This window comes from Malaclemys terrapin, chromosome 1 (assembly GCF_027887155.1).
Source record: "Malaclemys terrapin pileata isolate rMalTer1 chromosome 1, rMalTer1.hap1, whole genome shotgun sequence".
Lineage (NCBI taxonomy): Eukaryota > Metazoa > Chordata > Testudines > Emydidae > Malaclemys > Malaclemys terrapin.
The window spans coordinates 90,779,425-90,909,707 of NC_071505.1; the positions used below are offsets into that span (position 1 = coordinate 90,779,425).

The 130,283-nt window shown below is 47.3% G+C and overlaps 5 protein-coding genes across 8 annotated transcripts; 3 read left to right on the forward strand and 2 right to left on the reverse strand.

Annotated features, from left to right (window-relative positions):
- The first annotated feature begins 700 nt into the window (after positions 1–700).
- Positions 701–6,955, forward strand: SNU13 (small nuclear ribonucleoprotein 13). The gene is made up of 3 exons (XM_054016226.1): positions 701–830; positions 5,092–5,212; positions 6,446–6,955. Exons 1-3 carry the CDS (start codon positions 828–830, stop codon positions 6,706–6,708), a joined length of 387 nt encoding a protein of 128 aa, XP_053872201.1. The 5' UTR covers positions 701–827; the 3' UTR covers positions 6,709–6,955.
- Positions 6,956–13,861: 6,906 nt separating this feature from the next.
- Positions 13,862–33,744, reverse strand: XRCC6 (X-ray repair cross complementing 6). 3 transcript variants are annotated; one of them, XM_054030655.1, is made up of 13 exons: positions 33,640–33,744; positions 32,263–32,356; positions 31,849–31,961; positions 30,760–30,898; positions 28,493–28,747; positions 26,510–26,693; positions 24,462–24,648; positions 22,584–22,752; positions 20,135–20,296; positions 18,766–18,895; positions 17,281–17,381; positions 15,799–15,912; positions 13,862–14,388 (listed from the first exon to the last, which is right to left on the reverse strand). In XM_054030655.1, the coding sequence occupies exons 1-13, from the start codon at positions 33,739–33,741 to the stop codon at positions 14,189–14,191; spliced, it is 1,950 nt and encodes a 649-aa protein (XP_053886630.1). In that variant the 5' UTR covers positions 33,742–33,744; the 3' UTR covers positions 13,862–14,188. The 3 variants fall into 3 exon arrangements, with proteins under 3 accessions (XP_053886630.1, XP_053886638.1, XP_053886646.1); XM_054030663.1 differs by lacking the exon at positions 33,640–33,744 and adding an exon at positions 32,953–33,131; XM_054030671.1 differs by lacking the exon at positions 33,640–33,744 and adding an exon at positions 32,948–33,131.
- Positions 33,745–34,104: 360 nt separating this feature from the next.
- Positions 34,105–49,811, forward strand: DESI1 (desumoylating isopeptidase 1). The gene is made up of 6 exons (XM_054030682.1): positions 34,105–34,384; positions 42,161–42,182; positions 43,250–43,319; positions 44,099–44,208; positions 45,043–45,165; positions 46,636–49,811. The coding sequence occupies exons 1-6, from the start codon at positions 34,294–34,296 to the stop codon at positions 46,727–46,729; spliced, it is 510 nt and encodes a 169-aa protein (XP_053886657.1). The 5' UTR covers positions 34,105–34,293; the 3' UTR covers positions 46,730–49,811.
- Positions 49,812–60,126: 10,315 nt separating this feature from the next.
- PMM1 (phosphomannomutase 1) lies at positions 60,127–78,693 on the forward strand. The gene is made up of 8 exons (XM_054030695.1): positions 60,127–60,241; positions 64,416–64,533; positions 65,935–66,011; positions 66,304–66,395; positions 67,218–67,317; positions 69,821–69,896; positions 73,439–73,554; positions 74,697–78,693. The coding sequence occupies exons 1-8, from the start codon at positions 60,161–60,163 to the stop codon at positions 74,817–74,819; spliced, it is 783 nt and encodes a 260-aa protein (XP_053886670.1). The 5' UTR covers positions 60,127–60,160; the 3' UTR covers positions 74,820–78,693.
- A 226-nt stretch (positions 78,694–78,919) lies between these two features.
- On the reverse strand, positions 78,920–108,711 carry CSDC2 (cold shock domain containing C2). 2 transcript variants are annotated; one of them, XM_054030718.1, is made up of 4 exons: positions 108,594–108,711; positions 85,672–85,937; positions 83,888–84,010; positions 78,920–83,019 (listed from the first exon to the last, which is right to left on the reverse strand). In XM_054030718.1, the coding sequence occupies exons 2-4, from the start codon at positions 85,845–85,847 to the stop codon at positions 82,857–82,859; spliced, it is 462 nt and encodes a 153-aa protein (XP_053886693.1). In that variant the 5' UTR covers positions 85,848–85,937; positions 108,594–108,711; the 3' UTR covers positions 78,920–82,856. The 2 variants fall into 2 exon arrangements, with proteins under 2 accessions (XP_053886693.1, XP_053886683.1); XM_054030708.1 differs by lacking the exon at positions 108,594–108,711 and adding an exon at positions 101,057–101,197.
- Positions 108,712–130,283: the final 21,572 nt, after the last annotated feature.

Sequence of the window (130,283 nt, forward strand, 5' to 3'; positions counted from 1 at the left end):
AACTAAGGATCAAGATAGGCAATCAGCTGATACAGAATTTAGAGCCTGGTTTGCCAATACGGCCATAGCTCTTAGAGCCTTCAACTAGAATTATGATTATCAGCTGTTCTGAAAAGCAAGTCCTTAGAGTCTAAAGCAACAGAAATTAAAATTGTAATGATGTACTTTTCAGACACATCTTGTTAATTCTCCATACCCTGGCTAGTAGGGAATTGTATCATTCAGTATACTGTCAACAAAGCGTCCACCTCTTTCTTTGGGAGAGGATTCAGTCATCTGAAAGATCGCACTGTTAGAAAAATATGTTGATGCCCAGCTAAAATCTCACCCTGTTACTCCAAACTACCCTGAATAATTTATGTGCCTTGTATAGTGTGAGTAGGTTTGTCTTTCTATTCAGAATGCATTTGAAATCAGAATTCAGCTCTGCCTCTAATCTCCAGCATAACAATCTCTATATGGAAACCCCAGGCTGAGCAGGATATCGAAGAATGTTTCGGCCAAAATCCCTTTTCGCTGCAAGCAAAGCTGGTCTCTGGTTCCTGAATTGTTGCTTCTGTAATGGGACCTGATCACGCGCAGGGGGCGCAATGCACAACACAACCCACGTATATCCAGATTAGATCTGGCCGGTTTTTAAAAAGAGCAGCGCTGGCCCTTTAAGATGAGTCTCTCCTGGCTCCCCGCCCGGCCGGGCTCAGCTAAACCTCATTTCCGGGCGCGACGCACTTAGAGCGTTTTAGGTTTTTTCCCTCCGTGAAGCTTTCGGGCCGAGAGGATCGCTCCGCTCCGCACAGGGAAGGGCTCGGTTCGCCTACCGCGCAGCCATGGTGAGTGGCGCCCAGGCCGGGGTAGCCCATGTGGGCTGATGGCTAAGCACGTGGGGGGCGGAACGCTGGGACACTCCGCGTTCTGCAAGCAGCGTGCGCAAGGAAGGGGATAGCCGGGCGGGCTACCGGGAGCCCTGCCTGGGCCGGGGCACGTGGAGCACAGGGGCCGCCACGTGGGAGGGGGAAGAGGCCGCTGGGGCGCCCGTATATCTGAACACCCGTCCATGATTCCTACTGCCGCGCACAGGGCAGCTGACCGGTCACAGCAACTGCGGTCATGTCCTGTGGCTTTTGTGTGCGCAACTGCTCGCCCTCCTCTGAGCGCTGTGTCCCGATTCCCGTTCATTCACTTCACTGCCTACGTGCTCCCCCGCTGGGTGGGGTGGGAGCTTGCGAAGACCAGCAGGATGATAGCTACCTCCCCACATCTCGGTGTGGGGGAGTACAGGGCTGGGTGGGAGCACATGGAGGTTATGCTTTCCCCGTCCTCCGCCTTGTGATAAGGTATGAGAACAGTATAGGATGTTGCTGCTTATTTCACAACATGAGTCTCCGTTTATTGAATGTTAATTGACCATAATACAAAGGGGTAAGGTACAGCAAAAATTCTTGTAGCAATAACAGTATTTAGTTCTTATACTGCTTTTTGTCTGTAGATTTCAAACCACTTGGCAGAGGGAAACTGAGATATAGGGGTTTCAGAGTAGTAGCCGTGTTAGTCTGTGTCAGCAAAAAGAACGATGAGTACTTGTGGCACCTTAGAGACTAACAAATTTATAGAGGTGACATGGCTTGCCAAAGCTTACCCAGCCATCCAGTGGCACGTGACCCAGGTCTCCCAAGTCCACTCTGTGTTCTAGCCATTAGATCATAAAATATCAGGGTTTGAAGGGACCTCAGGAGGTCATCTAGTCCAACCCCCTGCTCAAAGCAGGACCAATTCCCAACTAAATCATCCCAGCCAGGGTTTTGTCAAGCCTGACCTTAAAAACTCCTAAGGAAGGAGATTCCACCACTTCCCTAGGTAACCCATTCCAGTGCTTCACCACCCTCCTAGTGAAAAAGTTTTTCCTAATATCCAACCTAAACCTCCCCCACTGCAACTTGAGACCATTACTCCTTGTTCTGTCATCTGGTACAACTGAGAACAGTCTAGATCCATCCTCTTTGAAACCACCTTTCAGGTAGTTGAAAATGGCTATCAAATCCCTCCTCATTCTTCTCTTCTGCAGACTAAACAATCCCAGTTCCTTCAGCCTCTCCTCATAAGTCATGTGCTCCAGCCCTCTAATAATTTTTATTGCCCTCTGCTGGACTCTTTCTAATTTTTCCACATTCTTCTTGTAGTGTGGGGCCCAAAACTGGACACAGTACTCCAGATGAAGCCTCACCAATGTTGAATAGAGGGGAATGATCACGTCCCTCGATCTGCTGGCAACGCCCCTACTTATACAGCCCAAAATGCTGTTAGCCTTCTTGGCAACAAGGGCACACTTTTGATTCATATCCAGCTTCTTGTCCACTGTAACCCCTAGGTCCTTTTCTGCAGAACTGCTTCCTAACCATTCGGTCCCTACTCTGTAGCAGTGCATGGGATTCTTCCGTCCTAAGTGCAGGACTCTGCACTTGTCCTTGTTGAACATCATCAGATTTCTTTTGGTCCAATCCTCTAATTTGTCTAGGTCCCTCTGTATTGTATCCCGACCCTCCAGAGTATCTACCACTCCTCCCAGTTTAGTGTCATCTGCAAACTTGCTGAGAGTGCAGTCCACGCCATCCTCCAGAACATTAATGAAGATATTGAACAAAACCAGCCCCAGAACTGACCCTTAGGGCACTCCGCTTGATACCGGCTGCCAACTAGACATGGAGCTATTGATCACTACCCATTGAGCCCGATGATCTAGCCAGGTTTCTATCCACCTTACAGTCCATTCATCCAGCCCATACTACTTTAACTTGCCAGCAAGAATACTGTGGAAGACCATATCAAAAGCTTTGCTAAAGTCAAGGAATAACACATTCACTGCTTTCCCCTCATCCACAGACCCAGTTATCTCCTCATAGAAGGCAATTAGGTTAGTCAGGCATGACTTGCCCTTGGTGAATCCATGCTGACTGTTCCTGATCACGTTGCTCTCCTAAGTGCTTCAGAATTGATTCCTTGAGGACCTGCTCCATGATTTTTCCAGGGACTGAGGTGAGGCTGACTGGCCTGTAGTTCCCCGGATCCTCCTTCTTCCCTTTTTTAAAGATGGGCACTACATTAGCCTTTTTCCAGTCATCCGGGACCTCCCCCAATCGCCATGAGTTTTCAAAGATAATGGCCAATGGCTCTGCAATTGCATCCGCCAACTCCTTTAGCACCCTCAAATGCAGCGCATCCGGCCCCATGGATTTGTGCTCATCCAGCTTTTCTAAATAGTCCCAAACCACTTCTTTCTCCTCAGAGGGCTGGTCACCTCCTCCCCATGCTGTGCTGCCCAGTGCAGCAGTCTGGGAGTTGACCTTGTTTGTGAAGACAGAGGCAAAAAAAAGCATTGAGTACATTAGCTTTTTCCACATCCTCTGTCACTAGTTGCCTCCCTCATTCAGTAAGGGGCCCACACTTTCCTTGATTTCCTTCTTGTTGCTAACATACCTGAAGAAACCCTTCTTGTTACTCTTAACATCTCTTGCTAGCTGCAAGTCCAAGTGTGATTTGACTTCCTGATTTCACTCCTGCATGCCTGAGCAATATTTTTATACTCCTCCCTGGTCATTTGTCCAATCTTCCACGTCTTGTAAGCTTCTTTTTTGCATTTAAGATCAGCAAGGATTTCACTGTTAAGCCAAGCTGGTCGCCTGCCATATTTACTATTCTTTCTATGCATCAGGATGGTTTGTTCCTGCAACCTCAATAAGGATTCTTTAAAATACAGCCAGCTCTCCTGGACTCCTTTCCCTCTCATGTTATTCTTCCAGGGGATCCTGCCCATCAGTTCCCTGAGGAAGTCAAAGTCTGCTTTTCTGAAGTCCAGGGCCCGTATACTGCTGCTCTCCTTTCTTCCTTGTGTCAGGATCCTGAACTCTACCATCTCATGGCCACTGCCTCCCAGGTTCCCATCTACTTTTGCTTCCCCTACTAATTCTTCCCGGTTTGTGAGCAGCAGGTCTAGAAGAGCTCTGCGCCTAGTTGGTTCCTCCAGCACTTGCACCAGGAAATTGTCTCCTACACTTTCCAAAAACTTCCTGGATTGTCTGCGCACCGCTGTATTGCTCTCCCAGCAGGATCACACTGTCTCCTTCTAGGAGGTATCCTGTTGTGCCTTTCTAAGGCATAAGAATGTCTCAAACTGGAGAAGCAGAGCTGTCTCTGTCTAGACAAACCTGTTCCCTCTCCTTTCAGTTCCACAATCACCTGTCTGAATATTTACTATGTGTCTGGCTACTTATATAGTAGAGCTGACCCTGAGCAGAAGCATATCCCTGTTACAGAAGGGCCTCAAAAATTCTGTCACTTGTTTGTGCAGCTCTAGAACAGTTTAACTGTTAACATAAGGTTGTAGAAAAGCCTTCATTAAAACAGGGAAGAATTCTATCTCTTCCCCTATTGATGCTGTTCGTTTGTTTTCACTTATCATGGACACAAACTAGCCTGGTTGATTTTTACTTCCTGCTTGTTAGGCGCTAGCACAAAACTGTTCCAACACTTGGAGCGGGGGGGAGAAGTGTTAAGTAGATTTCCTTTTGAATTGTTCTCAGAAAATTCCATTCTTAATTCTTAAAACATGCCTTTTCAAAAATAAACGTGGTGCCTGACTCTCTTTACAGGATTATTCTTATACGTTCAGATCTAAAAATGTGCAATTGCTGTCCCTATGTTGGCAGATAAACATTTTATATTAACATAGCACCTGAAATTGCAAAGGGCTCATTGTTGAACTATGTCTGGGCTGGAATTGGCATGGTATATGTGAAACAAAAGTATGTGGAGGGGAACTTTGGTTTAGGACTGAGAACAAACCTGTGTGTGTATGTAACTTTGGGATGCCATGCAATCTTTAGTGTCCATGCAGAGCAGACAGGACCTCAGTGTTTCCTGTCTCATCTGTGGATAGATTTTTGTGTAGGTGTTTTAGAAGAGTCAGGGACTGAGTTGATCCTGGCAGGATGTGAAGCAGTGGTTCTAAGGAGTTTGGATGTGTTAAACTCAGTATCTGCCTGTGAATGTTCCAAGTGAAGCTTTTCTCTGCTTCTTGTAATTCTTGCCTTTTTCTAGACTGAGGCAGAAGTGAACCCCAAAGCTTACCCACTGGCTGATGCACAACTCACCAAAACTCTGCTGGACCTTGTACAGCAGTCCTGCAACTACAAACAGCTACGCAAGGGTGCCAATGAAGGTGAGGTCTGTTTGTTATAAAACATGCTGTGTTTGCCGAAAGTAAAGAAAGGGTTTAATAGATTCTGGGGCCCAAAGGGATCACTGTGATGATCTAAGTCTGACCTCTGAGGCGAGAGAACTTCCCCCAGATAATTCCTAGAACATATAGTTTACCACACTAGATGTTGCAGATGATGGTTGTCTTCCCCTGTCTCCAGCTGTGGAATTGGGATGTTTGGTAATTCACCCTTCCAAATCCACATTGTTTATTTTATACAGTTTCTGGCTTGTGCAAATGTTTGGGGTTTCTTTTCTTTTCCCTTACAGAATATTCTAGCAGGAACAAAACTAACCTCTTCAGCAAAACTGTGCAGCTGCCACCTGCCTCTCTGTTAACTGCACAAAATAGGGTTGTTGGTATAACTGTTCCTGTGTGGTATTGTGTGTTTTGAGGACGGGTAGCAGGGGAGAGTGTTTTAGAAGATGGCTGGCTGGTGGTGAGACTAATTTGTCAGGATTACATCCTTAATATTTGTCTGTAGTGCCCATTGCTGTGCTGCATAAGAACTGATAGTGTTTAGGGCAGTGGTCCCCAAACTGGGGGGTGTGGAGGAATGTCCGAGGGGGCGGGGGGGCCCACTCCAGCCCTGGCTCCCCTCCTGGGCATTGGCTACAGCTCAGCCACCTGCCCCCACTCTGTCCTCAGCCCAGCTGTGACTTCGCTGCTAGCCCAGGGGGCTGCAGACATATTCCATTACTGGTAAGGCAGTGTGTGAGGGGGAAAGTTTGGGCACTACTGGCTTTGGGTAAGGATACAGACAAACCAGACTCCTATGTCCTAATTATAAAAAATAAAATGAAAAAAGTTGTTGGATCAGTTTTATCTATACAATCGCATATATCACCTTCCTTCACTCCCTCCCTGTCAAACAATACAGGTTTGATTCATAGAATATGTTCCCAACAGCCTTGTCCAATCTCTGTGTGTGTGTGTGTGTGTGTGTGTGTGTGTGTGTGATTTTCAAGAGCTCTTTGGGGCAGGACTATCTCTGTTCTGGTTGTACAACACCCAGCTCAGTGGGGTCCTGGTCCTTGACTAGAGCTCCTAGTAGCATTACTGTGGCATCTACCTATAATGGATTCACTAAATAGATTTCTGTGTTTCCTAACGTTCTCTTGTGTTAATATGCTCCACGCCAAGACCTCCACCTAATCCTTTCCCTTCTCTCTCTCTCTCTCTCTCTCTCTCCAGCCACTAAAACACTGAACAGAGGAATAGCAGAATTCATTGTGATGGCTGCAGATGCTGAGCCCCTGGAGATCATCCTGCACCTCCCTCTCTTGTGCGAGGACAAGAATGTGCCCTATGTCTTTGTGCGCTCCAAGCAGGCCCTGGGCCGGGCATGTGGTGTCTCCCGGCCTGTCATTGCCTGCTCAATTACCATCAAGGAGGGGTCACAACTGAAGCCTCAGATTCAATCCGTCCAGCAAGCTATAGAGAGACTGTTGGTTTAAATCTGCCTAAAACCCAATAGCTGAAATCCATAATTTAAAAAAGAAAAAAAAAGAAAAAAGTTGGGGAGGAAATTAATGATAGTTAGACAATACAATAGTTTGATACCAAACTCTTGTTTCAAAATGCCAGGTGTTTGTTTTACAGTGGCTTGCTCCTATTATATATTTCAACTCTCCACTGTGGGTGAGTCTAGATTTTCTCCCTCTCTCCCTTGCCGGCCTTTCAGAAGACATTCTTGCAGTACTAGTTCTCAAAACTCTGCTCAACAGAGTGAGAGTAGCTCCTCCTGTGTGATATGCAAAATAACATATTGCCCCACTTGAGGGCATGATTAACCTACACTTTTTCTCTCCCAATAATGGATTAGCTTCCTTCATTTTGCAGCAAAGTCTTCTGTGATAAGTTTGACCTGTAACAGACATGAATAATTTAATGTATGTGTTCTAGACGGTTTGGTCCAATGAGGAAAATTAAGGTGGATCTGCAGTGTAATGGTGTATATTCAGCAATTGCTGCTTTAAGGGAGAGGAAAATAATAGGGGGAGGGACAAAGACAGTGGCAGCTATGTGGTGTAGGATACAGGCCAAGCCCATTTTCACCATATCTGCTGACTCGATCAAGAGGCCACTGTATGAGAGGTGTAGAGGGAGGAGAAATCCTACTACAATGCTATGGGTGATAGTTCTAACCTTGCTTGGTGGTTTTTTGTTTTTTTTTTTTTTTTTTGGTTGGTTGGTTTTTTGGCGGGGGCGGGGTTAAACTGGTATTTTTTTAAATAAATCCATATATTCCCAGATTTGTCAACTCATGTATGTGACTTCTCTCAGCCTGTCTTGGATAGGAATGTGCTGCTAACAGCCTTTTACAATTAAAAATGAATTAGAGACACCCCTGCCCCCCAGGGCTAATGCTGTGCCTTCTAATGCAGCATATTAGAGCTGCCCTCTATCATTTTGTTTAGTAGTGGTGCGTCTGTCTGCAGCATTGCTGTGATCTACAAAAAGCTGGTTCTCAAGGGTGTTTAAACCCCCCCCCCCCCCCCCCCCCCCCACACACACACACACACACACACAACCCCACCAAAGTAAAACTGCACACACCAGGGAAGAAAATAAGCTTGCTACTTCCTGGTAGGAAGAAGCTTATCAAGGCCCACATGTGGTGAAGGAGAAATAAGGATAGCAAGGAACAGTGTAAGTATTCACAGACTCTTCCCAAAGGTGTATTGTTACTATCAGTAAAGGCCTAGCTTTAGAACTGAACATGAAAACAGAAAAAGTCTGTCTATTCTTTTCACTTTAAAGGTGAAATGAGGCTTGTGTAATAGATATCAGAGGGGTAGCGGTGTTAGTCTGAATCTGTAAAAAGCAACAGAGGGTCCTGTGGCACCTTTAAGACTAACAGAAGTATTGGAGCATAAGCTTTCGTGGGTGAATGCCCACTTCATCAGACCCAAGACTGAAGAATAGAGACACCCTTGAACTTCTCCGTGGCCTTTCCTCATTGGAATGCTGTTTCTTTTGGCCACACTAGCTCTTGGACCTTTTGCCTACCACCCACACCAGCTTTTTTTTTTATTTTATTTTTTAACTGTAAATCTTCTGTTTTGTCCAAAAGTTAAGATAGGTGCCACCCCTACAACGCCGTATTAAGTGCAATCCTGTAACTGGCATTACCACTGGTGGGGGAGGGTGCCATAAGTGGACATGAACAAATTTTCCATTGGCCGGGCTGGGTTATGCAGACTTGAATTCTAATGCTAATCTAGATGCACTCTGGTTGTGTTAACTGTTAGGTGTAGCTGTACTGAATGGTGGGATCAGTTGGAGCCAGGTAGGAAGGGCTCTTGCTGTGATACAGAGATGCGCATGTATGTTGAGGGATAAGTATACCCTATTTCAGCATTGAGTTCTGGAGGCTATATCCGAGGTATACCAGGCTGTCGTCTAGTCTCTATAGGTTTTTATACCACACTCATTAGTATCTCTTGGCGTCTTCTAATAGTGTATTAAGTAACATGACTACACTGTTATGTTCTCCCATCCTCTTCCCCACAAGGGGAAGCATAGGCAGTGGAGTGTCTTTGGTAAGGTGGGTGTTTGCTTTATAGTGAAGAAAGCAAGGTCAAAGAAATGCCTTACATTTGGAACAGAAAGTGGTGGCTTGTGATGGTTCCTGGGGAGTGTTGGTTCCATAGTCTCCAACTGCCTCTGGAACAAGTTCTGTCTCAACAATAAGAGGAAAGCTAATCTGTAAAGTTCCACTATGTGAGAGGAGCAAAGCAGTCAATCACACTTTGTCCTGGAACTTTAAATAGTCTTTATCTTCAAAGCACTCAAGGGCCCAGACCCAGGAGACTAAGACCTTCATTCAGTATTCTGTAGGAAGCTAGTGTAGAGCAGAGGACAGGTGTGTGCTCACAGTTGCATGTATTGCTGAGATGTGCTGCAATGTTTTGTGCTAGTTGGAGTTTCCCTAAGTGCTGCAGGTATCATGCCTAGGCATATCTCATTGCTGTAGTTCAACGGAGAGGTGACAAAGCCATGAATACCTAAGTTCAGGTCTTTGATGGTAGAAAGCATTATAGTCATGGCCATTATGATGGGAGAGCCCAGTGTCCGTAAGGAATCCAAGAGTAGTCCTGTAGAGTAAGCTATGCTGACCAGGTGTGTTTTTTCTTGCAATGTGGGAACGCTACACCTCCCACCCCCTCAAGCATTCTCCCATCAACATTGCTACATTTACACTGTTAGACTGGCATAGTAAGGTAGGTCGGGTGTGGATTTTCACATCCTGACCACTTTAGCTATGTTGACCAGGCCTCAGAGAGCAAATGTCCTTTTTGATGACAACCTCACTGTAGATGTGGCAGTATTGATACCTACAGTTAATCAGGGAGGTGTTGCTATACTACTGGGGAAAAAGCCCTTCTGTGGCTGTAGGAAATGTCTACACTACAGTGGCATAGCTATGATGCCACAGCTGTGCCACTGTAGCTCCTATAGCAGGGATGGGCAAACTACAGCCTGGGGGGGCTGTATCCAGCCCTCCAGACGTTTTAATCCAGCCTTTGAACTCCCTCCGAGGAGCGGGGTCTGGGGCTTGCCCCACTCCACATGGCTCCCAGAAACAGTGGCATGTCCCCACCTCTGGCTCCTATGCATAGGGGCAGCCAGGGGGCTCCACATGCTGCTCTGGAACCACAACCAATGGGAGCTGCAGGGGCGGTGCCTGCAGATAAGGCAGCACACAGAGCTGCCTGGCTGTGCCACCATGTAGGACCTGGAGAGGGGCCGTGCCGCTGCTTTTGGGAGCTGCTTGAGGTAAGTGCTGCCCAGAGCCTACACCTCTGACCCCCTCCTGTGCCCCAACCTGGATTTTCTCCCCCCTCCCCTGCCCTCCAAACCCCTTGGTCCCAGCCTAGAGCACCCTCCTGCACTCTGAACCTCTCATCCCCACCCAAACCCACACCCCGTCCTGCACCTCAACCCCCAATTTTGTGAGCATTCATGGCCCGCCATACAATTTCCATACCCAGATGTGGCCCTCAGACCAAAAAGTTTGCCCACCCCGTCCTATAGTATAGACATAACTTGATTTAAGGGATTGTAAAAAAAAAAATTTTTGACAACCCAGCTCATCAAATGAGATTTTCAGAAACAGGCTTTGAATGATCCCTTCCACTACTAAAGGTCAGCAGGTGGGGAGTACTGCCACCATAACAACCTAAAGGGGCAGAGTCCCTTCCCTGTTCCATAATTATAAAAATCAAACTTCTGAGCAGTTTGTGAGGGGGGCTGTATATCAGAACACCTTGCCACTGATGTGCTTTCACACAGTCCCATTTACTTAGTGGAGCCTTTCCTGTTCTATTTGATTAATGCTTATTTTCTTAATACTTCTGAAATAAAAGAGGAGTCTGCAGGTGGATTTTAGAGCACTTCAAAATCTCTCAACATGGACATTTTGGGCTCTGGACAAAATTATCCAAAAGAGCCACATAAGGAACAGTCTCTGAAAACTGCCCAGAGTAAGGCTCAAATTTACTCTGGGGCGGGGGGGGGGAGGGGTGGTCGTCAAATTCACTGACCACAGCATGTCACCTTGAGTTACCCAGTTACTGTGGCAAGAGATTACATGCAAGCCCTGTGACTGTTAGCAAAGTCCTACTCTAGCTACATGCATGTTTCATTTGCTTTGGTTCAAGCTGATGATGCACCATCCTGGAATTGTAAGCTTGCCATAGGTGAGATTCATCTCCGCTGTTTAGGATTTACCTGACACCCCCCCCCCCCCCCCCCTGTACACAAGAATACATTAAAAGCCATTGGCTGATTTTTAGGGAGACTGGATCTGAGGCTCAGATGATCCCAAGTGTGGACCACTAACCCTATCCCACACCACTACAAGGCAATCTGCGTTACCAGGGGGCTTTTAGAGACCTTTGAATAGTTTCTTTTAAACAGTAAACCTCTCAACCCTAACTACAGTAGAGCTGTCATTTCCTTATAAGAACAGGAGTACTTGTGGCACCTTGGTCCCTCTCAGTCCCAAGAGCCACAAGTACTCTTGTTCTTTTTGCGGATACAGACTAACACGGCTGCTACTCTGAAACATTTCCTTATAAGAGTTTCTCAACTATGATAGTTGAATATATTCACAGCCACCACTATGTAAAGGGCCTAGACACTTCACAGCATGCCAAGACAGTTGTCTCCTTTAACACTGTACAAGAGCACCAGGAATAAAGGACTGAGTGAAGGGAGAGTTTGCTTGTTAAAGGGAGCAGAGGCAATTAAACTAACCCCATTTTCATTATTTGCTAAATTTTTACATAATGAAAGGGTCTGTTAAAATCATGACTGAGGCAAGGCTAAAAGCAAAATAGACCATGAAGTCCACTTGAGTGCTATGAAGATGTAACTTACCTAATCAGCACCTCCATACTAGAGCAGGGGTGGGCAAACTTTTGGGCCAGAGGGCCATATCTGAATATGGAAATTGTATGGTGGGCCATGAATGTTCACAGAACTAGAGGTTGGGGTGTGGGCTCCAGCTCGGGGTGAGGCAAGAAATGAGGAGTTGGGGGGGACCTCTGGGCAGGGTCAAGGTTGGTATGTAGGGGGGCTCCAGGGTGGGGCTAGGGATGAGTTTGGGGTGCAGGAGGGTGCTCTGGGCTTGGACTGAGGAGGGGGATCAGGGCTGGGGCAGGAGGTTGAGGTGCAGGACGGGGTCAGGGTGCAGGTGCTGGGTGGCACTTAACTCAAGCAGCTCCCAATAGTAGGGGCAGGTCATCCCCCCTCCGGCTCCTATGCAGAGGTGGGGCCAGGCAGCTCTGCATGCTGCCTTATCTGCAGGCATTGCCCCTGCAGCTCCTATTGGTCACAGTTCTCAGCCAATGGGAGCTGCGGGGATGGCACTAGGGACCAGGGCAGTGTGTGTAGCCCCCTGGCTGCCCCTACACATAGGTGCCAGAGGGGGGATATGACACTGCTTCTGGGAGCTGTGTGGAGTAAGGCAAGCCTGAGACCCTGCTTCCCAGCAGGAGCTCAAAGGCCAGATGTGGCCCCCAGACCATAGTTTGCCCACTCCTGTACTAGAGAGTACACCAGAAAACCCTTTGAGATATGTGCATATTAATTACAAAGTAAGGATGTGACAGCATCAGAATCTCTTTCCAGAATTGTAGACTGCTAACCTTCTAGTCAGGGCTCACTAGGAAAAGGGTCCAGAGCAATCCCCCCTCCCCCACATCACTATTATGTGGTGTGGAGGCCCATACTACACCATAAAACATCACCCCCTTTTGCCTACAACAGCTTAGCCCTGCTTCTGAGCCAAGCTCATGCACCTGTTATACATAGAGAAAGGGGTAGACTACAGGATGAAAACAATGATGAAAGTGTAGTTACACTGTCTTCTAGATTAGAACAAGACCTGCTTCTTTAACTACATAGAAAGGATGTGTTCACTAGTCTGACACTTTCTAGTGCTGGCAGTTTAAACACATTTACATGGCATATGTCCCACTTTGATACAAAAATCATTGGAAGTAATGAAGAGGAACCACCACAACATGCCCTTTTTCAAGTTATTGCTCACAGCTCTCTGCTTTCAGGCATCTGACTCACCCTCCTTCGAGAGTGGAAAAGCAGTCTCTGGGTTAAAGCCTAATGCAGTGTTTTTCAATCTGTGGGTTGTGACCCCAGCATGTAAGGGGCTGGGTTCCCTTGCTCTGGTCCGCACTGCTGCCCAGGACATTAAAAGTCCCGTTCTCACTGCTGCCCGGCTCAGGCAGGCTAGTGCCTACCTTTTCCGATACCGTGCTGTGCCCCAGAAAGCAGCCAGCTGCTTGCACGCTTCCGCCTAGGAGCAAGACCTGCTGCCGGCCGCTTCCGGGACACAGCACGGTCCGCAGTGCACCCCGGCTGTGCTGCCCGAGGTAAGTCTGTGCCTGTGCCCCCATTCCCTGCCCCTGCCTTGAGTGCCCCCTGCACCCCAAACCCCTCATCCCCAGCCCAGAGCCCCCTCCTACACCTTGACTCCCTCACCCTCACACTGCCTCAGCCCTCATCCCCAGCTCCATTGGGTTGCAGGCACCACCAATTTTCTTCAACTGGGTCCCCAGAAAAAAAAAAGTTTGAAAACACTGGCCTAATGGGATGTCATCATCCCTCTTCCCTCCTCAAAGGGAACACATGACCTGTTATTTAATGTTTAAGAGGAAACTAGTTATCCTTAGCCTTTTTTTTCCCCTTGGGCAATTTAGCTTTCAAAAGGGAAAAGATCCAGGTGTTTTTGTTTTTTTTTTGTTTAAACAACTGCTATTACTGAGCACTAAATAGTTTTCTGCCTATGCTATTATCAGTATATGTTGACAACTTTGATTATGCTTAAGGCAGAATAGAATCCAACTTGTTCTTGCATAATGATTTTGGTTCTGATATGTTTAATGTGTTAATCAGTACAGTAAGGTGCCACTTTTGTAGTTCTTGTAAGCGCACACATTTGCGAGGTGAGCCTGATAGTAATATAGCACCATTTCATCCACCACCATAGATTATTCCACTTCCTTATTTAAAATGAGCAAGTTTTGTTGTACATGACAGCATCTCTTTTATGCCATTCCTGCTGTTCCAAAGAAGTAAGGGTTCCAAAACAAACTTGCATTTATTCAGACACCAACAAGGCACAAGAGTGTTCATTTGAATTGTAAGACCAGAGTTGGGATGGGGTTTATTTTGCCCTCTGCTACCACCAGCAGAAGACAATTGCTAAGAGGATCTATTGTCACCAAAAGGAAGAAATAAGTTTTCTTCCCACTGGAGTCTGCAGTGTTGGATGTAGCGAAGGGATTCTTTCCCCACCCCCTCTTCCACCAGCATCAAAACTGAACTCAGACCCAACACCTGGGTGAGTAGACTGAGTTTTAAGCAGAAGGGAGTCACCCCTTTGTCATCAAAGTCCTCAGTTCCTGGTTAGAACTTGCTGAAATACTCAGTCAGTGCATCTAGAAGTTCTTGCTTCTTCCCACCGCCTTTTAGCCCATAAACCCTGCATGCTTCCTTCAGAACAGGCACGGTGAATTTGCCCAGAGTGCCCTTCTGTACATGGCTCCTAAGCTCATCCTTGGAGACTTCCATCTTGGGCTTCTTCTCTATTTGGCCAGCACCTTCTCCTATTAGGAAAAAGAAATTTGGACCACGACATTAAAAGAACTGTATGTATAGAGAAAACACTGCAACACTTAATATGCCAGTCTAGTAACCGATAAATAAGCAGTGGCTTAATAGCTATGTGGCAAATTTCTAGATTCTGCATTTCACCTTTGAAGCAGCTGTATTTAATTGGTGAGTGATCAGAGATCAAATAACCAATCTCAGTTGGTTTTTTGAGATGGTACAGGAAAAAAGGTTCTATACAATACCAGTCTCTGAAGAGCAGTCCCATGCAGCGGTATTATATTCACCTTATGCAGAAGGTGTGTGCCTCAAGTTACACATTTCAGCTGGTATTATATGATTTTACAAGTTACACATTTCTTTATGTCACTAAAATCCAACCCATCAGTTTGTTTCAGGTCCCTAGCTTGTTTTTCTGTTCCTCCCCTATCTCTGTTTTGAATACTAGCATTCCAGGTACTGATCTGTGAAGGTACTTCCCTAGTTTTTAGTAAGACATAGGAAATTTGTTCTATCTGATTGTGCCAAATGCTTACTTCAGCAAATTCAAGGAGATATAGGATACTTAGCATAAGTGAACAGGATTAGGGCATCGACCAGTTTAGGTTATATCACGGTCACAATATTTGTGCTTAATATTACTGGTGTTTAATGCATATTAATATATACATATTTATATGCTGTTGACTAATATATGCTGGCTGGAACAGTTTGTGGCTTAATGGGAAAGACTCCATAACCAAATGACACTATGGGGGATTTTCACAGGGATAGCACAGCAGAATATAAAATCCCAACATGGAATTTAGCTAGGACACCTTTGTTAACACTCCACTCTTATGAAAAGTCCCATGGAATCTTAATTACAATTGCGGTGTACAGCTAATTCAAGACAAGTTCATAGTGGAACACTGCATCATTACTTTGAGGGAAGAAATCGCCTACTACAGCCTTACAAAAAAATTTAGCAGCCCAGGCAGAGTCTTATTCATGGTATGGGTAAATGGGGGGGGGGGGGGGGGGAAGAAGAATAATGATTTTGCTGGCCTATCAAAAAAAAAAAATCACCTCAAGCCAAATGAGCAAAAACATTTAAAGGTTGCTCTATTTATTGACCCACATTACTTCCTGCTGCAAGCTGGGTTTTCCTTAAGAGATCTCCCATTCAAGAAATGATCCAATTTGACCAAACGCTGTTTCAGCTTGAGAGTTCTAATGAGGCCACAATCCAAGGAGGTATGACTTCATTTTGGCATGAAGCCAACCAACAGTATCAGTGAGAGCAGTTTCATAACTGGTTTCTTTAAACCATGAGATAAACTGAGAAATGCAGACTTCTCAGCACACAGCTGATATGGACAGAATGCTGCATGTCACAACAGTGCAGGTTCCTCACCACCACTCACCTTGTTTCCGCTTCACAGCCTTCCCTTCAGGATTGTAGTCAGGGGGGTAAACCAGCTGCTTAAACTGCTCCACCAGATCACCCAGTCTGTGGTTCATCGCCTCAACCTTGGGCTCTGACAGAAGAGAAATTCATACTCTCAAAAACATAACCAAGCACAGGGAAACCTGTATGACTGAAAATGTCACCACCATATTCCTGTGTATCGCAAAAGAAGACTGTCTTCAGAATAACTATCATTCCAAAAAGCTTTGCAAACATGAGAAATGAAATGCAAAAAGGTATGTTAATGCAATGGTAGTTAGAAATTTTGAATGCACAAGAGTCAGGAAGTGAGGTTTTGATGATACCATTAACTTATATTGCCCATGTGTAATATCTTATTACTAATTAGACTTGTACGTATACCTAAATAGGAAGGACAAACATGCTTATGCACAGACCAAACGGGAAAAAAAATATATAACAGCATGCTAGAGAAATAAGTATGCTGCAGCTTTTAATTTATCTCACTGTTATGTTGGGCTATCCCTATCTGTTTTTTATATTCACCTGTTGTCTCTTGTGTTAGACTATAAGCACTTCAGCGCAGAAATCATTTTTGCCATGTGTATCCACTGTCTAACACAATGGGGTCCTGACTGTTGAATGGGATCCTTAGGCACTACTGCAATACAAGCTAATTTTAACACTTTTCCAAACATACAGAAAAACAGGGAAAAAAGTTACAGCTTTTCCTGGGAAAATTCTCATATATATGCTCTTACTGACCACAAGGTGGCATCATTCTGCCACCATAAATCCACTGGACAAGTCATTCATTCCATTAATTTATCAGAGTTAAAAGCTAACTAGACCTTTAAAGAAGGGAGTTTCAGGGAAAACAGCAGCTTGCCAGTAAGGAAAACTGTTCAATCTTCATTTCAAAGAGGTAAGTTATTCAGTCTCCTCTTTACTTTCATTGGCCATGACTTTAAGACCTAATGAGGGATTTTTGGAGAAGAGAGTTGCTCCTGACTTCTAGATACCTAGATTCAAAATCTAGGTTTAGGGCCAGTTTCTGCCTTCAGAAAGCACTTACAGCTTTCATTGACTTGAGAACTGCAGGTCTGTTCAAGGGTAGTATTTAGCTCTAAGTCACAAGTGACATGAGTTTGGTCTTAATTTAGTCCAAGTGGCTATTTGTACACTGCACAAAGTTAGCAGTTTTTCAACAAAACTGAAAGGGACATTTTATCAAGTACTTATTGGGGAGGAAGGGGTGTGCGTGAGGAAGGGAACAGAACCAGAATTACAAAATTAAAGAGACTGAAGTATGTTACTACCACCACACACTCTGAATTAAGTCTTAGCATTGCACAATGCTAACTGGTTTAAAAGCACAAGAAGTCCATTTCTGTTTTCTAGAAACACACCACCACTTAGAGTGAAAAATCAAGTGGCCTCTACCCCCACCCTCTTTGCATCCACTCATCGTTCTCACGTGTCAGATCCTCAGCTTGTTCAGGCTCGATCAAGTCCAGTGCCAAGGCCTCCAAGTTCCTAAAATGCTGCTGCAGAACCGGATTCTCAAAGCTGTCATTCCTGCCAACAAAACCCAGAAACATTCAACACACGTCAGCAGTAAGCTGAGCCCATAAATAGGGCTACTGAGCCCCCAGTTCAGAAATCATTTCCCCATCCTCCCCTGCACAGTTAAGCATCTCCATCACCAGTGGTGCTTCACTGAGGACTGGTTTTCTCAGGTTTACTGCCTGCAGAAGTAATGACCATGTCACTAGCTTAATAAGCTACGAGCTTATTAATAAGCATGATGTGTATATGTGAAAAATGAAGATGGCATCAGCCCACACTTCAAAACCAGTTTTGCCCCTTTATCTGAATACACATCCCCTTTAATGTGAACACTATGAAGTTGATCCTCCGCAAGATGGAGAGGCATAACTCCCTTTAACAATTATTCTGTAGTACTTTTCATTTAAACATCCTAAAATGCTTAACTTACAGATAGATCAGACATGGGTTCTCTCATTGTCACTGAAACATACTGCCTCTGGAACATGGGGTAATGGCCCTGCTCTATGGGACATGTGTTAAAGGAGTTCCAGAATGTACTGGTACAACTGTTTAAGGCATGCTGCGTGTGGGTGGTGTCAAAATAGCTCTGTCGGTAAGTGTTGCTACATGTTAGTTTTTAGTTTATTAATATAGTGTCTTAGCCATAGCCCACTTCATGTGAATGTATGCCTTAAACTGTTGCAAGGACAAACAATATAACAAACTAGTTCAGGCAATCAATCAATCTCCCTGCAACAGTCTCCTAGCTTAGTGCAAACACACCTAAGCAGAGTGCATTGGAGACCTATACCACAGCTAATTTTCAATTAGCAGCTCAATTTTGGCCCCTAGAAGTAGGAGCTTTGGGGTAATTTCCAAATGTGAGACATTGCACCCTGGGATGGAGTTAGGACTAATTCATCTTATCTAGACTTACACTGTACCCATCATTATGGTATCTGAACCAGTGCAGCTATACGTGTATTGGAGATTTGACCACTGGGGCAGACATCACAGTGCATTGCACCAGATAAACCAGACCTGACCTAAAGATCTGCTCAAGTTTTGTGGCCAACCATTATAATCAATACCTGGAAGCTGTCTGGCTTAGCTGTTGTATGTGGACACCATATTGTAAAAGTGTTGCATGATCAAAGCATTTCAAATAATGGTTTTATACAATGTTTAGGGTAGACATGTCCTTGGAACACCAGACAGCTGAACAAATTCATTCATTCAGAGTTAAAAAAAAGCACTCAAGTTGCATTATAAATTGCACAGTTTCAGGCACCTAGTGCTTTGAAGTCTATGATTGATTCTGTGTGCATACCACAGCTGCCGCTGAACACCGTACAACACAGCAGGTGATAGCTTTGCGTTTTCATGCCCCGTGCCTCTGACCTCCATTCACCTGTACTTGAACCGGAGCTTCTGGATTATTTCCTTCATTTTGTCTACTTGTTCATCATTGGCTGGGACCTTTTCTGTAAAGTCAATTTTCCGTTTGTCATCTGCATAAGGCAGGAAAATGAGGTGGAAACCTAGACCAAAGAGAGACCAGAGAGCAGTTATCTGAAAGCTTGACCTCAGAACAGCATGTCAAGGGCAAGCCCAAAATGCTCTGCAGTTGGGTTGGCAGGAAAATTTATCTATGCTAGCCAGACACTTATTGTATACAATCTGTCAATAATGCACAATTAACTAGCATCGCTTCCCTTTTCAGACATTTCTTAGGCAGTCTCTTTTCTGACGAGCCAACAATATCTTCAGGGGTATTCAAACAGCACAATGAAGCCCCAATCCTGACTGAAATCTCTGGCCACTACCATAATATAAATCCGTATCAATAATAATTAATGCTGCTGACTTTTGAGAGATACGATCTAAGTGTGTGAGCAGGCACTAGGGATCCTTGAGTTGTAATTCCATCGGACACTGATTCTCAGTGGAGTTGGGCAAGTCACCTGTCTTTTCTACATCATCCCATCTTTTAATCAGGAGAACACTGATCCATCTCACAGTGGTGTTGCGACAATGGAATTAATGCTTATGAAAAGATTGGATAGAATCACACACTACATGCATGGAGCATTATTTTTCTCCCCAAACTTCTCAACCCAGGGCTCTCCAATTATAAAAGGAAAATAATTTACCACTGCTCTTTCATAACACCCCACTCAATTGGTACACGGTGACAATTATGATGATTTTCATTTATTCACAACCTTCAGAAGAGCCCAGGGACAGAACAAAATTCAAGGAGGCATAAGTGCTCTAGGTAACCAATAGAGAGATTTTTCCATTCTGATGTTGGCTACCTGAAGCAGTTAGCAAAGATGTGGGAGGGGAGGGAAACTGTTGCAGCCACATTGGACTTGCATGTTATTTTATCCAGGGCAAGAACAGACACAAATGGAGGCTTTTAAAATGTGTAGCAGGGCACACTACACAGGTGCAACATGGCACAGCTAAACAAGGCTAATACCAGCCTTGCATCAGAAATCCATAGTAGCAGGCATTCATTTTAAATTGCCTCAACCGAAAAATTGTGGCAGACCTGTGCAAAGTAAATATTTCAGGTGAGCAACTGTGGCTAGAGACCAATGAGCTCCTTGTTCTGTGTCAGATTCCTGACATGCCCATCTCCTCTTTCTGCAAGACACTTTCTCCCCAATCTTTATACTAGGCAGCAGGCAGTATCTGGCAGGGATAGTGCATGTTCTCTAGCTGGCAGTTTTTTTCATGCTGCAAGATGGAAAAAATGCAGTCTCTTCACATACCTGGAGGGACTGTCTGCACTTTCTGTTCATCCAGCTCCTCTTCCTGTGGGACCAGGGCTACAAAACGCGGGGGAGTGTTCCGGCGGGGGGTATACCTGCACAATGCCATCACCTCTTTGTCCAGGCACTTGGTCAGTAAGGCATTAAACAGAGTCGTACTCCCTGTGCAACAAAAGCCATATATCTGTCAGACTAAGAACGCTGCTCCCTCCTGGGACACAGACACTTGACCCAAAGCATTACAGACCTTAGCATCTGCCACTTTTTGAATATACCTGCAAAATTGCAGATGGAGGCCAGAACAGGAGGCAGAAAAATAACGTTAACAGGGCAAAACCCTGAGATGACAACATGGTCTGACCTGAACAGAAGAGCAAGAGAATGCTGGTGAGATTGCTGGACTCACCAACATTTGCAACAGGAGATGGGGGAAGAAAATGGAAGGAGACATCTGGCAAAGCCCCCCCTTCAATTTGGATATATATATATTAGTGACACTCTCTTGGAGGCCTAGCAGTGGTAGACCCAAGGCCCTCACTGCAGAGGCAGGGTACTAAGAATCTAGGTTGTAAAAACTCCATCCTCTTTCCAGACCAAACATTAGCTTTTATTTTCACCGGACACCTAACTCAGACTATGTAGTCAAGAGTCATGCAGGTGCTGTTCTGCTGGACCTAAATGGACTGTAAGGCAGTAAAGGAGTTAGCTAAACATCCACCCCAACAGCACAACACTCAAGGGAGTATGCCTTACGCCCCATACGAGGAGCATTGTCTCAGATGCTGAGGGAGAAGGGCACCCTGTCCTAACAGAGCCCTTTTTAGTTCATGGCCTACTCTGTACGTGAGAGAACTATTAACTACTTCATCTTAAGCACTGTTCACTTACATGTTACAGTATTACCTCCCCACCCCAAGTACACACATAACATGGTGACGGAAGAGAAAAAAGGCCCAGGTTCCACCCCCTACAGTTACATCTGCTTATAAAATAATCCAGAACCTTCAAATACTAACGCATACATCCCTCCTTGGCATTGCCTTTGTCCTGCTTAGCTGATATAATTGCCACCTTTGAATCTCCATGACCCTAGAGCTCTCTATTCTGGTCCCTGCCTTCCAATATACCTCAGGTTTCAAATACAGACACTGCTGTGAATGACAAAGGCAAACCTTTTGGGGGCACATTTGATCAGCTGCTTGTAGGTTGGAAATAAAAGAAAAAACAGGTTCAGAAGCATAGTGGGGAAGGAAGAGAACATTAGTTGTGACTGGGGGAGCAGAGAGTGGCAGTTAAAAGAGCAATAATGTGGGTTTAAGATTTTGTACAGTAACTCTTCACTTAATGTTGTCCGGATTGATGATGTTAAGTTGCTGATCAATTAGAGAACATGCTTGTTTAAAGTTGTGCAATGCTCCCTTATAACGTTGTTTGGCAGCCGCCTGCTTTGTCCACTACTTGCAGAAAGAGCAGCCCATTGCAGCTAGCTGGTGGGGGCTTGGAACCAGGGTGGGGCGGCAGCCCCCCATCAGCTCCCCTAAGTTCCCTGTGCGGCAGCAGCCCAGCAGGCTACCAATTGCTGAGCAATTCAGCTGTCCCTCCCCCCCACTGCCGTGTGCTGCTCCTGCCCTCTGCCTTGGAGCTGCTCCCGGGAGCCTTCTGCTTGTTGTGGAAGGGGGGGAGGAAAGAGGGGTGCTAATGTCCAGGTGTCCCCCTACCCCCATTCCTGTACCTCATCTCCACAGAGCAGGGGGGGGCGGACATGACAGGGCTCAGGACAGAGGGAGCTTGCTGGCAGCAGCTGCCGTCTCAACTTGCTGATTTACTTAAAAAGGCAGTGTACTTAGAGTGGGGTCAGTGTACTTAAAGGGGCAATGAGCGCATCTCTCTCACACGTGTTTCTCTCACTCACACACACACACACGGTGTGTGTCTCTGTCTCTCTCTGCCATGCTGTGTCTCCTCCCTCCATTTGTGCTGTCTTGTAGAGTGAGGGGCTACATTAACAACATGTTAACCCTTGAGGGCCCAGCCGAGAGCTAGTTCATCATTTAGCAGCAAGGCATTCCCTGGGAAATATCCCACCCTCTTTCTCCACCACCTCAACCAAGCTTCACAATCATCATTGCTATGTACAGTATTAAACTGTTTGTTTAAAACTTATTATGTGTGTCTGTGTCTGTCAAAAACAATTTCCCTGGAACTTAGCTCCCCCCATTTACATTAATTCTTATGGGGAAATTGGATTGGCTTAACATCATTTCACTTAAAGTAGCATTTTTCAGGAACAGAACTACCACGTTAAGCGAGGAGTTACTGTACTGGGCAAGGGAGCAATCTAAACTCTATATGTTCTATGTCCCTCTTAAATGATAGCTCTATTCCACTCTTCTGTCAATTAGTTTGCTGTTGCACTGCCAGGTGGTCAATCTCTCCCAGTTTTGCTTACCACTAATGAAGGACTCTTCAGGATAGATGAACTGGGAGGGCTTGATGTAATAGTGCTGTTTCAGCATCACCAATGGTTTAAAGCCAATTAGGACCAAACCTGGGGAATCAAATCTCTTCACTTCTTCTACCTCCTCTTTCTCCAGTACAATCTGTCGGTTCCCATAGGTCTAACAAATAGAAGAAAAAAGACAATTATGAGAATGGAGAGCTCACCCATTCAGCAGAGAGGGCATAAGGGACAATGGAATCCATTCTCCTATGATGAAACATATGGGGGAGTGGCAAAAAGAGGACTGTGGGAATGGGGAAGGTGACTAGATTACCCACTGAAGATATTTTCCAGCTCAAAGGAAAGATCTGCGAGATGTAGTTCCATGCTGGCACGAGGAGAAACCAGCTCACTGCTGGTTAAAGCAAAATCCAAATTGGTTTCACACACAGGATTGAACAAATCAAATACATTCAACGTTGACAACGCCAGCAGTTTAAAAGGACTGATAGCCAGTCTACGTAAAGAACAGTCCTGCTATGTCCATAATGGAGCATCTCTCATGCGCCTTTCGATTTCTCTAATCCCAGGTTTTTAATCAGCCATTCAGACAATAGTTTAATTTTATCTATTCATCACCAGTCTCCCTCAGACACACTTTGGATCCCTTTGCACTAGTTTCCATGGTACTCCATGGCATTCAGTGTAGGACCTGGCAGGATGGTTTATGGAGGAAGTTTGGGCGTGAATGACTAAGAAAATCTGCTTCAGCAAATTCCCAGTAATGGTAGTGTGCTCACAACCCTCGCTTCTAAGCAGACATCTGCTAGCAACCTGGTGGTTGAAAGTACTCTTCTGTTTCAAAGATCTGATCAGAACAGTATTTAATCTCCGTACTTTCATCCAGTCTACAAAAGGTCAGACAGGAGAGAGATGTTTGGATTACAGCCTTGTACTTCTCCCAAACACCTTCTGCTCTGAGCAATTGGTGGGTCATGACAATAAAACCCAACATCTTCAGCTAAAAGAAGGATGGACACAAAATAACTTTATAGTCCTATAACTCCTTCCATCCCGGAGCCTCAAAGTATTTTGCAGACCATGTATATAGGAATCACTTATCTGGCCCTGAAATACAGCTACACCTGAGCATGGCAATCATTCAGTAACAGCAACACTACATGGCAGCGGGGGAGTGCAGAATAAAGAGGGAATTTTAGGGATGCAGAGTGCAATTGCCCAGGTTGGAAGTTAACTTAGACATCGGGATTCATATCCCTGACCTTATGGTAATTAAGGATTCCATGATATTAATAAATAATAATATATGGAGATATACCTATCTCATAGAACTGGAAGGGACCCCGAAAGGTCATTGAGTCCAGCCCCCTGCCTTCACTAGCAGGACCAAGTACTGATTTTTGCCCCAGATCCCTAAGAGGCCCCCTCAAGGATTGAACTCACAACCCTGGGTTTAGCAGGCCAATGCTCAAACCACGGTCAAACATGATCTGTGTTTAGATCATCAAGAAACGGCACCAGCAATAAAACAAGGGCTGCTAGTGTCAAGTTTTCAGGATGAGACAGTTCTGACTCCGAAAGGAGAGCACACCCTATAAAGCCCCAGCCTCACTTCCACTAATAGCTGTTTTCTCCCTTGAAAGCCTCACCCAAGCAATGACCCACTCAAATTCTGCTTAACTTATGAACGTGACAAAGACCCCTAAGAGGACAGAGGTGCAAACAGTACGAACAAATGGTACTGTGCTTTTCTGCAGATCATCTTAAAAGGCCAACAGAAAAATAAGCAGCAGGTTTATTCAGATGCTTAACGTCCTTGCAGGTCCCCCAGCATCAGGAAGAACGAATGCGTAGGGAGTGCGTTACCTGAGCCTTCTTGGTATCACTAGGTAGAAGCAAGCTGCCTGTCTCTCGGTTAAATGTCCGTGTCTTTGTTTTCACAGGCTCATTGGTTTCACGATAAAGTTTCACTGGAGATGGTTTGAAAGCTTTCTGGACCAGGTTGTAAACACCTACAGTGAGGGACAGGTCTTTGCCCAGATGGAAGTTTAACCTGTGTGGAAATAACAGACAGGTTATTTCAAATTTCTAAATGGACACATTTCATAAAGGTGTCTCACATGACAGTCTATTCCCTCAGGTTCACCTTTATTCACTTTCCAACACCACCTGCATCTCTGAAATGGAAATATTACTTACCTTGCAATTCTGCTTCTCTGAAGATATTGTGCAGGATTCTCAGTCCTGGGTCATAGTTCTTTAACACAAACCACTTAGCAGAACTCAGAGCTTCTCCGTTCTTTTTACCCTCGAAGGCAGCTACAGTGAGGTAGAGCACAAGGCAGACCCACTACTGATAACTGTGCACCGCTCCCATGCTGAATGTAAATGCTGCCCTTTGAACTCTTAGCCAGCTCCTTTGAGCCAACAGGAGGTAAAGCTCCCAGAAAAAGCCAATTCAAGACAACGCAATAGCAAAAACATGCCTCTGGGGGAAAAAGAAACAAGGCTTGAGAGAGACAATAACCTACAAATTGAGTAGAACAGCGAGAGGGTGAAACAAGACATTTCCCTTCCTCTAAAGATAATGTCAGTATAGGATTCTCACTCCACAAGAGTTAAAGAGCTTGAGGGATGTCCCCAAAGGGGGGCAATAAAGTGTTGCTGTAACTAGCAGCAACAAGGGCAATGCCAACAGTGTGAATAAGGAAGGAGGTGTTATATAAAAAATATATAAATTATATCCTTCCTTATTCACACTGTCGGCATTGACCTTATTGCTGTTAGCATTAACGATACAAAGGAGTAACATACCTTGTCCAAGTACTATGTCAGAGGTTCCAGTCTGCAAAAAGGAATAGCAATCAGTGAGAAAAGCCCACGTAAAAACTGGCAACCTGAAAATCTGGGATGACATCCTAAGAAGGGACTCTCTCCTGTGGTAAAATTTCTAAGAGTTTCAGTCTGCTCCATACAGAACCTTCAGGGATGTTTTGACATCTAGCATACAGTGAAAGGCCTCCCCAGACAGGCACACAGTCTGAAGGGAAACGTTGGCAGAAGGATAGGTAGAAGTCTACCACCACCTTGAAGAGGAAGCTCGGATGAGTCTGCAGCATTACCTTATCTTTATAAAGCATGGCATAAGAAGAATCAATCACTAGGCCCTTGAACTCACTCTGAGCTGAAATCTTTGCCACCATGAAAATGAACTTCCTGTAAGAAACAAACTCACACAAACTGGATGGTTCAGAAGGAATTTTCAGCAGCTTTGTCAAGAGCACATTAATATCCCATAACACTTTTTAAATGTGAGTTTTCAGAAGTGTTAATCCCCATAAGAACCAGAAAACAAGGGCCTGTAAAGACACTGGCCCACATATGACTAATGCAGGTGCGACAAACTGAAATAGCTACCAAACATGCAGGAATGCAGTAAGCTAAACTCAGACAGGTGAAGGCAGTCGAGCAGTTTTTGTGCAAAGGCCCACTTCAGCCTGACTTTACCACAAACACTAACATTTTCTCGTTTGAGTTGTAGATTTTTTTTCCAGTAGATGATTTCTGAGATGCCTGGAGGACATGAGCCCCATACTCAGACTACCATGTCAAGAAAAGGACTCTGGGGTCAGGATGGAGCAAGGATGATTTCAGGCCAGACTCTCAGAATAGGAGGAGGCATGTGGTGGCCAGAATGGGCCTAGTTCACATTCTATTTTCCACTACTGCGATCCTTAAGGGTCTACGAGCTAGGAGAGTTCCATTAGTCTTGTGCTAGAGAGTTAAGGCCCAGGAGTGAAAATACTGCTCAAATGGTGTCTTTATAGAACAATCCTTCCACATGAAGAAGGCTGGACATAGCATCAGCAGCCTCTGGAAGGGGTTATTTCAAAATGTTGACATGTGGTACGCACCTGGCCAAAGCACGCTTCTTTGTCTCCTTTGCTCGCACTTTCTTCATGAGATGTTCCAGCTTTCCTGAGGCATCAGTATGGACCCCAAGGTCTTCGTCCTCTGCTGTGTTAATGATGTCCCTGTAGAACAAGGAGATATCGAACCCCCCAGGCTTCTTCAGGTGCATCAAGTCAAGGAAGATACCTGGGGGCAAGGTAGAAATGTGGGGAGGATCATACAAATTGATTTCTACTTATATTGGCATGTTCATACAATATTCAGATATTCCTTTAAATGGGAAAGGAAGTCAAAATGGACAGTCGTCCAAGAACAAAGAGGTGTCCTTTTGTTAAGACTTTTTTCTTTTTGGTAAGTGTTGGTTCTTGTAAGAAAGTAATTAATGAGAACGGGCCTGGTAGTTCTTTGCATCTAGTCAAGCAATGCAGCAGAGGGACCATGCTCAGCCCCTGCCTGGGAGGGGAGTGACCCACTGTGGCCAATGCTCAAAGCAGCACTGACAGGCTCCAGAAGAAACTGCATCCACCCCATTCTTGTCCATAGGGAGAGGAGAGGAAGAGAAGATGGAAGATTATAGAGAATCCCCCACAAAATTATCTTTTGTCAGATATAAGGGATAAGGTCTTAAGGATGCTTGACTACCCTTAGGCTCTAGCACACCAACTGAATTCTGAAGGAATTGGCTGTCTCAACCACTTGCTGTGACTACTGCAACATCCTCCTTTCTGGCCTCCAAACATATTGCTTTCCTTCAATTCATATAAAATACAGCTGTGGCCGAAGGCAATATCCTTGAAAAACCTTACTGAATTAAGTTAAAGTATCTCTGGAGTCCATTGTATTAAATGTTATTATTGGCTTAGACTGTATGTAACCTGTCTGGAGGGGGAGAGGGCAGGGAAGAGAGGTGATGTGAACCCCAGAAAGTGTTGTGAATGTCAAAGGATTATATTCAACAATGTGCCAGGCAAGAATGGACTTTGGAGATTAAGTGTCAAGTGATTTGCCTGGGAAAATCTCGGGGGGGGGGGGGGATGTGAACGACACACAACGACGCTGAATGCAAATTCCCACTTCCAGTTACGCAAAAAGCCAGCTTTATCAAGCTATGGCTTGAGAAGGGAACCATTGTCTACTGATTACCTCTTCCCAGAATCTCAAGATCAAAGGCCCAAGCTGTGTAAAGGAAAGACTGCACTATTCATGGGTGTGCTAGTTCTGAGCTAAGTCTGCTATGAACCTGTAACCACAGAAAAACCCCTTTGCAGAGTTTGAAAGACTGATTCCTATCAGAGTCCTAGCTAGAGCTGGGGGGTGATCTCTTGTAAACTTATTAGAATGTATGTAGATTTTATTGTTTTTAATATAATTTTCTCTGTAATGCTTTCACCTTAAGAATAAATATGTTTGCTTAGAAAAAGCTGTGTGCCAACTTGTGACTGCTGGCAACTACAGCTGTTCATAGCCTTCGGTGAGAAAGCGAAGCACAGACACCAAAGGGAGGTGATGGCTGAGGAGCCAGGAACCTAGAATGTGTGCTGTTGTTGAACCACGGAGAGGGAAACAGGTGCAGTTGCTAAAGTAATCCTCTTTGCCTGTCAATTTGATCATGTCACTCCATTCCTGGAAGAAGGGGGAAACAAGGAAGTATGAGGGTGGTTTAATTTCTATGGCCCATTCAATCCCTGACTACAAGTCAAGACAAACAAAAGGGGTTTAATTAGTGCATATTAACTACAAAAAAACTGGACTGAGAGCCTCTAATTTAGAAAGGATTTTTATGTTTTGATTCAAATATTTTGAAGAATTGTCTCCAGAAATGTAGCAGCCCAAAGCCCTATTTACGCCTAGCAATTCCCCAAGTCCAATCACATCATTCACTTTCCTCCAAGATTGTACAAAGCAGTTACTTGGTGTCTGCTGCAGGGAAGCATCACTTACTCTTCATTGGGCTCAATTTCTAAATTAAAGGTGAAAATGCTCACCTGTGTCTCGAAGGTCAGCAGCTTTGGTCCTGGCCAGCTTAGCTTTAGTGCTGTCATGTCCATGAGGGTTGTCTTCATTGGTGAACAGCATGATTCTCTTGTGGCTCATCTTGAGCTGGACATCACTGAAGAGATTACAGCAGGCCCAGAGTGCCTCGCCCAGCGAGTAGTCAGCATTGTGGCCAAACGACTCACGAAAGAGTGCTTTTCCCTGATCTCCCTTGTACTTATCCAACTCTAGCACTCGTTTGGCACCTAGACGGAAAGACAGCAAGGGCATTACTGGTTCTAGTTCGCACATTAAAGCCAAAACCTGCTGACCATTTTTCCAGCCAGAGAAAACACATTGCTCCCTACAGCTGATGTTTGTCTAACATTTCACAGCATCTCCACAGCATGGCCCTTCCAGTAGTTGGGTAGGGAAAGTGTTCAGCGTCTTGGGGTATGCCGACACAGCAACTGAAAGGCATGCTTCCGAACATGAGTAGACATATACACATTAGCTCTGCTCAAGTTAGTGCCTAAAAATAGCAGTGTGGCCACAGCAGCACAGGCGGTGGCTTGGGATAGTCACCCACGTACGTACGCAGGGGATCGGGTGGGATTGTAAATGGGCAGTTAGCCATGTAGCTAGCCCGAGCTGCTGCAGACATACTGCTATTTTTAGGCATTAACTCAAGCACAGCTGGCACCTATATGTCTACCTGTGCTGGGAATTTCACCTCCCACCTGCTGTATACACATATCCTCAGGTGTATGGACCCATCGATAACCATCCTTGTTTTTCAAACTACGGACTTGCTCAAGTTGACCAACGGCTCCCCTTCTGCTTGTCTAGTGACAGCTTCTCTCTCTCTTCACAATCTTGCCAGTGATAGTGGAAGAACCTTTTACTCTGCAACCACTGCTATTTGATCAGCTTTTTCGTATCTTGCTCCCTCACTGGATTCTCCATCTCTTAAGATCTCACCTGAAAAGGGATCCTATTCACTATTTAATTTCCTACCCCATCTGTTATTTAACTAACAGTTTTAGAATTAGTGTTCTGAGAGAAGATGCTATACAAGAAGAACTAGATTACATAAACCCTTCCCCCTCCAGGGTACACTGTATCTCCAGCAGGCAGGAGTCTTTCCCCAATTCTTTTCCCCACTAACGGCCCACACCTTTCATCTGCACCTTTGGGCCAAGAGAACAATAACCCCGTCCGGCTCTGGAGGTGTGATATATTAGAGGTTGGTAGGCAGAACTTCCACCATGATGCACTTTGCTTATAAGATGTGCTGCCAAGGAGTAGTTTGGGAATCAGACGTCAGACACACTCCTACCCTGCCAGTACAGTAGCTAAAACAGAGCTGGCCTTCTTTCTCTATACAACATCCTACTCTCCTAAAAGTACTTCAGCACGAAGGCTAAGAAATCTCAATGAGAAAGAAAAGATAACAGTCCAAGTCCTCTGGAGAAACATCTGCATGTTCTCCCACTCCTATTTATTGAATATTCCCATTATTTACAAGCAATAGCTTTTAGATAAAATGCCACTTTGCCATGACAGATATTAGCGCTTGGTTCCATTATCACTACTCTGGCTGGAAGCACTCACCTTCTATTTCCTGCCCCTCCCTCAAACAAGGAAATTACAATATTATCTTCTCTCTCTCCCCCCAGAGCCTCCCACATCTCACTCTGCTTCCTACACTTTGTCACATTAACTTTACTCCTGCTCTTGGTTCTCAACCAGAGTTACTGTGCTGCGAACATTATTATTATGGAAGTCTGAGACAAAATACCACTAGCAGGTCATCCTGTCCATCTCCTTTTGCAATCAAAAGGTATGGCAGCACATACATGGTAAATTCAACAGTACAGCAGGTGCCTGACAAGCTTTCAAGAGTCTGGATGGGACTCTCTTGAAAACCTGTCACGCACCTGCTGTACTGCTAAATGTACCATGTGTGTGCTGCTAGAAGTCCTCTTTAATCAAAGGGGGCAGTGGCCATAAAATGGGGCCTTGTGTTAAAGTACAGAAAAATATGGAACCCCACACATAAAGGAAATAAAACACTGATAGTGTGTGTTCTTTACCTGATTCAATAAGGAAATTCTAAGCAGGGAAGTTGCTACACCTATCAAAAATCCCAGCCCAGAAAAAGAAATTAAAATGCTACAGTAACAGGCCTCTCTCTCCAAAGGGGACAAATGGTGATAAAAGCATTGTACAAACTTCCCCATTTCCTCTTAAGCCTCATATTCCTATTATCTCTTACCTGGATTGTCCAGCTCCTGAAGAACATACACATGTTTGAAATCCACAGAATTCTTGTGTTTCTCAGTGCCATAAAACACAACACTCAAGAGGTCCCTGTCACTACTAATGATCTTGCTGGTATACACATTCCGGATGCACTGGAAAGAGAAAACAGCAGAATCAGGGGAAAAGGAGGGAGAAAGTTAGCTGAAAAAATGGTGCTAGAGTTCTCTCTTTGGCAATCAGCCCTTCATAATGGCAACGCCAAGGGCTGCCACAATGTTTTGAGCCACATTTCACAACAAGTATCAGAGGGGTAGCCGTGTTAGTCTGGATCTGTAAAAAGCGACAAAGAGTCCTGTGGCACCTTATAGACTAACAGGCGTATTGGAGCATAAGCTTTCGTGGGTGAATACCCACTTCGTCAGATGAATGAATGTACATTCATCTGACGAAGTGGGTATTCACCCACAAAAGCTTATGCTCCAATACGCCTGTTAGTCTATAAGGCGCCACAGGACTCTTTGTCGCTATTTCATAACAAGTTAAGTACAAGATGTTTATGATTACATTTGAACATTAAATACTTTTCTTTATAACACATTTTCTACAGAAGAGGACAAAAGAAACACTTCCTAGAGATACTACTCTAGAAGGCAAATTTATTCCTCATTTTGTAAACACCACCACCACCAAAATGTCTGGGTTTGACTACAGATTAGGGATGCAAATATCGTTTAAAAAGTTAACCGTTTAAACTAAATATTTTTAATCGTTTAAATGGTTAACTGATTAAAAGGCTGCCCCGGCTGGAGCTAAGACTAATGATTATCAATTAACCGGTTAACATTTTACATCACTACTACAGATCAGACCTCTCCAGCCCACAACCACTGCTGTTGCTGCAGAATGAGTTCTGATTTTTGCACCAAAGATATGGTGCTCTCATATTATGGTGATGAGAAATACATAAATAGATAAGGCAGTCAACTACCTACATTAGCTATATTATAGTGGAGAAGAAATATGTATATAGGCAACTCAAAGCACATTGAGATCTTTTAGTCTACAAGACAGAGATTAATAATGACCTAACATATGATCTTACCTGAATTGTCATATCAAAAGGAGTCCACTCATCATCATCATAATATTCAAACATGGCCTTGGAAGCATCAACTAAAAAAATCAGGCTGTCTCGACCTGCATATTTATATTCCCCTGAAGAAAAAAAAAGAAGTATAGTCTTATATTGGCTGTATCTTTTTTTTCCCCACTTAATGCACCCACCCATGTTATTTGCGCTTTGTAATATAAGCAAATGTAGGGAGTGGCTTGAGTAGCCAAAATTCATCCACAGGAGATTATTCACAATACAGAGGCTTGAAAGAACAAAAAGAAAAGAACCTAAGGAGATCCTCAGAAATATGTCTGGAGCAGAGGACCCCATGCTAAGGCAAAGAAAGCAGGCACTCAGGATCACATTCACAGAACACTTTTTGGTTAAAGGTCAAATTCTTACCCCCCGTTTCAACTTCTTCAGGATATTCTTCCTCTTCCTCATCCTCCTCATTTTTGTAGTAAGACATCCACTCTGACATGGCTGCCACTGTTTGCTAAAAAGAGCGGATGAGGCAGGTGTTTGAACTGACCTTCAGTCTGAAGACCCTCCAAACAGCTGGTCACATGGTTTGGGCACTTGTTTTCAGTTGCTAAGGTCTGGTCCACTTACAAATTAGATCAACCTAGCTACACTGCTGGGGAAAATGTAATGCCCCAAGCACGGTAGTTAGGGAGGCCTAACCCCCAATGTAGATACAGTTAAGGCTTGAGCTACACTACAGAGTTAGGCAGCTTACGTCAACCTGTCTACACTACAACATTGCTCCCATCAATGCAAGTCACCCATTACACTGACCTAATAACGGCACCTCCGCGAGAGGCACATAGTTAGGATGTCGCTATAGTTAGGATGATGGCGTAGACACGGTGTCAGGCCCGTGTGGGGCTCACAACGCCCCACCCGGTGAAGTCAGTGGAAGCGCGCCGCCAACAGAGGGGGCACAGCGCAGACACGAACCCCCAGAGTAATTACTGCAGTGGCTGCCCCGTGACTTAACTTAGATCGACTAGGTGGGGCTTTGTCTTATATAGGCGCCTATTACCCCCCACCCCGTCCCGATTTTTCACACTTGCTGTCTGGTCACCTTACGTGGGAAGCGCCTACGCCACAGCAGCGCAGCCACCGCCTAACCCGCCAGAGACGCCCCCGAACGTTACTTTGCCACGGAAGCGATGGCCGGAGTCAGCAGCGGGGCTGCGCGGGGGCTCCCAGAGCCGCTGTCCACGCCAGGAGCGGTTGGAGACTCCCGGGCCGCGAGCGGGAGGGGAGGGGAGGGGGAGGGCGCGCGAAGCAGCACTGGCGGGATAACGGCCTGGCTGGAACTGCTGCTCCCGCCCCCATTGGCCTCGTGCCAGTTGGAAGCGAACGGGACACGCCCCCTCTCGCTGGTTTCCAGCCGCGGCGAGCGTCTCGCGCCCTCACGTGGGGCGCCGCAACAGAGCGAGTCGCGAGCCCCGAGCTGCCCATCAGCCGCGACCCGCCCTCCGATCTCGGGCAAGGGCCCGGCCTGTCCCTGCAGCGGCAGTAGGAGGCCGGACAGGACACCGCCCCGGGGTTGTGGGGCGAGAGGCGACGAGAACATCTGCGGCCAGCCATAGCTCAGCGCCGCCCTGGCAATGGGAGGCCGGGGCCCGGGGGAGAGAAAGGGGGAATTCATGGGCACTAGATGGAGCGCCGGCAGCCCCCTGAGTGGGGGGATCGGTAGAAAACGAGGCGGGGCCCCAACAGCCCCTAAGGCAGCCCGGCTCCGCGCGAATAAGTGACTCCCGCCATTACCTGAGCCCGTAGCAGCTCACGGAAACCGGAAATCCGCCCCCGGAAACAATCCCACCCAATCCTGCGAAAGCGGCTGCGGCCCGAGGGAAACCACGCCCCCATGCGATTGCTTCCGAAGAAGCCACGCCCCCTACATTCTACCACCTCTAGAGCCGGCAGCTCAGCTGCAGGTTACAGCCCCGCCCACAAAGAGCCACCTTCACAGGGCATCACCGCGTTCCAGCCAATAGCTGGTCCCATCCTTAACCCCGCCCACAAGATGGAGTCCTGCTCGCTTACCTCATGTACCCCCTCCTCATGAAATAACCCCTCCCACCAGCAAAAGCCCCGCATCCTAACGCCGCCACAGCCCCACCCCGCCCTAGCTGTAGCTCTGCCCCAGCAGCGGCGCCGGGTTCTATAGCGGCGCAGTGACAAGCCGCCCGGCCGGTCTATGGCTGTGGCGCATGCGCAGAGGGAGCATTCCCCCCTCCTCTGTCACCTCACAGTTGGTGCCGCCGCCGCCGCTGCTGTGGACCCAGAAGTAGCGGGGCCGGGCCGGGCTCTCCCTTCCCCCCTCCCTCCGCTCGGCCGGCACCCGCCCGCCGTCCCCCGGGCAAGGAGCCTCCTAGTCCCTCTCAGGGCCCCTATCCCCCCCAGGGACCCCGTCCCCCCATGGAGCCGCCGCCCACCCTGCACCTGGTGAAGCTCTATGTCTACGACCTGTCCAAGGGCATGGCCCGGCGCCTCAGCCCCCTCATGCTGGGTAAGGGAGCTGGCCCGGGGGCAGGGTAGGTGGGGTGAGGAGGGTTGGGATCGGGAGGGGCCTGCGAGGCCGTGGGATGGGGGGAGCGCTGGGCCGGGCCCTTGCGGGGAGGATTGTCCCGGATCCTGCCCCCGGCGGCCCTTTGGTCTCCCCCTTTGCTGCCCTGGAGGCAAGTCACTCCTGGGAGTCGGACGCTGGGACAGCTCCCAAGGTGCAAAGTTGCGTGTGTCCCGCCAGAGTGCTGGGAACTGCCGAGCCCCGCAGCAAACCCACACACTGCTCCCCGGGGGGACAAAGGCTCGCTCGCAGTCATGGTATCGTAGTGGAGTGGAGCTCTGGCCCTTTATCTAAGAGAAAAGAGATTTTCAAAGCAGATGGATACATTTTCCCGTTTGACACGGTACAGTAGGGTTCACAGATCAGTGCAACACTGGTGATAAAATCCCATTAGGGTGGGACTGATCCTGTTTTGAAATAGGCTAGAATAGATACCTGTTTCAAGCAGTTTATAAATATCTGTGGTAGAAGTACTGAATATTACCATGGGCAGCGTTCCAGTGTCAAATGCTACACTTGTGCATCTAAAGAGCAATTCCTGGAAGTGTATGACTTTATTACCACTTTACAGATTTTTCACAAGAGATAGATCTTTCTGTCCAGGATCTTAATGGGTGAACTTTATGAGTAAAGGAGGTGCAGGCCCCTTTGCTAATCATTTGAAATGCTCTATTACCAACTTTAATATGGCAGATTTAATCATAACTTGGCTGATGAGTGAGGTCAAACTTTTGGAAGGATTTTGTCCTGGATCAGATAGATTGTAACCACCTTGCTGACACCCAAGATATACCATCACTTTCTTCTGGGTATGGTGGATTTAGGGGCATAAGTAAAAGTAATTATTTCTTAAAATATGTGTGGAAATACCCAGAACGTATCTTCAGTTTTAAGATTGACTGTTATGAGGATTACTTTGTCCTTGTGGAATATGCCAAATGGTAGAGCGCTCCACTAAGAAATTTCTCTGTTTTAGGTGTTGGTAATTAGACAAATTATTTTGAGGGCTAGAAAGCATTTCTTGGAAGGGTTTGAAAAGATGTACAGGGTGGGTATCTGGTACCAGAAAGGAACTGAATATTGGTTGGAATTATGGAACTGATGCTGTCTTTAGTAGTTTCTTCTCTGAAATTTCCGTTTACTTTGAGGTTGCAAAAATACTTGTTGACCATGAGATTGAACTTTGAAGTATATTGACTTTCTGTCCTGGTAGCAAACTATTTTAGGACCCTATACAATACAGCTGGATAAGATCTGTCAGGTGTAGTAGCTCTGTATGAAGGAGGATTGTGTTTTATCCTTTGTCTGAAACTGTTTTTTTAAAATGGGGCTATGAGAGATCATTTCAGTCTCCCCTGGGTGTGAGTAGAAAACTGGTTCTTGACCATAATGATTTTCCTTATTAGAGAGACTGAATGGGGACAAAGCTTTTTCACCCATTGCAATGTCACTCATATCTCTAATAGGTTGATGCTGTACTGTGACTCTGTACTGTACTGTGTACTGTCGGTGGTGTAGACTAGGCCATGTATCCTACCAATCTGGCTACAATAGTTTATGCATATCACTATCAACTCTCTTACCAAGAACTTGTCCTTTGTCAACTGACTGATCAAAAGTTTGATGACTTTGAGGAATTGTGTCTCTTGTGTATGGTTTCTGAAGTGTGAAGTGGCCTTGTAGGAAGAGGAAGACCTGTAACTGTCTGCCCCATGTCAGGCTAACAATGTATATCAGCCTTCCCAGCCACCTCAGTATCTGAGTAGATGGCCCTATGGACTGTGAACTGCTGGCAGTAATTTCATCTGCCTGTCCTGAGAGAAAGATGTTGTGCTTTCCTGTGGCTTTTTAAAAATAAAAATGAAAGCCTGAATTATACTCAGCATGAAGGCCCATCTATGCTAACAGTGAGTTTGAGAAGAAAACATTCCTGTTGAGACCCTAAGCAATTAATTCCGTGTATGACAGATAGACAGAAGTAGCAGCTTTGAGAGGTGTGCATGCCGCTATTCCACCCCCTGCTGGATAATTTCAAAATAATTACAAATACTTATTTCTCCCTTCAGGCTCTTTTCCATTGTACTGGCAAGGATGTAACTTTCTCTTGTAATGGTTTTAGTGACTAAGTTTTATCTTGGGCTGGAGGGGAAATATCAATATGACTCTAAAGCCTGGTTTACACACAAATTTGTAATTATTTAACTAAATGTGAGAAAGTTTAGCTAAATCAACCTTAGCCATGCTTCTTCTGGATTAAGTGTCCATCCACAGGCTTGTACTGAAAACTAAACTAATGTTCATTCACATCTTTTGTTATTACAATGCAAATTCATATGCAGACCAAGCCAAAGCATTCTAGTTCTGGTATGACATAAGATGCCAGTCTTAGTATTTTGCTGCTTTATGAGTTCCTGAATGATACATTTAGCATTTATTCTTTCTTTATTTTTTTCTGAATGGTAATAAGTATGCTATGATTTTTACAATACCCAATAATTGCAAAATAATGTGCTTGAAAAACAGTGCACAGGTCTAAGTTTATAGGAGTCTGCAGAAAGAAAGAGGAAAATTAACAAACTGGATCAGAATCCACAGTTGTGTGGGAAATACTGATTGCTAGTGATGGTTAATAAACATCTGAGATTGGGCAACTTGTCATGAGTTCTGGGAATAATGCCCACTAGGTTTGCTTTGTCACAGTGACAAAGCAAACTTCAGAATATTTGGGATCATATGAATTTGGTGATTGGACTGTCCCAAAGATAGATCTTGGTTTTTATTCTTTGAGTGACAGTAAATCTCTAGTGTGGGCTCCCCATTGCCATATCTGACCTCAGTGGTTTTCCATAGATCTCCCCAAAGTAGGTAGATGGGAAAAGTACCTTCTTTCGCCAAATACATCCCATTCTCTTTTAAGTGGCCACAAAAGCGGTTTGGCACTACTCCATAGATTGGCTTTATATAAGGATCTCATGCAGCCAATAGCTTTTGTTCCTTTGGAGCCCAAGGCAGTTCAGCTGTGAGACTCTTAAGCTTCATGGAATACAAAAATTAGATAGGGAAATAATGTAGATGATTTAGTTCTAAACCCTTGTAACCCCTAGCCAGTCCAGGATTACTCCTTACAGTATCTTCTTCTTTGCTTTATCCAGTTTAGCTCTAACAGTATGACTCTTTCTTTGATGTGATAATTCCTCATAATGCCACCTTCTTAAAATACAAATGCACTTAAAATAAAGATTGGAAAGGAAGGTGACAAATAAAGGACCAGAAGGTTCTTAAGGTGTTTTAGAGGAGGGGAAGAATGAAATGAGATGTGTATCAAAGGGAAGTAGATTCCACATCATAGGACCCACCACAGCAAAGGCATAATTGCCTGCCAATTTCAGATAGGTTAGAGGAATCCTGAAGTAGTCATGGGTATTGTGTTAATATGTGTCAGTACAAAGCTCAAGGATCAGTCCTCTCATCCCTCAAATACTTGTAGAAAGTTCTATAAGGTAACTGTACAACGATCATCACCACAGTAGCTGAATGCTGAACTTGGACAATTCTAGATTTCTATAGCATTGTCGAAACAGATGTTATAGTGACTTAATCATGTCCTTTGGCCGCATATAGTTTTCCTTCCATCCCCCCTAATCCATTTTCTGGTGTAACTCTTCCCTGAATTTTCCTTCCAATGTACCAGACATCTTTCTAATATTGAGGTATGCACTACTGAACACTAGTCTCTACTGCATCTAGGGACTATCACCTTCCTTGTCTGTGATGTCATATGTGCAATCCAAAACTGCAATGGCATTTATCTAACTTGCTCTACCCTTCAGCCTTTGGGATGGGCTTTGACTAATTTAGCATGTCCAACTAAACTGGCTTTAAAACAGTAAAATAATAAATATTCACCAATGGGAAAGCAGTGGAAGTTCCATTCTTAGGATGTTGGTCTTATTCTTCCAGGAGGGGGTGGGGGCAAATGAGAACTGGAAGCTGATTGTGAACAAGCTACCCTAATATTAAGAGAGATCCATGGTGAGGATTAATGTACCACCACTTCAGTGCTGGCACAAGTTTTTCAGGGTGATATGCAAATGAAATGTTCAGGGCCTCTTCTAACTTGCTCCCCTCATGTACCTGAGCCAATGGCACTGACTCATGGGTCAGATGTGTGTATGAGTGGAATCCTAGACTGCAGTATAAGGCAAAAGCTGCCACTGCGAATCAGTCAATCAATTAGGAATACATTTGTTGGAACAGTTCTTGATGGAATATGCAACAAGCACTACCATCCTTCCCACCCCACTAGCCCATAAAGACTCTGAGAGCAAGGGATAACTGTTACTTGAATTATCTCTTGCCTTTTTCCTTCTATCCCCCATCCAGCGCCTCATGATTTAAATAAGAGAACAGGATGGTTCCAGAGCAAGACTGAATCAGCTTTGCCCCAAAGCATCTGCTAAAGAGGATTGGTTGAAAATGAAATACTCTACCCTTGCCCCATACATCCTATCTCCGCACACTCCCAGCCACCTCTGGGAATGAGGAAATGAGACTCAGATGCAGACTCTGTTGGCATTGTGCTGCAGTTTCACTAAGTAGGGCAATATTCTTTCAGCAATGAGGTGTCATCCTAAGTGACTAAAAATGCTAAATTTAATAGCACCTTATTTCCCTGCTACCCAGCTGACGGAACAGGTGTTGCTTTCACTTTTGTGCCAGTGTAGGCACCAGTTTTGCATCCCAGTCAGAGTATTTGGTATCCTGAGTAGAAGCTGTTTCCTTATATAATCCCTTCATGCATCACTAGTACACTGTTCTTGGATTTGATTAATCCAGATCCATCTACAAACTCCACTTTTATTTGAGATTAAAAACCTGCACATGCATACACTCCATCCCCTAACCCTCTAGATTAATAAATTAACTGTGCCAACACGATGGATGATTCACAGCCATCTAATCTTCCTACTACATGGCCTTCTGGATAAACCCAGGCATGGAAGTAATCTGGTTTGATTGGATTCTAAAATTATACAGGCTCAGTTTCTAGTCTAAAAGTGACCTTGTATCCTAACTATGAACCTGTGTCCTAACTTAGTCACAGAACAAGTAAATAAAGTCTAGTAATTCTTCAAATTCCCACAATTAATTTGGAAGCAGTGGAATTATTTCCCATGAGCTTTAATCTATTTTCTTGCCCCCATAAATAGTGTTTAGGTTGGCAAGATAACTATTTGAAACAGAAATCTTTAAAAAAAATTAAAGTAACAAAAAAAACCCGTGTAGACTCCCAAATCACTTAGGCTCTGATTCAGCAAAGTATATAAATATCTGATTAATGGGACTACTTGCATGCTTAAAGATATGCATATGCTTAAGTATCTTGATGAATCAAGGCCTAAAGGCTATCAAATAGCTTAGTCGTAAATTTTGTAAAAAGCAACTTAAAATGTCTTGATCTTAATGTTGATATTCCCCTGCAGCGTTGGGAATCCAAACACAACTTCTCTTTACTAATAAATTATAATCAGTCAGTGGAACTATCCAGTAGAGCTTCACTGTCTATTATGAATGAAGTACAAAAACTAACAGCAGAAATAGTGAAGAGACCTTGATTTTAAAAACAATTCCAATTTAGGAATCTTAGGCATTGGCACATGTAAAGGAATGCTTTAAAACACAGTTTATCTTGACATCCTCCCTGTTTAATATAATACGTTTTTAGAGAGAATTACCGTAGAAAATCAAATTTTAGAAAACTAGTTCCTTCCTCTCCAACCTGCTGCCAGGAGTCTGTCTCTATAAACTAGCAGCTGAAGTTTATTTTATCTGTACTGTTTAGACAGAGTCATCACCTGTTGCCAGAGAAAACACTGAATTCTGAACTATATTCTTGACATGATGAGTGAAGGAGGAAGCTATTTTCACATTTAGTTTCAAGGTGTAAATATTTGTAACTTTTATCTACCCCAATCCTGTTTTTAAAAGCCCTACAGGTTATCTTTGAAAGGGAGACACTATTGGGTTCTCTTTCAAATAAATTATTATTTATATTCTAATAGTGCATATAGGGGTCCAGTTATGTTAGGTGATGTACAAACACATAAGAATAGACACTGTATGTATAATTCTCCATTGTCCAGTCTCCAATTCCTCTTCCACTGATTCAAGTCAATTTCCATGTATTGGTTTTTTAGTCACTTTCTAATTAGTTTAGTGTCATGAGGCAGATTTCTATGTTTCAAAATGAGCTGAAACCAAAGTGGCTTTTTCGTTTCATCTTCTGAATTCAGTGATCTTTGCAACAAGTCTTTAACTGTTGCTGCTGGCTGAAGTCACAAAATGGATAAGGTGGTAGATTAAAAACAACAACTCAGATTTGGTAGGTTATAATTTTAAAGCCTATTTACATTTCAGCCCCATACTTTATTTTTAAGAAGAGATACTGAGAATGAGCTACAGAGCCTTCACTTCTAGGTCACAAGTTCCAATCTGGCCCTTTATCAGTAGTGACTGAAAAGGAAATTCATTATTATATGATGGCTGTATAATGGATTATGTGAAATTAGTATGAAACTAGTAGTACACCTGGTACTGACTGAGCACCTTTGTTGGTAAGCTTAGAGGCCAAGGACTGACTGGGCCACTGAAATGGTGCTCTCTTCTTCTCCCTAGAAGTGGGCCCATTCAGGGTTAGGACGAGTATGTTGGCGGAGAAGGCTGGCACGACCAATTCCTCATGCAAGTAAACAGAGAAATTAAGTCACCAGTGCAGACAGTGTGTGGCACCATTCACTAGCACTACAGTTCATTACTAAATGAAAAAAAGCTATTTTTCCTGATCCTTTGGAACAGGGATCGGCAACCTTTGGCACGCGGCCTGCCAGGGTAAGCCCCCGGGCGGGCCGGACTGGTTTGTTTACCTGCTGCGTCCGCAGGTTCGGCCAATTGCAGTTCCCACTGGCTGTGGATCGCTATTTCAGGCCAATGGGGGCTGTGGGAAGTGGTGCAGGCCGAGGGATGTTCTGGCTGCCGCATCCCGCAGCCCCTATTGGCCTGAAATGGCGAACCGTAGCCAGTGGGAGCTACAATCGGCCAAACCTGCAGACGCAGCAGGTAAACAAACCGGCCCGAGCCCGCCAAAGGTTGCCGATCCCTGCTTTAGAACAATGGCTCTCAACCTTTCCAGACTACTGTACCTCTTTCAGAAGTCTGATTTGTCTTGCATACCCCCAAGTTTCACCTCACTTAAACTATTTGCTTACAAAATCAGACAAAGTGTCACAGCCACACTATTACTGAAAAAGTGTTTACTTTCCCATTTTTACCACATAATTATAAAATGAATCAATTGGAATATAAATATTGTACTTACATTTCAGTGTATAGTTTATAGAGCAGTACAAACAAGTCATTGTCTGTATGAAATTTTATTTTTACTGACTTTGCTAGTGCTTTTTATGTAGCCTGTTATAAAACTAGGCAAATATCTAGATGAGTTGATGTACCCCCTGGAAGACCTGTGTGTATCCCCGGGGGTACATGTAGCCCGTGTTGAGAACCACTGCTTTAGAAAGATACAACTTTGGCATTAAGATTGCAGCTTGGGGTTAAGGCAAGATGTGGTAATAGGTGAGAGATGCATAGGTGAGTGACAGCAAATAGACTGAACTGTGTAAAGGAAGTTGCCGATGACTCTCTCCTTCTCTCTACATACAGGGAAACAGCTGGATGGGATCTGGTAAGTGACTAGATTTAACTTGCATAATGTGTGTTAGACGTTGGGTAGCATTTCCAATATGGCATTATAAATGTTTTAGATCTGAAGGAACACATTGGTACTGAACAGAGATTGAGGTACTTTCTGAATGTTCTTAGAGTTACTAGAAGGAAGATTGATAGCATTGAATTAGGCACTGTGCAAATCTCCTTTCAGTTCTTTTCAATGGACCTCAATACCAACAATAATTTATTATTACATATTTTATTGCAGCAGCACCCAAAATGTACTAGTCGTTTTTCAAACATAGGATACTGTCTCTGTCCCAAACAACATAGCTTCCGATTGCAGACATGACTGAATATGAGAGCATCAACAGCAGGTGAAAATAGGAGGATTGCAGACAAAGGTTACAAAAATACCACCACATGGTTACTTAGTAGCTATATGTACATTTTGTTAGAAAATATGTTCTCCAATAGATAAAGCACAATCATGCCCAACTCGCCAAAGTCTCCCATCCAGGATTACGGGCCTTTTGGCCAACGTCTTTCATCCTCCCTCACCAGTCAACCACTCTGTCCTCCCTCATCCAACTATCCCACTCACTGTCCAACTCTTTTCCAGTCCCAATCATCCAGCCATTCACCATATGGTGACCTTGGGTAATTCATGCCCCAAACTTTCCCAAGTTTCTAACTGCCTGTGAGAGAAGTTTTGTCCTTCAGTGCATATGGCTGGAGAAGGAAAGCTATTGGGGGTTCTTCTCCCACCTTTTCTGGTGTCTTAGGTACCATGGTGATCGTGGCTGAGCCATTCGCTCCCACTTGCAGTGTAGCATGAGGCTTGATAACCAGTGTGACTATTTTTCTTCTGGTTAGTGTCCCAGCAGACATTATTCCTACTCATAGAAGGGTCTCAATCTTTTCTTGACTTTAAGTTATTTGCCTCAATAATACCTTAGGCAACAGGTACTACAGTTCTAGTCTTTCATCCACTCATATAAGTGGTTTATATGCTGGCTTAAACATTTCCTCTTCTTCTTTCATATAGCTTCCTTTTCATGTCTCCTTGCTCTCCCTCAACAGGCACACCTCCATAATTGTCCATAAGGATGAGTTCTTCTATGGCAGTGGTGGGATTTCCAGCTGTGCACCTGTAAGTTAGCTTTCTTGGGACTTTTTCCTAGCTCTACTCTTTTCTCTTCCCATATGGTTTCTTGATGATGATTAATTTCTCTAATCAGGAGTGCCCTGTGTTTGCCCTTTAGGAAAAGCGTACAAGTGTATTTAGTCTTAAGAGATTGCAAGATTCAGCCAGGTGAGGTACTAAGGGTCATGATGGCTGGTCAGCTGGGGAAAAGGGATCCTGCACCATGGGTTTGGTCCCAACCACAAGTTAAGGTTTACATCAGCCAGAGTTCAAAACAAACTAGGGGGCTTCCTGAGCTCAGCATTCTGAAAAGAAAAAAGCTTCCTGCAGCTCAGCCACCCCTTGGCTGCCTTGGTTGGCACTAAATGGAGGATTTTTATACTTATAGCTTGGTGATTCACGGTATTTAAAATGCACACACATTGACTACCTTGATATCCTCTCCAGTTCTGGGGTGGTCTTAGCCCAAAGTTCACCCTCTGAAAGCATCTTAAAACACAGGTCTGCCACACAGTTCTGGAACAGCATGGAGAACACAGCAGCAAGTTGCAGAATAAGCCATATGAAGTGTCTTGTACCTCTCATTCTCTAACTGGAGAGAGCTGAGGACAGAATAGTTTGCTCTGAATCTGATACCGTAAGCCCCTTTCCCTGCTCCTGGGCAAACCATGTTAGTTTGTTTATGTCAGCAGCATTCTGGACTGCAGGAATCCCCACCCCTTGGAGTGCTCCATCAGAATCCATTCTGTCCATTTAGCATCTTCTTTTGCTTGTGCATTTCACAGGGAGGGACGTTGCTCGGGCCCCCAGACTCAGTTGTAGACCTGGGGAGCACAGAAGTTACAGAAGAAATTTTCCTGGAATACTTGTCCTCGCTGGGAGAATCCATGTTCCGGTGAGTTATAACTTTTATTTGATTTTTAACATTTCTTTGCCAAAAAAAAAAAGAAAATTGGGGTGGGGGTCCCAGGGCCTGTCTCACTAACACAAAGCTTCATCTGACTAGTATACTGTTTAGTACTAACCAGATAATAAGGAATAGTGGGGCTAGAACTGGCACATGATCAACTGCAAGCTATATAACACTTGGGTGGACCCAGGCCTTGATCAAGGCTGGAAAAGAATTCTGTCAGGATGCCTGCAACACTGGATCTTGAGCCCACATTGAATATTGACAGCAAACAGGGTTTTGCCCGGTATGTATTGGATGAGAGACCTTCATGGAAGACCTACGTGATGGAGGAAATAGTGTTCATTCAATAGGGGCACTTTACTATGAGAGCCAGTACTGAAACACTGTGCTGGAGCTGCCCTCTTTCAGATGATATGTAAAACCAAGGTTCTGACTTCCTGTGTTCATTAGAAAGCCAAGGGCACTTCTCACAAAAGTAATTAACAATAATACTTACTTAGTGTCCCGGTGAAATTCCAACCTCAGTAATTACTTGGATCTACTATTTCTTCTGTAATTTCAAGTGAAGAAGTTGGTACTCATTTCTCCTCCAAAAGGCTGTTGTGTAGTGTCAGTAGTGCAGAATGGCTGCCACGTTCCATCCCCAACTCAGCTGAGTTTTGGCGAGAGAACGGACTAGTGTGTTGTCTAAATCGTGTTAGGGTCCTTTAGGATGAATGGTGCTGATGTAATTAATTATTGGTTTGAGTTCCTTTTCTTGCGGTATTTATTGCTGACTCTCTCTCTTCTGTGTTTGAACTCCTCTCCTGGGCACAGAGGAGAGTCTTATAATCTCTTTGAACATAACTGCAACACCTTTAGTAACGAAGTGGCGCAGTTCCTGACAGGAAGAAAGATCCCTTCCTACATTACTGACCTTCCGTCCGAAGTCCTTTCCACGTGAGTACAATCTTCTCTGTTTCTATCTGTAGTATGTTGCTTCATGCTGATGCTTGGATGTTTGCTGCCACATCTAGTAAGCCCTAGGTGGGGACTGGTACCTGCTGTACCTCATGAGATCAGGGAGAGGATGCCACTTCATTTATTTGGGCCTTTATATGCAATGACAGTCTCCACACCATGACTGGCCCTATCATGATGAGGGAAGGGTGGAAGATTCTTTTCTTCTACCATCAATGAATGTCATCTAACTGCCTCCCTAGGCTTTTTTTTTTTTTTTTTAAATCACTTGACAAGATGTATATAAGAGGTCAGAGAGCCGTATAAAGGCCAGTGGCTAAGGATACTAGTACCTCTTTGAAATTAAAATAAGCAATGTCTTCATCTCAGGGCAGGGTGTGGGCATCGCTAATGAGTCACCTTTCCTGCCCCAGAGGGCCATCACTGTGTTGAGGCTTGCCATGTTGCCCTATGGAGGTAAAGCTTTGAAGTTGCTTTTGAGATACTTAAAAGCAGGGGCTGGATGGGAGGAGAGGATGCAGAAGGGAGGAAATAAGTGAAAGTTCTATAACATCCCTTCTCATCACAACTGAGATTTGTAGATCTCACTGGCTAGCTCAGCCTCCTTTGGTATGCACTTTCAGTTGAGTCAGTAAGGAGAGCTGCACCATCCAGTTCTCCTCTTATCACAAACAGCACTGTACCTGACTGTGACACGCAAGGTCCGTTGGTAGAAATGTTTCTCCTGTACTGGGCTGTAAGATGAAGCTAAGCAAAGTCAGATCCAGTGTATACTTGAATAGGAGACCTTCAAGGAAAACTCAGATGCTTCAGGACTCAATAGGAATTATTCAGTGAATACTGATCCAGAGTTGCACAGAAGTGGTTCTGCTGCCAGAGATGCCATCTATTAAACTAAGGTTTGGACACTTGTGACCATTAGAGATCCCATGGCCCTTTTTCCAAGGTTACTGATGATAGTCACTATGTTTCTGGCCAAGTTTGAATTTAGTTCAAATTTGACATTCTGCCTCCCTAACTTTCTCTTAGGAGTTTCAGTTGGATAGCTACTACTCCACTATTTAATGATGTTTGACACTTAATGGAAAACTGCTTTGCAAAATCATATTCTGATCACTTCAGGTAACTAGATAAATTACTAAAAGTTAGTATCAGAGAGGGTACTGCTATCTTGACACTACTTTATGTTAGGATTCAAGGAACTGGCTCATGAAAACTAGAGTTTGAACAAACATTTAAAGTTGCTATTTCTGGTTAAATTAAACCATATAAAGTATCTCATTGAAGAACAGGACTTTACGAAGTTGCCATTATAAAGGCCATCTCATTCTGTTTCAGAGGTGGCTACATTTCAAGGGTACATGAGAAATCCTTGTATATATGTAGCATGATCACTTTAAGATCTATAAATGTCCTTTTTTCTTTTTTTTAATTTCCTTGCCACCTCAGACCCTTTGGACAAGCTTTGAGGCCTCTCCTGGACTCCATCCAGATCCAGCCACCTGGTGGGAATACCTTCCGCAGACATAATGGACAGAGCTAACACAAATGGATGGATGTGCCCAGCCAGGCTTTTCCTTTTTAAACACACAAATCTACCAGATTTCTATTTTATAATTTCACATCAGCATTGTCTCCAAGGAAATAACAAGATGTTTTTTCAGATTTCCCAGGGAGATGACTTATCGGGTTGCATGTAGGACAATGCTACCAAAAAGATTGCCATAATTTCTAATAGCATTATTCTAACTTGTTAAGGCTGTCTTGTCTGTGTACACTGACACTTTCTAAATAGCCCTCTTGCTGGAGATGTGGGAATTCATTCTATGGAGACTGGAGAGCCCATTACTCAATTTGGGGTACCCAAGGGGAGGCACTGGGTTAAGAGTCCTAGCAATCCCTTGCCAGACTTGCATCTTTTTTCTTCTTCACTGCCCATATTATGGGATATTTGCTGCAGTCTGTAACAGGAAAATACAGTGAGCTTTGTAATACTGCAGTGGGTCCCCTATATTAAAACGTTCTCACTATTCCATTCATGTTGTATTGTTTGCTCCAGTGGAGAAGTTAACCTAGCCTAATCAGAACATTCAGTGGGATTGTTACAGGGGAAAGGTCTCCTAGCTGAATAAAACCTGCTAGCCTCTCAGTGTTAAGGTCTTCAGTGACATTAGGTATGAGTTGGATGGTGACTGCACCAGAGTGTCACCACCAGCCTCATAATGCTAGATCCAAGAATTAAGGGGTGGAGGACAGGACCTCTCCAAAAGATCAGTATCCCTTTCAGTCAGGGGAAAATAAAGGTCAAGTAAAAGCAAAATGAAGTGAAACTTTTCCTTCTCCCCATAGCAAGCAAGCTCATAGGCTCCTGTGCAAAAACCCCTTGAAACTGACTACCTTTGCATGGGGCCTGTTCTTGCCCTGCTGAGTCAGTGTTGCATGCACAGTGAGGAAAGAACAGCATAGCAGCTGCACATTAATCTAAGGTTTGCAAACAGTCTGCAGCATCTGTTTGCAGTCACAACATAAGCACTAAGGTCCCAGCCTTCTGTGACACCATAATCCAGGGCAGTTGAGTGTGATGTCACAGATGAGTCTGATTAAATGTGTGAAGAAAACAGCGGGTCAGCATTGCAGAAGCTGCTATCTGGTTTCCATGTAAATTTCCCCAAATTAAAGAAAAAGAGGGATGAGCAAGACAAAAGCAGAACAGTCTCTAAATAGAATTTCTCCACTTTTCATCGGGGCATCAGGGATATTTCAAGGGATACACATGCCTATCATTGGAAGTGGGTAAGGCTGAACAATAGGCAAAGGATTGGGTCAGAACAATATCCTCCCCTGATTGAAGATTACTGCGGCCTCTCCATTTAACTCTCTTGTGGGTAGGAGGTTAGGGAAAGGAAAGAAGGGGTACTTGGTGCTATCTTTCCTTCAAGTATAGCTATCCTCCCCACATTGATTCTCCAGCAACTGTCTTTAGGAGAGACAATGAAAAAAAGATAGTCACGGGACAGTGGGATCTTCCCCCTATGGCCACTAGTGTTGCTGATACTCTGTAATGGGGAGTACTTGCCCCAGATCCTGCCAACAGGAGGACCTTGCATGTGCAGAACCCTTTGCCCAGTGTCTTGTTGTGCAAAGAACTGCTCCAAGCTTAGTTTAGACCTGCCTCAACCTCTAATCACACCAGTGCACAGGACACTTCCTAAGATCCTAAAGCAGTTGTGACCTTGCTCTGTTAAGCTTCTACCCTTGTTAATAGTTCCAAAAGGATATCCTTTGGAGAGCAATTTCTGTTGTGCTTATTCAGTAATAACTAAAAGTGGTGCACACTGTTTAGAAGGAAGAGGATGATTTTAGTTTCAGTTTGATGTTGCCCTGCATGTTGTGTAGTCCTTTACACAAATACCTAGTGGGGGTAAAATGTGTTATCAAGTCAGACTGATAAAGTGTATATAACTACACAAGGTGCAGTGCAATGGTCAATGCAATCCAGAATGTGTTCCATTGTGTCATCTTCTCCTTGTAACATAACAGTCCTCTTCCTCAGCCCTTCATTGTGATGAATCTGGACTCCAGGTGCGGTAGAACATAAGCAGTGGGAGCAGATGCCCTTTAGAAGCAGCTCCTGGTTTGCACAGACATTGCCAGAACCCAGAAAATGCATAGTCTGCAGAAACTGTTCTAAAGTGAGTGGTTTTCAGAGCCCTTCTTTCCCTGTTCCTCCAGAAGTACCACCAAACAGGTCTTTGTATTCCTCTGCTTTCCTATACTCTGTATGTCTTCCTGTCCTGTCCTTTCCCATCTCCTGTTGTATAAATGGAGACCAGCATACACCCTAGCAATGTATCCCACTAATTAGGCTTGAGCCTGGATCTTACTTGACTGTCCAGCAAACTTCAGGACCTTTTACATCTTTTCTGGGAGAGAGGAAAGAAGGGGAACAGATTCACCTCATGTATTTTGGAATCTGCCGTCCCTCCACCCCATTAATCCCAGGACAGATAGCGCTGCTACTTTAAAAAAAAAAAAAGTTACTGGATAAAATTTTACTCAGCAGCAGCTTCTGTTTGCAGGCACCATGGGACAGTCCCACTGTAGGGGGGGGACCCAGAAAGGGGCCTGAGTTCAACACTAACGCTGGGCTCCTTGATAAACGAATTACATGAAAGTGAGCCCCCTCTACCCCAACCAATTAACATGGTTGTGTAGTGAGCCCACTCGATGCTCTGTAGGCTTATTAGTAGCCCAGTTCCTCAGATGGGCTATGTATAAATTGCAGATGCGTATACCCAGCATTCCACCCACCAACACTTATTTATAGGTATATAAGATAGAATGAGAAATAAATATGTAAATGTATGTAAGTAAAGCTCTTCCAGTGAGTTGACTAACAAAGGGGCAGGGAAACTGAACCTTTTCTCTTGGAAGAGAGCAGAACCCCTTTGCCGCAACTCTTGTTTTCTATCTTGTATTTCTGGGGTTCCCCTCAGTGCTGCTGAACAATGTCTGGACAGAGGGGATGCATTTTTACATTACAATAATGATGTCTCTAGGCAGAAAGTGGTGTTTGGTTTATTCTGTTTTTTTCCCTATTACAATAAACGGAACTATAGTATGTTGTTCTGTGTTACTTCATGTGTTGACACAACGCCTGAACAGAAGCAAGTGACTAGAGCCCCACCAGGGCCTATCCATCAATACCAAGATGTGGGCTGGGAAACTGCCCCAGCAGTTCATGCCATTTGGTGATATTGAAGGGAGTACTGGCTGCCTCACTCTGGTAGAGCTGGTCACAAGCAGCATCAAGTTTGGGGACAGTGCTTCCATGCACACCCTGCTCCTGCATCAGGGCTACTTTCTTTGACATTTGACAGAGCTCTGAAGAGCCTGTCAGTGCTGCTGAAAGATGGCTGGATGGAGGGGGTGCTCTTTGGCCCTCACTTGAGTAAGAGGCCTTCATAACATTGAATGGGTGGGGAACAATAAAACCTAATCTTTGCTGCTAGAGGAGGTGGTAAGCTGAGTTAAGACAGAGGAAGAGAGGGGCTGGGCAGTGAGGGAGCCTATGCCGGAACCTTCCTGAACACACTAGTTATCTCAGCATTTTGAATGGAAGATATCCACCAAGTATTTTGTGTGTTTTTATTTTTGTTTTTTTTTTAAATAACAGGAAGGCCCAAGGCCTGGCTTTCCTTGCAGAAGCAGGGAAGAGATTGCATAGACTACCCACCTCATCCTAACACATTCATTGCTTTATAGTAATTCCTGTGCTCCCATCAACACAGCTCTGGGGAAAAAGGAAAAATTCCTTCCCACTTTTAGTTAGCCATCAGTTCAACCCTCAGAATGCAAGCAAGTGATCATGCTTCAGCATCTGTCCACATAAATTCATAGCACATTAATGATAGAGTAATTATGCCCACCTGTCAAGGCTGTATCCCCACTTTGAACTTTAGGGTACAAATGTAGGGGCCTGCATGAAAACTTCTAAGCTTAACTACCAGCTTAGCTCTGGTCCGCTGCCACCATTTCCCAATTGGATTCCCTCCCTGGGAAGCCTTGAGAAACCTTTCACCAATTCCCTGGTGAATACAGATCCAAACCCCTTGGATCTTAAAACAAGGAGAAATCAATCAGGTTCTTAAAAGAAGGCTTTTAATTAAAGGAAAAAGGTAAAAATCATCTCTGTAAAATCAGTGCGGAAATTAACCTTACAGGGTAATCAAACTTAAAGAGCTCAGAGGACTCCCCTCTAGTCTTGGGTTCAAAGTACAGCAAACAAAGATAAACACTCTAGTAAAAGGTACATTTACAAGTTGAGAAAACAAAGGAAAACTAAGACGCCTTGCCTGGCTATTTACTTACAAGTTTGAAATAGGAGAGACTTGTTTAGAAAGATGTGGAGAACCTGGATTGATGTCTGGTCCTTCTCAGTCCGGAGAGCGAACTCACTCCCAAACAAAGAACACAAACAAAAGCCTTCCCCCCCTCAAGATTTGAAAGTATCTTGTCCCCTTATTGGTCCTTTGGGTCAGATGCCAGCCAGGTTACCTGAGCTTCTTAACCCTTTACAGGGAAAAGGATTTTGGAGTCTCTGGCCAGGAGGGATTTTATAGTACTGTACACAGGACAGCTGTTACCCTTCCCTTTATAGTTATGACACCACCTCTCCCACTTAATGCTAAGAAGCTGGATTCTGCTGATATTTTAAAGGACCAAGAATTTCAAACAGGGTCAGAGTCAGGATTGCAGTTGCATCGGTGGCTACATAGTTTCCAAACTTAGATTCATGCATGGGAAAGCTGGTCTTAGACATCAGCTATCAGCAGTGGTCTCAAGGAGAGCAGACACCTATTCCAAAAGGGGAATGCCAGCAAATAGTCCATGCTGCTTGTTCCAGGGCAATGCTTTTATGTCAGCAGCAGCTGCTGTAGAGGGAATGTATCGAGGGATCTCTAGCGTATAGTCCGAACAGGTGATTTAGTTGGGGCTTCAAAGTTTTCAGTAACTATGGAATGACAGTTTGCCCAGGGCAAGTACAGCCTTACAGCAAGCCCAGATGACTTATGAATGATTAAACATATTGCTGCTGCCCAGAGGGCAAATTCCTGTTGCCAGGGGGAAGAGGGATGTGAGCCTTCCTCCTAGCCAGCTGGTACTAAAGAGTACACAGGACGGTTAAAGAGTGGTTTGGACTCTCCACAGACTCTTGCAAAGAGGTTTCCAGAACAGTATGAGGAAGACAGATTTGGAAGAACATAACAGGCCAAATTCATCCCTGGTGTGACTCCACCGATTTTGAGGGGTGAAGCCGGTCTGACATCTGTTTATAGGAGTGAAAGATGCAAAATCCTGAGAAAATGCCAACTCACTGGTAGTTGCTACAACAAGCTACCTCTAGATGGCACTGCTATTTTGTCTCATGGTTATGTAACTTGCATTCGGTACAAACACTTTGGGTCTCATTATGTTGCTGTTGTTGCAAAGCCAGACTGGGAAATGCCAATTGGGAAGTAGTGCTTGAAGATCATGACCATCCAGTGGCTATCTGGTGGCCTGTGTGATTGAAGGTAGTTAATTTCCAGTCCACTTCCTAGAAGGACAGGTCTCCACACAAACCACACTTCACCACAGGCCCGCTTCTTCGTCTCAGATGCCAAGGAATGAAGCCTGTGCATAGAGCCTGAGTTTATCCTGAGGCAGCCTCTTCCTGTTAAACCTAGGGCCAAGACACATTTGTGGCCCTGCACTGCAGCTGCTGTACTAATTTGTGAGTAAAGTGAGGTCTCTAGTCTCCCAAGCCACATCCCTCTTATCTATGCAAGATTCACTTTGTAAGAGTGATCTTTATGGGGGAACCAGTTTCTCATCCTTGTAAGGTGCTACAAAGAGGAAGTACAGCTTCCTGGATTATGGGCAAGCCTCACAAGCCTAGAATGTTCCGCCACGCACCTGCTGGCCTGGAAGCTGATCCAAAGCATCTACAAGAACCCAGGCTGGAAGGCTCTGGAGAACAGTAGCTGAGCACTTCCTCCTGAAAGCAAAGAGCACAAGAAGAACTGAAATGACAACTGCAAGAACTTGGCGAGCACGTATCGCCAGCTACTCTAAACCACCGAGAAGGCTGTGGTTTCACACAGGGTGTGAGGAAGCTTTGTTCTTTCATCCACACTTGTTTCCCTTCCCTTCCCCTGCCCGTGGCTCTGCCATCGCATTAAGCTTCTCTGGAGGTTTCTAGTTGTGAGGAGACCAATCAAAAATAAATGAAAGCCAACTCAGTCTGAGCAGACCTCAAAATATTTTCTGATGTTTAAGAGTGTTGGGACCAAAAGGGTTAAGATCTGAAGGCTAAATGTAAGCGTGGAGCAGAGTACAACTTGCAGAATCTGTGGCAGTGATGCCACAGCACAGGCAAGAGAGAGTCCGACTTGGCTTTCAGAGGGGCAGGTTGAGATGATGGGGCTGGCAGTCAGGAACTGCATCTTTTAAAACTGAGCAAGTCTGATAACGAATCAGACAATGCTAGAGTTAGTGAGAGAAGGTGCGAACTGCTTGGACTATGATGAGAGGGGACAACTGAGGTACACTGTGGCTATGTTGAAATAAAACAGTATCTGTCAAATCATGGCTTTGCCTGGCTACACAAGGGGTTTGCTCTAATGCAGTTACACTGATAGCTGGCCACTGGTGGCTATACCAAGGGGACAGCCTTAGCTACACCTCTTCCATTGAAACTAATCGCAGGTGTGGGGCTAAATGTTCTGCACAGCTCTGAGAGTCTCAGCCAAAGAGATGGCAACAGTCTGACAAAAAATCCCTTGGTTTCTCAGTTGCTCAACTGTCACTCGCTTGGGATGTCACCATTTTCCTAGTTCTCCAGTCACCTCAGGATAGGTGCCCATTGCAATCACATGGTGTGACTGCCTCATGCAGCCAAACCTGAGGTAGCTTTAATCTAACTAGCGTGAGTACCAATAGCAGTGATGTCACAGCAGCATGGGCTAGCCACCAGAGTAATTAGCCAGAATCCTGGATGGGTTTGTACAGCCTGCATTGAAGCCCATGGTGCTGTCATTGCAGCAAGGACTCATCCTGGCTAGATCTAAGCTAGCCTGGGTATGCCTACATGTGCAGCAATCACACCTCCCATTGCAGAGGTGACATACTCTCTTCAAGCTTAGATATGCCCTGAACGTCTATGGTAAAGCATAAGCAGGTCTGCATTTGGAACATAAAAAGGGGGCCCAGGGAAGAAACAGAACTCTATTTATTGTTTTCCTCTTTGCAGATCACCTTTAATTACAGAGAGACAAACCTTAAATCCCAACAGATGATGTTGGCAAACAAGCTGGTTTGAGGATTCTAAATATGAGCGTTTCCATCTAAATTCCCCCAAGGCTGTAGGAGAAGGCCACATCAGTGCAAAGCTAGTTTCTTCTAGAACTTGCCTGACATGCACTCGTCTTCATTACCAAAACACACACACTGTTTGTTTGGGGTTTTTTTTAATATAATAAGATAACTCAGTTGTTATCTTGCTGTAAAATCCCAGTGGAGGCAAGGGGCAGGCAGTTTTCACCATGATGTAACTAGGGAAGGTCAACACTATACCCCTCCACCCACCTTGAGCTTGCCTAGCTACACTGCAGTGAGAACTACAGAGCCTTGTCTCCACTAGGATTTTACAGTGAGATAGCTTATGTGCATTAGTTATCTAACCCACTGGGTGAAGCTAAACAGGAACAAGGCATTCTTATTCTGGAATAACAGTGTTCACACAGAAAGTTCATCAGTAATAACTCCACGTGTAAACATAGTTAGGGCATGTTCTTTGACCTACATAAACATTCAGCCACCTAACTGCATGCCAGCCACACTAAACATCTGTACCTGTGTACAGGTGTACCTGGGGATCACATCCTATAGTTAAACCTATATCTCCAGCCTTGTAGAATGTGATTTGTCATAAGCAAGCTATGGCACAAGTAGAACGGAGAGAACCCTGTAGGCCAGACATAAATCAACTGTGACAGCACCAAAGCCTGGGGAAATACAGTAGATGACCCAACCCCCTGCAACTCCACTCCCCAGCGTTTGGAACAGAGGAGTCCTGCTCACATCTAACTGTCACCTAATATGCAGTCCCGCTTTACCAGTCAAGCAAACGGACAGTAAAGTAGAATAGACTCCTCCAAGGGATCAGAGATTAAAGAACACAAAGATGTTAATGGGGATGATGTAGGGAGGGGCTCTTGGAAATGCAAAGGGGGGTGGAAATCAGATGGGGAGTGTCACATTCTATGCTGACGCCTGGCGGCTATCCTACCCATATACCCTCCCAGCTCGTTCAAGGCCCACCTGGATTATTCCAGTATCACCAAAATGATAAGCAAATAGCCCCGACCAAGCTCACCTTTCAGAATCTGACCTCCTCACCTCCTGCTCCTTAGGAGAGAACTGTAGCTGTGGCCCAGGGTAAACTGAGGGAGAACAAGCCCATGCACACACATCTTGCACAAGCCAAGGCCTTCTGTATGAAGATGGTGGGTGTGTCTCTGTTTCCCTTGCTCTGTTTCCTTGGATACAGAGCAGCCCAGGGACCCTGAGTCCTTCATTAGTCAGTTGTACAGGATAGTTAACAAAGTGCATTTGAAAGCACCTGAGATTCATTCTCTCCTGGTTGCTAATTACCAAGGTTCTGTCTTCTTTAGTAAAGGGGCAAGGTCAGACTTTCAGTGTTATTGGGATTCTCCCACTAAGAGTAAAGCTTGTTTGTCTGGGAGCCAGCCCTTTCTCTTGGGGCTGGTCCAAGACTGTGGAATAAACTCCCCCAGGAACTAAGGACCATCACAAGCCTCTATATCTTCTGCTCCAAGTGACCAGTTTGTTTCTTTGACCTGCCTTCTCCAACACAAACACATAGCAGCAGGTATAGAGATCAAAACGAAACCTACCAAAAACAAGACACTCCACTACACACACTTCTCCTGCTGGGGAGAGGATAAGAGAACAAACAACATGACAGATGTGTAGTCACATTGCTTAACGCACCACTGGCAGGCGCACAGATACGAGCACAGTATAAGAACCTCTACAGAAAGTTCCATGTATGTTCATACCACTTATTTGTATTGTGATAGCGCCTAGGAGTCATGGTCCTGAAGCATGACCCCACTGTGCTAGGTGCTGTATGTGACGTTGCACTCTATATGATTTTATGAAAATATGCTAATGTAACTGAAATATGCTTCATGCAAAAGGTCTCTTGTAAGGTATCATTACAAAGCTTATAATCTACTGAGTGTGATCATCCTATTTGTATAAATGTACCACTCTTGTATCGGAAACTAGAAAATATAACTCTGAGGGCCTATTGTAATTATGCAAAGTGTGGGCCGTTAATGGTGGTTTGGAATCTTGATGACTCCCATTAACCAGAAGAGTTGACTGCAGATGGCTGTGTTTTACCTGTAAGTCCTCCTGTATATGTGTGTGCTGGCAAGTGGGTAATGAAGTCTTATAGTGACATGTGATCATGTCACCTGAACTGGAATCCACCTTTAACCTGGTGTCTTTCCATTGAGAAGTAGGGGCTGGGACCCCAGAGAGGGACATAGGATTCCCACCTTATGCAAAAGATATATAAATGAGTGGAACAGAACAAAGGGAAGGAGACATTGTGAGGAATCCCCTAGCTACCACCTGAGCTGGATCAAGGGCTGTGCCAAGGGAAAGGATTGTGCCCAGACTAGGAAGGCATCCAGTCTGTGAAAGAAACTTATTGAAACATCTTTCAGGGTGAGATATTATCTGTACTCAATTGTATTACTGTATTAAGCTTAGATTTGCATATTTTATTTTATTTTGCTTGGTAATTCACTTTATTCTGTCTGTTACTACTTGAAACCACTTAAATCCTACTTTCTGTATGTAATAAAATCACTTTTTACTTATTAATTAACCCAGAGTATGTATTAATACCAGGGGGGGGCAAACAGCTGTGCATCTCTCTCTATCAGTTTATAGAGGGCAAACAATTCATAAGTAAAACAGATTTATTTGGAGTTTGGACCCCATTGGGAGTTGGGCATCTGAGTGTCAAAGGCAAGAACACTTTTATAAGCTGCTTTCAGTTAAGTCTGCAGTTTTGGGGCAAGTAATTCAGACCCTGGATCTGTGTTGGAGCAGACGGGCGTGTCTGGCTCAGCAAGACAGGGTGCTGGGATCCCAAGCTAACAGGGAAAGCAGGGGCAGAAGTAGTCTTGGCACATCAGTTAGCAGCTCCCAAGGGGGTTTCTGTGATCTAACCCATCACACTGTACAAACACAGAACAAAAATATGGTCCCGCCCCCCCGCAAAGAGATTTCCAGACCCTCCCCCATGTAGCCACCTGCAATAATTGCCTCTTCAAAGAGGTGCTCCAGGATCCTCTGCACCGGAGATGCTATGGAAATTGGCACAACAGCTTATGAATGATCTCCTCTGGCAGGTGGGGAGGAGTGGTAGAAACTCATGGAGCAAATCTCCACTGAAGTGGACCACTGCACCCTAGTAATAGTCACCTTGGTAACATTAGGGATACTGCCCCCTGCTGTGTGATAAGGTTTTATCTTTTGTATGACCAGGCCAGGTGATAGTCTTTTACCAGCACTTCTGTGGGTCACAGTATTAACACAGTATCAGAAGAAAACAAAATCTTTGACAAAAATGGAGCAAGTGACGTCACCTGAATCCCTCAGTCTGGCAGGGGATCTGGTAGAGAACTGGAAGAAATGGTTGCAGATTTTACTGAAAGCAAGAAGTATTGAAGAGAAATCAGAAAGTGAAATGTGATGGGTCCAGAGATGTTGAAGCCCAACAGCACATTCCAGTGAGAGCAGGAGAGCAAATATTCTGAAATGTCAAGAACACTGTGATCCATGTAAGAATGCAATTTGGGAAAGACATATTATTTAAAAGAAGCCGGGGGTGAGGTGAGACTATGTACAGGCCTGCATAATAATGCTAAGTCACATGAACTCCAGATGGACCAAATTATTTGCGGTATAACTGATAACCAGGTCAAAGCAATATGACTGGAAGAAACAGACTTGACTTTGCAAAGAAGAATTGATACTGAAAATTGTGCTTCCCAAGTGAAAACGTTTGTTAACGTGTTAGCTAATTTGCCAAGTCTAGGCATGGCTTGAGCCAGCACTCAAGAGTAGGGCAGAGCAGTCTTCTTGGGCATCCACTGCTTCTGTTACAGTGGTTGAGGTAGAAGAAAGACCCTGGCCAGTAACGATGAGCTACAGACACACCACCTGCAGTTCCCTTGGCACTGCCAGTCCACATGCTGTTCCCTAACCCCATGCACTTCATTAGCAGCAAAGGCCAACACAGACACACAACAACCAGGCTTTGTGAATACCACTGGCTCCCCATTTGTTTCAGAGCACAGTGCAAAGTCCTGATCCTAATCTACAAGGCACTGAACATACTTGGATTTAGTTAGTGCAAAGAATGCTTTATCCTGCATAATCCCCCAAGTCAGCTACATTCCAAAAGGGTATTGTTGATAAGAAAGGATGACCTTGTGGTTTCGGCACTACATAAACACTCAGGAGCTCTAGGTTCAATTCCCAGATTTGACACACATTACCTGTGTGATCTTAGGCAAGTCACTTAATCCATCTATGCCTCAGTTTCCCAACTGTACAATGGGGCTAGTGCCCCCTTACCTCACAGGGATGTTCTGAGGAACACTCATTAATTATTGTCAAGTATCAGGGGGTAGCCGTGTTAGTCTGTATCCACAAAAACAACAAGGAGTCCGGTGGCACCGGCATCTGAAGTAAGGTGTTTTTTACCCACGAAAGCTTATGCCCAAATAAATCTGTTAGTCTTTAAGGTGCCACCGGACTCCTTGTTGTTTTCATTAATTATTGTGAGGTTCTCCGCTCCTAGTGTGACTCAGTCCTGTGTAAGTATCTGTATAGATGGTTAACCCAGACACTGGGAACAGAGCAGTATTGGTGGCAGAGCCCCAGCTGCAGATCTGTCAGACAGCAGACTGAAGCCAAACCAGGTGTTGTTCTGATCAAACCGTGCCTTTTCCATAAAGCAGGGCCTTGAAGCGGAGCCTGGAGCTAGAACGCAGAGCAGCTCTGGAACAGTGGAGCTGCAGGTTTTTGCCTGGAGCTGGAGCGGAGCCGGAGCACAGCTCCAAAGCCCTGCTAAAGCCTTCCTCAGAACTGATACTATCCAATCAAACACACAGTCACGCTTCTCTGGAATTGGGAGAGGCAAAACACCTTTTGTTAAGGGTTTTGGTGTGGCACATAGATACCATGACGACAGGTGTTACGTCAAACCCCAGAAGTGGTGAGATTGGGTAGCTTTTTAAGACGAAACCTTGATTTACTTTCCTCACTGAGGGAGCTGCTTGGCTGTAAAGTACAAGGCTGGTTACGTCAGGCTCATCACAGCATCCACAGCAGCTGCTGTCTTGCGCAGTTTACAAATGCATTTAATTTAACTGTAATCGGAATAAGTGATTAGTCATCCCTACCCCATTATTTTCCAGCCTCCATGATCATCACGGGATTAGATTCCTCTTTCCACCAATCCCCCGGTCTCAAGGGTATGTGACACAACTGTAGCCACTAGCTAGGGGTGACCTTAAACGTAACTGATACTATCCCCAGGGGTACTTTTCAGAAAGGATCAAAAATGACACTGATGTCTACTCTAACACTCCCTCTCATGGCAAAGACACGTTCTAAAATCTGCTGCTGGGTGAAAGCAGTTGCTGAGCTCTGAACAGCTGCTGCATTTACCATATGTGCAGTTGCTTAAAGACTTTGAATAAACGGATGTGGAAGAGAGAGAGGAAAATCGGCAACTTTCGTTTTCATTTACTGTCGGAAAGCTTGTGCAGCGTTGCTGTGGGCAGTTCAACAGCCACCGCGCTCCACCCCAGATACGGCTGCACGTTAGTGGTGGGCGAGCCAAATTCTGCCCTTATTTTCTCCTGCCATGCCACCCAAGCTGGGGGGGGGAGGTCTCCACTGCGTGGCGAGCGAGGATAAAACACGTCCCATGGGCTCTGAGATGCTGTGGGAGCCTTCGGCAGGAGAGGAGCCCAGGCAGCAGGAGGCCCTGGCAGCCTTGTCCCTCCTCCCCGAGGGCTCCTCGCCGGGCTGGGCGCGGTCAATGCATCCCGCGCCGCTCGTGGCGGTCCTGCGCGGGCAGGGGGTTTGCTACCTTCCTTTGGCGGCCGCAGCGGACTCCGCCGAGGGGCTGCAGGGAACCGGCCAGGCCGGGCGCTCCCGCAGGCAGCGGCAGGCCCGGGGTGTACGTGTTGCCAGGCTTATGCCCCCCCCCGGATCCCGCCCGTGCGCCGCGATTGGCCCGGACGGGGCGACGCCTCCCGCCCGCCCTCCCTGCGCGCCTTCTGCAGCGCGGGGCTCGGCCGGCGCCGCAGCGATGGCTGGCAGCGAGCCGCCGAGCCGGGAGCGCGTCCTCTGCCTCTTCGACGTGGATGGGACCCTCACGCCGGCTCGCCAGGTACTCCCCGGGGGCCCCTCCCTCCTGCCCCGGGGCTGCGGCCTGTCCGGGCCCCGCGCCCCTTGCCCGTCCTTGAGCATGAAAGGAGCCGGCCGGGGAGGTGTCCGCCCCGGGCCCCCGCGGGTGCGGCGCGCGCAGGGGGCTCGGGAGCGGAGTCCCTGCCCGGTGCTCCGCGCTGAACCCGCGCAGAAGCGCTACATGGCCCAGCTCGGAGCCTGTGGGATCTAGCGCAGTGGGGAGCCCGGACTCCCAGCCCCTGTTGCCCTCCACTAAGGAAGCCACCACCTGCCTCCTGCGGCATCTCTTCTGGGCAACAGGTCCCCTAAGCCCCGCCTGGCAGTGGCTGGTTAGATGGAGTCAGGGATGCTAATGCTCCCCAGCCAGTGCTGCCGTGTGTTGGAGCCCAGTTGTGCAAGCTCAGGGCCTTGTTCTAGCAGGTCTGGAGCCCTGCTCTGCCTTTCTATGAAATACCCTGTGGGTGGAAGAAGGAGACTGTGCAAGGCCACGTAACCATTTGGCACCAGGGATTCTCTTTGCCTTGGCCCTTTGGATTTAACTGTAGCTTTTCTGTGTTGTAGAGTGATTTAACATGGAGAGCATTTATTGCTTCTAAAAGTGAGGGGCAGATGGTCCTGGGAAGGGGCCGACACACTATAGGCAAGGGCTGGACAAGCATCCTCTCATGCAGCTCTACGAATGCACCGCTCTGACCTGCAGCAGCCCCTGCTGTTTCACTCCTGATCCCATAGCACTGCTAATGTCCTGCTGTTCCTGTTCTAGATTGACATGCATAGCTCTGCCGGTGCTCTCACTCCTGCCCCGCTACAACCTTTGCTATCCCTGCATCCTCCCACACTGTTCTTCCAATGCACCATGGTGCTGAACGTGCTGCATCCCCTGCTATTCCCATCCCAGGCCTCCCCACAAGCAGAGGTTTCTCAAAGCTGCCAAGTCAATATGCTTATATTGTGCTACAGACTGATGCCTCTCAGCCTTACCTTAAACCATAAAGCTCCTTTCATAGGCAACAACCCCAAGGTGTCACCCCAGCTGGCTGGACACACAGGGTTGTTCTGGTAATATTTGATGAAGGAGATCTGGCCACCATCCTAGTGACCTGCACATTTGCCCCTCCCACAGCCCACGTAGGGGCACCTTTTTGGTTATATCTGGGACAAGATCTTTACATCACCTAGAGACAAGAACAGGATAGATGACCGGGTCTAACAGCCTCTTAGGGACTGGGTATGTCTACGCTGCGGTGAGACACCCTGGGTTGATTCGTGCCAACTGCCTCAGACTCGCAGGGCTCCAGCTAAGGGGCTGTTTAAATTGTGGTGTAGAGGTTGTCCAAGCTCTGGGACCCTACCACTTTCTCTAGCCCAAACATCTACATGGCAATTAAACAGACCCTTAGCCCGAACCCCTTGAGCCCAAGTCACTTTGCACCAGCCAGCCACAGGTTTTTAATTGCAGCATAGACGTATCTTTTGGGGTTAAATCTCCTCCCTGCATCCTAGTTATTTTGGCTTTTGGGGAAATAGAAAAAAATCTCTGATTAATATGTCAAAGTTCCTTTCAGTTGCTGCCTGCTGTATGTTAGTTATGCAATAACCAGTTTACAGCATCTGCTCAGTATTAGAAGCAGGGAAAGGGGAGAGACCTGCTTTCTCCTCACAGTCTGCAAAAGATGCTGGAGCCTTGCAAGGAACAAGAGCAGGTCTGGTGGGCCTAGCTGGCGAAGCCTAGAAGCATCTGGCTCTTCCAGTGTAATCCCACCTGTACTCCACATCCCTTCATTGTTAGCCACTCCAGGATGAAGTGCTGCCCCTGGCCCTGCATCCACATATAAACTGTTCTGAGCCCCACTGCAGAGTGAAGGCCTCTTGCACACACACAGATTAACCCCACATCCTTCTTCTTTTACTGTGACCTTGTCCACTATGGGACTGAGTTTACCCATCTGTATGTTATGGCCTTGTCTACACTAAAAGGACTTATCAGGCCAAGATCTGTGTGGCCCCCTGGCATGCTTGTAAAACCTGTTGGGCCCACAACACGTAAGTGCCCTCAATGGTTTACCTGTGAGCCAAATGCATTTGGATTAGACAAGTGCGTACACACACATGATGCACAAGCCCAGCATAATGGGGCCCGTGATGAGGGCCTCTAACTGTTTATCCAATAGAAATGACTTGCTTTAAGCAGGGCACAATATTCGATTTACCCTGAATCATTTCAGCCTGTATTGGTTTGATAGCAGTGTGGACAGCACCAGAACAGACCACACAGTCCTCTCCCTACTGGCCCACAGTCCACTGGTGACCTTTTGAGATCTCCTAGAATTCACTGCTGCTGGCAGCTGAGCTGGGAACTATGGGGTAGGTACCCAGAAGACATTGCAGGGGAAGTGGCTTAGAACAGCACCAGTGTGGATGCAATGCTGAATGGACATGTTGAAATGTTTGTGTCTAGACCAGCTTCATCCCACCAGCTCAGTTCTCTAGTGGAGACATGACCTATAGGTACAAACCAGCAACACTTCCCTACCTTGCAGATAGAGTGACCAGATGTCCCAATTTTATAGGGACAGTCCTGATTTTTGGATCTTTTTCTTATATAGGCTCCTATTACCCCCCACCCCCTGTCCCGATTTTTCACACTTGCTGTCTGGTCACCCTACTTGCAGATGGCTTGTGAGGCTAGAATTGTGTTTGTCATGTCAGGCTCTTTGGGCTCCTCACATGAAGGTGCTGAACAGGAGGGCAAAGTATCCATGTGATTAATGACACCGACCTTTAAAGCTAGTTATTCTGTAAGGGATCTCCCCATCAGTCAGCGAGTGATACAGGAGAACACAAGTCCCCAGGCCAAAGGAAGAGGGAGGAGGAGAGGCGCTGTTGCTGGGTGGAGTCAGCCCTCCAGCCTTAGCAAACTACCTTTATCTTGAGAAGATAAAACAGAAGGGTGGTGACAGAGTCTGCTCCTGGCAGACACATGTAGTCCAACCCTACAACAGTGGGACGCCTCGCCTCTTCTGCAGCAGCATGGCTTGTAACTATTTTGGCCAGACCTGCAAGGAGCAGGGGGAAGTTAAAGGTTGATGGGACCTATGCTGCTTCAGCTGTCATTCTGTTAATGGGATTAGGAAGTAATGGGGCAGCCCTTCAGTGGGAGGGGAAGGGAGCAAGAGCAGGCCCCTGACTGCCACCTCTCCTGAGACTCGTTGTGGCCCCTGCTGTCATTGCTTCATCTCCAGCTCCCTTACAGTGAATTCTGTGATGCAGTTTGGTTTGTCCCCATGGGGAGCCATCCCTTAGGACATTTCTCTGCCTGGTTCCCAAATGTTCTGGGTAGGATCTCTCCCACTTGTGAGGGATTATTGATGGATAGGCACCTCCCACCCCCTTAGTTAAATACAGAAAAGGGAGTATGTTACCACTGTGTGTGTCAGGGCGAGGGGAAAGACATGGAGCGACAGGACATGGGGGAATGGGGTGCCAATTTACTAATAATTCCTCACAAGTGGGGGGGATACACACGCACTCCTTTCCTTGTGTGTTTCTTCCCCCTCCATCAGTCCTTTGCTGTTTCCTTCCTCCATGTCATTTTTCCACCCCTCCCAGTGTATTTTTTCCTCCATTCCCTGGTGGTACCCCCTTCCTGTTCCCATTCCCCCCCAGATGACTGTGTGCTGCTGGGCTTGGGAAGATGACAGCACCCATTCGTATCGCCGTGGGACTAGGCCTCACATGCTGCCAGGGTTGAGCTGAACGCCGCAGAAGCAAAGAAGAGAAGTGTGGGTTGATGGGATGCTGCCTGCAGCTCTGTGTGTGAGCAGCTCCCACATCCCGCTCACAGAAGCCGCTGTGAGAGAAGAGAGAAGGCAGGTGGCTTTCAAAGAATCCCTTGCCACTTCGTTCAGAGCCATGGAAGCCCATCTGCAGGGGGAGGGGATGATAGACAGATCTGGGGTCATGCAGCTATTCACAATTCCAATGTACCTCCCCACCCTGGACTAAAGTGGTGCTCACCAAGCAGGGAAACACTGTCAAGGACCAGTCACTACCGGCTAGGAATGGCCTTCCGTTGGAGACCCTGCTGTAAGTGGGGCCCGAGCTTGTCCATTAGTCTGGCTGTATTCTGACCTGCCCTCTCGCTCCTGCCCCTCTAGAAAATTGAGCCCGAAGTGGACAAGTTCCTTCAGGAGCTGCGTGAGAGAGTCCAGATCGGCGTGGTGGGAGGCTCTGACTATTCCAAGATAGCTGAGCAGCTGGGGGAAGGGGATGAAGGTGAGAAGCTCCCCCTATCCCAGATCCGGGGAGTGTGGGAAGGGGTGGGGGAAACAGAGGGTGGAGAGAGAGAGGCTACTCCCTTTTGCGGGGCGGGAGGTAATTTGCCTTGTCTGCTTTTGGTAATTACATGCAGATGTAGACACCTGAACACTGAGATTGATTCCACCCACAGAGATGATAAAAATCATACCCACAGAGAGAGCTTGCACTACTACCATTGCCACTCGTGCTACTGAGCTCAGAGTCGCCCCCAGGCAGCCACTTTTGCTAGAAGCGGAGCGCTTGTACCTAAGGGCCTGCTCTCGCTCCCATTGAAGTCACTGGAGCCAACAGACATTTTGCCATTGAGAGCAGGAGCAGCTCAGCCGACAGCCAGAACGGCAGCTATCCACATCAGCAGAGCTGACCTTTGTAACGGAGCAGAGGTGCACATGTAACCCACCATGTTTGTGTCTCCTTCTGTGCCTGAGCCGTGGAGCCCATGAGTAGAGTCTTCAGCTCCAAGCAGTTGCAGCATGTGCTTTTAGCTGTCATGGGCCTGCAAAGAGCATGGGAGGATAGAGAGAGGCCCATTTAGAATTTACCTTCTCCTCTTCCCCACCTCCATGAGAAATATAGTCCTACCATCTTCAACTCCATAGCCCATTGACAGCCCGAGTAAATGGAAAGGGAATGTGCACGAACTCTCTCCCACGCTTGGACACGCTCTGTTTTGGAGGTCTGAAGGTCCTGAATAGCAGCGGGAAATTGGACAGAGTGCTTGGATGAGAAGGAAAGACTGGGGAAGGGACAGATGTCCTGTCCTCTCACTTTCCTTTTTCCCCTTTTCTAATATCAGCATAAAATCTACAGCAGAGTTCTGAAATCCTCTTTCTAGCTCCTTATCAAAGAGAGGCTGCCTGGTGACAACTCACTGCTCAAGGGAGCATGAAGTTAATTGCAGGGTCAGCAACAATCTGTTTATTGCTGGAGGAGAAGCTACCGTTAGATAACCATTAAGTGCATTGCTGAGGGTGGGGGTGGGGATGAGAAGGGGTGGAGGCAGGATGCTCTAGGAGAATGAGCACATGGCTGGGAGTCTGGCATTCCTGAGCTCTAATCTGAACTCTGTCACTGACTCACTGCAGGGCCTTGGGCAGGTCACTTCCCCTTTCTGTGCCTCTGTTCCCCATGTGTAAAATGGGCATAACATCCAGGGAGCTGTGAGGCTCAAGGCCTGTTTGCTCAGCCTACGGCCATGGAGTAAAGGCTCAAAGAGCTCTGAATCCAGCCAATATCCATCACTCCGCACTGCTCTGATTCCAAGTGGCGGACGAGGTTGTGCTAATGTTTTTTCTCTCGCCTTCATCTCCCTTCCCCACCCTGCTCTCCCCTGCCCCACACACCCATTCCCCACAGTCATCGACAAGTTTGATTACGTCTTTGCAGAGAATGGCACCGTGCAGTACAAGAATGGGCAGCTGGTCGCCAAACAGGTAGGCCTAACTCACTTGCTATGTCTCCCACCAAGCCACAGGGGCTCTCTTTCCCTGCCTCCTCCACCAAGTCCGTCTTCAGTTCCATCAGCACCAGATGAAACCAGCCATATGCCACCATCCAGAGGACTGCCAGTTCCAATCCCCCCAGCACCTACTAAAGCCACCCTGCTCCTTCTGTCCAGTCATCACCCTAGTGGGCATCCTGGATGGATTTTGTAGCCCATGTGATTTGTGGCAAATTGATGGTAGCCTTGGCTTCATCTGACCTTTTCTTCCCCCTGCCCCACAGGCTATCCAGAATCACCTCGGGGAGGAGCTTTTGCAGGAGCTGATCAACTTCTGTCTCAACTACATGGCTCTCCTGAAGCTGCCCAAGAAACGGTAATGATCCTCTCCTACCGAACTGCTGCTTCTGTACCATTCAGATCCAGGCATTTGGATGTTACGGTCCCATTTAGAATTGCAGATCCACTGGCTTTGTTCTTGGTCTCATTATGTGTATTTTGATAGCACCTAGAGGCCCTATCCAAGAGCAGAGTCCTGCTGTGCTGGGCATTGCAAATGCACAATTTAAGAGACAGACCCTGTTCTAAAGAGTTGATAATCTAAGTAGACAAACCAGTGGATGGAAAAGTGGAAGTATTGTTATCCCCTTCTTACAGATAGGAAACTGGGGCACAAAAATTGTGACTTGCTCGGCATCACACACAGTCTGTGGCAGAGCTAAGAATTGAACCCACATCACTTGAGTCCCAGTGCCTTAACCACAAGATCACTTTGCGCTCGCATTATCTAAGCTTCCGAGACACTGCTCCCTCCCCCTGAGCTCTGGACTAGATTGGGTTGACATGTTTCCTTCTCTCTAAAGACATGCTGTCATTCTGGGGCAACTCCCCTCAACTCTATATCAGCTAAGCTTGGCTGTGGTTAATATCCCAGTGATGTGCCTTGCTGCACTGTAGCAGCAAAAGTGGAGATTTGTTTATTTCTGGGCTAGAGCGTGAGCACTTGATACCTGAAGGATGAGGATAATCCTGTTGTCATTTTTAGCCTACCTAGTGTCCCTGCAGACATTCCTTACATTACACGTTTTACAGCCACTCCTATTTTAATGGCTCCTTCTCTCTTTCCCTTGTCCCCCACCCCCCCCCAAAAAAAAAAAAAAAAAACCACACAAAAACCTGGACATCTACACATGCACAGCGGGACCTTCATAGAATTCCGCAATGGAATGCTGAACATCTCTCCCATTGGCCGAAGCTGCACCCTGGAGGAGCGAATAGAATTCTCCGAGCTGGACAAGGTAATTGGCCAAGATCCATCCTCCGTGACTGGGCATTACATTGTGGGGCGATGACCATTTCTGACCATGTAATACCACAGCACTTGGGTCTCATCTTATATCCATGCCCATGATTGTGTTGATGGCTGTGGGCTTGCCTGTATAAGCTCTGGAGGCTGAGGCTGTGATAAGGATGGGAAACCAAAGGAAATATATAGATGAGGGGTAGGTCTACACTTACCGCCGGACCCGGAGGTAAGCAATCGATCTTCTGGGATCGATTTATCGCGTCTTGTCTAGACGCGATAAATCGATCCCGGAAGTACTTGCCGTGCTGGTACTCCGCGGTAAGTTCGAACTAAGGTACTTCGAATTCTTTGCGTACCTTAGTTCGAAGTGGGGGGTTAGTGTGGACCAGGCCTAAATAAAAGAACTGAACTAATCTGCTGCCACTGATCAAGTAGGGGTGCAGGCTCCCTGTGTACAACCTTGTGCTAGAGAAGCTGTCCCAAGAAGAGTCTCTCATTTTCAATGGTGTTTCTTCACGGTCATGACTAGAGATGGTCTTAGACCAGAACCCCAAAGCCAGCAGCGCTGAACTTAGGTAGTGAACTTACAGCTCAGGGTCCATCTCCAGTCACAGCCAAGCAGCAATGTCAACTGACGACATGTCCCATTCATAGAAGATTAGGGTTGGAAGACACCTCAGGAGGTCCAATCCCCTGCTCAAAGCAGGACCAACACCAACTAAATCATCCCAGCCAGGGCTTTGTCAAGCTGGGCCTTAAAAACCTCTAAGGATGGAGATTCCACCACTTCCCCTAGGTAACCCATTCCAGCGCTTCACCACCCTCCTAGTGAAAGTGTTTCCTAATATCCACCCTAGACCTCCTCGACTGAAACTTGAGACCATTGCTTCTTGTTCTGTCATTCGCCACCACTGAGAACAGCCTAGCTGTATCCTCTTTGGAACCCCCCTTCAGGTAGTTGAAGGCTGCTATCAAATCCCGCCTCACTCTTCTCTTCTGCAGTCTAAATAACCCCAGATCCCTCAGCCTGTCCTTGTAAGTCATGTTCCCCAGCCCCCTAATCATTATTGTTGCCCTCTGCTGGACTCTCCCCAATTTGTCCACATCCCTTCTGTAGTCGGGGGACCAAAACTGGACGCAATGCTCCAAGTGTGGCCTCACCAGTGCTGAATAGAGGGGAATAATCACTTCCCTCAATCTGCTGGTAATGCTCCTACTAATACAGCCCAATATGCCATTAGCCTTCTTGGCAACAAGGGCACACTGTTGACTCATGTCCAGCTTCTCATCCACTGTAACCCCTAGGTTCTTTTCTGCAGAACTGCTTCCTAGCCAGTCAGTCCCCAGCCTGTAGCAGTGTCTGGGATTCTTCTGTCCTAAGTGCAGGACTCTGCACTAGTTCTTGTTGAACCTCATCAGATTTCTTTTGGTCCAATCCTCCAATTTGTCTAGGTCACTCTGGACCCTATCCCTACCTTCCAGCATATCTACTTCTCCCCCCAGCTTAGTGTCATGTACAAACTTCCTGAGGGTGCAATCCATCCCATCATCCAGATCATTAATGAAGATGTTGAACAAAACCACCTCCAGGACCGACTCCTGGGGCACTCCGCTCGATACCGGCTGCCAACTAGACATTGAGCCATTGATCACTACACGTTGAGCCCGACAATCTAGCCAGCTTTCTATCCACCTTATAGTCCATTCATCCAATCCATACTTCTTTAACTTGCTGGCAAGAGTACTGTGCCCAATTCCCCAGCCCAAATAGAGCAGGTGTCTCCCCAATGGGTCTTCCAGACCAGCACCAGTCTCCTAAACAGATCTACAGAGCTCTGAGATCCTGGCAAATACCGGCTGAACCAACCTATCTGTGGTGGCTTCCTTCTACCCTCCCCAAGGGCAGAAGAGGTCAGCCTATGTCAAGACATGAAGGCAGATGTATAAGTGGGGAACTATGGATTTTGGGTCCTGAACTGGGCCTCTGAACCTTCAAGGGGGAATAACATTGATGGTGAAATGCATCAGCTCATTGTGTGTGGGGCGGGGGGGAGGGGGAGGTGCAGGAAAGGGCTTTGGTTTGGAGTTGCTCAACAGCTGACCTGGACCATCCTGACCTGGGGTCCTCTAGGCTGACATGGCCAAGGCTAATGTGGGCTGGCTACAGCAGTGCGAGACTGGTCGGGGCAGGGATCATATACAGGGAGAAATTAAAGTAGCATAAAAGCAGAGTCCATTTTGAATCCTCACAGCCCATGCTGAATACCCCCCTTGTTCCCCCAGCAGTTGTCCTAGGTGCTCAGTACAGGAGACAGAGGAAGGAGGTTGTACTTGCTGCTGGGGTAACAAGGAAATTCTGGCCTGGAAACTGGGATGAGAGCAGAGAAACTAACCTGGTAATGCACAGAGAGAGGCCTGTTGGTGAATCTAGAATGAGGCCTATCAAGGATACAGTCATTCAAAACCTGCTCTCCTTCTGTTTGTCCCATCTGCAGAAAGAGAGGATCCGAGAGAAGTTTGTGGCAGCCCTGCAGAGGGAGTTTGCTGGGAAAGGCCTACGGTTCTCTCGAGGTGAGCAGAGTGCATCACAGCTACTGTGGGGTTTCCCTGTGTGATGAATTTTCTGTAGGGATCTTGGAAGGGAAGGATGCCGGGCTGTTTCCTGCTTAAAAGTGGGAGAGCATCTGCTTGAGTGAATGGCAGAGGTGTACTCCAAATGGAGATCCCTGGGAGGTGTATTCCCCGTGTTCATCCCTAGGGAGGGATCTCAAACCCTGTTTCCTATTTAAAGTGTGATTATGGTCCGAAAACCGTAGATATGCTTCCCTGGTATCACTCAGATGTGCTGGCTTTAGTGACACACTAAGTTTTAACTATATTTTACTCCTGTTAGCTGTACTGAGCCAACACAGTTATGGGAGAGAGAGCTTGAATTTGTTCTGTTTCAAACAATAGCAACAGGATTGCTAACCGAGTTCCAACTACAGAGCCAAATTCTACCTTCGGTCCCACCTACGTAACCCCACTGAACCCACTGGTGCAGGAGAGGGGAAGAGCCCAGCCTGAGTCTGAGCTCCCAGGTTGTGTCTCCAGGGGTGACTGGTAAGAAAACTGCCTTTACTCCATTTACAAGGAAAAGCTACATCTGGAGTCACTGAGGCAGTAAATGTGGAGTCCATGATACCATTTTATGCAGTCACTTATCAGAGTGAAACTGCACTTTAATGGCCAGATTTTTCAGGAGTGCTCAGCCCCCAGCCAGCCTCATGGAGCACAGCAGGAGAGGAGCACTCTTGGGTCTTTTCACTGAAGTGGAAGGTCATCAGGCTGGGTGAGTGACAGGGCTGAATTCTTTAAAGCCATTCCTCAGGGAAGATAGGCATGACTAAAAATGGAAGGCTCCCCTCAAAAAGAAAGCCTGTTACTAAGAGTGTAGCAGGGATGAGTGATTGGGGGGGGGGGGGGGGGGGGGGGGGGGGGGGGGGGGAGGGCATGGTGGAGGTGGCACATCATTGGCCATTCTGTGTAATTCAGACTCCCGGACACTCTGCACTCCAAGGAGCCTGCATCTCTAGGCAGCATCCCCTTTCACTGCCCCAGTAAGAACATCTCGTGATCCCTGCCAGCATTGGCACAGACCATTTGTCATAGCAGAGAAGGGCAAAGACATTGCAGTCCTGTTCTCCTCCTCAAATGCACATGGAACAAGAACAGAACAATGGTCCTTTCTCCCATGACTTTGGTACGCTGCCAGCAGTAAACTAGGATTGTAAGCGAGCACATGAAGATAATGGGAGCTGCGGGGACTCAGCCCCTCTAAAAATAAGGCATAAAGTGATTGGAGTACCCAAAAATGGGGAGACACAAATTAAGGACTCCTTCTGAAAGGGATGTGCACAGAGCTGAAGAGTGGCAGAAGGCCTCAGGAGCTCCTGGCACCAAGTCCCCTGCTCACACCACTGAACACTGAGACAGAACTCACTGTCCTTGAGTGCCATCTGTCATTCCCTCTGCATTTGATCTTCTAGCCCTGCCAGTGCCAGGAGCCACTCTCGCTGCCCAGCTCTGCTTAGAGACAGAGCACGCTGACACAATATTTTCCATATCTAAATACATATGGATGTATTAAAGGAAAGGATTATGGGAGGGCTCTAGCCTGGAACTTAGGAGACCTGGGTTCAATTCCTAGTCTGCCCCAGGCTTTCTGTGGGACCTTCAAGCAACTCACTTAGTGTCTCTGTCAAGTATCAGGGGGTAGCTGTGTTAATCTGTATCCACAAAAACAAGGAGTCCTGAGACACCTTAAGGACTAACAGATTTATTTGGGCATAAGATTTTGTGGGTTAAAAAAAACAAAGCTTATGCCTTAAATAAATCTGTTAGTCTTTAAGGTGCCTCAGGACTCCTTGTTGTTTTAGTATCTCTGTGCCACAGCTTCCCCTGTGTAAAAGGGGATGCTAGCACTTTTCTCAACACCCCTGTGAGGTAGGGGAGTTGTGAGGTACTTGGATACGGTGGGGATGGAGCCATGGAAGTACTGCGGCAGGGGCCTGTCCCAGAGCACGCCCCGTCATGGCACAGCATGACCCTGCAGGCGCCCAGCCCTTAGTTCCCTCCTAGTTCTTCCAAGCACATGGTCGCAGCCCAGAATACTTGCAGTAACGTTCCCCTTCCTGGGGATCGGTTAAGGCTTTAGGAAATGGTTAGTCTCCTTTGGCCCTTTCAGGCCCAAGCCCTTTCCTCTTGGGGTTTCCAGTTTCACCCTCCATCTAGGCCTTCAGGTTCCCAGTTCCCCCTCCAGTTAACTTGGTGCCAGGGAGCTCTGTCACTCCCACTGCAGCTTCTGACTCAAGGGTGGGCAAACTTTTTGGCCCGAGGGCCATGTTGGGGTTGCAAAACTGGATGGAGGGCGGGGTAGGGAAGGCTGTGCCTCCCCAAACAGCCTGGCACCCTCCCACTTCCCACCTGCTGACTGCCCCCCTCAGAACCCCCAACCCATACAACCCCCCCCTGCTCCTTGTCCCCTAACTGCCCCCTCCCGGGACCCACCACCCCCTGGAACTCCACCCCCTATCCAACCCCACTGCTTGCCCCAACGCCATCCACACCCCTGACAGGCCCCCTGGGACCCCACACCTATCCAACCCCCTCCCCTGACCACCCCGCTCCCCCCGAACCTCTGCCCCATTCGACCATCCCCTGACCACCTCCCACCCCTTATACAACCCCCCAGCCCACTTACCATGCAGAGCAGCATGTCTGGCTGCTGCACCAGCTGGATCCAGGCACACTGCTGCTCTGCTCGGCAGGAGCGCGCAGCTCTGCTGCCCAGAGCGCTGCCCGCACAGCAGCATAGCTCTGCAGGGAGGGGCATGGGGGAGGGGCTGGGGGCTAGCCTCCCCAGCCGGGAGCTCAGGGGCCAGGCAGGATGGTCCTGTGTAGTTTGCCCACCTCTGTTCTGGCTCCTCTGGGGAGTCTTTTCCTTGCCCTGGTATCTCAGCACCATTCCTCTGGCCAAGGGATTTCACAGCTCCTCCATGGGCTGTGCACAGAGTCAAGTGCCCCTGCCTGCTAGGATCCAGGCTTACTCCACAGTCTCTCTCTTCTTCCACCTGTCTCAGCCAACAGCTGGGTTTTATCCTGGATCAGGAGGTAGCTCCCTGACTAACACCTGGCCCCCATTCCCCAGCTTCTCTGCTGCCTCCTTAAACAGCTGTTGTTTAAAGGGGCCATGTCATGGAACAGGGTTGGCTAGCCCCAGATCCCACTACACCTGAAAGGGGACAGACCTCTCTGGTACAGTACCTCTGGCAGATTTCTCTGGAGCAAAGCAGGGCCTCCCCCCACCCACACAAGCCTCACTGGTTCCTGCTTGTGCCCTTGGCTGGAATCACAAGGGCCTTGCTGATGCCATCACAGCCCATTGCCATAGAAACAGCAGCTGCTGTCATCCTGATAATGCATTAGAGACTCGATCACCATGGCTGGGTTGGTGCCTGCCTGGACCACATGGACAGACATTGCCCTTTGCCCCACGGTATCGAGGTCTGGAATTCACCCCGCACCCTTCCAACACCAGCCAGATTGCCTAACAACCTCCCTCCTGCTGGCAGGTGGTATGATAAGCTTTGATGTCTTCCCTGAGGGCTGGGACAAGCGCTACTGCCTCGACATCCTCAACGACGAGCAGTTCGACACCATCCACTTCTTCGGGAATGAGACAACCCCAGTGAGTATATCGGGGGGGGGGGGGCATTTCTCTCCTCTAGGCTGGCAGCCTGTCCGAGGAGAGGGCAGGGGGTCCTTCTCCAGCTATATGGGACTTCACCTAAACTCCCTTTGGAATTGGTATCAAGCAAGACTGCCCTCTAGTGGGGAGAGGGGGGTCTCTCTAGTGCAAATGAGGGCCTGCAACTGTACCATAGCAGGCTGCAGTCCCAGCAGAACTTGCATCTCCAGGGGTGAGTGCTGTAAGAAGTGGTGTTGGGGATTCAGCGGGTGGCTCTCTTCCTTCTGAGTCATTACTGACCTAGTGGCCCAGCACAGGTCTGGGAAGGGCTATGCTGCTGAAGGTGCCATGTAACCAATGAGATGTAAACCAAAACCTCACCCACTTCCGCAGAGGCTTTTCAGTGTAAACAGGAACGGCCCTGCTTTCTCTCTGGAGTCAGTTACAGGATGAGCCTTACCTGCTGCAATAAGCTGACTCGGGCATCTCCACCGACGTAGGGGGAGGGGTGTTAGCCAAGCTCCGGCTTGGGTAACTACATTGTACTGCTCTAAAATTCTCCAGTCGTTTCAGATGGATGTGGTATTCTTCGCTTCCTGTCTTAAACTACTCCAGAGTGTTGTAGCTGCAGAGCAGCGGTGTAAGCAGGGACCTTTCCCCCCTACTCCATTAGCACAGGTCACACGCTGCAGCAACCCATATTCCCCTGTTTCCCGGGCTTTGCATTTGGCTTTTTGTTGGCAGCAGCAAGATGATAAAAATTAGCTCCATTCCCGCTACAGATTTGACAGTCGCGCCTCAGACCAGACCCTAAATCCTCCTAGAGCCGCTCCCAGCTCCTTAGAGCCACATGGGGCAATGAGTCACTTGCCTCATTGAATCAGCAAACCCCATGGAACCTTTTCTCAGCAGGATCAAAACCTGCTAACAACGTGAGGCGGGTGTTTCAGGCAAACGCTAGTAGCCTGTTACGAGCTGCCATGTTCCCCTCCAGCAGCAGAGGTGGCTGCATTTCAGTGGCAGATGAACAACCCTTCTACAGAGTCTCCAGGGGGGTTGTGTAAGATAAAGCAAGCTATAGCTAGAGAGGGGGTTATGGTTGTGATTACTACCCTCATCCCTATTTTCTTTTCCCCCTGCAGGGAGGGAATGATTATGAAATTTATGATGACCCCCGGACAGTAGGCCACAGCGTCCAGTCTCCCCAGGACACAGTCAGGAGGTGCCGTGAGATCTTTTTTCCAGAGAGAGCTAATGAATCGTGACTCTGATACCCCTTCTCCAGCACCCCGCCTTCCAAGATCCCACATCATGAAAACCACCTTCATTTGAGGACTCTGCGCAGGGCCCTTTGAAGAAAGCTTTCCAGAGCTGGTTGTGAGGGAAGGATTTAAACTGAGGTGGCGGAGGGGATAGGGATGGGGGTTATTAACTTTCCACTACCCCCAGTTACAGGTGGGCTGTGTGGGACCAGACTCCTCCCTGCCACCAAACAGACTCTCTTCCTTTTCCGGGTGAACGTTCAGTTCTTGGTGGGAGACTGGCCCCCTACAAATGCCTCTGTTGATCTGAGGCATTTGTAGGGGGCCAGTCACTACAGTCTCACTCTCTAAACGTATTTGCACAAGGGATGCACTCTTCATCAGTTAGCACCTTTAAATAGGAAGTAGAGTCTGGGACCACCATAAGCCAGGTGTTCTCAGACCACTTCACACAGCGGACCAGTCCTTAAAGGTGACCTGCAAAGGGTTTTTAAAAATGATCAGGGCTGTAACCCCATGCCCTGGGTGTCCCTAGCCTCTGATTGCCAGAAGGTGGGAGTGGGCGATGGGATGGATCACTCGATTACCTGTTCTGTTCATTCCCTCTGAAATATCTGGCACTGGCCACTGTCGGAAGACCTGATAATGGGCTAGATTAGGACCACTGGTCTGACCCAGTATGGCTGTTCTTATGAGCTTGTGCCCTTTCCAGCTTGGTCAGGTGTATAAAGAAGGTCATTATTTCTTTAGGGTTCATATATATAAAAGGGTGCACTGGGTTTTTGTTTACACTAGAAACATCAGGAATGCTGTGGCTGATCTCTGATTTTGCTGGAGGACTTCTGGGAGGTCTATGGGAGTTTATTCTGCCCTTAGCACCTCAATTGAAGAGGTTGGGAAGTGGAAACTTTAACAAAGACACTCTTTTAACCAAGAGTTAATTAGGCATTGGAATTGGGTGGGTATTAAGTTAATAAAAAAAAAAAAAAGAAACCTCTCACAGTTTCAGCAGTCTGAGTGTTATGCCCTTTCCTCCCACAATTGCTCAAGTCTTCCTGTCTGGAGAAGCTCTGAAGTGATGACATCACCAGACCCCCTTGGGACTGCCAGCCTAGACAAGAGCTGGATTTCTAGTTTAAAAAACCAGCCCAGCCCTTTCAAGAGTTCTTTATCCAGCTGGAAACAAAGCACGGAACAGCTCTAATTTGCCCCCTCCCCTTTTGCCAGTCACCTTTAAGGAAGCAGGTGCCGATCTGCCTCGGGCTCCTCAGGCCATGCTGCTATTTCTTTTCTTTCCATTCTCTCTCTCCTGTTCTTTTTGACTTTTGTTTTTCTTTCCCTCTTTAGCTTTTCACTTCGATTGCTGCTCTGTCTTGCCCCTGTAAACCAGAGTGGCTCTTTGCTTCTTCTTAGTGGCTAGACCACACATAGCAGTTTCAGAGTCTCCTCCTGCTACTTAGCTAACAGACCAGGCTCCCAATGTCCAGGTCTCAGCTCAGGCGGCAGGGGTGGGCTCATCCTTTTAGAGCCCAGGTTGTCTGGGGATTGAACATACAGATTCAGCTAGGGGGTCACTTATTGTGTGGTTCCCCTACTCTGCTTCACCCAGCAGCCGGCTCCGGGCAGCCTGCTTTTCAGAGAGGCTGAGCACCTTGTGACACCAGTTTTGAAATCAACGGGATCTCTGAGTGCTCAGACACCCTGAAAACGGGGCCCTTGCTCCTTTGGGGATGGGATGTCTATTGGTGGCCCTGTGGGGTTGAGCTCAGCATTTGATGAAGGGGGCTGGAAGAACTTGCCTGAGGTTGCCGCTCTGTGCATGTTGACTGTTCCTGGGGATAGGTGCAGTGGGAGCAGAGATGGAAAGTGGGTGACTTTACAGGAACCAGCTACAGCTTTCCCCATTCAGGAGCTTGTCTGTGCCATCCATGCAGGGTTACACACCTTCCCCACCCCATTGTGCTCTGCCCTGCACCCACTTGGGACTCACCTGGGGTCACCTTCCCAGGGGCCCACTACTGCAAGGTGGGCAACACTGGCTTCCCTACTCAGCTGGGAACCCAAAGGGCGTTTCCTCAGCAGTACTAAGCTTCACATGGAGTTGTGGGTGCTTGGCCTTGCAGAAAACCAGGCCAACAGGGGCTTGCCTTGGCCTCCCGCTAATGCACAGTTCAGCACCTGCTGTCTGAATAACACTTCCTTGTGGTAGCAGATACAGCTCCATGAATCACAGTTTCAGAACCACTGTAGTAGGTGATGCCATGCCAGCTCTAGGCTACCGTTAGGCCTCCTCTCTGTTAGAGCCCAAACCATATTAGGGGCCAGGTCAGCATGTGGTGGGCTTCCCCCTATGCCAGTCCGCAGCAAAGGGGAGTCCATTACACCTCTCAGCCACAGCACCAGGCTCTTCAGCTCTGGCTGTAAAGGCTCATGGTCTTGCTCTGGAGGCCCCTCCTCCAAACCGCACTGTTGGCCAATGCTGGGGCTGTCACAGCCCTGCTTCTGGTGCTGTGTAAAGTGGAGAGGCTGGGCTGGCTTTAAGCAGTCAGCCTGGCTGGGGTAGAGCAGAGCCCACCCTGCTACCATCCTTGGCAAAAGCAAAGATTGAGCCAGGCCTCCCCCTGGCTTGGCAGCGACAGCAGCAGTGGGGAGGCAGCACCATGGGGGGGGGGGAGGGAGAAGGGGATGGGCTTGGGCTTGGACCACCATTTTGAAAAGTCACCTCTGACTTTGAGGGCCTAACCCCAATCCCCCAGGCCCTGCTGTGCCGAGGGGCTGAGCGCATGGTTTGCACCTGCTCAGTGCCTCAGAGAAGCAGGCCCCGGGTGACTTAGCTTGGCTGCCTCCCATTAGCACTGGCACTGCTGGCCCCGCACTGATGTGGGCAAGGGCCCAAATGCAAGTGTGGAGGGAAGGGGCAGGACTGGGCTCCTTGGCAGTGGTTAGGGTGGGTGAGAGCCTGCGCCCTGCCTGAGCAGCACCTTACAGGAGAGGAAGAGCCTCTGTTTGACCACACCCCATGGGTATGTTCCTAGGAAGTGCTTGCGTGCACCCCCTGTTCCTAGAGCCCTGTAGTCACTCTTCCTGCACCCTGGAAATACTCACCAAGTGCTAGTTGTCAGACCCCTCCCAGAGGCCTAGAGGGGGGTCTGCACACCCCAGGGCACATAGCAGCTGAGAGGGCTACTCTGCCAGCACTAGGAGGAGCCAAGAAGGGGAATCCACCCATCTGAGTCCTGACCACCATGCCTTGGTGTGGCTTGTATCAGCACCCAAGCATGAGGAGCACCCCATCCCAGCTGCGTCACCACTGCCCTAGCACGGAGTGCACTGGGGGTGATGGTGTTATGTGAGAGGGAAGATGGGGATAATTGTTGGTCTAGAATTTAGCATCTCTGGTTTTTTTCCATGTCTGTTTCCTAACCCTGTATTTGTAACCCTGCTGGGTTGATCTCACTGTGACTGGTGGAGAGGGCATGAAGTGGGAACCCACCCCCCTCCCTTCTCACAACAACAGGAGACAGAGCATTCAGTAGCCCATGAAGGGCTACAAAACAGGTAGTATGCCTCCTTTGTGTTATACCTCTGACTAGCCACGAGGTGGCTGGACCTATTAGCACTCCCCTCTGCCTCCCCCCCTGCCCTGGGATGCAGGAGGACTCTCCTTGTACTGTCCACAGCTGATATCTACCACGATTAAGCAGGAATGTGTGTCTCAGAGTTATTGCTGTGTGTGTTTGAACATGGATGGATGTGTCAGTGACCAAGGAGACAGGTGGCTCTGGTCACATCTGCAATAGAGCCAGGCAGCTCCTGTACAATTGATCCCAAGTGTTTAAAATAAATTTATTTAACAAACATTAAAATATTAAATGTGGCCATGGAGCACTGTGTGCTTTGTACCTCAGTACTTGTGCAACCCACTGTGGCCAAGCCCAGCAACAGCTAGCAGGGTCTAGTAACAGAAGGGGGGCCAGATACTTCTCTCCTGCTGCAGCTCTGAGGATCCTGGGGACAGTCCTGCAGTGAGGGCCCTGCCCACGTCAGACAGATGGAAGAGCCACCACACAAGAGAGATGAGAGAGGCAGGACTCATGGGAAAGTCACTTTGAATGGTTTATTGCCAGTGTTACAGAAGTCGACACAAGGTCAGACAGGCGGGAACCACGCCAGAGTTGTAAAAAACACAAAAAACACTTCTAAGTTTTTAGTTTACTTCCAAAAGAACCAAAGAGTTAGTCGTGGCCAAGCCAGCTGCCCATTCCAGGCGGGATGCAAGAGGGAGCTGCAGTTTCTGGCATTTGTTACTCCACGGGGAGGAGACATGGGTTGCTGCTGCTGCTGTTTAACCAAAGAACAGCAGTGAGGATGTGGTGGAGCTACCTCAGTATTCAGAACAGAGCTTTCAGTGAGGAAGAGGGAATAACCTGGTCCCCTGATTAGTTTGTCCTCAAGGGCTGAGGCAAGTGTTGGATGAAATGAGCAGACTACAGCATTCCTTCCTCCACCTCTCTCTCTCTCACACACACACACACACACACACACACACACCCTCCCCCCCCCCCTCACAGCCCAGTGGGTTCCAAAGGGTGTTAAGCCCTGTTATGAATCACTCTAGGATAGGCCAGATCCCACTCCCAACAGCACCAATACAAGTTTTGCCATTGACTTCAGAAGGCTGGGGCTCCAACAACCCCCAGTCTTTGAACAGTTCAGCTTCAGCGGGGGAGTAGTGAGGCTCTGGTGACTCACAAGGACTTCCCACTTTGCTCCCGGTAGTGTAACACTGCACCCATAGAATAGCAGTGGCACAGCCTGAACCCATTTGGATAGGGGGCAAAAGGAGGGCTGGTGTACCAAGCAGACTTGATGGGCCACCGATCTCACCAGTTACCTCAGCTATGCATGGATACTGGGCCAGGCTCCAAAGCATATCAGGGTCAGGCATTTTAGGCTTCAGCATAGTCCTGGCAGGATGGTGTCCCCTCTCTGAGTTACGGCAGAACTCACACTCCCATGGTAATAGAAGCAAGAGAGGGGCAAACACTACCCTCTAACCACCATATAAAGCCACTTGACAGCACTGCCTCCTAACATGGGTGCTGCTCATGCATGTGTGCTTTTGCTCTCTGGACCAGGCAGCCCATACACTCCACCCGAGGGCATCCTACCACTCAGCAAAACTGACTTTGCCCCCCCACGCCACCATTGTTGCTGTGCCTGGGCAATGTCCACTCAGCTCGAGCAGCTTAACCCTTAGGATGTTGGCATTTTCCAGAGGACCATCCCAAATAAGTCCTCAGGAGGACATGTTCAGTTACAGAGTCTCCAAAGGGTTAATTCAGGTCGAGGAGCAGATAGTATCAGTGTGCACGGAGCTGCAGCCCTGCCCATAATATGCAAACCCATGCCAGCCACGCCCTGCACACAGAGCCCCTCCCCACTCCTGACCAGCTGCATTGGGAGATTTGCCTACTCAGGATATTTATAGGAAGACCAGAAATTAAGTTTGTGTTGTAGCAGTGACCCTATATGCTCCAGGGGGAGGTGCCTGGAGAGACCCATGTAGTCTGGAGGAAGCAGTAACTGTGGAGGCACACCTAGGCAGCTGAATTCCCACCATGAACTGCATAGCCAACTAAACTGCTACCCCTGAGAACATACTGCTACCTATGCCCTTCCTCCATCTCCCTCACTTCCCGCCCCACAGCCAGCAACACAAACATACATAAAGGGAATTTACATTAGCAAGAGGGGAGGGGAGCTGTAGCCCAAAACTCATGTCAGCTCCATCCAAAGAAAAGTGCTTCTTCACCTGCAACACCTCTAAACACAGCAGAAGTGCAGAGAGATCTTCAACCCCAGGTCTCTGGCCATGCAGCAGCATAGAGCAGTAGCTACCAGCCCAGACCTCTGCTCTGCTATCCATCTATTATCAGTGCAATAAATCACTGGGTGGGGGTTGAACATAGCAGGGCTTTTCCATCTGCAGCATCTATGGTGCTATGTGTGATCAGGATATTAAGAGTTCCTTCTTCAACCATCAAGCCTAAGTCAACCCCTGGCACAATCCTCCCTATCCTGTCCCAGGAGAGTGACCTGTACATACAGCACACCATAGCAACCACAGCAATTATGCCATGGAAATCCACAGGGTCACAGAGAGACAGAGAGAGAGAGTTGCCAAAACAACTAGGACACTTAAAGACAGGAGCAAACCATGGGCATTTGTGTGTGTGAGAGATGGGGGAGCAGGAACCAGAATGTACCACGCTTGAGGAAACGTGAGATGAGTGCCTCCTAAAAAAGAAAAATCTTACATTTTGCATTTGCAAAGATTTATTATATTAAATTGCTTAAATAAGTTAATCAACTTAATCTAAAGCAGGAAACTATTTATCCAGCTGTGTAGCTGGTGAGGACCACTCTTGAGGATTAAAGACAGCATCTAGCCTACAATTTGGTGAGTCTGCATGACTGGACAGCACATCAGTAACTAGAGTCTAGATTTATTCCCATTGCCTTCTTGGTTCGTTATGCTCTTTCCTGGTCTCTCTCTCCTCTCTCACACACAAAACAATAATCACCACACCAACAAAGCACAGGCCTCAAAATGGGTAGGACTGGGGGAGAACCAACTTCATCATCCCAATGGGGAAATGGAGGCTGAGAGATGAAGGCTCAGAAAAGCATCTACTGAGACACCAAGGCCCTGATTTGTGGACGTGCCATGCACACACAACTCCAGATGAAGTGATTGGGAACTGTGCATGCTCAGCACCTCTGAGCATCAGATCCAAGATGATTCGAAGTGGGCCACTGAAATCTGAAGCACCAAGAAATAAGAATCCGAGATCCCTTCTGAGCCTGTTCCCCAAGTGACTTGCCCGAAGCCCCACCGTGAGTTTATACAGACTAGAGCCGAAGTCTCCTGGTGCTCTGGACAGGAAGAGGTTTTCAAAGCTAACCTCATTGTTTTTAGGACATCTTCCTCCACACTAGTGAGATTTGGCAAATCTCAATCACATGTGTGGGGATCTGAGGGAAGGGTTTGGGGGAGAGAGAGACTTAATTCATATTTTAAAAGACTCCCCTGTCCCCCTGCACAGTGGTACATTCCATTGCCTTAAAAAAAAAAAAAAAAAAACAGCCCCCTGGTATATTATTACTCCCTAGGCTCAGGATGCCAGTATTTGGGGGAAATTAAAGAGAGAGGCGGCAAAGGGGGTGCAAATGAGCCTCACTAGAGCAGTGGCCAGATCCAGAGCCCATGGAGCACAGCTGCTCAGAGCCAAGAGGCAGGTGTATGAAATGACCTGGGGGAGGTACATGCCATTTTGCCTCTTTTCTCCCCTCACTGGCTGGACGGGAGGGGGAATAAATTCCATCTCTTGCCAGGTGAGAGAGTCCCAGGAAAGACTCTAGATCACCTAACTGGAGCTTTCAATCTACATGCTTCTTTAAGACTCTGTGGGGCTGCCCTACCCCTCAAATGATGAGTGCCTCCTTGCCCACTCTCTCCGGGGATATTGCTGCCCACCCCTCATTCCCCCTGGCTCTCCTTAGCGCCTGCTTTGGGGGAGTTAGGGGGCTGGAACACTGGCTGTCCTGGCCCCCTGCATGGGCGATCTGGAGCTTCCTGAAGGAGTTGGGATCAGGGAAGAGTGGTGAGTTTGGATCGCATAGGCAGCGGGATAAACTTGACATCAACTCCTGCTGGGTTCACACCTCTCCTCTCCCAACACAAAGCAGGGGTTTCTGCACATGTCCCTGAGGAGAGACTACACGAGCTCATGACATGTAGGAAAGTGGGAATCCGCCCCAAAGCAGCTCTGCCTCTCCCTCCGCCCCCAAGAAGACACGGTTACAAACAAGAATGTAATCTTATAAAAGACACAGAATGGATACGGCTATATGTCACTTTGCAAACAATAAATGTGATCCCGCCCCTCTCCCCCCCAAGCCATCTGTCTCAGACTTAGTCACCACCCCCCACCCTGCCTCCAGACTGAGCCGACCCATGTAGACTCCACCCAAAGCCTAGGAGCCGATTATTTGGCCAGACCACGTCTCGTGCTTTGTGTGCGGGGCCAGGTTGGTGAGCACCACCTCCACAGCCTGGAACTTCTGGTTCTTGGGTGGAATGGGGCAAATTTTGTATGTGACCTCGTCTCCTTCCATGGGGACATACTCCCCCTCGATGCTGGAAGAGAGGAAGACATGGCAGATCGTTAGGGGCTGAAACGAGACATAAGCCAAAAAAAATAATCAGGAACTAATGATGTCCTTGGTCACAGGCTGCTCTTGGGGAAGTGGGGACAAATGCTTCATTCCTGAAGACCTGACATCAAGTGTGCCCTTTCTATAGGGATGGGCAGAGCTGCAGTGATAGCCCTTCCTCTCCCTGGCTACAGGATGATGCCATGAGGGGCTCTGGCACCAGGCTGAGTCCCGCTATCTGGGGTCCTTCAGTAGGGCAAAAGCAAGCTCACACCTGTGGCATTCAGGCCCCTGACTCCCTGGGCCCCTTTGGAAATCCCAGCCTTAGTGAATGTTTTGCTGCGGTAGGACACAGGATTCAGACTCCTGGAGAAGGTTTTATCCCCAGAACAGGTACTGCCCAGCCAGCAGCAGCCTGTGCACTTCACCGCCACACACTATGCCTCCAACCTAGAGAGCCCAGTTCTTGAAAGGGGCAGGGCAAAGTAGAGTCCTCCCGTCCCTCCCCCCGGAGATTTTGGCCAGTCCTAGGCCTCCATAACCAATCTCATCAGCTAGCCCTCGTGCCTCAGTTAACACCCATCATCAAAGCTATTTGTGTGATGTGAACGCATCTCCACAACAAACATACCTGAGATCTCCCTGGCCCCTCTAGCCCAAACTCACTTCTCACAGGCCCCAAACAGCCATTAAGTGGCAACAATTTCTGGTCATTCCCATCTATTGTTACCAGTGACCTCCAAGTTAAAGGATCCTGTCCCATTCGCAGTCCCCTCAGACATCCAGTCCTCCCAGACCTAGCAATGCCCTCAAGGTGAAAGGCTCTATATCCCACTCCCCACAGAACTCACTCAGACACGTGTACAAATATGTCCTCTGTGCCGTTCTCTGGAGTGATGAAGCCGTGGCCCTGGGAGCGTGAGAACTGCTTACAGACACCCTTGAAGACAGGGCCAGCAGAGGCACGAGCCGTCCTAGAGAAGGAGAGAGGAGTGGGGAAGAGGTGAAGTAGTCTCACAGTTGGCACCTCAAGAGACACCATTGGGCAGTGCCACTTAAAGGAGCCAGACCAATCAGTCTCACCACATCTTTAGTCCAGGAGAGGGTTGTGTCACCACTTTTCTAAACAACATGGTGTCCCTTACCATTAGGATCATGGTCTTGTGTTCCCAGGACCACTGAACTGGCAGTCCAGGGGGTAATGAGTATCTTTTATATATTCCATCTGCCAAGAAGCTAGATACTAAAGTGACTGGTGCTCTTAATACCAGAGTTAGAACCGCACACTGGGGATAAAGAAGAGAGTTTGTTTGAAAGTGTCAGTTGTTTACAGGGTCTTCTGGTTGCCATGGACACCACTCAGTTTAGCAGGACAGACACTGTTAATCACGTTCTCGCTGAAGATCAAGGTTGCAATTACAATCAGGAGGCAGATTTTTAGGGCCCTCTCATCTGCCAGAAGTGGCTTTCCACAACAGACAATCCAAAACCCAGCCAGACCCAGGTATTACTGGCGCTGCAGCGGAGAGGTAGTGGGTGGAAGAGGAAAAGCTTGGGTCAGAAATCAGGCAGCTATTTACAAAATTAACAGACCATAGCCAGTCAATAGCCTCCCTTCGAGGGGGGCAGGTAGATCAGTCACTACGCGACTGAAAGGGCTGGGCCACCTATGTCACACAGAGCACTTCTCTCAACCTCTGCTCCATGTGCTGCACACAGGGGGCCTCAGCCACACACTCACCATGTCAGGTGGCCACCACCTAGGGAGGCAGCAGCCCAGGGTGCCACAGCGGCACCACTGGAATAGCACTCTGAGTGCCAATCACCCACCAAAGTGCCAGTCCCAGACAGCTCTTCACCAGCCCTGGAGCATCTGCCTATCTGCTCCCCCACTCCTGCTAAGGGGCAACTCCCATTTTTATTCAGTTGAGGGGGAGGGGTATGTGGGGGAGGGGTCCTTGGCAGCCTAGAATCCTTTGCATCTGTTACCTCAAGACCTCCTTTCAACCATCACTAACTAGTGCAGAGGGTTCAAGGAGGGAGGGGGCCTGAAGTTAGATGCACCTGCCATGTGCTTTTGAGTGGGTACCGCTACCTCTGTTTAGAGGAGGAGATGACAGTAGGGAACCAGTTGGGTGGGTGGAAGTAAGGGAGCTATTTGTGGAGGCCTCAGATCCCCTCCTTGCCTAGGGCACCCGGGGACACGGGTTTGAGTTTGCTCACCATGAGCATTGTTGGGGTGTAACAATACATGCACACGTACCCCTTCGCAGAGACCACAGGGCAAGTGCCAGCTCAGTTACACATAAGCTGTTCCCCCATCTGCAGCACACACTCAAAAACACACTCTTCACAGCCGTGCCTCCCCTGGCTTCCTAGTCCTTGTGTGTATGCATCATTCAGGTCAGCACAGCTCTGGGAATACCTGCTTGTCTGTGAGCTACTGTGGTTGAACCAGCAAAGGGAGACCGCCCCAGTGGGTGTCTGGGTGTGATCACCACACAAACAGCAGCTACAATCTCTCCCATTGCTCCCCCACATTGGAGCTGTTCACAAGATTTTTATACTCTGCCCTATTGCCCCTTGTGCAGTGACCACCCCGTCCGACCCTCAGCAGCATAAGCCAGATACTTACGCAGAGTATGTTCTGGTTCTTTTGGTGGGGAGGGGGCTGGGCAGGTCCCGGAGGAGAAGATTGCCCCGCTCCCAGATCCGACTTCCCTCCCGGTGAAAGGGGAAGGTGGGCCAGACAGGCGACTTCGGGGAGTGGAGGGTTGGGACTGTCGGAGGGGTGGTTGGGTCTGACGACATGGCGTGGCTGGCAGGATGATCCGTCTTTTGGAGGGGAAAGTGGCAACAGGAAGGAGAGAGCGAGTTCACAGTTTTGGCTCTTACTTCAACCTATTGTACAAAGCAGAGAAAGAGACGGTCTAACATACAGGGAACCGACTGTGTGCTCTGCAGCCAATTGCCCCCCTCTCTCTCATTGCATCCTATCTCATAGGATGAACAGGGCCAGGCCTGGCCAGTGCTTGAGCTGGAGATCAGCAAGGAGAAGCTGGGTGCTGTAGAGGTGATGTTGGCAACATGGTAGGTGGTGGTGTTCCCTGTGAGTCTGTACAGACCCCAAAGCCCCAGTGCGCTGTAACAGCATGGAGGTGCAGGCAGGGTGGGAATGGGTCGCAGACCTGGGGACAAGGGTGCTGGTTGTTTTTGAAATCAAGCTGGGTCACAGTGGGGCATGCTTTAAGCACAGCTTTTTACAAAAGCTCCTGTGTCATATCGCTCCTGCAGCCGCCAGATTGGGCTCCACACCCCCACAGATGCAAGCACAACCCACTCATCACCCCCCCCACTATCGCCCGTTCCCTCTGGAACCCACACTGTTCTCACAAGAGGGGAGGGCAAAGGAGAAAGTGGAAAGCAGCCATCGGCTCTGGGTAGTCCCAAATCCTCTTCTGCTCCTGTGAGCAATAGGATGGTCATGGCTCCACCCCCCTCCCTCCCTGCAGCATCCAGCCTGGGAAGGGGCAGAGGGGACCCTGTTCCCACCCCTCACTGGCCTGGGAAAGGAGATAAAGAACCCCAGGAGCTGCAGGAGGAGCAGGGGTGAGGCTGGGGACAGAATTGGTGGGGCCAGAATCACTTGCTGGGCAGGTGAATGGACACATATGGGGGTGATGAGACCCCCTACATACGTTTGTCAGATCACTTAAGCACTGGGTACAGTTTGTAATCCAAGGTGTGTGTGGGGGAAAAATCAAGGTAATCTCTCCCCCCTTCCCCCTCTTGTGGTTAGAAAATATCCGTCTGTGGCTGCTGCTGCAGTGACCCATGTCCTTGGAGAGATGGGCCCCATCCAGAAAGCGACTAGGCTAGATAGAGCTGCAAGACCTGCCGCTGGCTGCCCATTTGACTCAATTTTATTGACTTTGCTGTCGTCTTGAGGGACCCGTCTCCAATCCCTTTACTGCTGAGAGTCAGAGCTGCAGGAGGGATCAAAACCTTGTTACTTCTGCTTGAAGGAACCTTCAGATATTCTCTATGTAGGGGCTGGGGAGGAATTTTCCCGACAACTTGCCTGGTGAATTTAGGAGGATTTATCTCCACTACCTCCATTGCAATGAATGTGAGCTGTGCAGCTAAATCCCATAGCAGGCTTTGAAAATTTCATCCTATAGAACAGAGCTACTGGTAACTCCCACTGGTTAGACATACGGGGTGGGACTTTTCACATGTGGTTTAGGGCAGGGCTATGCTAGAAACTTTTGCAGGTATAGTAAATTCAGTTGGGGTTGGATTTTTGTGTGACATTTCTATACCAGCAAAAGGCCTAGTGTAGCAGTGGTTGTACCAGCATAAAAGTTGGTAGTAAATATTAGCTTTATGATTTATAGTGTTAAACTCTCATCATTGTTATATGCTAACCAAAGTCCTTTTTATGTCGTGAATCAAAATATTTAGTGCCTTATATCTACTGAAATGGAAAAGTACTTGGTCCTTCAATTGAACCTAATGGGTGAAGGAAACACTGAATTCAGTAATGGAATGTGTATAATCTTTTACCCTGACCTTACTAATATAGCCAGACACCCAGGAAAGGAACCCCTCAAAACTAATGAAAGGTACTTACAGAAGTATGTTATAATAAATAAGACTGGGTAATTTGTAAGGAATTCTTATGATCTAATTATGTTCTCTGAGCAATAAGAGGTACTTGTGATTGCAAATGTTTTCTGTAAGGGGTGAAATAATGACCCACTGAAAGGTGTTTTTAACTCATTAAGAACTGCCAGTTACCATAGCTGTCAGTAATAATGACACTGCTCTACAGCCAAAATGCTTCTGAAATAAATGTAGTCAAACTTTACTAATTCTGGGTCACTGAGAACGAAAATGATGCTGAAAATTGTTGATTGGCTCTAGTTTTCAAGATATATACTGACCCAATAGCATACGACCCTTGACTTGGGAATGGTGGAGGATAAGTGAGTGATAAAGGGAAGGGATCTCAATTTAAACTAGAAATGACTAAAATACATCTTTGACTGGATCTATGAATAAATCTATGACTGGGTTTGGACAGTACTTGCTTTTTAGGCAAAACAATGAATGATGCAATCTGAAGCTGGTATTGCGTCATACATGATATGAATTGCATCATGTTATTCCTAGAAGTCATGGATGATGCAATCATAACAAAGCTTACATCACTCTGCTGAACAAATTGCCCTATATCAGCTCTAGAAATCATACAGTGTCGTGCTCTCTTATTTGTCAGTGTTTGATTTTGCAAAGGGACACATTTCTGTTTAGCCAAAGTGCGCAGAGATTCCTCGTACTTGTGTGAGCAGTGCAGATAACTTCTGCTATGTTTGTGGTGAAGTGACTTTTTGCATCACAAAAGCGCAGTATAACCACTATGGTTAAGAAAGCCTATCACCTTTATTTTGGCTGCAAAATTGGAGATCAGGACAAGAGGTGGGCCCCACACATATGCTGCAACACTTGTGCAACAAATCTTCGCCAGTGGTTGAACAGGAAAAGGAAATCTATGCCTTTTGCAGTGCCAATGATTTGGAGAGAGCCAACAGATCATACCAGCAATTGTTACTTCTGCATGGTGCCTCCAGTTGGGAAAGGTGTGTCAAAGAAGAAAAAGTGGACTGTGCATTATCCAAACATTCCATCAGCTATACGCCCAGTATCCCACAGAGAAGGACTGCCGGTTCCTGATGCACCAGAATCATTCTCACTTGAGTCAGACGAGGAAGAGGATGAAACTTCTGGTCCTGAACCATCAATGTCACAGGACCCCCATTTTCTCCCATCCTCCTCGTCTGAACCACACCTCATAAGACAAGGTGAACTGAATGACCTTGTCAGGGATTTGGAACTACCCAAGAGTAAGGCAGAGCTGTTGGGCTCCAGACTACAGCAGTGGAATCTCCTGGCAGGTGATGTTAGGGTTTCCATGTTCTGTGACCGTCAAAAGGATCTTGTCCCATTCTTCTTCATGGAAGGTGATCTTGTAGCCTGCAACAACATCGATGGTGTGATGGCAGCCCTCAACATCATTCACGCTCCAGATGAGTGGAGACTGTTCATTGATTCATCGAAGACTAGTCTTAAAGCTGTTTTACTGCATAATGGCAATGTTTTGCCATCAATTCCAGTTGGTCATGCAGTCCATATGAAGGAAACCTATGACAACATGAAACAACTTTTGAGGTGCATAAACTATGACCAACATCAGTGGCAGCTTTGTGGCGATTTGAAGGTTGTTGCTCTCTTGCTTGATCTGCAGACTGGATACACAAAGTACTGCTGTTTTCTCTGCGAATGGGATAGTTGTGCAAGAGATTCCCACTACATGAAGAAAGACTGGCCACTCCGACAGTCATTGGAGCCTGGGAGGAAAAGTGTTCAGCATCCACCACTTGTTGAATCAAGGAAGATTTTGTTACCACCCTTATACATCAAGCTGGGTCTGATGAAGAACTTTGTCAAGGCCATTGACAAAACACAAGCAGCTTTCAAGTACCTCCGTGGAAAATGTCCAAGGTTAAGTGAAGCTAAGATAAAGGAAGATGTCTCAGTTGGTCCTCAGATTCGTGAACTTCTTCGAGATGATGCATTTGCCCATGCACTGCGTGGCAAGGAAAAGACAGCATGGAAAGCCTTCCAGGTAGTGGCAATAAATTTTCTCGGAAACAACAAGGCAGACAACTACAGGTTGTTGGTGGAAAACCTCCTCAAGGCATACAAAAGCCTTGGTTACAACATGTCACTAAAGATACATTTTTTGCACGCTCATCTAGATTTTTTTCCATCGAACGGCGGAGCAGTGAGCGACGAGCACGGCGAGCGATTTCACCAGGACATTGCAACAGTGGAGAAACGCTATCAGGGCAAATGGAGCCCATTAATGCTTGCAGACTATTGCTGGACAGTGACAAGAGATGCTCCATTTAATGAATACAAGAGACAAGCCAAGAAGCGCCGAGTAGACACTGAATAGGACTAAACTATGTACATAATAGTTTTTTGCCTTTTGTTTCATAATAAATTTTATTTATATAACCCTTTTGCTGATTTTTAAAGTGTTACATAAACAGGACAGGTGAAATATTATCATGTAAAGCAACCATAAACACATGAAAAGACCTAGGTTTACAATTTATGATTAAAACTCTACTATCTACACAATATACATAGACATAAAATGTAAAAACGTAAATATCTTAGAAACAGTAGCCAGTTGTTTTAATTGTCATATTTGACTTCAGCACATCAAAATACATAATAAATAGCACATTTTATCTCTGAAGCAGACAACTTCTCAAAAATTGTAGACCAGTGTGACCAGATCAGAAAGCCCTTTAGTCTAACTCAGTCATGGAACCTGGGACAGCCATGACAGAAATGCCATAAGTAAATAGGTAAGATAAGGTATCAAAAGCAAAACAGGGTGAAACTAATCATGGAAAGTATTTTTCCCTCCAAAAAGGCATTTCTTTGTCTCACACCATATAAAGGGACAGAGGTTTGGGGAGTTAGATTGGGAATGAACGCTGCCAGCATTCTAGCAGGTACAGAGGAAGGGCCCAAACTACCTTCTCCACACCATTTACAGGGTGTGGGAAGACATGTTTTCTTTCTGTATCCTGTGCGGTGCTGTATGAATCTTTGATTAAATAATTCCATTGGAGCCAGTTATTCTGACATTTTCCATTGTTATTACATTCCAACACACCACAAACTACTTTTATCAGTGTAGCTTATTTTGCTTTGGGAACCAGTATAAGTTCTGCTGGCAAAAACACTCCTTTGCCAATTTAAGCTGCATCCACCCCAGGAGATACCAACACACCTTTTCTAGTGAAGACCTAGCCTAAGGAGCACAACTCCCATTGGTTTTCAGTGGGTGTTGAGTATCCAAATCTCTTTGGCCCTTTTGAAACTCTCTCCCATTGTTTTCTAAATCCCACGAGTAGATTTGAGAGGTCAGTATGGACACAATGTCCCCCTACCCCCCAGTCTCTGCTGGGATCTAGGTGCTACTGGAATATGAATAAGAGTTTCTATACTAGCATTCAGAAATGTATCTGCCGTTGGAGGAAACAAACCCTTATCCTCCCTCCCAACCCATCTCCGTAAGCTTTGTGAACATCAAGACATGTAGAATGGGCCAACTCAAAATTAGCCAAAGGAAAGTGAACCCCATGGAAGCTGTTCTATTGAATAGAATCGTCTCAGTTTTTGTCTTGTCATCCCAGATTCACGCTGTGCCTCACAAACTGGAATTGACGTCGACTACATTGTTGTCACCACCTCTTTCTTTTAACGGTCTTCTCCATTTCCGTTGCCTTCCCACTTAATCTCCTATAGCTAAGCTAATCATCTCAAGTTATTTTTTCCCCAGACCAGAAAGAAAAAGAGCTAGAACGGTATCTAGTGATGGTTCTGTAAGCTGAGGTACCCGTGCCCCATCCTTCCTCTTCTACCAGGGGCTTACCCAGACACTTTCCAGATGCTGGAAAGCCCTGGAGGGACCCCTCAAGGATACTCAGGCAATAGAAAGTCACAATGCAGTTGTGGAACCCCCATCACTGGAGGTGTTTAAGAACAGGCTGGGCAAACACCTGGCGGGGTGATCTAGGTTTCCTTGGTCCTGCCTCAGCGCAGGGCGCTGGACTAGATGACCTTTCAAGGTCCCTTCCAGCCCTACATTTCTGTGATTCTATGCCTTTTCGAGGGAAACGTGCTGCAGAGTGACTATTCACCAGACTCCCCACTCAGCCTGGCCATGCCCACGCACATAACATCTTCACTGAGCCAGAGAGAGTCCAACTTTTAAAGAAACCCATCAGTTTATTGCTTTAGAAAAGTTGTGCTTGTCCTGGGACTTGGCAATAGCACATTGACCTGCCTGTCGCTTAACCTCCCTGTGCCTCCATTTCCCCTCTTACCCTTTGCCTCAGCCATTTACATTGTAAATTCTTCAGGACAAGGACTCTGTGCTGCTGTACAGTGTCTAGCACAACTGAGCCCCCCCATCTCAATCAGGGCACTAGATGCTAACATAACGCTAACGCTAACAATTAATTTTGATTTGAACCACAGAGCAGAAGTGGATATTGAGAGTTGACTCAACACCCGGATGCCCTTTTTTGGGAGCACAGAGTTTGTTTCCCAATCCACCTTGCACGGATGGAAGAAGTAGTTTCTCTCTCTAGTTTCCCATTGTAAAGGTTTCCATGCAGATTTTAAGCTCTTCTGTGCCTGCTGATGTCAGGTGGCTCTTCAGAAAGACGTAGGATCTGGACAAACTGGAGAAACGGTCTGAAGTAAATAGGATGAAATTCGATAAGGACAAATGCAAAGTACTCCATTTAGGAAAGAACAATCAGTTGCACACATACAAAATGGGAAATGACTGCCTAGGAAGGAGTACTGCGGAAAGGGATCTGGGGGTCAAAGAGGACCACAAGCTAAATATGAGTCAACAGTGCAACGCTGTTGCAAAACAAAAAACAAAAAACAAACATCATTCTGGGATATATTAGCAGGAGTATTGTAAGTAAGACACGAGAAGTCATTCTTCCACTCTACTCTGCACTGATTAGGCCTCAACTGGCATATTGTGGCCAGTTCTGGGTGCCACATTTCAGGAAAGATGTGGACAAACTGGAGAAAGTCCAGAGAAGAGCAACAAAAATGATGAAAGGTCTAGAAAACGTGACCTATGAGGGAAGATTGAAAAAAATTGGGTTTGTTTAGTCTGGAAAAGAGAAGACAAGACAGAGAGGGCACATGATAACAGTTTTCAAATACATAAAAGGTTGTTACAAGGAGGAGGGAGAAAAATTGTTCTTCTTAACCTCTGAGGATAGCACAAGAAGCAATGGGCTTAAATTGCAGCAAGGGCGGTTTAGGTTTGACACTAGGAAAAACTTCCTTACTGTCAGGATGGTTAAGCACTGGAATAAATTGCCTAGGGAGGTTGTGAAATCTCCGTCATTGGGGATTTTTAAGAGCAGGTTGGACAAACACCTGTCAGGAATGGTCTAGATAATACTTAGTCCTCCCTTGAGTGCAGGGGACTGGACTAGATGGCCTCTCAAGGTCCCTTCCAGTTCTATGATTCTATATATGCAGGAATGCCAACCCCACACATTCAAAAATCAGGAATTGTGAGATTGGCATAATAGGAGATGTTTAAAAATTGAGGGGGGGGGGGGGGGAGGACCTTCTGTTTTTAGAACCTTTAGGGTTCATGTTCTCAAGCTTCTATCTGCTGCCACGAAGGCTAGAAAGTCTCACGTAATAAAGCTAGGGCTTTAAGACAGACAGCAAATTCAGAGAGACAAGCAATTAAATTGCAAGAGTTGGCAACACTCAGGTGCCGGACTTTACGCTAAAAATGAGAAATCAGATACTGTTGTGGGCGATCTGGCCTCAGCTGAAATCAGAATCAGAGCCATTATCACAGGGGTGGGCAAACTATGGCCCGGGGGCCGCTTTCAGCCCCCCAGATGTTTTAATCTAGCCCTCGAGCTCCTGCTGGGGAGCAGGGTCTGGGGCTTGCCTCATTCTGCATGGCTCCCAGAAGCAGCGGCATGTCCCCCCTCTGGCTACTATGTGTAGGGGCAGCCAGGGGGCTCTGTATGCTGCCCTGGACCCAAGCACTGCTCCCACAGCTCCCATTGGCTGGGAACCACAGCCAATGGGAGCTGCAGGGGCGGCGCCTGCAGATAGGGCAGCGTGCAGAGCCGCTTGGCCGCGCCTCTGCATAGGAGCCAGAGGGGCAGGGATATGCCACTGCTTCTGGGAGCTGTTTGAGCTAAGCGCTGCCCAGAGCCTGGGCCCATAGGTGCCGACTCCATGGGTGCTCCAGTGCTGGCTCCCCACTGCACCCCCCTGCCCCAGCTCACTTCCACCTCTGCCTCCTCCTCCCCTCCTGAGCACGACATGTGGCTGCTTTTTTCCCCCCCTCACTCCCACCGCTTGCCACTGCAAAACAGCTGTTTCACGTGACAAGCCTGGAAGGAGGGGGAGTACGGCGCACTCAGGGGATGAGGCAGGGCCGGGATGAGTATTTGGGGAGGGATCCAATAGGGGCAGGGAGGGAGCAGGATTAGGGCAGGGTTTTGGGAAGGGGTTGGAATGGGGGCGGGACAGGGGTGGAGTCAGGGCAGGGCAGGGCCGGGCCAGGGGTGGCGCGCGATCACCCACTGGCGCCATGAGAAGCTGGCACCTGTGCCTGCACCCCGATGCACTCCTGCACCCCAACCCCTGGCCCCAGCCCTGATCCCCCTCTGAATCCCTCGGTCCCAGCCCAGAGCACCCTCCTGCACCCCAAACCCACCCCAGAGCCCCCAGCCGGAGCCCTCACCCCCTCCCACACCCCAAACCCCAATTTTGTGAGCATTCATGGCCTGTCATACAATTTCCATACCCAGATGTGGCCCTCAGGCCAAAAAGTTTGCCCACCCCTGCATTATCAGAATCCCAGAGCTAGTTGTTTACTCATTTTGAAGTCACCATGGGAGTGTGATCTCAACTGTTTTTGGCACTTGGCCCAGTTGCACAGTAATGCTAGCTCTGATGGCGCAAGAGGCATTTAGAGAGGTTATTTTTTGTACATTGCTATCCTGTTGGGCAATTCAGTGGCCTCTATTTGATGTGTATATGTGATGTCACCAGGAGGCAGCTGTTGTGGATGCATCACTTTGGGGGTTGTTTTGTTTTTAAGCTGCATTCACTTTAAGATGTGGGGAGAGCTCACCACTTCCCAAATGGAGGGGTGTCCTGGGCAAATCCCAATGGTAGTTGCAGTTGGAGCTGGGGTTTATTTCACACCTCAGACTGTTCTATGACTCTGCATTTAAACCACTGCCATGGTCCAGTTCAAAGGCCTTTGCACTGCAGCAGCGAATGAGTGACTCCTAGGCCTCTGGTGCGGCAGACCCCTTCAGAGGTAGCAGCTGTATGGATATGCCAGAGATGAATGTATTAGCTTTATCTAATCACATGCCTGAAGTCATCCCAAACAGAACTTAACTGGCACCAGCTAGGATAAAAGTGACCATGCCCTCATGCAGTGCGGGTAAGTGGATTTCCAGGACATGCTCCACATGAGTAGCTGTCCAACATAGAATCATAGAACTGGAAGGGACCTCAAGAGGTCTTCTAGTCCAGTCTCCTGCACTTGTGGCAGGACTAATTATTTAGACCATTCCTGACAGGTGTTTGTTCAACCTGCTCTTAAAAATCCCCAATGATGGAGATTCCACAACCTCCCTAATAGGCAATTTATTCCAATGCTTAACCACCCTGACAGTTAGGAAGTTTTTCCTAATGTCCAACCTGAACCTCCCTTGCTGCAATTTAAACCCATTGCTTCTTGTTCTGGTTAACTTCTGAGGATAGGACAATTTTTCCTTTCTCTTCCTTGTAAGAGCTTTACACATACTTGAAAACTTATCATGTCCCCTCTCAGTCTTCTTTTCCAGACTAAACAAACCCAATTTTTTGTCAATCTTCCCTCATAGGTCATGTTTTCTAGACCTTTAATCATTTTTGTTGCTTTTCTCTGGACTTTCTCCAATTTGTCCACATCCTTCCTGAAATGTGGCGCCCAGAACTGGACACAATACTCCAACTCCACTCTGATTAGGCCTCAACAGAACGTAAGAATTACTTCGCGTATCTTGCTTACAACACTCCTGCTAATACATCCCAGAATGGTGTTTGCTTTTTTTGCAACTGTATAACACTGTTGACTCGTGGTCCACTATGACCCCCAGATCTCTTTCCACAGTACTTCTTCCTAGGCAGTCATTTCCCATTTTGAATGTGTACAACTGATTGTTCCTTCCTAAGTGAAGTACTTTGCATTTGTCCTTATTGAATTTCATCCTATTTACTCCAGACCATTTCTCCAGTTTGTCCAGATCATTTTGAATGTTAATCCTATCCTCCAAAGCACTTGCACCATGCTGTGGGCATGGGAAGCAGGGCAGTTGTACAGAGGCTGCGAACGTGATGCTGTCAGGTTCCAGAAGGAAAAGTAACTTTTGTCTAGGGGAGGGGTGAGAGAAAGATACCCGCTGCCTTGGTGGGGCTCATGGGTAGATGCGGTTTGCGTGTGTTGGGGAACGAAGCTTTGAAAGGCTATCTGAGCTCCATGCCCCCAGTTTGTAATTAAACCACCAGCATCACCTCCAGCTGGGCTCATTTAACACCCCAGGAAAGCCAGAGATCTGAAATTCAGTTCCAAACTCGTGCGTAGCCTCCTGAGATAGGAACAGAGTCCTTGGTGCACGGATAAAGAGGTCCCCTCCCCTCCACTCTGAAAAGAGAAGGTGCGGAGGGATTTGGGGAAGTTTTCTAGGTCAGTTCCAGTTTCAGGAAGAAAGAAGCCGAGTCGAGCAGACTCCCACCCTCCTCCCACAGGTTTTGTTTTCTCTGCAAGTTGCTGAGCCCAGAACGCTGCCAGCATTCATCCTGGCTCTGCCCCAGACGACACCTGTATCCATGCCTTAACCACTTCCCATCTGCACAACTGCCATTGCCACTTGTGATCCCCCCAAACCCTTTACTCAGCTTCCCTGGGTCCTCAATACTGAGGCCATGCTGCTCTCATTCTAGGAAGTGGGCCTGGTCTATGCTAGGAGCACTTTCCCAATATACCAGCAAAGTGCTTCTAACGTGGGCACCGCTGTACTGGCAAAGCTGTGCTTTCACTGGTATAGCCACATTGACAAGAGAGGCTTTTGCCAGCACAGCTATGACAGGCAGAGATCACAACTCATCATCACTCCCACCCTCTTTGGTGGCTTCCTCGCCATGTTCCTAACCACTTCAAACCATCCTTGGGTCCTTCCCTGGCTTCCTAGCTATCCCCCCACCCCTTCCACCTAGTCAGTGTGCAGCAGAGAGACAACAAAGTTCCAAATGGCCACAAATTTGCTATCCTGTCCCTTCTCCCAGCCCCATCCACCTTTCCTGCCTCCTACCATTCTCCTCTCACTGGAACCAGACTGGCTCACATCATAGCATGGGGGGAGGGGGGAAGAGGGGGACTTTTTTGACCGTTTGTAGAATGTCATCTACTTCCACTGAAATGAAACGTCAGGATTAGGTAACTTCTTGCAGCATCACTCCAAAGATTGCACCAGAGCCCTCTGGCTCCTACATTCGGCAGAGGGGACTATTTCCACTTCCTTCTCCCCTATGGGGAAGCAGCAGTTGCTACAAAATGGTGCTGTACAGCCTCCTCTGGCCCGCTCCATTCTAAGAGCTGCAGGACACACACAGAGACCCAAGAGCACACCAGTTCTGAAACCGGATCAGATCTGGATTTAGCCCGACAGCCGGATTAAGCCAGCAGCACTACAGAGGTGCATCTAGGGCCCCCAGTTTCTGGAGTCACATGATTACATCAGCAGGGCAGCTTTTTGTAAATAAGAGTTTCTAGCCCTTATGGTTGGTTATGCTTGGGTCACATTTAGCAATCTAAAGCCATCTGCTGGAGTCTGCAGCCAGCCTGGAACAGTGGCTCTGAGAGGTGTGAACTGCCCCTGGCTTCTTATCTGGCTCTGGAAGAACCCTGCTAACATCACCCCCAATAAGGGATTATGGGTATGACAGGGAAGAGTGTAAGGGGCCCTGCCCTTTCACCCAAGCAGGTAGATCCTAGTTGCTGAGTTAAGTACTAGGGGGATCCCAGTCTGCCACCCCTGCTTCTCCAGAGGGCAGAGAAGACAGAATCCCTGCTGTCCACTGAAGGGTGGGGAAGAAGAGGCCCCATATTGCTGCCCCTGTCTCTCTGGGAAGGGAGTGGGGGTCCTCCTGCCATCACCAATCCAAGTGGGGGTGAAGCCACAGGGACAGAGATCCGAGAGGCCCCGTGGCCTGGGGCTATCAGGGCACAATACCTTACTTAGGGTTACCATAATCCAGCAATCAAAAAAGAGGACGGGAGGAGCCCCGCCCCTGTCCTGCCCTAGTCCCCCCCCATCCTGCCCTAGCCCCGCCCCTGCCCCTCCCCCCCTCAGAACCCCCAACCCTCCCCCCACTCCTTGTCCCCTGACTGCCCCCTCCTGGGACCCCTTCCCTTAACTGCCCCCCAGGACTCCACCCCCTACCTAAGCCTCCCTGCCTCTTGTCCCCTGACTGCCCCCTCCTGAGACCCTCCCCCCATCCTAACTGGCCCCCTAGGACTCTACCCCCTACCTGTACCCTGATTGCCCCAACCCTTATCCACACCCCCACCCCCAGACAGACCCCTGGGACTCCCATGCCCCATCCAACCACTCCCCACCCCCTGACAGCCCCCCCCAGAACTCCCAACCCATCTAAACCCCTCTGCTCCCTGTCCCGACAGCTCCGATCCCTCTCCCCACTCCTGCCCCCTGACAGCCCCCCCCAGAACTCCCAACCCCCCCTTGTCCCCTGACTGCCCCCTCCTAAAACACCTGCTCCTAACTGCCCTCCAGAACCCCACCCCCTACCTAAGCCTCCCTGTTCCTTGTCCCCTAACTTAGGGTTACCATTCGTCCGGATTCCCCCGGACATGTCCGGCTTTTTAAGCTAAAAATAGCGTCTGGGGGGAATTTGTAAATGTCCGGACTTCCCCCCCATGCAGAGCACGCGCGGCTAACAGTGCTGCTGGCCGGTGTCACTTACTTCGGGCTCCGACACTCAGCCAGAGAGGGCTCCTCCTCCTCCCTCCCTCCCTCCCTGCATCGCAGATCGGCTCCGGCAGTCTGGAGCTCCTCCCCCGCTGCTGCCCAGCGGCTCAGGCAGTTTCTGAGCAAGTTCACCAGACATTAGGTGAAGAAAGGCCAACAACAAGTGGGGCAGGGGGTGGGAGAAGGGGCAGGGAGGTTCTGGAGGGGGCAGTCAAGAGATGGGGGGGGGTCAGGAGTTTGGGGGGGGCTTTCTGGGGGTGGGGGTGTGGATAAGGTTTTGGGCAGTCAGGGTACAGGTAGGGGGTAGGGTCCTGGGGGGCATTTGGGGGGGGGGTCTTAGGAGGGGGCAGTTAGGTAGGGTTACCATATCTAATAAATAAAAAAAAAGAGGACCCTCCACAGGCCCTGGCCCCGCCCATTTCCCCACCCCTAGCCCCGCCTCAACTCCACCCCAACTCCGCCCCCTCCTCCCTCCCACTCCCAGCCAGGGGGAAAGGGCTGCCCCAGCGCTACCGGCTTCAGGGTTTGCTAGGCAGCCCCCAGACCCTGCGCCCCCAGCCGGTGCTTCCCCAGCGCAGCTGGAGCCCGGGAGGGGAAGCGCCCAGCCAGGGGCGCAGGGTCTGGAGGCTGCCCGGCAAACCGTGAAGCCAGTAGCGCTCGGGCTTTGGGCAGCCCCTATGCCTCCGGACCCTGCGCCCCCAGCCGGGCACTTCCCCTCCCGGGCTCCGGCGGCGCAGGGTCCGGAGGCAAGGGGCTGCCCAAAGCCGGTAGTGCTCGGGCAGCCCGGCTCTTAAACAGAGCCGAAGAGTCAGGGAGGAGCAGAGCCGCCATTTTCCCGGACATGTTCGGCTTTTTGGCAATTCCCCCCGGATGGGGGTTTGACTGCCGAAAAGCCAGACATGTCCGGGAAAAAGAGGACGTATGGTAACCCTATGTTATTCGAATTTTTTAAGCCACGCTCCTGCTTTGAGCACTTGGGGTAGTAGCATTGGAGTAGTATCCTGTATAGCCACAGAACAGATACAGTGTGGGGAGCGGCACTGCTGGCTTCCCGACCCACACGGAGCAGGCCTTCCTCGTGATTTGGGGTAGAGGAGAGGTCTGTCTCCATGCTCAGTTTTGGCCCTGTTCATGGCAATGGGAGCAGGACTCATCCCTCAATCTCTGGCCTCTTTGCTCAAATAGTCAAGAAGGGAGCTAAGTGTGTTGGGGGCTCTTTATAACAAGGACCCCTGTCTGCTAGGAAATTCGCTGACACCCCCTCCAACCCACCACAAGTCTTTACACATGGACCATAGAACAGTCAGCAGCTTTGAGTCACTGCCAGTTCAGGGGTCACTTGAGCCAACAGCTGAGAAGCAACAGGCTGGGTGTCATATCAGTCCCCTCAGCCATCCAGGCCTGCAGGACATGTGACCTGCTCTTTGGGCAGCAGAGGCAGAAACAGCCGTGTGCTGGAAAAGGCTACGTCACGGAGAGGACGTGTGCAGCCCCAACAAAGCACCTTCCCTGCCTGCCCTAATCCCTGCAGGAAGCAAGGCAGTGCAGTAATCAAGGCTGAAATAGTGTTGTGCACATACAGACAACACCCTCCACCCTCTGCTAGTCAGGCACACCTCAAGCATGCCGGGACCAGAACTAACTGGAGGCAGGTGCAGGGACTGGGTGCACACACACCCCCTCCAAAGTCCCTCAGTGCAAGAAGCAGCCCCATGGGGGATGTCAGACTAAATGAAGGACCTTTGAGTGCCACAAGATCTCCCCCAATGGGAGATCACTCAGATCAGTCTGAAATAAACTAATGGCTCCTGCCCCACCCTGCCCTTCTTCTGGCATCTGAATTCTAACAATGTCTGAGGGCTCCCTCCGCCCCCACACTCAGATCCTGCCCTCAGACTCGGGAAGAGGTGGGGAGGGGAGATCAGAAGAGCAAGCTGGATTTCCCCTGGGATGTACAGTGATCTCCAAGAATTGGCTTGTCTCTCATTGCTGGATAATGGCACTTCATTACTTTGTACCACAGACCAGCTTAGACAGCTCGCCTCAGAACTGTCCCTGAGCTCTCATTTGGACGGTCTGTGCCCTCCAGTGACCCACTCCCATTGAGGGCTTGCCCTCTCCTTGCCAAGAGTCTCACAGGGGTGCCATCAAATTGTCTATCAGACACTTATACTTGGAGACTCCATCCCTAAGGGAGTCTGCAAACAAGCCTCACTGGATGATCCTCTTTGTCCCTAGACTTTAAGCCAACACCTGCCTTTCTCCCCCCCCCCCTCGACCCCAGCTTCCAGATCAGCCCCCACAGCAGTGATTTCTCACCTCCTCTGCCTCTGCCAGGCTCTTGCTGGATCCAAGGGTCAATCCCCCAGGCTGGTTTGTGCCCCAGCAACAGCGTTGCCTCTCTCCTGTCTGCTCCCGTGGCCTTGGACGGCCCCTCCACCCTTCCTATGTGTGCTCCCCTCCCCTTCCACACGCAGCACTGAGCACAGATCTGGCAGAGGGACTGCTTCCTATCTCTGTGAAACACCACCCAGCGTGCTGCAAAACAACACAGAAGGCTGAAGGAGGGGAATCCGTGCCAACCCCCCAGCCGCACCGCTGCGTGACACAGCCAGGGATTGCTGCCACCTAACACGCAGTGAGGCGGGGGCTGGGGACTCAAGAGACAGGCTCCAAAATGGACCAGACCACAGTAGAAGCCTGCTCACCTCTGCCCCAGTCTTTTACAAAGGACGGGAAGCCAGGGCTCTGGTCACTGGTGGTCATTACAGATCCCAGGGCACGTCTCAAAATTAGGGTTGTTCACAATAAGATCCTGGCCAGACTCCAAATCAGATAATATTCTGTTGGCCCAACCCCATCTCCTGTGGGTTCTAATTGTCACTCCCCCGCCTAAGACATTGTTGGATTGTCACTGGCAGTCACACTCCTCAAGCCACGCAACGCCCACCCCGATAGAATGACAAAGCTTAACATTTATCTAAAGCCAATCTCTGTATATTCCGCCTGCTCGGCATTTGGGATTATTGTAGCATCATTTCCCTTTGCTACATTTGCTCAAATATTGGCATTTGAAACTAAAGGGATCATCTTCCCCACCGCCCAAGTCTCTTCCTCTCCCTTGGGGGTCCCACCTTCTCCGCCTTCCCCCAGTCAATCCTGGAGGGCAGTCAGTCACCCAACACAACGCCTGTAACATCACGACCACTTCTGTGGCCGTGAGAGAGGAACATCACAAGCAAGCTCCGGCAGAAGGAGAAGCCAAGTGTTGGGGAGGAAAAAAATCTCATTCCAAAAGACACAAATATCTGCATTAGCCGGGAAGGAAACACAGGAAGTTGCTGGCAGAGCCAACGCTGTTTTCGATTAGCATCTCCCACCTGTTCCTTGACGCCTCGTCATGCGACACTTCAATCTCTGCGTTGTCACTTCTTTGGGATTCTTCAGTAGTTTCATGAGGCCGTGGGGCAGACCCATGACAACCAGGACTCTCCCATGCAACCTTCTTGTCCCTGGCCTAGGTGGATGGGCTGAAGGGACATTTTGTAAGAACAAGGAAGAGCCACTGGAGGCAGAGATTGAGGCCGTCGCAGAAAGAGCCACACAGGCAGCTGATGGGATGTAAAGTAGCGCTCAGCAGCCCCCTGGCATTCTACAGCTGCTACTCCCGGAGGAATTCTGTGCCAAGATATTAAAAATTCTGTGCACGGTATTTTAAAATTTGGCAAAGTTCTGCATGTTTTATTTGTCAAAACAACAATATAATCGTGCAAGTTTCAATTATTTTGATAATTTATTTCTAAATACCTGTCAGCAAGTACATCTGTAACAACACAAGAGATTCAGGAAATGTTTTTTGACAAGTAGATTCCCTACTAGGCCTATTCATACAGAACTCTGGGTAATAACTCATTTAAACTCCAGTACAGAACCACATTTCCCGCATCCCTCAGAAGCAGTGTAAAGGCTTGGAAGTCAGGGATAACGGAGGAGCGGAGGGAGAGGCAAGTAATTGCTGGGAAGGAGCCTGGGTGTGAACTTACAGGGTTGTTGGATATGGGTGGGAGAAATAAGGAACAGTTTTTTTGGGGGGGGGGCGGGGAGGGCTTGTTAGGGAGCCTCCACTGTGAAGATGCTGGCTGACCCCTAGCCTCTCCTATTCAGTCAGGCACATCTGCATCTGGGCAGCAGGTGACCAGCCTGCTCGGGGAGGCTAGCCCCCACCCAAGGCCTCGCTCCTCCTGCCTGAGACCCTGCCAGAGCCCCCCCACCTCCCACCCCTGAGTGCCAGGTAGCATGTGACCACCCCTCCAAGCCCCAGAGGGCCCCAGCCCCATGGGTCCCTGCACCCTCATTCAGGCCCCACCCCAGTCTGTTCCCCCCCCCCCTTGGTGCTCAAACATAGGTGCTGAAGCACCCCCTGGCTTGAAGAGGTTTCCATCATATACAGGGTTTACAGTTTGATTCAATGGCTCTCAGCTCTTCCCCCCCCCCGCCCACACACACACACACAGTACAAATTGTTCCAGCACCACTGCCCCTACTAGCCCTTCTGAACCCCAGTCTGTGACTCCCCAGCAGCCCCATGTGCCCCATGCTGTCTGTCCCCCCCCCCCCCCCAGGCTCAGTGGTTTGAGCATTGTCCTGCTAAACCCAGGGTTTTGAGCTCAATCCTTGAGGGGGCCATTTAGGGATCTGGGGCAAAAATCTGTCTGGGGATTGGTCCTGCTTTGAGCAGGGGGTTGGACTAGATGACCTCCTGAGGTCCCTTCCAACCCTGACATTCTATATCCTGTGCCTCCTGACCTGGCCCCATGAGCAGGGCACTGTGAGGAAGGCAACCTCTTCTTTCCCCTATCCACAGCTGGGACTGGCCGGGGAGTGACTGCTCTCTGTTCTGGTGCCACAGCAGCCCCTGGTGGGTGAAAGGCATAATTACAGCACCTCTCCAGCAGAATGTATTTTCTGTGGGGAAAAAAGTTCTGCATGGCACATGAATTCTGCGCACACACAGAATTCCCCCAGGCGTAATCTGCCAACAGAGTTGACACGTAACTCGATGATGGGAGGGAGCACAATTTCAAGGTGGGGGCGGGGGGGGGGCATGTGACCACCCCACCCATTGCCTCTGGGCTAAGGAGCAGCAGGAGAATCAGGAGCACCAGGGCAGCGGGGAGCATCTCATTGGAGCCTGCCTCCAGAGGCAGGGCTGGACTCCTTCAGGGAGAGGCAAAAAATGCATCTGGGTGCAGCTCAGAGCTGTGCTGCCTGCCCTACCTGGGGAGTGCCCAGCCATGCAGAGGCAGTCTGGCAAGGAGGGATGCCAGGCAGCCAGCCAGTGTCCTGTGCAGCTCCCACCAACTTCCAATCCACCAGCTCCTGAGATTGGCCCTGGTGTCTTGCTAGTCAAATAGCAACACTGACGGGGCCCAAAGGGCATCACCTAGTCCAGCCTTCCCACCACTAGAGATTGCATCTCAGGGTCTCCTTTTGAGGAGTGTGTGTGTTTGGCAGGGCTGAGGTGGGAATACCAGGTATGATTACATTACACCTCATCTGCAATTACATATGGTGTTCCCCGTACATTCCCAAATCCACAGGGCAGCATCCAGCTTCACACAGCAGTGCCATGAAGCTAATGCCCATTGGCCCATTCAAGTGCCCCGAATTTATTTCAGGCACCACTGATGCCAAGACACCTCATGACAACAGTCCTAGTATTTGTCTTGTGGGCATCACAAGCAGGGAAGGGACCCTCCTTTCCACATCCATCTCTGCTGCAAGGGAGCAATCCACACTCTCTGAAACAGAGAGACAGGAGAGCCCTCCCCCATTCCAGAGACCCGTTAAGGGTCCCAAGACATGGGATAGTCTGCTCAAAAGTCAGGCAGCGTGGAAACCTTAGCACAATGGGTCACTATGGGATAGTCATACTGACGGCAACCTAATCTGAAGCCTCCAGGGCCGGCTCCAGGCACCAGCTTACCAAGCAGGTGCTTGGGGTGGCCACACCAGAGAGGGGCGGCATGTCCGGCTCTTTGGCGGCAATTCGGCAGCTCGGAGCGAAGGACCTCCTGCCGAAGTGCCGCAGATCGCGATCACGGCTTTTTTGTTTGTTTGTTTTTTGTTTTGTGGAGGGGGGGGGGGCTGCTTGGGGCAGCAAAAGCCCTGGAGCTGGCCCTGGAAGCCTCACCACAAACAAAGGAAAGGAGGAAATTAAAGCCATGGCAAAGATGGACTAGAGCAGTGGTTCTCAACCAGGGGTCTGGAACCCCCTGGGGGGGGCCCCCCATGAGCAGATTTCAGGGAATCCATCAAGCAGGGCCAGTGTTTTAGACTCTCTTGGGCCCAGGGCAGAAAGCCGAAGCCCCACCACATGGGGCTGAAGTTCGGGGCCATGAGCCCCACCACCCGAGGCTGAAGATGAACTTAGCTTTGTGGGGGCCCCTCTGGCATGGGGCCCCAGACAATTGCCCTGCTTGTTACCCCCTAATGCCAGCCCTAGCTTTTATATGCAGAAAACCAGTTGTGGCACAGGTGGGCTGTGGAGTTTTTATAGCATGTTGGGGGCGGGGGTCAGAAAGAAAAACGTTGAGAACTCCTGCACTAGAGGATGAGAAGAGCTGTGAATGGATCAGCACAAGAGTCCTTGCTCTTCCCATCTGGCCAGAGGGAGATGCAGAAGGGCTTGGGAGCACAGAGAAAGCCTATTTCATGCCCCTCCCCAGAAGGATTCCCCTTCGGATCCTAGTAGCCACATTCTTATGGATAAGAGCTGTATCAGGCAAGGTGGAGGAGGGTTGTTGAGAAAAGCACCTTGCGTTGCTCCTCTTCCATACCCCCAACAGCCATGCTCCCCTCTGCCATGGGGCTAAGAGTGCTTCCTTCACAAGTGTTTCAACCTCTCCCAGCCTTGGTAATGGAAATCTGAATGACAGATCTGCCCAGGGGGAGGGAATCAAGGTCGCTCCCATGGCACAGTGCTGTGTGCACCAATGCAGTGCCACGAAATGGAAGAAGTTGAGAGGTTTTCCAGTACAGGCCCCTGCCTATTGCTGACAGACTCATTCCCCCCAGGCATTTCCCTTTGGAGGAGGACAGCAGCTCAGTGGCTTTGCTTGGACAGTAGGAGTAGGTGAAAGCCATGTGAGGCCAGGACCTGAGTGTCTAGGCCTCACACTCTGAGCTCATTTGGGGAGCAGGCGCAGCAATCTGTGTTCGAATTCAAAACACCAAACCTGTATATGTCATTAAAAGCACTGCAATAGTCCAGAAGCCAGCAGTTTTACTCTCTCCTGCAGCAGCATGAGTGACAGCTACCTTAGCTACTTCAAGAAAGAAAAAAAGGAACATTTCCAAGCATCACTGACATAGAACAGTCTTTTTTTCAAAAAAAAAAAAAAACAAAGAATATGCAAAAACCTAGTTCAATTATTCAAGACAGGCTCTAGACACATCAGCTTTCATTCAGAGCTCCCTGTGCCCCATTCATCCAGATCATCGGAAGGGCCCACAATTTATCAAACAAAAATCTCTCTCTTTTAAATATAGACACATTCATTTGGGAGCTGGCTGTGACCTCCTTTAACTAACCACCCTTTGGGTGCCTCCAAATATGGGAAGGATGCTTTTGAAGAGATAATAGCCCCCTTTCTCCCTCCCCTCAGTACAGAGCAAAGAAAATCCCTCAGATGTCATTCAGCCAAGCTACAGTATACATTGCTAGTTTGGTTAATCTACCCCTGTGAATCAATGCCTCCAGCCCTTTAATCATCTCTGTTGCTCTTCCTCATATTTCCTCCAATTTGTCAAGACCTTTCAGGTAAGAAGGTGCCCAGAAGGTAACAATATTTCAGGGATGGTTGCACCAAAAGACATCTAATAAATGGGACTGTTACATTCCTGCTCTCTAATTGGATGCCTCTGCACATCCAACCCCAAGTTGCATCAGCTTTTTCAGTGGGTATAGGCCATCACAAATTCATGTCTAATGTGCTGTCCACTCTCACACCTTGATCTGTTGAGCATTCCTGCTTCCCTAGTTTCTCCCTTCCATATAGACTAGCTGCTTTCAGATTATTTTTCCTCTGGAATCTCATTTAGTTATTTCCTGCCCATCTCTCTCACTTATCTAGGTCGCTAGTGTTTGCAACTCCTCCCAGATTAGAACCATTGCGAGTTTCCTTGTGCTATTTGCCACCTCTTCCAGATCATGAATAAAGATGATACATTTTAAGAAGGGGCTGATCCCTGCAACATTTCACTGAAAAGCCCCCCTCCCCAACTACTGCATCAAAGGGAGCATGCTGCCAAACTGCAGACCACCATGTATATTTCCTTCACCCTAGAAAGCTTTCTTGGCACACCCTGGCCTCAGGCAAGGAGATAGCGGTAGTATGGGCAGAGAAAAGTGAAAGAAGCATTCTGGCCTGTAGCCACACATGAAGCTGGTCTAACACCCCCAAAACCCAAATTGTCTAGACAGACAGATCTCTCTCGATATAGGTCTACACACATATAAAATTAGTTTGTCCTCAGAGTTCAGTAACAAAATTACATTTTAATTCCCCCCCACCCTTATATACACACCCACTTAAGGTCACTGGTCCAAGAGTCGGAATGGGCTGCTCCCATGGGTGATTATTCTAATGGATATTCATCTGGGAAATGCGGTGATTAAATAAATAGGTTACTATAAACAGGTCTGCTGCATTGGTTTACAGATTACCCTTATTCTTTCTTCCTTTCTCCCTCCTCTTCAGATCAGAGCTCTGGTGTCTGGCAGGTTTTTATAAATGCTGTCTCTATCCAATGCTAATGAAAGCCTCTTATCCCTGCCTGGGTTGGTTACAGTGTCCTGCAACCAAGAGTTAAATCACATCACAAGCAATGCACTTTCACTTACATGTCCTAGATGTTAAATGCTCCTTTAGGGAGATGAATCACAATAAGATAAATAAATAAACCATTTACTGGATTAGATATTTAAACCTCCCCTCCCGGAGCTGATCACACTTACCCCTCTGAGGAGCAGCCACATCTACAACAGAACAGCCTGATTAGTGGTAAAATATAAATGTTACCTTTATAGCTAGATTATAAAAGCCTTCTTAGTCAGTGCTAGGCTACTGAATTTGGGGCTGGTGATGGGAGAGAGAACAAACAAGCTACCAGTGCCAAAGGGGTGGGGGTTGGAAAGAGAAGCCATCATGGAGTCTTGATTAGCCTTTAAAAAAAAAATCATAATAACAAAAGATACCCAGCTTGTTTTTTAATGGGAAGAGTGGCTGTTTTAATACCTCAAGCTAATGTCTCCATACACCCTCTTCCTTCCTCCTTTGGAGATTGGACTTGCTGTTTGCAAGAAACAATTTTAGTCAGTCAAAAAAAAAAAAAAACTAAACCTCTTTAAAACATCATTAAGGAGAGGTTTTAACAAATCGCACCCCCTCCCTCTGAAAATGACAGAATAGATAAGAGACGTAGCCCAGCTGATCCCAGTCTTCGATGGCAAAATTACAGCTATTCACCCACAGCAAAAAAAAGTCACACACACAATACTACTGCTGATGCCAAAGGATTTTTTTAAAGGTATGGGAGGGGGAGAAGAGAGAGAGAGAGAGAGAGAAATAGGAGGGGAAAGTTAATTCACATTTAATTTTACACTTTCTCAATCTCAGGACAACTGTTTAATCTCCGAGAATGAGTCACTGCACACCTACGTCTCTTAGGGCAGGATTCCAGAGGATACCAAATGCATTTTGCCTCCCCTCCCCTCCTAGTCAATTACAACCCCTCTTGCAGCTGTAATTTACAAAGCTTCAGTGCCTAGAGTGGATGAAGGCTCCGCTATTACCTTGCGGGGAGCAGCGGTCCTCTCACACTCAGCCTCACTACGGGGTTTTTCTTCTCACTCTCTCTCTCCTCTTGTCGGGCTGCTGGCAGCTCCTGATGAATTGAAAATGTTTGGCGTGTGTGATGTTGTACCCTGAGCTTCGCACATTATACACTCCTTCCTCCTGACGTCAGGATGCTGAGAGAGGGGGAGGCGGGAGGGATTTATGATGATAACTGCTACTCTGGATTTAAAGAGACATGTATTTTTTTCGCGGGGGGGGGCAGAAGGGGTTGGAGCACATCTCTCAAGAGTTCAGACATGACTCGTGCTGGGGGTGTGAGAGCGAGAGATGACACATGACATAAGACGGGGAGCCTTGAAAACTGCCGTGAAAGAGGCTGATTATGAGGAATAGAGAATGACCCAAGAATAGCAGAGGATGGAAGCTGGGATTCAAGGAGGGGGCAGACATTTATTTCATTGGCTCTGGCAGGTGTAGCTAGACTTGGGCCTGGTCTATACTACGAGTTTAGGTCGAATTTAGCAGCATTAAATCGAATTAAGCCTGGACACGTCCACACAACAAAGCCGTTTTTTTTGCCTTAAAGGGCCCTTGAAACCGGTTTCTTTACTCCACCTCCGACAAGGGGATTAGCGCTGAAATCGGCCTTGCGGGTCAGATTTGGGGTAGTGTGGACAGAATTCGACATTATTGGCCTCCAGGAGCTATCCCACAGTGCTTCATTGTGACCGCTCTGGACAGCACTCTCAGCTCAGATGCACTGACCAGGTAGACAGGAAAAGCTCCGTGAACTTTTGAATTTCATTTCCTGTTTGCCCAGCGTGGAGAGCACAGGTGACCACGCAGAGCTCATCAGCACAGGTAACCATGATGGAGTCCCAGGATCGCAAAAGAGCTCCAGCATGGAGCGAACAGGAGGTATGGGATCTGCTCGCCATATGGGGAGATGAATCAGTGCTAGCTGAACTCCGTAGCAGTAAACGAAATGGCAAAATATTAGAAAAAGTCTCAAAGGCCATGAAGGACAGAGGCCATAACAGGGAGGCACAGCAGTGCTGCGTGAAAATTAAGGAGCTAAGGCAAGCCTACCACAAAGCCAGAGAGGCAAATGGAAGGTCCAGGGTAGAGCCGCAAACATGCCGCTTCTACGCAGAGCTGCATGCCATGCTAGGGGGTGCAGCCACCACTACCCCAACCGTGTGCTTTGACTCCATCAATGGAGAATCACGCAACAGGAAAGCGGGTTCAGGGTACGAGGAAGATGATGATGAAGATAGCTCACAGCAAGGAAGCGGAGAAACCGGTTTCTCCAACAGCCAGGATATGTTTATCACCCTGGACCTGGAACCAGTAACCCCCGAACTCACCCAAGGCGTGCTCCCAGACCCTGAGGGCACACAAGGGACCTCTGGTGAGTGTACCTTTGTAAATATTACACATGGTTTAAAAGCAAGCGTGTTTAATGATTAATGATTAATTTGTCCTGGCAATCGCGGCCAGTACAGCTACTGGAAAAGTCTGTTAACGTGTATGGGGATGGAGCGGAAATCCTCCAGGGACATCTCCAGAAAGCTCTCCTTCATGTACTCCCAAAGCCTTTGCAAATGGTTTCTGGGGAGGGCTGCCTTATCCCGTCCGCCATGGTAGGACACTTTACCACACCAGGCCAGTAGCACATAGTCTGGAATCATTGCATAACAAAGCATGGCAGCGTATGGTCCCGGTGTTTGCTGGCATGCAGACAACATCCATTCCTTATCGCTCTTTGTTATCCTCAGGAGAGTGATATCATTCACGGTCACCTGGTTGAAATTGGGTGATTTTATTAAGGGGACATTCAGAGGTGCCCGTTCCTGCTCGGCTGAACAGAAATGTTCCCCGCTGTTAGTCACGCGGTGCGGGGGAGGGGTGAAGTGCTCATCCCAGAGAATTGGGTGTGTGTGTGGGGGAGGGGGGTAGCTGGATTTGTGCTGCATGTTAACCCAGAAACCACAGCCCCTCCTTTTACATTGCAAACCCATGTACCTTTCCCGGCCATCCCACGTTGATGTTGGTGAAACGTCCCTTGTGATCCACCAGGGCTTGCAGCAGCATTGAAAAGTACCCCTTGCGGTTTATGCACTCGGTGGCTTGGTGCTCCGGTGACAAGATAGGGATATGGGTTCCGTCTATCGCCCCACCACAGTTTGGGAATCCCATTGCAGCAAAGCCATAAACTATGACCTGCACGTTTCCCAGAGTCACTACCCTTGATATCAGCAGGTCTTTGATTGCGTTGGCTACTTGGATCACAGCAGCCCCCACAGTAGATTTGCCCACTCCAAATTGATTCCCAACTGACCGGTAGCTGTCTGGCGTTGCAAGCTTCCACAGAGCTATCGCCACTCGCTTCTCAACTGTGAGGGCTGCTCTCATCCTGGTATTCTGGGACTTCAGGGCAGGGGAAAGCAAGTCACAAAGTTCCATGAAAGTGCCCTTACGCATGCGAAAGTTTCGCAGCCACTGGGAATCGTCCCACACCTGCAACACGATGCGGTCCCACCAGTCTGTGCTTGTTTCCCAGGCCCAGAATCGGCATTCCACGGCATGAACCTGCCCCAGTAACACCATGATTTGCACATTGCTGGAGCCTGTACTTTGTGAGAGGTCTATGTCCATGTCAATTTCCTCATCACTCTCGTGGCCGCGCTGCAATTGCCTCCTCGCCTGGTTTTGCTTTGGCATGTTCTGGCTCTGCATATACTCCAGGACAATGCGCATGGTGTTCATAGTGCTCATAATTGCTGTGGTGATCTGAGCGGGCTCCATGATCCCAGTGTATGGCGTCTGGGCTGAAAAAAGGCGCGAAACTATTGTCTGACGGAGGGGTGAGTGACGACATGGCTTACAGGGAATTAAAATCAACAAAAAGTGGCTGTGCAACAGGGTGAAACACAAACAACTGTCACACAGAATGGCCCCCCCAAAGACTGAACTCAAAACCCTGGGTTTAGCAGGCCGTTGATTTCACGGAGGGAGGGGGAAGCAAATGAATACAGAACAAATCTGGTCCATCTATTTTTTACATCTTAAGCTGGCAGCAGATGGTGCAGTATGACTGATAGCCATCGGCATCCTCTGCATGCTTGGCAGAAGATGCTGCATTACGATTGCTAGCCATCATTGTCAAGATGGTTCAATAGGACTGCCGGCAGTACTGAGTCTCCAGGAGACAAAACATGTCTGCCCAGGCGCCTCTGACCGAACTCACTGAGGAGTACGACAACGATGGATACCAATCGTAATACACCATCTACTGCCAAAAGGCAAGGAGCTGCTGCTGTATAGCAATGCAGTCCCACGTCTGCCAGCACCCAGATAGCCGATGACGGCTTCCAGTCATACTACACCATCTACTGCCAAAAGGCAATTAGCTGCTGCTGTGTAGCAATGCAGTATGTCTGCCGGCACCCAGAGGACATATGGTGACGGTGAGCTGAGCTGAGCTGAGTGGGCTCCATGCTTGCCGTGGTATGTTGTCTGCACAGGTAACCCAGGTAAAAAGGCGCGAATCAATTGTCTGCTGTTGCTCTGACAGAGGGGGAGGGGCCTGACGACATGTATCCAGAACCCCCTGCGACACTGTTTTTGCATCATCAGGCATTGGGATCTCAACCCAGAATTCCAATGGGCGGCAGAGACTGCAGGAACTGTGGGATAGCTACCCACAGTGGAACGCTCCGGAAGTCGACGGTAGCCTTGGTACTGTGGACACGGTCCGCCAACTTAATGCACTTAGAGCATTTTATGTGGGGACACACACAATCGGCTGTATAAAACCGATTTCTATAAAACAGGCTTCTATAAATTCGACCTAATTTCGTAGTGTAGACACACCCTTGCTCTAAGCTGCTTCCAGTCATTCCCAGGCATAATCAGCTCATAAAAATCTTTGGAGATTTGTAAGAGCAGGTTAGACAAACACCTGCAAGGAATGATCTAGATAATACTTAGTCCTGCCATGAGTGCAAGGGACTGGACTAGATAACCTCTCAAGGTCCTTTCCAGTCCTATGATTCTATGATTCCTTTTGGCTAGGTCCCCAGAGAGTAGTGAAGGGTAACTTCTCTTCCCCAAGGCCTTTAGTCCTATCTGCCCTATCATGCCTCCTCCTCAATACCTGCCCCCAGGGCAGACTGTGAAATGCTATAAGCTCTGCTGCTCTCAGTAGGCAGATGACACTCTGCTTGATGTGATCTTTTCGACAATCATGGGTAAGGTTAAGATTTTGTCCTGGTTATTTTTAGTAGAAGTCACAGACAGGTCATAAGCAATAAAAAAAAAAAAAAAAAAAAAAAAAAAAATGGAAGCCATGACCTGTCTGTGACTTTTGCTGCTGCAGCTCCATGGTTTCCCCCACCACCGTGGCGGCTGGGAGCTGCGGGGTTTCCCGTCCACCCACGGCAGCTGGGAGCTGCAGGGTGACCATATTTCCCAAAGAGAAAATGGGACACCCCAGCCGCTGGCCTGAGGTCCTTCTCCTCCCCTCCCCCGCCCCTGTGCTGCAACCCTGAGGCGTGCCCCCTGAGGAGGCTCTCAACCTTCAACCTTCACTGAAATCCTGCCGGGGCCCTGCTGGCTGCCAGTTCCAGTCCTGCAGCCCCTGGGGCTGAAGCAGAAAATGTCTCGGAGGTCTCTAGAAGTCAGGGATTCCATGACTTCCATGACCTCCATGACATAAACGTAACCTTTATCATGGGTGCTGTGATTCCCTCCTGACACAGCACATGAGTGAAGTGAGGACCCGGATGAAGAGCAGCTGACTAAACCAGGCAAGACAGAGATAATGCTGTTCAAAACCGAGTAAGCAGTTTGAGGAACTAACTGAAAGGAAGACTTCCTTTTTCCCTGACGCTGGGTGCTGGCTGCTGTGGTCGGGCATACACAGCCTCAGGGGCCTGCTTGCCCCAGGATGCCTGGGTAGATATAGTAACCAGAAATATCTCTCTTCACTTTCAGCTGGCCAACTACCAATACTCATTGCTAGACACCTAGCCACAGAGATCTAAGACCCTGTCACTGTCAGGCTGGACTATTGCAACTCGCTCCACCTGGAGCTGACAACCCCCGGAGATACCCAGAAGCTGCATGGTCCACCATGCCTTCTAAGCAGAGCTACATGACATCTGTTCATCACACCAGAGGCTTGGCACTCTGTATTGGCTGCCATTTGCATTTCAGGTGCATTTCAAGGTCCCCCTCTTCAAAGGCCTGGCTGGGTGAGGCCCCAGTTACTTTAGGGGCCATATCTTTCTGCATTTTGCCAATCTTGCTATGCCCAAGAGAGCCACTTCAGTGGGCAGAGCCTAGATTTCTACTTGTGAAAGCTCAGATTATAAGGCATCCTCAGGAAATCTGAGTGAGCCCAAATCTCATTGTCCTCAAGTTTATATGGCTGGGTAGGAGGTGTCTGCACCTGCTGCTGCTTCTGCTGCTTTGGCAGGAGCTGAGGAAGCAAAGCAGCACTAAAGAAAGGAGAGCTGTGGACTCTCACCTTCCTCCTTGTTCTGCGGCTGCTGCAGGGCTGAACCAGGAGACACTGGGACCGTGGTCCAAAATGTTTTTAAGCTACTATCTATATACTATTAAATGGCTTTAAAATAAAACCTCTTTGGATTAAAGAGAGGCAGCCCATCCCTTTGGGCATTTTTTTAAACCATAGATTTGTGACTTTTGCCTTTTTTACCTATGTTCAGACTATGGCTTTCCATACAACTGACCATACCAAACCACTAGCCCTACTCAGCATGCTGCGAGACACACTGGGCTGAATGTATCCCTATGTGGGTGCTGAGCCCAGCGCAGGGACAAAGAGGACAGAGAAGGCACCTAGGGCAGGGTATTCCCTGGGGTCAGATTCCCATCTCAGATCACAGAAGTCCGAGCAGCTCTCCTAGCAGACTGGGGCAGGGGGCTCAGGAGCTAGTGGGGTGACAGCATTGCGCCAGGGGCTGAATGGGAGGAGGCTTCAGGGCCACATGGGGACAGGGGGGAGGGAGGTGCAAGGACACATGGGAACAGGAGCAGATGTGCCTGACTGAATGGGAGAGGCTAGGGGTCAGTCAAGGTCTGCATGGAGGAGGCTCCCCAACTCCCCAACAGTCTCTCCCCCACATAAAAAAACTGTTCCATATTCTTCCACCCACACCAACAACCCTCCAGGTTCACTCCCATGCTCTTTCCCTCTTCTTCAGCTCCTCCCTTCCCAGATTTCACCAATCCTTTGACCTGCTTCTGAAGGGTGCAGGAAATACGTTTCTGTATTGTAATTTAAATGAATTATTACTCAAAGTCATGCATTAATTTACCTAGTGAGGAATCTATTTGTAAAAAAAACCTCCTGAATTATTTTTCTGTATTATTACAGACATATTTGCTGACAAGTATTTTGAAATAAATTACCAACATAATTGAATCTGGCATGATTATATTGTGTTATTTTGACAAATAAAATAGGCAGAGTTTTGCCGAATTTTAAAATATTATGTGCAGAATTTTTAATTTTTTGGCGCAGAGTTCCCACAGGAGTAACACCCTTTTTCCTGCCAAATAATGGCCACTTAACCAGGTGATAGTCCATTTGATTTTGTTGATACCTGGCTGAGGTGTCAGTTTGCCTTTTGTCTCTGAGGAACTGATCTGTGCCTGCTTTTCTAAACTTGGAGCATGTCTCCGCAATGTCACACAATAGAATCTTAGAATTTTAAATACACATTTTACCAGGTAATAATAATCAGCAAATTATGAGTTTTCAAATGATACCTCACTAGGCATACTTTGTACAAGATTTATCATAGTTTTGTAAAAAGGATGAACAAGGGTACAGCCCATCATAAGCCCCCAGTGAAACCCTTCTACCCACATCACTCACCTTCTGACTGGCCTTGCATGTGATTGGTGTTTTGGGCTATGGCTCCTAGTGTTTTAACTATATTATTCCAAAAGGAGCTTAACTGTTTCTTACATTTATCTTGAATGAAGCCCAGGTGATACATCCACCAGTTTCAGCGAGACCTGCCACGAGTGCAGGGGACTGGACTAGATGACCTCTCAAGGTCCCTTCCAGTTCTACGATTCTATGATCTCACCCAACCCCCAACATAACAATATCTTAGCCAAGGAACTAAATACTATACATGTCGCAGGTGCTACCAGAATATGGGTAAAGACACCCTAAATACTTTGCAAGGCTAGGGACTGTTTTTTTTTACATTTTTAAAAGTGAATGTATTGCTTATAAACAAGGCAATGATTATGTCAGGGAAGTCACAGGAAATATGGAATCTGTGACTTCCAGAGATCTCCGTGACATTTTCTACTTCAGCTCAGGGGCCGGGGCACTGGTGTTGTCAGCCAGCAGGGGCCTCAGAGGTCTCAGCTGCCATAGGTGGCAGGGCCCCCTGCAGCTCCCAGCCACCAGCCCCAGAGCTCCAAACTGCAGCAGGCAGCAGGGGGACCCTGCAACTCCTAATCACTGGCCCCGGGGCTCCAAGCCGCTGTTGGTGGTGGGGGGATCCCACAGCCCACTGCTGCCGTGAGCTGCAGTGGTGGTAGTGTTGGACCCCCCACTTCCCGTTTTGTCACAGTTATTTTTAGGAAAAGTCATGGATAGGTCACGGGCATCCATGAATTTTTGTTTATTGCCCATGACCTGTCAGAGACTTTTACTAAAAATATCCATGACAAAATCTTAGCCTTAGTTATAAATGGTGCTGCATTGATGGCTGGGAGCACCGAGTGCCTCTGTGTACCTACAGAAGAGCTAAAGCAATGCAAGCATCTGCCACATAGCATTTCCCCTCTGCACACCCAATTATTGGAGGGGCCAACCATAATGGATGAGAACAGAGATCAGTCTCTCTGCCCCAGCCCATTCTTGGCAGAGGGTGCCAACTTGTCAAGTAGGACCAACTGTGGTGGTGTGTTTTGGGATATGTTGAATTGAGACCCACAAACCCATTTCCTACAGGACACTGAGCAGACTTTGCACACTGACCATTTTTGGTTATTACCAACATGGGCCTGATTAGACCAAATGTGATCTAGAGCTGAAAGGCTTGACAGACTAATATGCTCCTAACTCACTTTCCTTCCCCATCCCTAATTCACCTTCCTTTCTCCTTTGCTGCCCCCACTTAACTGTCTTGTTTCTTATACAAAACTCTCCAGAGCGACCTTCTCTCTCTGCCATTCCAATACCTCTAGTTCCTCTTGTGAGGTAGAAATGTTTTTATTCCATACCGTTGGGAGAAGGATGTGGGCAAGAGCATGGAGAGAAGGAGAAAAGGGCCAGACCCCTGCACAAGATAGTGATGGAGCAAAACCAACAGACAACTGAAACAAAACAACTGTGCCTCAGTTACAGATCCTAACAATGGTGCATTGAGAGCTAAGTAAGGCAAGGACTGGAATAGTAAGGGATGCTGCAGATCTCAATCAAGGTGTACTAGCTAAGCTCTGTGGGGCCAGGATTGGGATAGCTGGTGCGGTAGGGCAGCAGGAAGGTACATTTGTAGAGCTGTGTGGGGCTGGGACAGGAATAGCAAGGGGTGCTGCATATAAGGCTTGAGGTACATTAACAGCTGTGTGGAGAGCTCAGGACTGGGATAGCAGGGGATGCTGCAGCTAAGGACTCAGGTACTCACCTGGCAGGTGGAAACTTGAATAGTACATGCCCCCACTAAGCACGCTTCTAGCCTTCATCATCCCCCATTAAAAAAAAACAAAAATATTCAGACCACAAGTATTTATGAAGAAAAAAAAATCCAGTGAAACAGGATAGTTACTAAGTGAGAGAGCATAATTGATCAGAAAACCCCAACTACAGAAAAATAACATGTTAATAAAGCCTAGAAACACTAGTCCCAATCCTACTCCCACCTGTGTTCCCCAAGACAGTACAGTATCTAATAATTCCGAAACGCTCCTGCTGCATACTACTGGGAAGAACTTAGTGTTTGCATCAAAGCGATTGCACTGACTGTAGTTTTGACTGGCAGCTGCTGAGATGCTTGGTTTTCCTTAAAGCTTTTTTTAAACGCCTCAAGCCTTCTCTTTTCATCTTGCTTTGGCAAGTTTCAGGCATTAGCAGAGCCCCTTGTTTTCCACAATTCTTCAACTACTCAGTTTATTGCAGAATCCACTGTTGAAGAATTGTGCAGCAGTGTGACAATGCGGTTCTGGCGGAACCCAACTGAGAGTGCCAACTCAGGACAAATTGCTCAAATAGGGCAGCTACAGCCCAAGGCCGGGGTTTTTCCACCTCTAAGGCAAACCAAACCAGCCAGACTAAGACTTCGGTCTCACCCCACTGGCTAACCGCAAGTCTCACAAGCAATCTCCTAAGACACTCCAGTTTCCCAGTATTACCGCCAGTGCCACACGTTATGGGGACAAATGGTTATAAAACCAATACCCCAGTAAAAGAAAAAGGTTCTCCTGATCCCAAAGGACCAAGCCCCAGACCCAGGTCAATATATAAGTTAGACCTTACCCACAAATCACGCTACTGCCAATCCTTTAGAATCTAAAATCTAAAGGTTTATTCATAAAAGGAAAAAGATAGAGATGAGAGTTAGAATTGGTTAAATGGAATCAATTACATACAGTAATGGCACAGTTCTCGGTTCAGGCTTGCAGCAGCGATGGAATAAACTGCAGGTTCAAATCAAGTCTCTGGAATACATCCCCAGCTGGGATGGGTCACTCAGTCCTTTGTTCAGAGCTTCAGTTTGTAGCAAAGTCCCTCCAGAGGTAAGAAGCAGGATTGAAGACAAGATGGAGATCAGGCATCAGCCTTATATAGTCTCTTCCAGGTGTAAGATCACCTCTTTGTTCTTACTGTGGAAAGTTACAGCAAAATCGAGTCTGGAGTCACATGGGCCAGTCCCTGCATACTTTGCTGAGGTACAAGGCGTATCTGCCTTCTCTCAATGGGTCCATTGTATAGCTGATGGTCCTTAATGGTCCATCAAGCAGGCTAGGCAGAGCTAATCTCAGCTTGTCTGGGATGTCACCCAGAAGCATAGCATAAGTTTGCCATACAGACAGTATAGAGCCAATATTCATAACTTCGACTACAAAACTGATACATACATATAGACAGCATAATCATAACCAGTAAACCATAACCTTGTCCTAGACACCCCATTTGACCCCCTTTATACAAGATTTGGGTGCCACTACAGGACCTTGGTTGCAACAATGATCTATATGGTCCCAGTTTATGTCAATAACGTCACACCCCCAACGCAAAATTGATGCAGGAAGGGATGACACAAACATCACTGACTGCATCCCAAGAGCTCCCCATCCTGGGTTCTGTCTCACTACAGCTAGTATTGGGTTAGAAGCCGTACCAGTGTATAACAGAAATGGTTTATCAAAATCATGTTCAACCACATGATTGAACCTCTTTACAAACTCAAGGTAACACTTAGTTAGAACAATAGTGGATTGGATCTGCTCTGGCAGCATGGTTCCTGTATGTGCCATGTGATCTTGCCAAGAGCTAAAGAAGACTGCTACTTTATCCATACAAGCTCGGGCAAATGTTTGGAACCCAATTAACATCGAATAAATGCAGATATTAATGTTCTTCATAGTCCAGGAATCTTGGCATTTAGCCATGAAAGCAATATGGTAGTGTGCCTCAGTCTTCCTTTTCATACAGCACATTAGGTCTGGAATGTCTTTTCCCCTGTGAAAAGTTCCCATATTGTTTATAGGCATTACCTGTGAAACCCCAGTGTAACAAGGCCTTTTAACATAACGTGTGTTTTCATGTATTCCTTTTAACATGTTCAAGGGATTCTCCAAAAGGTTAGGCACATTGTTAATTACAAAATTTAGCAATAACAACAAGTTCATTGCAAGTGTCCATCTACAGTCATGTTTGTCATGCCACACCTTTGGCTCAATACCATTGGAGTTGGGGCATTTTAGGGTTAACCTGTGGCTTCCCTTTGCAAAATTCAGCGTTCTCTTTCCTCCTTGTCCTGCAGGATCAAACCCCGATTTCTCTTGCTTAACAGAATTCACTGGCTGATGGGGTGGGCCCTCTGTGCTAACAGCTATTAGCAAGTCCTTCCTTTCCCAGCCAGGCAAGTAATTTGCACTACCCCAGACCAGAGCCAGTCCACCAGTTTTCATATTCGTAACTGCTATCATCTCCAAGGCTGGACTCTGTCTTAAAGAGATACCATACAAATCCAAAGAGTCTGCGGGTGAGAGTTTGCTTGCTCTCCCCCGCATCCTCAAGCATTTAGCCATAAAACTGCTCTGCTCTGACACATCAGTAACCAAATCTGTCCTCAAACCCTGAAGCACAAACTGCTCATTTAAAGAATCAGAAAGGAGACATTCCTGTTCCAACACCATTGTCTCCCCAACAAGTTGGCCCCACACAGCCACTCGGTTATAGGGATGCCTCAATTCCTTAACAACTTTTACTTCCTCTGAGACCTTCTCAAAGCTACCCACACTGGATCTTTTAAAAGGAAAGTCAGAGGATCCATTCACAACAGACAATTTTTGGCTGCTAGGAACTGAAACTTCCTTGATTAAATCACTCTCACACCCTTCAGTTGCAGGGAACTGCTTGCACCGAGTACCATGAGGATTCCTTTCTCCAGGAGCTTTTCTAAGCAGCAATTCACCCCTCACAGAAATTCTGCCCTTACCCTCTTCACCTAGGGCTTGCTCTAAAGGCACACTTTCCTGAGCAACAACAGACTCTGTCTGGGTCTTACTTACATTCAGGATCACCTCTGGCCCATCAGGCAGATCTCTACACAATCCCCTTTCAGGTGAACCCATAGGCTTCCTAGTTAAAAGGTTAGAAATACTTCCCTTCTCTTTGCCACACACCAGCTTAGGAATTTTTTCCTTTTTGCTACAAGTTGTTAAACTGTCCGTAGGTAACACAACCAAATTACCTTTCTGCTCTCCTTGTGCCCTGGCTAGGGTATCACCCGGATCAGACAGAGTTGTTACACCCTTCTCCAACCACACATGAGCAACAGGCCCAATACAAGCATCAGAATTGTCTGGTCTCTGGGATTTTGCTAAGACACTAACTGGATGCAACCTAGCTACGGTGCCATTCTCCCCAGCAGATGCAAACTTAGGACCATTCCCTTCCTGGGCTTTAGTTGAATCCAGAACCAACTCTGAGACAACTAAATTACTCTCAACCATCATAGGCCGAAAGGCACCTTCTGTCTGCTCCACAGACAAAAAAGAGCTGGAGACGCATTTTTCTTTACTGGACATATAGTTTGGGATTTCATTTCCCTTGTCCCAGCACACCGGGCTGTTCACAGACAACTGCTTGGAGACTGGGGTAGCTTCCTCCATAGGCAAGTCAATACCCCTGACAGACACAGGCACATTTCCTTCACTGTCACTATTCTTCGCACAGGAAACAGACAAGGTATAGGGACACTCATCTTCCACTCTCCTTGCCTTCCCAAACTGCTGACTAGATAAAGCCATCAGCTCACAAGACTGCCTAGGCTCATCCAAAATCTCCTTGTTCTCCTCTCCCTTCGCTTGATCTAATTCCAGATTTACTTCTGAGACATTAGATAGATATTCAGAAACTCCATTCACAGCCAAACAGCTACTTTCCAAAGACAAACTTTTGGAGAAACCCTCCATAGGCACAACCTTAGGATCAATCCTCTCTTGTGCCTGGTTTGTATTAACTTGACTGACCATAGCTTTAATATCATTTCCAATCATAATATCCTTAGGGATTATGTCTTTTACTCCCACAACCATGGTGCCCTCCAATCCCTTCCATTTCAGGTGGATTTTAGCCAAAGGCACCCTGACAAAATACTTAGATAAGGCTACAACAGTTACATCTTCACCTGGCAAATAATCTTCCTTCCTGACCAGACTTGCTTTAACCAGAGTAATATCTGCTGCGGTGTCCCTCCATGCCATACACCTCACTCCATTTACTTCTGCACTGCTAATAAACTCTGCATTATTTCCCCCATATTTAGCTCTAATGTGAGTTTTAAGGTCAGATTCTTCCGAGACCACAGAAACAGCATTTGCACACAGGGCACCAATGCTGGGCTCTGTGTGGCTTGCCTGTGAGTTTACAACAACAGGGTTAGCATTGGCCGTGGCATTTGGGGTTGCTGGTTTTGGGCTGCCCTTCAGTGTTGGGCAGTCTGGTCTCATGTGGCCCAGCATACCACAGTGATAGCATGTAACCTGTTCCGTCCTGGGATGTGAGTTCCTACCCCCCGGACCCCCTTGAACTCCTTTAGAAGAGTCAGGTTTATTTTTAAATCCTTCCCTCCTCTTGAACTGGGGAGAATGGTGATCAGTTTTCCCCGGGGTTTTACACCCTTCTCGAGCCCTGTTTTGGGTATGGGCATCCGCAATCTCTGCTGCCCGTAGGACTGACTCAGGGTCCCTGTCACACACAGCTGCTCTCACATTGTCCGGCACAATGTCTAAGAACTGTTCCAAAGTTATTAAATCCAGCAGTTTTTCAAAACTCCCATGCGCCTTGGCCCCCACAACCCACTTTTTAACAAAACCCATCAGCTTATGAGCACATTCTACAAAAGTACAATCCTTAGGCATTTTAAACTCTCTAAACTTAACTCTGTAAGATTCAGGAGTAACCTTGAATCGCCTTAACACAGAATCTTTAAACTGCCCATAATCCAAGGCTTCTTGTTCCCCCAAGTCATTAAATACCTCCCTGGCTTTTCCAGTCAGTCTGGTCAGCAGGACAGGCATTCGCTGACCCTCGGGGATCTGGTACAGATTGCAGAGGCGTTCAAAGGTAGACAAAAACTCCTCTATATCCTCAGTATCATTGTAAATGGGACACATCCTTTCCCAGTTTTTCTCATGGCGGGGGGGAGGTGGAGTACCAGGTGGGGATGACTTTCTCCGCTCTTCCATTACTTGGAGCTGAAGTCTGGCCGTCTCCTGTTCCATCCTGTGAGTCTCCTGCTCAGCAGCGAGCAGCTCTAGACGTCCCTTACGAGCTCTCTCTTCTCTCTCATCAGCCTCCTTCTTTCTTTGATCGGCTTCTTTCTCTCTCTCAGCAGCCTCCTTCTCTCTCTCTCTTTCTAATTCTGCTATTTTTTGCTTCTCCAGCAATCGAAGATCTGCTAGCTTCTGTTCATGCTCAAATTGCAGTTTACTTGTCACCCTTTGCATCCTAATTTTTTCTGCATCTTCTGCAGCCTCAGGTAAGGGCTGTGCTCTTGCCCCCTGATCACTGGCTATTAACAGATTTCTCAGTTCTTCCTTTGTAGCTTTCTTTCTAAAGCATATCCTCTTTTCTGAACACAAATTTTCCAGGGCTTTTTTGCCAAGTCCCTCATATGCTCTTTGCTCAGCCATTGCAGCAGTTCTTTAACCAACAAAACTCTCAATCCCAAAACTCAAATTTGGACAGCGTGGGGTTCTGACCCAAAGCTTAATTGACCTGGTTCTGTGGATCCAAGCACGACTACGCCACTGTGACAATGCGGTTCTGGCGGAACCCAACTGAGAGTGCCAACTCAGGACAAATTGCTCAAATAGGGCAGCTACAGCCCAAGGCCGGGGTTTTTCCACCTCTAAGGCAAACCAAACCAGCCAGACTAAGACTTCGGTCTCACCCCACTGGCTAACCGCAAGTCTCACAAGCAATCTCCTAAGACACTCCAGTTTCCCAGTATTACCGCCAGTGCCACACGTTATGGGGACAAATGGTTATAAAACCAATACCCCAGTAAAAGAAAAAGGTTCTCCTGATCCCAAAGGACCAAGCCCCAGACCCAGGTCAATATATAAGTTAGACCTTACCCACAAATCACGCTACTGCCAATCCTTTAGAATCTAAAATCTAAAGGTTTATTCATAAAAGGAAAAAGATAGAGATGAGAGTTAGAATTGGTTAAATGGAATCAATTACATACAGTAATGGCACAGTTCTCGGTTCAGGCTTGCAGCAGCGATGGAATAAACTGCAGGTTCAAATCAAGTCTCTGGAATACATCCCCAGCTGGGATGGGTCACTCAGTCCTTTGTTCAGAGCTTCAGTTTGTAGCAAAGTCCCTCCAGAGGTAAGAAGCAGGATTGAAGACAAGATGGAGATCAGGCATCAGCCTTATATAGTCTCTTCCAGGTGTAAGATCACCTCTTTGTTCTTACTGTGGAAAGTTACAGCAAAATCGAGTCTGGAGTCACATGGGCCAGTCCCTGCATACTTTGCTGAGGTACAAGGCGTATCTGCCTTCTCTCAATGGGTCCATTGTATAGCTGATGGTCCTTAATGGTCCATCAAGCAGGCTAGGCAGAGCTAATCTCAGCTTGTCTGGGATGTCACCCAGAAGCATAGCATAAGTTTGCCATACAGACAGTATAGAGCCAATATTCATAACTTCGACTACAAAACTGATACATACATATAGACAGCATAATCATAACCAGTAAACCATAACCTTGTCCTAGACACCCCATTTGACCCCCTTTATACAAGATTTGGGTGCCACTACAGGACCTTGGTTGCAACAATGATCTATATGGTCCCAGTTTATGTCAATAACGTCACAAGCAGAAACTAGGATTTTTTAAAATTAAGAGTCAGTGTTTCAGCTGGCATAAAGGCCTTGTCTACATTGTAGTCTGTGCACCTCCACTGTTTGGTCGATAAAAGGCAGCTTTTATCAACCAAACAGTGGAGGTGCACAGACTACAATGCTCCTTCCGCCAACAAAACTCTCTGTGATGTGACGCTCCATATTCTTTATAGAAATATGCTTATGATATGAATATGGCATAATTAAGACATTTTATGCAAGATGGCTCATGTAAGATATCACTGGAAAGGTTATGATTTACTGGATGTGATTATCCAATTTATATGCACGTATCATTTCTGTATCTGGAGTTAGGAATATTGACTATGTAACAATTACAACTGTGGTTATACTAGGAGATGCCCACCAGACAGTGAGCACTCAGCCTTAATGGGCTATTAGGAAAACGACAATGAGTCTTAGAAGATGTGGATCCCCCATCTTTCGGGATCTCCTTCCTGTGGAGATTGCAAATAAACCTGGTTTCATGGTTGTTTTGACACTGCAAGGTCAGGTGATAATGTCATCTGGTAAAAAGTACCACCTTGGACATTGCTGGTACTTTTACACTGGAAACAAAGGCTTCCTGCCTTATGTAAATTTTATATAAGGCTACGGAGTAAGGCAAACAGGACTCTTCTCCATTGCCTTCCTACCCAAGAAGAAAGATTGCTGAAAGTACCTGAGACAAAGGAACTGAGCTGAGGGGAAGGCACGGGATGAGTCTAGCCTGAGGCTGAAAAAACTCACCCCTGAGTGACAAAAGTTTTTGTGCTGAAAAGCGCCAATATAGACAGTGCTTTATCACTGGGAGCCGCACTCCCGGCGAGAAAGCTACCTCTGCTCATTTGAGGTGGGTTTTTTTAATCGCTGGGAGAGCTCTCCCCCAGCGATAAAGCCTGACTACACTGCCCACGTCATAGTGCTGCTGCGGCTGCGCTGTAACATGGGTAGTGTAGACATACCCTAAGACAGGAGTCTAGTCTGTAAAGAGAAATAACTGGAACTCTAAGCTACAGAAACTCTGCAACTTGCCTAAAACAACATTTAGGGTGAGAAATTACATTTTGTAACCTGTTTCTTGAGTGTATTAAGCCGTGTTTGCGTGTTTTGTTTTATTTGCTCAGTAATCTGCTTTGTTCTGTTTGCTATCTCTTATAAACACTTACAATCTACCTTTTGTAGTTAATACACTTGTTTTTATTATAAAACCCAGTTTGTGCAATTTATAACTGGGGGGGAGCGGGGGTGGAAGAAGTTGTGCATATCTTCCTCCACATTGAGGGGGGGTGAATTTATGAGCTTACATTGTATAGATTTCTCTACAGCGCAAGACAATATTATCTTGGGTGTACTTTCCAGAGGGGAGCTGTACTTGAGTGCTGGGCAATTTCCTAGCTGAATCTTCCCATAGGGCTGTTTGCAAACTCTGTGTGATTCTACAGCTGTTGCTCCCTATCTGTGTGTGTGCTGCCAGAGGCCAAAGAGCTTGATTCAGCAAAACAGGGAAAGGGGGACCAGGCTAGTGGACAGGCGGGCGCAGTGAATCCCAGTACATCAGGGGGCATCCCAGAAGGGGGGTCCAACCCAGCACAGTGGCACGGCAAGCAGGGTGATGTGCACAGCTTGTTGCTCTTAGACACTGGCGATGATTTTCAGTGAGTTTGAAGTGGGGTGGCTGGAGAACAGACAAAGTGGTTACTGGTTTGTTATTTTCTGTTTGCTTATTTTGGGTAAGGGAAGTAGGGACAGGAGAAGCAGGAAATTAGTGAAAGTGAAGCTACCAAAAAGTTGGCGCTCCACAGGTTGCAAGCAGAAGAAAAGGAAAGGATGCATAAGACACAGGTGGAATTAAAACACATGGAAACAGATGAGAAAAAAGCAGCCCACCAGAGAGCCATTGAACTGAGACTGCTCGAGGCTGATAAGGAAATGGAAGCCCAGAAGCTAGCCATGAGGATGCAAGCCAAGGCAGAAGAAGCCAGGCAAAAGGTGCACATCAGAGAGCCATGGAACTGAGACAGCTGGAGGCTGACAAAGAAATGAAAGCAGAAGCAGCCAGGCAGAAGTTAGCCCTGGAACTGAAAGACAAAGAAATGAAGCATGAACTGGCCATAATGGAATGGAAGAGACAGAACCCCACATCAGGGGGCTCCACCTCTCCAAAAATCCACAAGGGGAGCTGCACTTGAGTCCTGGGCAATTTCCTAGCTGAATCTCCTGTGGTGAGAGGAACACCTCAACAGCCCAACACTGTGGCATTTAATTTCAGAAAGGGGAACTATGCAAAAATGAGGAGGTTAGTTAAACAGAAATTAAAAGGTACAGTGACTAGAGTGAAATCCCTGCAAGCTGCATGGACACTTTTCAAAGACACCATAATAGAGGCCCGCCTTAAATGTATACCCCAAATTAAAAAGCACAGTAAAAGAATTAAAAAAGAGCCACCGTAGCTTAACAACCATGTAAAAGAAGCAGTGAGAGATAAAAAGGCATCTTTTAAAAAGTGGAAGTCAAATCCTAGTGAGATAAATAGAAAGGAGCATAAACACTGCCAAATTAAGTGTAAAAATATAAGAAGAAAAGCCAAAAGGGAGTTTGAAGAACAGCTAGCCCAAAACTCAAAAGGTAATAACGAAATGTTTTTTAAGTACATCAGAAGCAGGAAGCCTGCTAAACAACCAGTGGGGCCCCTGGACGATCGAGATATAGAAGGAACACTTAAAGACGATAAAGTCATTGCGGAGAACCTAAATGAATTCTTTGCTTCAGTCTTCATGGCTGAGGATGTTAGGGAGATTCCCAAACCTGAGCCGTCCTTTGTAGGTGACAAATCTGAGGAATTGTCACAGATTGAAGTGTCACTAGAGGAGGTTTTGGAATTAATCGATAAACTTAACAGTAACAAGTCACCGGGACCAGATGACATTCACCCAAAAGTTCTGAAAGAATTCAAATGTGAAATTGCGGAACTGTTAACTATGGTTTGTAACCTGTCCTTTAAATCAGCTTTTGTATTCAATGACTGGAAGATAGCTAATGTAATGCCAATATTTAAAAGGGGCTGTAGAGGTGATCCCGGCAATTACGGACCGGTAAGTCTAATGTCAGTACCAGGCAAATTAGTTGAAACAATAGTAAAGAATAAAATTGTCAGACACATAGAAGAAATAAATTGTTGGGCAAAAGTCAGCATGGTTTCTGTAAAGGGAAATCATGTCTTACTAATCTATTAGAGTTCTTTGAAGGGGTCAACAAACATGTGGACAAGGGGGATCCAGTGAACATAGTGTACTTAGATTTCCAGAAAGCCTTTGACAAGGTCGCTCACCAAAGGCTCTTCTTACGTAAATTAAGTTGTCATGGGATAAGAGGGAAGATCCTTTCATGGATTGAGAACTGGTTAAAAGACAGGGAACAAAGGGTAGGAATAAATGGTAAATTTTCAGAATGGAGAGGGGTAACTATTAGTGTTCCCCAAGGGTCAGTCCTAGGACCAATCCTATTAAACTTATTCATAAATGATCTGGAGAAAGGAGTAAACAGTGAGGTGGCGAAGTTTGCAGATGATACTAAACTGCTCAAGATAGTTAAGACCAAAGCAGACTGTGAAGAACTTCAAAAAGATCTCACAAAACTAAGTGATTGGGCAATAAAATGACAAATGAAATTTAATGTGGATAAATGTAAAGTAAGGCACATTGGAAAAAATAACCTCAACTATACATACAATATGATGGGGGCTAATTTAGCTACAACTAATCAGGAAAGAGATCTTGGAGTCATCATGGATAGTTCTCTGAAGATATCCATGCACTGTGCAGCGGCAGTCAAAAAAGCAAACAGGATGTTAGGAATCATTAAAAAAGGGATAGAGAATAAGAGGGAGAATATCTTATTGCCCTTATATAAATTCATGGTATGCCCACATCTTGAATACTGTGTATAGAGGTGGTCTCCTCATCTCAAAAAAGATATACTGGCATTAGAAAAGGTTCAGAGAAGGGCAACTAAAATGATTAGGAGTTTGGAATGGGTCCTATATGAGGAAACATTAAAGAGGCTAGGACTTTTCAGCTTGGAAAAGAGGAGTCTAAGGGAGGATATGATAGAGGTATATAAAATCATGAGAGGTGTGGAGAAAGTGAATAAGGAAAAAGTTATTTACTTGTTCCCATAATATAAGAACTAGGGGCCACCAAATGAAATTAATGGGCAGCAGGTTTCAAACAAATAAAAGGAAGTTCTTCTTCACACAGCGCACAGTCAACCTGTGGAACTTCTTGCCTGAGGAGGTTGTGAAGGCTAGGACTATAACAGGGTTTAAAAGAGAACTAGATAAATTCATGGAGGTTAAATCCATTAATGGCTATTAGCCAGGACGGGTAAGGAATGGTGTCCCTAGCCTCTGTTTGTCAGAGGGTGGAGATGGATGGCAGGAGAGAGATCACTTGATCATTATCTATTAGGTTCACTCCCTCTGGGACACCTGGCATTGGTCACTGTCGGCAGACAGGATACTAGCCTGGATGGACTTTTGGTCTGACCCAGTATGGCCATTCTTATGTTCTTAATCTCCCCATAGAGAGCCGCTTGCAGACTGTGTGTGATTCTACGCTGTGAAATGCAGTCAGAAGCCCATGGAATGATGGGATGGAAAAAGCTGTACCATGGGATGTTGAGCCCGCTCCAATGATGCACTGCAATACATTCCACCTTCCCACAACTCCTAGCTGCAGAAGGTGGCAAGTAGCACAGTGGGATAGCTACCTACCGTGCACTGCTCTCTGTCGATGCTAAAGCACCAACTGTGGATGCGCTCTGCCAACAGAAGGAGCATTGTGTTAACAAGAAGTGATGTAATTATACTGTTTTTTGATTGTCAGCATAACTTGCATTGAAAAAACTCTGTAGTGTAGACAAGGCCTAATTGTCACAACTACAACCTATCCCACTTTATACTGGCTAAGAATCTGGTCCTAAGTTTCTAGCTGTTGTAGTTTTGAAGAAAACCTTCCAGATGTGAACAGAATATAAATCTTTTACCGCCTGAGTACGCAAACAGCCTGAAATAACAGCTCTGGGAGAGGTGTGAACTGTTATCTCTATAGTAGTGTTAACATCAAAGGCTAACAATGACACTTGAAATGAGAACATTGTTAACTATTTTCCAGCTGATCATTTTAGCAGAAACATCCAGCTAATGTAGATATTCATCATGGTTGGATGAAATGGCAGATATTGGGTAGGGGAAAATGGGAAGGCCAATGGTTGTCAAGAGTTCCTGGGGAAGGAGAACTAGGAGTTGAAGCCCCTCCATAGTTTCAGGTCACCTATGTCCCAATCTACAAGGGGAAGGTAAAAAGAAGTTGCAGCCTATCTTCAGTATGAAAAGCTTAAAACAGCTGCCTGCGTGTTAAAAACATAAACTGACTCGCATACCTTCTTGGATACCAAATTTCTACAACTGCACTGTCAAACCCGCAGCTCTCCCCTGAAAACTGCAATGCAAATAGACATTATCAGTAGCAAACACTGTGGCATGTTGAAAAGTTATGGCAGTATAAATAAAATAAACTGAATTTACTAGCAAAATAAATCATACAAAGGGACACTGCACTGATTGTATGATTTGTTTTCACATTTAATCCAATAAAAACTTCCATTTTACCTGAATCTGCCCTAGAATTCAGTACCAGGGTAGCACAGACAGGAGGGGACCAAGGATAATTGGAGCAAGCTGCTGAGGAACAATAGGGAAACTGCACGCGGCCTAGTAACAGCAGAGGATCCAAGTTTCTAAAATTAAATTGGCTTTTTATTCAAAGAACTATTTACAGAGATGCTGAAACCGCAGAAGGGAGAAGCATTCCAGCCACGTGCACCCAGATTGACTTCCAGATACCTCCTCCTGCAAGCTGTGCTCCTCCCTCCAAGCAAGGTTGCTACAAAATCTGATATTTACTGACATTATTACAAAATATTGTTATTAACAACTATGTGTTTGATTATGTCCCTTTCCCCCACTCTTTGTATATTGTT

Excerpts from the sequence above, each read along its gene's own strand:
- SNU13 (XM_054016226.1), top strand. Across the intron at positions 5,213-6,445 it reads ACGCAAGGGTGCCAATGAAG|CCACTAAAACACTGAACAGA; the intron begins GTGAGGTCTGTT and ends CTCTCTCTCCAG.
- XRCC6 (XM_054030655.1), bottom strand. The coding sequence starts at position 33,741 with ATGGGGGCGTGGTTTCCCTCGGGCCGCAGCCGCTTTCGCAGGATTGGG. Across the intron at positions 18,896-20,134 it reads AGTGCAGACAGTCCCTCCAG|GTTTCCACCTCATTTTCCTG; the intron begins GTATGTGAAGAG and ends TCTTTGGTCTAG. Across the intron at positions 14,389-15,798 it reads GGCTGTGAAGCGGAAACAAG|GAGAAGGTGCTGGCCAAATA; the intron begins GTGAGTGGTGGT and ends TTTTCCTAATAG.
- DESI1 (XM_054030682.1), top strand. The coding sequence starts at position 34,294 with ATGGAGCCGCCGCCCACCCTGCACCTGGTGAAGCTCTATGTCTACGAC. Across the intron at positions 34,385-42,160 it reads CCTCAGCCCCCTCATGCTGG|GGAAACAGCTGGATGGGATC; the intron begins GTAAGGGAGCTG and ends CTCTACATACAG. Across the intron at positions 44,209-45,042 it reads CTGGGAGAATCCATGTTCCG|AGGAGAGTCTTATAATCTCT; the intron begins GTGAGTTATAAC and ends TCCTGGGCACAG.
- PMM1 (XM_054030695.1), top strand. The coding sequence starts at position 60,161 with ATGGCTGGCAGCGAGCCGCCGAGCCGGGAGCGCGTCCTCTGCCTCTTC. Across the intron at positions 64,534-65,934 it reads GCTGGGGGAAGGGGATGAAG|TCATCGACAAGTTTGATTAC; the intron begins GTGAGAAGCTCC and ends CATTCCCCACAG. Across the intron at positions 67,318-69,820 it reads AATTCTCCGAGCTGGACAAG|AAAGAGAGGATCCGAGAGAA; the intron begins GTAATTGGCCAA and ends TCCCATCTGCAG.
- CSDC2 (XM_054030718.1), bottom strand. The coding sequence starts at position 85,847 with ATGTCGTCAGACCCAACCACCCCTCCGACAGTCCCAACCCTCCACTCC. Across the intron at positions 84,011-85,671 it reads AGAACCAGAACATACTCTGC|GACGGCTCGTGCCTCTGCTG; the intron begins GTAAGTATCTGG and ends CTCCTTCTCTAG. Across the intron at positions 83,020-83,887 it reads ATATTTGTACACGTGTCTGA|CATCGAGGGGGAGTATGTCC; the intron begins GTGAGTTCTGTG and ends CCTCTCTTCCAG.